This window comes from Vigna unguiculata, chromosome 3, assembly GCF_004118075.2.
Source record: "Vigna unguiculata cultivar IT97K-499-35 chromosome 3, ASM411807v1, whole genome shotgun sequence".
NCBI lineage: Eukaryota > Viridiplantae > Streptophyta > Magnoliopsida > Fabales > Fabaceae > Vigna > Vigna unguiculata.
In genome coordinates this window covers 7110122-7218182 of record NC_040281.1, presented here as the reverse complement: position 1 = coordinate 7218182, position 108061 = coordinate 7110122, and the positions used below count along the sequence as shown (strand labels likewise).

General features: G+C 31.2%; 12 protein-coding genes and 2 non-coding genes across 24 annotated transcripts; 4 read left to right on the top strand and 10 right to left on the bottom strand.

Moving 5' to 3' along the window:
- Positions 1 to 4693: 4693 nt before the first annotated feature.
- Positions 4694 to 4766, bottom strand: TRNAF-GAA. Its single transcript has one exon. It is a non-coding gene; the product is annotated as a tRNA-Phe (tRNA).
- Positions 4767 to 7585: 2819 nt separating this feature from the next.
- Positions 7586 to 22340, bottom strand: LOC114177576 (magnesium transporter MRS2-4). Its single transcript, XM_028062982.1, has 5 exons — positions 22147 to 22340; positions 9678 to 10022; positions 9057 to 9499; positions 8615 to 8899; positions 7586 to 7979 (listed from the first exon to the last, which is right to left on the bottom strand). Exons 1-5 carry the CDS (start codon positions 22148 to 22150, stop codon positions 7701 to 7703), a joined length of 1356 nt encoding a protein of 451 aa, XP_027918783.1. The 5' UTR covers positions 22151 to 22340; the 3' UTR covers positions 7586 to 7700.
- On the bottom strand, positions 17421 to 23028 carry LOC114177575 (pentatricopeptide repeat-containing protein At3g24000, mitochondrial). 7 transcript variants are annotated; one of them, XM_028062974.1, is made up of 6 exons: positions 22568 to 23027; positions 19915 to 21982; positions 19635 to 19799; positions 19345 to 19439; positions 18382 to 19246; positions 17421 to 18017 (listed from the first exon to the last, which is right to left on the bottom strand). In XM_028062974.1, the coding sequence occupies exons 1-2, from the start codon at positions 22914 to 22916 to the stop codon at positions 20067 to 20069; spliced, it is 2265 nt and encodes a 754-aa protein (XP_027918775.1). In that variant the 5' UTR covers positions 22917 to 23027; the 3' UTR covers positions 17421 to 18017; positions 18382 to 19246; positions 19345 to 19439; positions 19635 to 19799; positions 19915 to 20066. The 7 variants fall into 7 exon arrangements, with proteins under 7 accessions (XP_027918775.1, XP_027918776.1, XP_027918779.1 ...); XM_028062977.1 differs by lacking the exon at positions 17421 to 18017 and having other exon boundaries at positions 18417 to 18655; positions 18914 to 19246; XM_028062976.1 differs by lacking the exon at positions 17421 to 18017 and having other exon boundaries at positions 18440 to 18655; positions 18880 to 19246.
- Positions 23029 to 24998: 1970 nt separating this feature from the next.
- On the bottom strand, positions 24999 to 25072 carry TRNAR-UCG. The gene has a single exon. It is a non-coding gene; the product is annotated as a tRNA-Arg (tRNA).
- Positions 25073 to 32982: 7910 nt separating this feature from the next.
- Positions 32983 to 41183, bottom strand: LOC114177544 (phospholipase D delta-like). Its single transcript, XM_028062929.1, has 11 exons — positions 40928 to 41183; positions 39854 to 40807; positions 39299 to 39445; positions 39040 to 39234; positions 37976 to 38257; positions 37820 to 37888; positions 37558 to 37708; positions 37297 to 37445; positions 36751 to 36921; positions 34136 to 34333; positions 32983 to 33726 (listed from the first exon to the last, which is right to left on the bottom strand). The coding sequence occupies exons 2-11, from the start codon at positions 40799 to 40801 to the stop codon at positions 33433 to 33435; spliced, it is 2604 nt and encodes an 867-aa protein (XP_027918730.1). The 5' UTR covers positions 40802 to 40807; positions 40928 to 41183; the 3' UTR covers positions 32983 to 33432.
- Positions 41184 to 42273: 1090 nt separating this feature from the next.
- On the top strand, positions 42274 to 44491 carry LOC114176755 (protein yippee-like At4g27745). Of its 4 annotated transcripts, none has more exons than XM_028061897.1 (4): positions 42274 to 42435; positions 42588 to 42616; positions 42751 to 42877; positions 44093 to 44491. In XM_028061897.1, the coding sequence occupies exons 3-4, from the start codon at positions 42785 to 42787 to the stop codon at positions 44318 to 44320; spliced, it is 321 nt and encodes a 106-aa protein (XP_027917698.1). In that variant the 5' UTR covers positions 42274 to 42435; positions 42588 to 42616; positions 42751 to 42784; the 3' UTR covers positions 44321 to 44491. The 4 variants fall into 4 exon arrangements, with proteins under 4 accessions (XP_027917698.1, XP_027917699.1, XP_027917697.1 ...); XM_028061898.1 differs by having other exon boundaries at positions 42314 to 42379; XM_028061899.1 differs by lacking the exon at positions 42274 to 42435 and adding an exon at positions 42495 to 42512.
- A 1379-nt stretch (positions 44492 to 45870) lies between these two features.
- Positions 45871 to 48574, bottom strand: LOC114176596 (pentatricopeptide repeat-containing protein At2g13600-like). The gene has a single exon (XM_028061678.1). The coding sequence runs from the start codon at positions 48520 to 48522 to the stop codon at positions 45994 to 45996; it is 2529 nt and encodes an 842-aa protein (XP_027917479.1). The 5' UTR covers positions 48523 to 48574; the 3' UTR covers positions 45871 to 45993.
- A 4162-nt stretch (positions 48575 to 52736) lies between these two features.
- LOC114177925 (transmembrane 9 superfamily member 1-like) lies at positions 52737 to 59765 on the bottom strand. The gene is made up of 12 exons (XM_028063529.1): positions 59511 to 59765; positions 57870 to 58068; positions 57681 to 57785; positions 55615 to 55632; positions 55427 to 55521; positions 55190 to 55342; positions 54936 to 55070; positions 54654 to 54820; positions 54365 to 54459; positions 53893 to 54266; positions 53365 to 53638; positions 52737 to 53206 (listed from the first exon to the last, which is right to left on the bottom strand). Exons 1-12 carry the CDS (start codon positions 59595 to 59597, stop codon positions 53139 to 53141), a joined length of 1770 nt encoding a protein of 589 aa, XP_027919330.1. The 5' UTR covers positions 59598 to 59765; the 3' UTR covers positions 52737 to 53138.
- A 4166-nt stretch (positions 59766 to 63931) lies between these two features.
- On the top strand, positions 63932 to 68326 carry LOC114178610 (serine/threonine-protein kinase SAPK7-like). Its single transcript, XM_028064617.1, has 9 exons — positions 63932 to 64054; positions 65352 to 65426; positions 65920 to 66021; positions 66235 to 66288; positions 66745 to 66837; positions 66930 to 67022; positions 67135 to 67239; positions 67926 to 68021; positions 68135 to 68326. Exons 1-9 carry the CDS (start codon positions 63932 to 63934, stop codon positions 68324 to 68326), a joined length of 933 nt encoding a protein of 310 aa, XP_027920418.1.
- Positions 68327 to 72618: 4292 nt separating this feature from the next.
- Positions 72619 to 74185, bottom strand: LOC114177284. Its single transcript, XM_028062561.1, has 2 exons — positions 73609 to 74185; positions 72619 to 73393 (listed from the first exon to the last, which is right to left on the bottom strand). The coding sequence occupies exons 1-2, from the start codon at positions 73984 to 73986 to the stop codon at positions 72800 to 72802; spliced, it is 972 nt and encodes a 323-aa protein (XP_027918362.1). The 5' UTR covers positions 73987 to 74185; the 3' UTR covers positions 72619 to 72799.
- A 3860-nt stretch (positions 74186 to 78045) lies between these two features.
- LOC114176428 (probable receptor-like protein kinase At1g11050) lies at positions 78046 to 81446 on the bottom strand. The gene is made up of 2 exons (XM_028061470.1): positions 79052 to 81446; positions 78046 to 78450 (listed from the first exon to the last, which is right to left on the bottom strand). Exon 1 carries the CDS (start codon positions 81217 to 81219, stop codon positions 79222 to 79224), a length of 1998 nt encoding a protein of 665 aa, XP_027917271.1. The 5' UTR covers positions 81220 to 81446; the 3' UTR covers positions 78046 to 78450; positions 79052 to 79221.
- Positions 81447 to 83010: 1564 nt separating this feature from the next.
- Positions 83011 to 90291, bottom strand: LOC114178880 (putative transferase At1g60990, chloroplastic). The gene is made up of 12 exons (XM_028065015.1): positions 89839 to 90291; positions 88551 to 88652; positions 87780 to 87813; positions 87062 to 87135; positions 86867 to 86932; positions 86685 to 86749; positions 86441 to 86528; positions 86300 to 86365; positions 85091 to 85256; positions 83756 to 83839; positions 83552 to 83679; positions 83011 to 83389 (listed from the first exon to the last, which is right to left on the bottom strand). The coding sequence occupies exons 1-12, from the start codon at positions 90058 to 90060 to the stop codon at positions 83204 to 83206; spliced, it is 1281 nt and encodes a 426-aa protein (XP_027920816.1). The 5' UTR covers positions 90061 to 90291; the 3' UTR covers positions 83011 to 83203.
- Positions 90292 to 95603: 5312 nt separating this feature from the next.
- LOC114179944 (legumin B-like) lies at positions 95604 to 98003 on the top strand. The gene is made up of 4 exons (XM_028066457.1): positions 95604 to 95701; positions 95910 to 96120; positions 96903 to 97629; positions 97726 to 98003. The coding sequence occupies exons 2-4, from the start codon at positions 95925 to 95927 to the stop codon at positions 97877 to 97879; spliced, it is 1077 nt and encodes a 358-aa protein (XP_027922258.1). The 5' UTR covers positions 95604 to 95701; positions 95910 to 95924; the 3' UTR covers positions 97880 to 98003.
- Positions 98004 to 102219: 4216 nt separating this feature from the next.
- On the top strand, positions 102220 to 104229 carry LOC114177126 (glutelin type-A 2-like). 2 transcript variants are annotated; one of them, XM_028062378.1, is made up of 4 exons: positions 102220 to 102467; positions 102647 to 102854; positions 102942 to 103665; positions 103897 to 104229. In XM_028062378.1, the coding sequence occupies exons 2-4, from the start codon at positions 102659 to 102661 to the stop codon at positions 104048 to 104050; spliced, it is 1074 nt and encodes a 357-aa protein (XP_027918179.1). In that variant the 5' UTR covers positions 102220 to 102467; positions 102647 to 102658; the 3' UTR covers positions 104051 to 104229. The 2 variants fall into 2 exon arrangements, with proteins under 2 accessions (XP_027918179.1, XP_027918178.1); XM_028062377.1 differs by lacking the exon at positions 102220 to 102467 and having other exon boundaries at positions 102494 to 102854.
- The last annotated feature ends 3832 nt before the right edge of the window (positions 104230 to 108061 follow it).

Genomic DNA, 108061 nt, shown 5'->3' with positions numbered 1-108061 from the left:
TGGAAAGATTAACTAGTCAGTGATGGATTTGAGGAGATGAAAAAATGATTGTGATGTTGTTTAGATTAAGAGATTTAAAAAAATAGATGAAGGGATTTGAAAAAAAGGTTTATGAAAATTTATGTATGATGTAATAAGTATGATAATTAAAAAAATATTTCAATAAATAAAATTATATACTTACTATTTTACCCTTAAAAATAAATATGATATAAAATTAAATATTACTTAGTACTAATTTTTTACAATGCTATAATTAGTAATATAATGATACAAATTTGAAATGTTAGATGTAACATGTATTAAACTTCATCACAATATTCTCATCACCCAACGGACTTATGCACAAAATTATATAAACATATTTTAAGATAACAACCATACAATTCACATATTCAACAAAGTATCAACTTAATAAATATTGTAATTAATTTTGTGTTTACTAATTAACACAACTCTAGAATTCAATAATTTTTTTTCTATAAATAGATATAAATTCATCCACCACCTGCAAGGTCCAAACAAACATTATTTTCAAATTCCTAATCCCAAGTAGAGATGGCAAATAAACCCGTGTCCGTGGGTATCACCTGAACCCGTCCCTGTTTTGACGGGGAATCCCCGCTTTGACTGGGTATGGGTATGGGTATGGGTAATACCCGAAATTTTCAACTGGGGATGGGGATGGGGATGGGGATATATATATACCCGCCCAAATACCCGTCCCCGCTTAAATTACTAAACTATTTATAATTTATTAAATAATCTAAAAAATATATATAAATAAATAATATATTTACACATAAAATATAATATAATATAATATAATATAATATAATATAATATAGTATATATACATATAAATAAAATATACTTTTATATATATATATATATATATATATATATATATATATATTTACACATATACATGTAATATAATATAATATAATATACATATAATATATATACATAATAATATAATATAATATATATAATATATACGTATAAAACAAATTAATCATTTAACTAGTGAGATCTTTTATAAACAAATTTATAACATTACAAATTTATAAAAATTTAAAAGAAATATATATATATATATATATATATATATATATATATATATATATATATATATATATAAAAGCATAAAATATCTACGCATATACATATAATATATATACATAATAATATAATATATATTATTATATTTATATTATTATATAATATAATATAATATATACTTAAAATAAATATATATCTATAAATATATATATATATATATATATATAAAAGATATCCACACATATAATATATATACATAGTAATAATAATATAATATATAATATAATATAATATATATAAATAATTATATATATATATAAACATAAGATATCCACACATATAATATATATATATACATAGTAATATAATATAATATAATATATAATATAATATATATATATATATATATATATATATATATATATATATTATATTATATTATATATAATATAATATATATCTATATATATATTATGTTATATATATATATATATATATATATATATATATATATATATATATATATATATAACATATTTCTCATTCTCTTTGTTTTTTGTTATACACTTTGTTTACTCTCTCAATTGTCTGGTTTGTTTTTCAAGATTTAATTTTGAAGGTAATTTTTCTTCTTCTTATTACATAATTTTTACTCTCTGTACATGGTTATGTTCAAATAGGTGTTCCTCAATTTCATTCTATGAAATAATTTTTAGGTTACACATTTGATTATCTTTATTTATTTTTTTATTTTCATGAAAATGTTTGACTCTTATTTTGTAGCTCTTCTTTTTGTTACTTTGGTTATACACTTTTTTACTCTCTTTTAATTGTTTGGCTTGTTCTTTAAGGTTTAAGCAGATCTTCAAGGTACTTTCCTTTTATCATAATCTTAATTATACATTTTTTTTTCAGTTATGTTATGTTCAAATGGATATTCTCAAATTTGGGTCACACATTTAATTATCTTTACTCCTTTATGATAATGAATCTGATGAAGAAGGTACATTATATTCTAGTAATTAAAATTTTCAATTTCAATTATTATATCATATCTAATTTTTCATTTTTTTTCTATGGGTATGGGTATGGGTATAAGAAAATACCCGTTACCCGGTGGGGATGGGGATGGGTCAAAAGTTGTATACCCGTTGGGTTTAGGGATGGGGATGAATTTTTATTATGGGGATGGGGATGGGATCATGATACCCGTACCCGCCCCGCCCCGTTGCCATCCCTAATCCCAAGATAAATAGAAATAAGAGATTGGTTCAATTGTAAAAACTAAAACTTAAGCCAATTAAAATTTCAATCAATTTTGTTTTAATTAGATCCGATCTATCTCATCATTAATATAATTTGTCATAGAAACAGAGAAATTCCCAACTTAATTGTAATTACATTATATTAGTTAATTCCATCATTATTGCATATTTTTTTAAATACATTAAACTTACTCTAAAGGAGTTGAATCCGAGTACAACACTTATTATTTTTATGATGAAAAGGTTAAGATTTTTTAAAATGATTTATGATTTCTTTAAAACTATTTATTTGTAATGTTTTATGGTTAAAGAATTAATCATCGATAAATGTTTTCTCGGATCTACAATTTTTTTATTGAGTTTTCATCTTTAACCATTTATAATATTAATATTTATGTTTTATAAGCTTGTAAAAGAAATGCATAATGGGAAACCATATTCAAAATGACTAAAATAGAAGTAGAAGGTTCATGTACAAGTCTAGAGGAAAGATATAAATAATGTAATTAATGAAAAAGGTTTTTTTAATTGTCAAATATCTAGTGAGTACTTTTGGTTTTAAGAGCCCACAATTATTTAAACTAAAGCTGTACTCTATAAAATATTATGTGGGGTTGATTTTCGATTTATGGTATATGCAATTAATTCAGTAGGTTGAATTATGATATACAATAACTTATATTTATATATATATATAGACATATTTAATACATTAAATACATTTATTTTGAAAATATAATATATATATATATATATATATAAAATATATGTATATTATTAAAATTTAAAATTTTAAAAAATATAATAAATATATAACTTTTATTGGATGGATTGAAATTAAAATTAAATATATTAAACATTGTCAAAATAAAAATTCTTACTTTTATCATAAAAATATTTTTACTTTACAAATTAAATTTTTTATTATTAAGTATCAATAAAATATTTTAAAATATCATATATGTGTCAAATACGAATACATATCACAACACTATCACAAATTAAAATATCAAGTGTTCTTCAATTGTGGGAAAAAATGTGTGTTTGATTTTTCAAGAAAAGACATTTTGACAACAAAAATAAGAATTTTAAATACGATTATACTTTATAATTTAATTAATTCAAATTCTGTAGAGAAAATTATTTTAAAGCTTACATTATTTTCTTTTAAATATATGCTGATAAATAGAGGTAACAAAGTGAATTGAGCATATTATTTTGTAAAATATTAAAATAAAAGTAAACAAGCTATAATATAAATGGTTATAGTTGATTATGTATTAATCCTTCATACATATTAATCCTGGATTGAATATTTATTCAGAAAGATGACATATTTAAAAGTCACACACGGTTGCTTTTATTTAAGTGCATAATTTCGAGTAATTGTAATTAGATTCATATAATTTTGATAATATGATAATGATTTTTAATTTAATATATACTAAAAAAATTTGTAGAAGTGAGATTTTAAAATATTTTAGTTTTGGTTTTGTCATTAATTAGATGTTTAAGTTGTTATTTTCATTTTTCTCTCTCTAACTTATCAATTAACGTATATTTTATTTTTTATTTTACTCTAATTTATCGGTCAACCCATTTTTGAATAGAGTTGACTGACGAGTTAGATAATATTAAATAAAAAATTAAATGTTGATCAATAAATAATAATAATTTTATTGATAGCAAAATCAAATTACAATATACATAAGTTAAAAAATATTTTAAATTTATACTAGAGCTTTTTTTTTAATAAGAATTCAATTAATAATTATACTTAAAGTTGAATTATTATATAATAATTTCATATTCAATCCTTAAAAAATAAAATTATTGAATTAAAACTTGAGCCCTTATCATCAAATAATGAATGTAAATTGTTTGAATAGTGATTTGATTAAGAAAAGAAAATTGTGATGTTGAAAAGAAAAATGATTGAGAAGAGAATGAAGTGAGTGAGGTGTAAAGACAAGAGATCCACGTATGAATGGGACAGACAGTTAGAGTTCCCAACTTCCCATCGACCAAACTATGTCCAAACACAAAACATTCAAAATCTTTTTTTTTTCAATATTATTATCCACCAAACTATTTTCATTTATTTTTTTAAAATTTAAATTTATGGCTTTTATAAATGATTCACTTTATTCGTATCTAATCTAATAATAAAATGTTGCTACTATGGCGTTAAGAAGGTAAAAGCGTAGCAATTCCAAATTATTATATGGTTAAGTTTTTATATAAAAAATATGTAGTTACTATTTTATTGGAGAATAGTTAAAAACAAATAATATTATAATGGTGACGCAAATTCAGTGAAAAAATTATATAATAATTGGTGAAAGTAAAAGAGAAAAATAAAATGCGGTGAACGTGGATCGAACACGTGACCTTCAGATCTTCAGTCTGACGCTCTCCCAACTGAGCTATCCCCGCAAGTTGAAAGTGTTAACTACTAAAAAGTATATAAAGAAAATGGATTTGTGGCCAAATTATTATGTTTATTAAAATGAAATTTAATTAAAAACTTATTTAAAAAATGGTGGAAGGAAATAAAATATTTTCAATTATTTATTTTTATATATAAATCCCTAATTTTATTTTTGTAATTCCAAATCGAAATTATTGAAGGAAATAAAGAAATAAAATTATTTTTAATCGGTGTGCACATGAATGTGTATGCTTTTTTTCTAATGCTAAACAATGTCACTAAAAAAGTTTCAATTTTAGAGAACTAAGTATAGATGACAGTTGAACTAATGATTTGAAGTCACTTCCAAAGTGTAGTAAGTTGAATTGTTAAGTATATCCTGCGATAATCTTGGAGGTGAGTTGCTAAATTTCTTGGGTAATTTATCTACCAAACTTAGTAAAATATACATTGGGGCAATCATATATTAGGAAAAATTCTTGCTGAATTGGGAAGTTTAATATGAGTGTGAGTAACTAATCATTACTATGATCTAAAGCAAAACAATCTCCTTCTTGATATGAAATGATTACTCATGTGACTTTTTGGAATAGAATATCTTCTCTCAAACATTTGTGATATCACTTTTAAGAAAATAATATATCTATAGCTTTGAGATTCTTGTGTTTGAAAATGATCAAGATTTGTGTAATTTTGTGGAAGATTTATTTTCCGATAATCTTATACAAATTTAGACACATCACTTTTACCCAAAAATGATGAAAGAAACAATAATAGAAGAAAAAAAAACATCCAAATCTTACTCCAACAACTGAAAAGTTTTTAATTTCAAGGTTTAAGATTGGACTTGCTTATTCAATCGAACACTCACATGAAATAAATAAATATAAAAAATTACTTAATTTTTTTTATGTTAATAGATAACAAATGTAAACTGTGAAACTAGTTTTATTACCTTTCAATAACAATTTTTTTTTTATTATATGTCCATTCTTTAGTATAATTTTTTTTTGGATTATATCATATATTTATATACGAATACCCATTTTAGTTTTTTAAGAACATGATGTTAATGATGAATAAATATTAAGGAAGATCTCCATTGAACATTAAGATAACCAAAGAGTTATCTAGATGTCAAAGTTCTCTTTCAAGAATTCACAAGAAAAAGAAAGATTCAATTGAGCAAAGACCAAAATGAAAAGCTAAAAAGATGAGCATAACTAAATGTAAACATGTATCATAAGAACCTAAATAAAAGGTAACATGGAGTAAAATATAAAAAATTACAAGGGTGAAGGGATTATGGAATTGCCGCCACTTGAGTCCTAGGCTCAAGATAAGACTAAGAGAAAATAACACTCTCAAGAGAGCTCTCACAAGAGTGGTCAAATATATGTATATACTCTCAAAATATTCAATTCTTTTACAAGTTTAAGAGACTTCCTTTTATAGGTGATAAAGGGGTCTTTTTGCAAAAGTACAAATCTAAGAACATTAAAGCAAATGTAAGAGAAATGCTTCTAGAAACTAGGTTATCTCTAAAGGAGACACCTTGGTATAGGACGTGACCTAGTTTGTCCATCAAGTCTCTCATAAGTCCCTTTGACCTTCTGGAAAGGAAGGTCAATTCCAAACTCTCCATATTCTTCAAAAGACACCACCACATGTGTGAAGATTTAAGCTCAAACCTTTCCTCCTCTCCAAGTAATGTTCTCTAAAATAGTCTTTGTCAATCTTACAAAACAAATAGAAGAGTCAATAAGTCAATTCAAATCAACAAGTTAACAAAATAAGTCAACATAAATATATGTTAAGTAAAGAGAAATAATAGATTAGAAATCTCCCTTCTTCTCATGCTTCATGCTCTCATGAAGAGTCCTCCTAAGAAAGTCCTCTATACTCTCATGAAGAGTCTTCCTAGGAAACTGATGTGTTTGTTGCACTGTATGACATACTCTAGCACAGTTATCCACCCATTTGGATGCATAAATAAACCTTCTAGAAACATATATGGTATATTTTTATTTCCCATGTTCTATCATATTTTGATGCGATTGATGCTTTCCAAACAAATATATGTTCACCATAGTAAATTTTTATCTCGTTTTTATATTTTTTAGGATTATTAAACTGTCTTTAATATTAAGGGGCTAATGGGATAGAATTTTTCATAACTTTGGTTTATGAATCGTGAAATTCACATAGGTACAAAAAATTCCATCGAATATACAAATTAATGAGTATAAAACACAGTAGTTTGGCCATAACAAAAAACAGAACTGCTACAGTATAAATTGACACAGGGACTGCATGTGTCAGATATCCAATCACATTTCTGAGTTCGAGTCTTAGGTAAGACGAGTCGTGATTTCAATGCTCAAATATCAAAGTAACAAAGGAAGAAATATTTCAACCATCTGTTCCAAGACTTCTCAATCTGTCTAAAAGGGCAGCACTTGTAATTTGTGAAAATAGCACTTTTCAAGGAGCCACAGACTGAACAAACAATTTGATCAAGTGATTTTAGATCAGGGTATGCATCAATTCAAGCGTGGCTGAAAATGATAAAGTATATGAACATTAAGGATATAAAATTCCACGTTCTACTCACTTTTTATCTTATCTATCCATTATCTATCAATTTGTACGATGTGACTCACTATTCATACATTAAAGCCACACAATGTTCCTTTTCCGTATGCACTCATGCACACACACACGGACCACAAAAAAGAGGCCAACACAAATATCCTATGCACGCGCACGACACTACTGTTTGAAAATGAAAAATGGTGAGTGGTATCAGATATGAACCACAAGATGCTAAGAGAAAAATATCCTACACATAAACTATTGAAATTATTGTAAGAAACCGAGATACATTCGTGTCTGTTCTTCAGATCAGACGCCCTTCTTCGGATACATTTCACCACAGTTTATGATCCCAGCAACTTTTTCCATCTTGCATATGCTAAAATAAGCAAGAAAAGGAATACAGAAGCTGCAGACGAGATCCAAACAAAGGGCCAAAATATTCCATCTATATTATACAATTTACAAGGAATGTTCATACCAAATGTACCCGCAACCAAAGTATCAATAGCAATAGCAAATGATGCAATAGTCAATGTCAACTGCAGCTGAATAAGTTCATTTCGATGGTTATCGAGTTGGATGTTGACATAGTCTTCAGTGTCGTCAATGTACTCCCTTACCTGCAAATCAGTAGCCTTAAAAAAGTAAGACTTGTACTACTTAACAATTAATTGAAAAAGCATCACGGTTCCAGTCAAATTATTTGACATTCAAGAAAAAGCAACCAAATTCAGCTAACATTCCAAGTAAATAAATGCTCCCTAGAACTCAAAATTCTTGTAAACAAGAATAGGAAATCAACAGTAGGTCACAACCACTTGTTTGCAGATCAGCCAGACAGACAATAATATATTTCCTAAATCCAGAAATGAAACAATGTTGGACAAAACTACCAGTACCACTATCTTACAGAGGGCAAGCATAAATTAATTTATGGAACCTGGGAATCCTGAAGGATAAGCTTCCAGGAGGGAAAAAATGAAACTAGAAAACAGTCGAGCTTCCCTCCATCCTCAAAACAAGAGATAGCAAAAAAATGCAATATTATATCTCTTCTAACGTATCACAAGACACAACTAAGCTTGTGAGGAAGATTAATGCATGCAAATGAAACATATGAATTTCATCATCTAAAAGCCCAAGATCACAGTACAAACGACACAGAAAAATAGTAGAACAAAGCAAATATGGAAGTTTCAATATTCAAAATTTGACAGACATGATTTGACCACAATCTGGTTGTTAGAACACTTACAGATAATATCTTGTTACGAGTTCCATCTAACTGCATGAAATATGCATCAAGCAACATCTCCAAGTCCTCCACATCATTATCATCCCCATAATGGCTGGCCGCAAGACTTTCACTTCTGGTAGAACCAAGGCGTCGAACAGAACGGGCGGAATTAGGAAGGTTATTTGAGGTTGTGGCACCCAATTGAGCCTCCTCAAACTGTTGATTCAGCAGCCACTTCCTTGTCAAATATAGTTGTGCCATATCTTCGTTGTCATCTAACAAATGTTCAATTTCATCCCGTACCTGCAAAAGAGGGTCATGCACTTTCTAAGTATGATATCTCAAAGATGATGGAATCCATCATCACATACCAGGTAATTCTCCAATCTCAATTTCCACATCCATGTATAGGTACCAATAACCAGATGAAGAACCATATGGTACTACTCATGCAACATACCTTCTGCACTCGTGCCAGCAACCGTGTGAGATTACTCTTCAAACTCCTCACATGTTCAAGATTTTTGGTACTAACATTCCTAGCCAATTCGTCCAACACAGGATAAGCACCTCTCTCAAGGTCGGCTACACTGGAGTCCAGATAAGTACATACAGCCTCCAAAGCAATCTCCAGAACTTGAAACTCGAACGGAAGTTCAGATTGCAAACCTTCAGCCGTCTCCGGCGTAGGCAACCATTGCCTGCCATTAGAACCCTGCAATTCACCTTCCTGCTCCTCCACGGCGCCGAGAAGTTTCGGTGGACTCTTGCCCGGAAGCTGCTGCCGGAGTTGCTCAACAAAGGGAAGAACCTCCTGCCGAAGAGGATCAAGCAGTAACACTTCTTCGGCCGTCACTATAGCCTTTATAAACTCCAAATTAACCACCATTGCTTTCTCTCTAGCTGCAATAATAAAAATTAAAAACACATTTGATTCCATTAACTACTCTTCATTCCAAATCACAGTCATAACAGCATCCAAAACAAACACAATTCCAGACATGCGATTCTTATAAACCCTACTTTTAAGAACACGATGAAATTCATAACTGAGAATCGAAAAGAAAGGGAATTCAATTACCGAGGATGTTCGAGGAGTGGGAGAAGACGGGGCCAAGGATTCTCAGGTCTCGAGCGGGAATCGCGGCGTGGTGGATGATGGTGTTCTTCTCCCACTCCACGAGCTCGGACCCGCCAGACCGGTCGAACCTCATCCAGAGCCGAGCGCTGCCGGTCTTCTTCTTCACCTTGGTCAACGTGCCGGCACCTGCGCCTGCGACGAGGCGGTTGTTTGCGGCTCCATCCGGCGAAGTGGTGATCCCAGCGGCGTAGGGAGGCTGTGGCGGGGACCGGCGAGGGGGTGGCGCTGTGGTCTTCTTGGTGCGGCGGCGAGAGACGGAGCGGCGGAAGGAGAAAGAAGACTTACCCATTATAGTTGTAATCGGTGATAATTTGGGATTGGAATTAATATTATGAGTGTTTTATGATTATGATTATTACTATTGTTTAAACTGAATGAATTAAAAACATGAGAGAGTGAAGGTAGGTTTTGATGATGACGATGATGATGATGCTGTCGCCGCCGTCCTTCACCGTCTCCGGTTTCGTCTTCCATAAAGGAGACAATCCTCCGCCGCACACTCTGTCTCTGTGTCCCGAATACCCTTTTATTTCCCCAAACACCCACACGCAAATCCCAACCAATAATTCATTAAACTTTAGGTTAATTGCATTTTAATTTCTCTCGCATTCCACCTTCTCTTTATTTCTAATTCTTTTACTGCTATGGCCATTCACATTTCTATTATATTAAAATTAAAATTATATAATTTTATAAAAATGTTATTAAAAATTATTGAAACAATACATCATATATATAATAACTTCGCAGAAATGATATTACAATAATATACGTAACAATTATTTTTAAGTATAAAGAAGTGTTAAAAAAATCATCTATATTTATTCAACTAATAACTAGTTAGAATAGTTGTTTTTTTTTTTTAATTTTATAACTATTTTTTATGTAATCATAGTTTATATCCAGGTTAAATATGTTTTTAGTTTCAATTAAATTTGAAATTAGTCCCTTTTTAAAATTTTTGATCAATTTAGTATTTAATATTTAAAAGTGTGTGAATTTAATCCTTTCAACCCGATTTTGTTAAGTTTATTTAACGTTTTAAGCGTATTTTATGATAATATTTAAATTATTTACATCTTTTAACCCATTGTCACTTGAATGCTAAACTCAAATATTATCATAAAATGTGTTTGAAACTTCAAATAAATCTAACAAAATTTGATTAAAAGGATTAAATTCACATATTTCTAAAAATGAAAGACTAAATTGATAAAATATTTTAATGAAGGACTAATTCAAAATTTTAATATAAGAGACTAAAAATATATTAGCGATCTTATCCTTTTATTTAATAAATTTTGTTTTATCTATATCTGTATGTATTGTATCGTAAAGCATTCTGTCTACGATGTCGTTTCTTTTATCTGTTTTATTTTTAAGTTTTACTCTTTATATACTAATAAATATCTTTCACTATAATAATTGAGTTTTTAAATTGTATTAAGTCGCGTTTGATGTTAGTAATATAACAACTCGTTTGAATCAGTATCACTGGTAAGATTAGTCTCCCTTTTAGTAACATGTTGAAAACCTATTATAAGATAAAAAATATATATACTACTCCAATTTTAAAATATATATCTGCTTAATATTCGTACCTTTTATTTTTTTTAGATTTATATTTACAGTAAAACTAGATATAAATATAAAAACAAGTTAAACTTAATTATAAATTTGATCATTATTTATTTTTGTTGTATTAAAATTATTTCTTTTAAAATTCATTCAAATATTTAATATTTAGGAGGATTGTGATATCATTTTATTAAAAATATAGTGAAGGTTAATATTGATAAAGAGTTTTAAATAACATATAAATATTTTCAATAATGATAAAGATTTTTGGATTTATAACATAACCAATGTGACATTAATATAATAAAATTTAAATTGTTATGAAAAAGAATAAATCATTCTTAATAACTTATGTTTAAAAAAGGAAATTATAATGAATTATTGTATATATGTGGAGCAGATGAGTACGGTTATTTAATTGTTAATTTATACAAATGGATAAATCAGTTAACCTAATTATATATTTTCTTTATTTGAAATAAATGTTGAATATAAAAATATTAACATTAGTTTGGATCAATACCTATATGTGAGAAAGTCAATAAATAGGCTTGATTGAATTAAATAGAATTTGTATAGTATGAAATAAAACTAGTTTGTGGTTGATGGCTTGAATTCTTGTGCCGAAGACTTTTTAATGACATAAATTGAAAATATTTTAGGATACTCATTATCCCTTTTGATATCAGATAACTTTGTATGATTCTTTTTGCTTCTAATATTTTTTGATTGAAGATCAGAGATTATTTGTGGTGAATTATATTATGACTAATAATGTTCCTTGTTAAATAATTTTGTATACAATGTGGACATGAGATGTTTGTAACATGGATAATCTTGATAGATACATTTTTAAACAGTATTGAGATATATAATCTTTAACTAATTTATTTCACAATTTCATATACTTGTTTTGTATTATTCAAACTAAATCGTGATTGTAACTTTTTTGTCTCACTCAACCGGACACTCAATCGGACATTAGTCAAACTTACATTAGATTAACCATCAAGTTTCTAAGGTATTCCCTGCTTTAGACTGTTTTTTTATGTGGGTGATTATTGTGTAGAGGTGATAGGAAGAGATGAACCTGAAGAATATTTGTATTCTTTTCATTAGATTTAAAAGCGAAGCACAACGATGATTTGAGAGATCTATGATTTTATCTCATCCCTTTGGCATGTAGAGATTAGAGAGTGATTGAACTGATTTTACAGTATTGCCTTCATTATTGATGGTGTTGTAGAATCGAGTCTTGCATAGTGGATCAACATATCTTTTTTTTTGGAATCGGATCTATTTTTGTGGATAACCACATCTCTTTACGCAGTTCTTCAATGGAACCTATTAACTTTTTGTTGGATTTGATTCCAACTCTTTCAAGCCTTCCTTTGAACTAGTTCTGTTTTTTGTGGAATCTATTCCATTCCATTCACTTTTTTTGGTACCATTCTAACTCTGTCAAGCCATGCATTCCAACTCTATTTTCAATTAATAAATATTTATAATATTTTTAGACTTAATTACTATTTTAGTCCTCTAATTTGTTAGCAAATTTCAAAATGGTCTTTCTATTATTCAGAGTCTCAATTTAGTCCTCAAGTTTTCAAAGGTGACTCAATTTAGTCCTCTCCGTTTAATTTAAACAAACGTCGTTCAAACAGTAGTGAGGTGGCACAATTGTACTGATATGTGTCAACGTTTTTAAGAGGCAAAAGCAATTGACGTGGCATATGTTGACGATGTTTAACTTTGTTTAGAAATGGGAATCATGAAACCCTAAATTTTTACTAGCATCATAAGTTCATTCTTCTCCTCCGCTACGTTGCTGCAGAACATTGTTCTAATTAATTTGGCCCCTATTTTGTTGTTAAGAGAGATGTCCGAAGCCAACTCTTGTAAGTCTTGCTCATGTTCACACAATGAAATTCGTGGTGTGTATTTTCTTAGTGGTGGGTGGAAGGGGTTGGGTGTGTCTCTCATTTGTCAATGTGGAGAGGTTGCTGTAATGAGAACTGCCAGAACAAGTAGGAATGCTGGGAAGAAATTTTGGGGTTGTCCAAATTTCAAGGTTAGCTTGTTGAGTTTTATTTTTCGATTATTTGTAATTCGTGATTGTGAATAATGTAATTTTTGTTGTGCTTGATTTGATGAACAAAGAGGAAATGAAGGTTCTGTTGGCTGTAATTATTTCAAGTGGTGTGGAGTAGATGATGTTGATGATAGAGCTGGTGTTATCATCACACAGAGGAGAAAGATTGTTAGTTTAGAGAAAAGTAATAAGTTGTATGAGAAATGGATAAAGAGGTTAATAGGAATTGTTTGTGTTCTTGTTGTAGTCAATGTATTCTTAGTTTCAGTAGTGATCAAAAGCCCCTAAATTGTTGTGAAGGGGTTGTTTGTAGTATGTTTTGTTCTGGTATGGTGTGATGTTGTATACTGCACCAAAGCTGTTTTTGGTTTTGATATGATATATAAAGTTCCAAAATTAGTGAATTCTGTGATTTGCCTTTTATATATGAACATGTTTATTTATATGTTTTTGTTGGCTATTACACAGTGGAAATGAATCAGACAGAAAAATATTTGAATTAAACAAGGAAACTTACGATATATTTATATCAACCACAATAAGTTTCTCCAAAATAGAACATCATAGTTTCTCCAAAATACCACAATAAGTGGTGCTCCAAAAATCATCAAGTGTTGTTTCTCCAAAATACAACCATAAGAAACTAAATACACCAGATTCAGATTATATGTTGTCCACTAACAAAATACAAAAATACAAATAACATCAAATTTTCATGGTTTCCAAACACGGTCTCGCCTATGTTTAAGCTTTGGCCTTATATTTGGTCTGCCACGTGATGGTGGAATTGGTGTTGCAGTGGGATGTGCTGGAAGTTGTGGAATTGACTCTTGGGTAGTCTTTGCATGAGTTGAAGTTGAACCTTGTGTACAAATCACGGCTGGTCACACATTTCCACCTACATCAGAAATGGATGTTTGGGTTCCAAGGACAAATTGAGCAGAAATAGGTGGCTAGGTTGGAGGCACATATTGAGCAGAAGTAGATGGCTGGGATGGAGGCACAAATTGTTGACTGGAAATATTTTGGCCTTCATCAGCAGTTGGTCCCTGGTTTGGAGGCACAACTTGTTGACTGGAAATATTTTGCCCTTCATCAGTAGTTGGTCCCTGGTTTGGAGGCACAGATTATTCATCAGAAGTAGCTATTGGTTGTGGAGATGGTGGAACTTGTGGGCAAGTGGTTCTATTGTGTCCAAGTTGCTTACATGTTGAGCATTTCTTCCTTATCCCCCCTCTTCTAACTTGGGTGTCATCTTTCTTCATCTCAGATGCTTGTAATCTTCATTTCTTCTTAGGTCGTCCAGGCAATATATGCTTTAGTGGAGGCAACACATCAGGGAAAGGAGTGATTTCCCAGACATCTTGGCCGTTTACAGGATATATGATTGAGCAATATATTTCTTCATATGAGGACTTGGTAAACCAGTGTGCTACATATGGATCTACACTCAGATTTAAGAATTTCATTGCAGCCAGGGAATGTGAGCATGGATGCCAGTAATACCCCATTTCCTGCAGCTACATTCCATGTTGTCTACATTAACCACAAACTTCTCACCAATAGTAGACACATGTCTGACCTCAAAAAGCTTGTCTGCTGACCAACTATATTCATTAAAAAAGTACACAGATTATTAAACCAGTCACAGTCTTGAATATATAAAACAATCCAATCAAATGTGAGCAGTACCTGGGAACCCAATATTTTGTTAACTACAGCTCCTTATCTAGTCTATCACGAATCCTAGGGCATATTGAACCTTCGAAGGAACTTACCTTCAACCTATTACTTGCCCATCTATTCATCATGTACAACCTTATGTCTTCAAGCATGGTAATTATTGGCTTACTCCTTGCGTCCACAATCACGCTGTTGAATGCCTCTGACATGTTGTTAACTAGTGTATCACACTTGACATTAGTATTGAACCTTGATCTTGACCAATACTTATTAAATTTGCAGCATGTCAGCATATTGTTACTAGTAGCTATTGTAGTATATAAACCATCACTTTCTTCATGTATGAAATCAGTGGAGGAACCATCTTCAATTTGAACCTCTTCCACATTCTGTGTTTTAGGCAGGACCTGCGAGACACCACTCTGAGGTTGTACATGTGATTCACCCACATTCTGAATTTCAACCTCAACAGTTTCAGGCTGCACCTGTTTTGCTGCCTCACACTGCACCTCTTCTAAAACATCTGCCTCACACTGCACATCACCCTCATTTACTAATACTTGTGCCTCGCACTACACCTTAACCTCACCAATTACGGGTTCAACTTCTTCTGCATCAGTACACTGCACTTCAACCTCATTGTAAACAAATTTGCCTCACTCTCAACCTCAACCTCATTTCGTAAATCCTCTACGGGTTCAGCCTCAGTGTCATTCTCCACACCAGTATTGTCTTCACCATTATCCCCAGCTGGATAATATTCCAACATATGTACCTCTTCTGCTACACATACTGAGTGAATGGCATACATATGGACTTCACCACGCTGCTTCACGATTTGGACCATACACAGTGCACCAACATCATCAACAAAATGATGCAACCTTTCCTCCAACATTGGACAACCTCCTACTGAATAACACAGATCCTTGACATTAATATAACCCATTTCTCTCAATATAGAAAGCACCTCGAAGTAAGACCACTTGTCTTCATCACACCATAATTCGCTTCTTTGGCCATTAACGTACTTGATTCCCCCCTCATTCACGAAAAATCCTCCATGGTGAATAACCACTTGAAACTTGCCATCTTCCATCATAAAAAAGTGGGTACTGCTTGTAAACCTGTGAAATTACCAGATACCCATAACAATATACATTTATTACAACATATACCACCGACAAACCGACAGGATACACAAACCCCGTTAAAGGGGGACCACAAACTACACATTAATGTCAAAATGGTGGGACAACACCGAAACATCAAAAAAATTAAACAAATCTTCAATAAAAACCGACAATCAAGCGTCCAAATCAAAACCCTATACCCAAAACCCACCAACTGAAAACCCTATACCCAAAATACACAAAACCCTAAAACGCAAGCTATAAATTTCGAAGCACAACTCACCTGGAATATGCTCCACGATTTCGATTACAGATGATAACCCCAAGAACGAAATTGGTGTTGCTTCCAATTCCTCACACCAACGCAAAGCCTCGACAGATTTTTTCACCTTTGATCCCAATTCCAATATGAGTAACCCTAATTTCATTTCCCCCAATTCACCTTCCACATAAGTCTAACGGGCCACGTAATTCGAAGTGAGCCAGAGTAAAACAGCCACGTCACTGTTCCGTTATTGATTTTTGACGCTGTTAACTTTGAGGACTAAATTAAGTCACTTTTGAAAACTTGAGGACTAAATTGAGATTCTGAATAATAGAAGGACCATTTTGAAATTTGCTAACAAATTAGAGGACTGAAACAATAATTAAGCCATATTTTTATTTATGATAATAATATACGAACAACTAATTATAACTTATTTAAATATCATTTTATTATACTTTTGTAAAACCAAGGACAATTAGGTCATTTTACATTTTTATCTATTAAATTTAATATTCTTTAGTCACATCAATAAAAAATCTTTCATAAACTTTCACAAAAATTACTCTCAAATCCACTATACTATCATCTCCAAATTCATAAAAAAGAACAACATAAATATCACATTCTAATCAACCTAAATTAATCTTCTTCCTTTCCCTCAAATCACCACCCATATAAGAACACACTCTTAAAACGTGAAACTCAATCATAATTATCTTTAAAATGTTTCTTGAAGAATAGAAAAAAAAAATATTTAAATTATATTTGACCTTGTCTTTTAAATAATTGGACTCTTAAACAATGGAACGTGGAACCATTGGATGTATCGAAACACGACTAATGTTACTTATTTGGCCTTAGACTGAGAGATAATATTTGCGTTTCAAAGAAGTCTGCAACTTGGCTTGCACATATTGCACCGCAGGCAAAACAAAAAAATCACAATGAATTAAGAGTTATAACTTCCATAAAAAAAAAAAAAAAACTCACTCCTTTTATGATCAGTGATAATATTTGAACAAAAAACCTATCCCATGATACTCGTCTATGATTAGGAGATACTGATAATACCGATTGGTATCTCTGACTCTGATTTCCCTCTTAACCACTAATGAAACAAATTTTATTGCTAAGTGGCAATCACCACAAACCCTAATATTCTTCATACTGCGTATAATTGATCCAGGGGGAGTATTCAGAAGGGCAAATGAAAGAGCCAGGTTCTCACTATGATACTGTAAATTTAATTCCTTCTCATGTTGGTCTACAAACAGAAGCACATGACTAGTGTCAGGAACATAGCCAATCTCCTTAATTTTTTGATTTAGCTCCTCCCACAATTTAGGGATCTTATCTTTCTGTGGATAGGCAAGATCATAGCCACAAACACATGAGCAAAATTTTCAATCTCAACCCAACTACATGTTGGTTCCTTCTTCGGTCCACTATCTTTCATTATCTTTCTGACTTTTGTAACGTCCTCCCAACAAATATATTTGAACCCAGAAAACTCACAGCTCCTGCTCCTGTACATTAAATGAAAAATTATAACCCAATTCAGGATAAATGCACACACGGATTTATGTTGAAAAAGAGGAAGAAATGAGGTTTATTCAGAGCTATAAGGTTGGTTTAGTTATAAAAATTGAAAGAGAGGATGAGAAAAGTCGTGTGTTCAACTTCCCCACTAATAACAACTATCTCCCATTAATAAAAACTAACAACTAACATTTGTGTTCAACTTCCCCACTAATAACAACTATCTCCCATTAATAAAAACTAACAACTAACATTTGACCACGAAAAAAAGATGAGGTTTATTCAGCAGATAATATTATATCCCCATCACATATAAACAGGGTGAAAACCGAAATGAAACTGAAGACTTACCGCATAGAATTCCTAATCCAAGAGAAAACATCAGAGTGTAACCAAAATAGAAGCTGGTCTGGAAGAAACCTGACATCTTCGTCTTCATATAGTAGTAGTATATTGAGTACAAATACACATAAACAGCTGTTGAGGCAGCTGAAAAGAAAGAAGTCCATTGCCAGTGGTAGTTCTCAGCATTTAACAAAAAGTATGTCCCCACAATTGTCACACAAACTGTAACGATGATAAGAATTAGAAAGACTAGCAGCATATAGCCATACACATAGTACATCTGCATGCCAGAGGAGGAAAAAATATATAAGCCCATGTGCAGATGTTCCATAGCTTCAACTGAAATATACGCATATTTTACTTTTAAAGACCAGTTTCAACAATTATTTTCCTTGATATTCCTTTGCTCTGATGACGCATGGAAAACTACTATATCCGATTCAAAACCAATAAGTAAAAAAGAAACTTATCACTAAAACAAGTCATAGTAGTGGCTTGATTAACCATGTAATTCCAGAAGGAAGTGAATACAAAATACATTTCAATAAATATGCTTCCAAAGGGTAGCAGTCCTCCCATTAGAGAAACCACAGAGGGTGTGAGGTACCACTTCTTTTCAGGAATGGGATGAGGAATACACGACAGGGATTATTCAAAACACCACTCCAGTTTCTTCCAACAATTGTGCCAAGAAGTGCTAGAGGGAACGAGATAAAAGCCAAAATGACAAATACAATCACTATTGTGCCAAATGGAATTGCCGCTAGAGACCCATAGAATATAGCAATGGTGTTTAAGATAAATCCAATTCCAAAGCACAAGAATGGGAACAGAGAAGCTGTAAGGATCATGGATTTAATCCAGCTTTTACCTAACAAACAGACAAAAATAATTACATAATAACTCAAATCCAAAAGAAGAAATCTCAGACAGCCACCCAAACATGCACAAATTAAAGAAGGTTCTTACCGCCATTCCGTGAGTACATCCCCCCACTCACATAACCAGAAATAAAAGATGTAAGAGCATGATACACAATGAAAGTAGTGACTATTGCTCCTCGCCTGACAAGCAACAAAGGAAACTTACATGACAATCAACAAAGAGCAAGGAACAAACAACAAATTGTTCCAACTAGTATGAAGTAGAAATAGTTGAATACGCAACCACTGCCACAGACTTATTGCATATACACTTAGGATACCATTGAATTCATTGTTCAGATTTAAGTTTCAGTCAGTTGAAGGTTATGCACATACCCATCATACAATCCCAACAATAGCCAACAAGACGACAAGAAGAACCAGCAATGCCAGCTGAGCACCTGTGCCAACAACAGCTGAAAGAATAACTAAGTTGCGAGGAGGCCGAAAAACATCACCATGGACAAGTTTCCAGCCAGATTCTTCACTAACATCTCTCTCCTGCCATCATGGAAGAAATGACCAAATATTCAACAATTACAACCACGATAGCTTCTAGAGGAAGAAAGCATTCATATTCCGCAAATAATTAAATATAAAAGTCTTGAAACCACACCAGGCCTTCCAAATCATCATCTTCCCGAGCATATTTTGCATAGTCATTTCTCAGAGTTCGCATCAAGATCATTGACACCAATCCAGTAAGAAAGATAACCATCATGAAAGAGTTAAAAATGGAGAACCAACGAATCTACGGAAAAATTAGCACTACCAGTAGTCCCCACAAGAGCAAGATCCATCACGAATATGATGAAACCGATTGGTATCTCTGACTATGATTTCCCTCTTAACCACCAATGACACATATTTTAATGCTGAGTGGCAATCACCACAAACCCTAATATTCTTCATAATGCGTATAGTAGATCCAGGAGGAGTATTAAGAAGGGCAAATGCAAGAGCCAGTTTCTCACTATGATACTGCAAATTTAATTCCTTTTCTTGTTGGTCTACAAACAGAAGTACATGACTAGTGTCAGGAACATAGCCAATCTCCTTAATTTTCTGATTTAGCTCCTCCCACAGTTTGTGGATCTTATCTTTCTGTGGATGGGCAAGGTCATTTGCCACAAACACATGAACAGAATTTTCAATCTCAACCCAGCTACAAGCTGGTTCCTTCTTCAGTCCACTATCTTTCATTATTTTTCTGACTTTTGCAACGTCCTCCCACCTCCCAGCAGAGGCATAAATATTGGCGAGTAACGTATGTGTCCCTGGATAAGAAGGATCAAGCTCAAAAACCCTCTGGGCAGCATATGCGCCCATTTCGGTGTTTTTATGCATCTTGCAAGCACCAAGCAAAGCACCCCAGATAGCAACAGTGGGCTCAATTGGCATTTCTTCTATGAAACTCTTTGCCTGATCAAGAAGACCAGCTCGACCAAGAAGATCAACAATTGTAGCGTAGTGTGAGACTTCTGGTTCAATATTGTACTTTTTCATCAATCCAAAATAATGTTTACCCTCATCCAAAAGTCTAGCACGGCTACATGCAGTAAGAACAGAGAGGAATGTTATATCATTGGGTACAATCCCAAACCTTATCATTTCTTCAAAATGCTGCACTGCTTCCTTCCCAAGCCCATGTTGGGCATACCCTATCAGCATGGAATTGCAAGAAACAACATCAACTTTTACCAACTTGCCAAAAACCTTCTCTGCATCCCAAATGCTGCCCGACTTTGCATACATGTGAAGTAGGGTGTTCCCCACATAACCAACCAACTTCCTACCCGATTTCATCAAATGCGCATGAAGCCATTTCCCTTGCTCCAAACACCCCATACTCGAACAAGAACCCAAAAGGGCCGAATAAGTAAACTCAGTTGGCATATAACCTTCCCTTTGCATCCTCACAAACATAGCCAAAGCCTCCTCTCCTTCACCCTTCCTAGCATAACCCGTTATCAAAGCATTCCAAGAAACCTCATTCTTGCAACCCAACTCATCAAAAACCAACCTTGCCTCCCCCAAGTAGCCACACCTAGCATACATATCCACGAGGGAACTCCCCACAAACACATTAGAGTTACATCCAAACTTCAAACAACAAGCATGGATCTGCTTCCCATAACCATAACTTGCTATAAATCCACAACATTTCACCAAGCTCGACAATGTGAACTCATTCGGCTTTGCACCATCCCGGAGCATCTCGGGAAACAACACAAGCGCATCATTGGCGCTTTCATTCTGAGCATAGCCAGTGATCATGGAGGTCCAAGTGACCATATCCCTGCACGGCATTTCATCAAACACGCGGCGGGCGTCTTCCAAACTGCCACACCTCGCGTACATGAAGAGAACAGAGTTCTGAATAACGAGGTCATTTTTGAACTCGGAATTAAGAATGTGGAAATGCACTAGTTTTCCTTCTTTGAGCTTCCCCAACTGGGTGCACCTCTTTAGCAACGTGTTATACAAGCTTCTGTCCGGTTTGAGCGAACCGCACTGGATGAGGTCCAGAACGTGAAGACCGAATTTGGAGTTGTTCAGACTCCGTCTCAGAATGTTCCTGTCGTCTATAACGCGTGATGAAATGTCTGAATCTGAGAGCGTTGCTGGAACCGCAGATTGCCAAAGTGTGCGACACGAACCCAAATGTCGTTTTATACATTTATCTGCAATTGGAAAGAAAAATCATCACACCGTGGATAAACTATAAAATGGAGCAACATTTGAAAAAACAAAGTTTCACATTTGATCATCCCTTCCTCAAATTCCTGTTTCTAGTTCGGACCAAAACTCATTAACATTTGAAACTTAAAATAAATAGGACAAGGACCCATTATAGTTGTAATCGGTGATAATTTGGGATTGGAATTAATATTATGAGTGTTTTATGATTATTATTATTACTATTGTTTAAACTGAATGAATTAAAAACATGAGAGAGTGAAGGTAGGTTTTGATGATGACGATGATGATGATGCTGTCGCCGCCGTCCTTCACCGTCTCCGGTTTCGCCTTCCATAAGGGAGACAATCCTCCAATGTACACTGTCTCTCTGCCCCGAATACCCTTTTATTTCCCCAAACACCCACACGCAAATCCCAACTAATAATTGTAAAGCATTCATTCCTAATCACAGTCATAACAGCATCCAAAACAAACACAATTCCAGACATGCGATTCTTATAAACCCTACTTTTAAGAACACGATGAAATTCATAACTGAGAATCGAACAGAAAGGGAATTCAATTACCGAGGATGTTCGAGGAGTGGGAGAAGACGGGGCCAAGGATTCTCAGGTCTCGAGCGGGAATCGCGGCGTGGTGGATGATAGTGTTCTTCTCCCACACCACGAGCTCGGACCCGCCAGACCAGTCGAACCTCATCCAGAGCCGAGCGCTGCCGGTCTTCTTCTTCACCTTGGTCAACGTGCCGGCACCTGCGCCTGCGACGAGGCGGTTGTTTGCGGCTCCATCCGGTGAAGTGGTGATCCCAGCGGCGTAGGGAGGCTGTGGCGGGGACCGGCGAGGGGGTGGCGCTGTGGTCTTCTTGATGCGGCGGCGAGAGACGGAGAGGCGGAAGGAGAAAGAGGACTTAGCCATTCCATTATAGTTGTAATGCCGCACACTCTGTCTCTGTGCTCCGAATTTATTTTCCCAAACACCACACGCAAATCCCAACCTATAATTCCTTAAACTTAGGTTAACTGCATTTTAATTTCTCTGGCATTCCACTTTCTCTTTATTTCTAATTCTTTCACTGCTATGGATATTCACATTTCTATTATATCTATAACAATATATAAAGGGAATTTTCCTTTTTATGTCCACATTTCAAAATACCAATTTTACCCTTTAAATATAATAATTTATTAAATTTTTAAAAATTGATCGTTATTCTTACAAATTTTTTATAAATTCGGCTATCTATGCTTCTTCTTTTCTTCTTTATTTATCAATGGTTATTCTTTCATTTGTTCTGATATATTTCACTTTATTTTTAATAAACATAATTTTAGTTTATATAACAACTTAATAATATTACAATATTATCACCTACTAATATAATATCACACATATTTAGAAAATCATACACACAGGCACAATAACACCTATTTATGCTAGTTAAAATTAAGAGGATCTCGTTAACCAATTTCTTAAGAACACCGATTAAAGATAGTTAATATATACGAAATTTTATAAAAATATATAATTAAGTGTGATATTAATTAAAATCTGACCTAATAATTATTAATATAATTTTATTTTAATTAAAAGATAAAAAGACCCGTACATATGTATTTAATATTTTATTTAATATTTATTAATAAAAGTAATAAAATAATAAAATAAATGTATTTTAATGTTTAAATATAATTGAATATAAAAAAGTTAAAATTAACAGAAAAATCAGAAAAAAAAATAGTGTTGAACATTTAAAATTAAAAAAAAACAATTAAAGTATTATTTTTGAGTAGAAACTTTAAAAATTTCAAAGTCCTAATTGTATCAAAAACATATTGTCTAAAAATTAAAAGAATATTTTTGTCTTTAAAAAAAATGTAATATGCATTTATACTATTTTAATTAATGTATTTAATTATTTCAGTTTTTAATATAAAAATTATAGTACCAATGCACATCAATGATTTCTTAACCGGTATCTTTAGGACACTAGTTAGCATTTTCCAAATTAAAATTATATAATCTTAAAAGTATATCAAATTTTATAAATATGATATTAAAAATTATTGAAACAATACATTATATATATACGCACATAACTTCGTAGAAATGATATTGCAATAATATATGTAATAATTATTTTTAAGTACAAAGAAGTTATTCATTCGAAATAAATAAATAAATACACTTTTTTATTTATTAAAAAATTGGAATTACTAATGACAAAAAAAAAAGTCAAAAAAGGCATATCTCTTTAATAACTAGTTAGAATAGTTTTTTTATTTTTATTTTTATCTATTTTTTACGCAATCATAATTTATACTATTATTAACAGTCTATTAACTAGTTAGTATTTTCTTTTTCGCACTTTTTACTATGTTATCCTCTTATTTAAAAATTTTCTCACGTTTTTACTATCTTGTCCTTTTATTTAATAAATGTTTTTTTTATCTATATCTATATTGTAAAGCATTCTTTCTACGGTGTCTTTTCTTTTATCTATTTTATTTCTTAAATTTTACTCTATATATTCTAATAACTATTTTTCATTATAATAATTGAGTTTTTAAATTATATTACTTCGCGTTTGATGTTAATAATATAAAAACTCGTTTGAATCACTGTTACTGTTAAGATTAGTCTCTCTTTTAGTAACATGTTGAAAACCTATTACAAGACAAAAAATATATACTATTCTCATTTTAAAATATATATCTGCTTAATATTCGTACCCTTTGTTTTTTCAGATTTATATTTACTGTGAAACTAGATATAAATATAAAAATAAGTTAAACTTAATTATAAATTTAATCATTTTTTATTTTTGTTGAATTAAAGTTATTTCTTTTAAAATTTATTCAATTATTTAATATTTTAGGAGGATTGTGATATTATTTTATTAAAAAATAAAAAATTGGGAAGGTTAATATTTTAAAGTTAAAGTAATATTAAAAGAGATATAATGTAAAAATAAAAAATAAAAATAAAAAAAATTTAAAGCGACCACAGTGGGAGTCGAACCCACGACCTTCTGATCCGAAGTCAGACGCGCTAATCCACTGCGCTATGCGGTCACGTTTGAGATCTAAAGGCGACTTATATTATTATATTATAATATTTAATTATTATTTTTGAATTTAGTTAATAATCGATTAAATAATGGTGGATGATTGAAATTGAAAAAAGACAGGAAAATCTCAATATTATTACGTCTAATCATGAAAATAATTCATTTTATTTCATTTCTATCATTTTGTTGATTGGAGGATAATAAATTCCAAACGATTTGATTTGAAGTTTTTTGTTTTCATTCATAGATATGTTCCTTATATTTTGAGTTATTTTGACATTTGAATTGCACTCTGGTCATAAGTTTAAACATAAACATTTAATATCCTATCTATGATGTTTAAATTAACTTCATAGCATAGGTTGAAAAGTGGTTTGGCTAGACTAAAACATTTAAGTTGTCAAATTTTATTGTTGGGAGTTATAGTTTGTAAAAGTGACAAAAAGAAAAAACATAAATTCATTAAGAGCCTCAATACAAAATAAATTATGCTATACAGACATATTTCTACATTAACTTTCTTTTACTTTTAATCGTTTACATTAACATTGTTAAGAAATTTCAATAATTTCACGATATTATTAAACCATTTGAGAGACATCTGTATTAAGTATTAACCATTAGCGTCGTAAATAACTACATTTATTTAAAAAAGTTAGGCTAAAATACTCTCTTGGTCCATGTTTTCGCTGGAAAATCTCAAATAGGTTCATAGATTTTTTTTAATCTCAAATTGGTCCATAATTCTGCAAAATTGATTCAATTAAGCCCAATTCGTTAACGGCGTTAAGTTGAGTAACGATTTTTTGTATAACACTGTACACGTTTCAATGGATGGCTGATGTGCATTTATTATTTAATTTGAACAGTACAAGGTGGAAAATAAAATATGAATTGAACAGAAATGTTTTTGATGGTCGTCGTTTTGTTTATTAATTTGGTAAGTATAACGTCGTTTTGAGTTGATTTTAAAATTAGGGATTAAGAGAAAAAAGGATTGCGAGTAGGGTTTGGGATTGCGACGAGGGATTGGGAAGGCAAGGCGGAGGAACGCAAGGCGAAGGAAGGCGCTTTCAACGTTGATTTCAATCTCCAGGCTTTATCGTGACGACATTGTTGAGCGAAGGTCATCTACATTGAAGGTTAGAAGTTGGATTTGGGAATTTTGTTTGTTATTTTCGTTGATTGGGGTTTAGGGTTTTTTCGACTTCGATTTTTTAGTTTGCTTTATTTTCATGGATGGAAGTGTGGGAGTGTTGTGTGATTGGGGTTTAAGGAGTTTCATTTTCCATTTTGTGCGTGGGTCTGTGGTCCCCCATTTGCTTTGAGCAATGTAGTTTATATTATTTGTGGTCCCCCATATTAATTTGTCGGTTTGACGGTGGTATGGACGGTAATATGTGTATCCTTTTGTGGGCATTTTAGTTTCAGGTTGGATGTCTGAAGATCGTTTCGAAGTGGTGGTCCACCACTGTGGGCATTTTGTCAGTGATGGGAAGCTACGGTATGACGGTGGGGAAAGGGTGTCGTGGTTCTGTGATCTTGATACGTGGAGCTATTTCGAGATTCTGCATGAAGTACGAGAATTGGGACATCTTAATCCCAAAGAGTTGTGGTACTCTGTTGGAGGAGAGTCAGTGCTAGATGATAGGTTGGTGCAACTAGTTGATGACAAAGGCGCTATGCATATGGCCACCATATCTATGATAAATGGTGTTGTTCATCTTTATGTGGTGCACAAGATGACTGAACCTGAGGTTATTAACATGATCGAAGGGGGTGTGGTTGATAATGAAGGGGATAAAGAAGTGGATGGTGATACTGAAGTTGAAAAGGAGTTGGATGATGAAGTTAATGGACAAAAAGAGACAGATAAGGAGGATGTGGAGGTTTTTGATGCTGAAGTTGAAAAGGAGTTGGATGATGATGGAGAAAAAGAGACTGCTAAGGATGATGTGCAGGAGGATGTGCATGAGGATGTTCAGGAGGTTCATGCTGAAGTTGAAGAGAACTTACATGAGGCAGATGAGGTGGAGGTGGTTGAGATTTATGACGAAACCGAAGATAAGTCAGATGCAGATGGTGAGGATACAAGGAGTAATGTTGCTGCAGAGCAGTTTTGTGATGAAGGGCTTGTTGATGTTAGTGTTGAAGTTGACGAGGAAGTTGAGCCATGGGATGGTCACGTGGAATGTGAAGTTGGTTGTACTCCAAAAGATATTGGAGGAGCAGGTTCTTGCAGTCAACCACAGTGTAGTAATTCAAGTGAGGATGAGGTTGTAGGAGTAGGATCTGGTGATGAATTTTCAGATATTGAGTGGCACTCAGATGAATTCCTTACTGCAACCGACACTGATGAGGAAAACAATGATAAAGAGAGTTATGGAAGCTTTCCAACCTTCTCAATGCCAAAAAGTATGGACCAATACAAATGGGAAGTTGGTACCTATTTCACAGAGAAAAAGGAATTTACAGAAGCTATTCGAACATATGCATTGGCAAATGGAAAGAATTTAAGATTTGATAGAAATGACAGGAGTAGAGTTACTGTAAAATGTTTTGGTGCGGAGGGAAAGTGCAATTGGTATGCTTACTGTGCATATATGTCTGCAGTGAAGTCTTGGCAACTTAGGAAAATAATTGATGAGCATAACTGCAATAGAGATTTTAATGTGAAGTTAATGAATGCAAAATGGTTGAGTAAGAAGATGGAAAAGACTGTTAGAGAAAACCCGCATACGAAGGTCATGGATATCCGTGACAAGGTATCTAGGAAGTGGAATGTCAGTATATCTAGAAATATGGCTTTCAGAGCAAAAGCAATTGCAAGAGATGCTGTTGATGGTTCATTCACGGAGCAATATAGAAGAATATACGATTATGCACATGAACTTTTGAGAGGAAATCCAGGTTCCACAGTGAAGGTTAAAGTGGAAAACATTGATGGTGAAGTCATATTTAGTAGGTTTTATGCATGCCTAAAGGCATGCAAAGATAGTTTTGCCGCATGTAGGCCCATTATTGGAGTGGATGGCTACTTTTTGAAGGGCAAGTATGGTGGAGAGTTATTGACAGCAGTTGGACGAGATGGCAATGACCAAATTTTGCCAATAGCATATGCGGTTGTAGAAGTGGAGAACAAAGACTCATGGAGATGGTTCATGGAGCTTCTGATAAATGATTTGGGTGGGGATACAGTCGGTGCATCATGCACCTTTATATCAGATCAGCAGAAGGTAATATTATAAAAAATGCTACTTTATGTCAAATGTATGTTGATAACTAAAGTTTATGTACTTCACAGGGTCTGCTTCAAGCTATCCAAGAACTGCTTCCTGGAGTGGATCAGAGATATTGTGTCCGACATCTCTATGCGAATTTTCGAAAGCAATTTCTAGGAAAAAATCTCAAGCGTCTCATGTGGCTGGCAGCATATTCCACATATCCACAAGGTTGGGAGAAAGAAATGCTGAAAATTAAGGAGCTGAATGAGGACGCATTCAAATACTTAATAGCGATTCCCCCAAGGTAAGTCAAATATTCATTGTTAGTTAATTGATTTTAGTATTTCATGACTTCATTTTCTGTGTACTGGTATGTTAGGTTCTGGTCAAGATCACGCTTCACTATAAGACCTCAATGTGACACTGTTGTCAACAACATGTGTGAGTCATTCAATAGTGTGCTACTTCACACTCGGACCAAGCCCATCATAAGCATGTTAGAGGATATCCGAGTGTACATCATGAAGAAATGGGCCAGCAATAGAAAAAAAATTGCAGCTTATAAGGGGTCAATCATGCCAAAGATTCTGGATAGACTTAAACACGAATCAAAATTAGTGAGGCATTGGTTACCAAGGTACACTGACACTTTGATGCTTTTTTTTTTCCTTTTAAGTTGGTCCCCTGTCATTACAAAATATGTGTATTTTGTGGTTGTAATTAGGTGGGCAGGAGATAAGTTGTTTGAAGTTCGCCACACATCAGCACTTGGAGAGCAATTTGTGGTAAACATTGATAAAAGGGAGTGCACGTGCAGGAAATGGAGTGTCAGTGGAATCCCATGCTGTCACGCACTATGTGCAATCAAGTTTTTGAACATTAATGCAGAAGATTTCATTCCAGATTGCTTTAAAAAGTGTACTTATGAACAAACATATGCATCGATTGTTTACCCTATCAATGGTGAACAAGTGTGGGAAGTAACTTCTTATCCAAATGTCATGCCTCCAAAAAAACGTATCATGCCTGGAAGACCTAAGAAGAAGAGAAGATTGGAGCCATGGGAGTTAAAGAAAAATGATACACAAATGTCTAATGAAGGGTTTCGTAAGAGGTGTAGTGTATGTAGGGAACTTGGACACAACAGGAACTATTGTCCTATTCGACCACAGCAGACTGAATCACAACCTGCACCACAATCTGGCCCAACACCTAGTCCATCACAACCTGACCCAACTGGTGCTTCATCACAATCTGCACCACAATCTGGCCTAACACCTAGTCCATCACAACCTGGCCCAATTGGTGCTTCATCACAATCTGCACCACCACAATCTGGGCCAGCAGCAGGTACTCCACCGCAATGTGCTTCATCACAATCTGCTGCATCACAATCTGGGCCACCAACAGTTGCTCCACCACAATCTGCTTCATCAAATTCTGCTCCATCAAAATCTGGACCAGCAACAATTGCTCCACCAAAATCTGCTTCAACACATTCTGCTCCTCCACAATCTACTCCACCAAGCCAACAAACAGCAGGGCCACCAAATAGGCGCCCAACACGTGCAGTCCAACCAATGAGAACCAAGCTACAAGCAAGAAGGGGACGTGTTTGGAAGCCGTGAATTTGAAGGGGACGTCTTTAGAAGACATGTTTTGATAGTGTTGATCCCATTTTGATTTTCTGCATCTGTTGTAATGATCAAACCAATGCCATTACTCTGTGCTATTCTTTTTTTATTTTATGCGTGTGCTGTAATGGTCAAACGAATTGATGTTTTGTGGTTTTTTTGGCTCTGTTAAGAGCATGGCTCTGTTATGTATGTTTGCAATACATTTGTGATCAACACCTATATAAAAGTTTGATATTATGTTGTCAAATTCGGTCTGATATAGCAATTTCTTTATTCAATTATGATATGGTGTATAAGGCCAAAAGTTTGGGTCTGTTATAACAACACCAAAATTATGTGCTTAAAACAAACTTTCTCATTCAATACACAATCAAAGTTTTACAATGCATTATGGATTTTTCATCAACAACGAAAATAATATTACATTCAATACACAAACAAAACAAACCCCCCAAAATAACACCCTTATCCTATTTTCCAAATTCATGACAGATTTTTCTAAACTAAGAATTTTCATCCTTTGCCCGTACATTTCTTCCATATTCAGCACACTAAGATCCCTTTCTTCATTCTTCGTGACTGAACCAACAATTTCTTCATCTCCACTGAACCAACTAAAGTAATTGCAGCCAACCAATTGTTCAGAACCCCTCTGTCCAAAAACCATACACACAGTCGTCAAATATCTCCTGCTTAACTTAAACGAAAAAAATCAAAGTTCCATGGATCTTACCTTATACTTAGGACATCCCCAGAATTGTTTCCCCCTATTTTTAGGGGTTCTTGCAGTTCTCAAGACAGCTTTCTCACCACAATAGCAAACAACCATTGAACCCAACCTCTTTGACCCACCTCCATGACAAGAATCACTTCGATTTTGCACCCCCAACCCATTGCAGGAGCACGTCGACCATGAATGAGAAGAAGCCATAAACAAACTATTCTCTTCTCTCCTTTCAGTTCCTGCAACCCAAAATGCTAGGGCAAACTACTAGATGTTACTAAATAGGAGAAGACCACGTCATTTGCACTGCTTCTCATAATTAATTGACAGCAAAGCATGTACAAAACTCCAAGTCATCAGCAGTAAACGCCGTTTATGAAGAAATAATGGAATGGGCTTAATTGAATCAATTTTGCAGAATTATGGACCAATTTGAGATTAAAAAAAATCTATGGACCTATTTGAGATTTTCCAGCGAAAACATGGACCAAGGGAGTATTTTAGCCAAAAAGTTAATTATATTCGTATACGTCTGACTATGTGTGATGAGTGGATCCTATGATGCACAGATATAATATATCTATCGGATACGACATGTATCCAATATGCTGATACGTTTATTTTGAAAATAATAAGATATGATACGTTATATATTATTATCGAAAAGTGTACAATATTTTTTAAAAACATAATAAATATATTATTACGTGTCCATCCAAATTAAATCACAAGTATTAATATGTCAACATAAAAAATTATAAATTATTGTCATCATAAAAATATTGATTCTTTATATATTGGATACTTTATTAATAAGTATCAGTGAAATATCTTAAAGTATCATACACATATACTTGTAAAACACGGATACGTACCAAATTGAAGTATTAGTACGTCATAGGTGGACCCTATTTAGATAACTGTAACTATATGTTAACAATTATACTAACATTATTTAAGGAAAAAAGTTATAAAGAAAAAATACATTTGAATAAAAACATCCATATATCACTCCCACATACAAATTGATAATTGTATTAATGTATTCCTTGAAATTTTATAAAGATGTGTTTTTAAGTGAATGACAACTTTTTTAGGATATTTCGACTTGTTTTTAGAATTGTGATTATAGAATGATTTTTTTTATATGTTATATGTTACATAACTATTTGGGATACCTCGGTTAAAAAAGATAGCTTTTGTGAAGACATATATTTTGAAAAGTTTCTATATGTTTGTGAATGTGTTTCATTATAGCTAGGGAGGCTTCTTGGAAGAACATTTTGTTCCATCATAGTCGGAGAGACTGCTTGGAAGAGCTTCATGTTTCACCATTAACTGAGGAGACTATTTAGAAGAGCTTTATGTTCCACCATAGTCAGGGAGGTTGCTTGGAAATTATGTTTCATTTGACTGAGGAGGCTGCTCGGAAGACCGATGAGTGTGTGTAATATTTGTCATGTGTATTTGATTAATTATCTTTAGTTTTTAAATTATAAAAGCTTTGATTTTCTTAATTAGAAATAAGATGTATGAAAATGATATCGAGAAAGCTTTGGTTAGGAAAGACAAGGCTTTTAAGTTTGACAATTGTGATTCACATCTCTTTCTTAGGAGTTTACTTGGTAAACTCTCATATGTTTTATAATTTGTATTAATTATAGATTTTAGGAAACGAAAAATTGTGTTATCATATTTGTTGACTTTTAATATAATATCACATAACTTCTGAAATTTTAAAAAAATTATTATCAGATGAAGTTAATTACTATTAAACATTTCGATAACTTCGTCATAAAATTAATCATTCGAAACACATTTAACCTCTCATGTCACAATTGCTTGTTGATAATTATATAAATGCATTCATTTACTATTAACTATTTCTGAAACAAAAGGTAATCATCCTTTTCACCCCTTATCCTTTTTGTTCAGTTTACCTATATTTCTACACTATTATATAAATGGATTCTCCATGTACACATTTATTTTCATTTTTATTCTTTAAATACTCATTTTTTAACTTAAAATAATTACTTTATTAGTTTCACTATTCAAGTGATCGTTTTTTAAAATTTTATTTTTTAAATTTAACCCATTTTTTAAAATTAAAATAATTATCTATAATAAACTTATAAATATTTATATTTATTTTTATAATTATAATTATAATAATAGTAATTTTATCATTTTTTATTACGTCAACACACATGTTTTCACTAGTTCTTCATGATACAGATTGATATTAGCAAATTCTAACTACTATATAAAACAATGATGCCCCTTGTTTACTTATTTTTCTGATGAAGAACATAAAAAAGGATGATATTTCAAGGGCTGTACAAGGAAAGACATGACATTTACCAGATTAACAATCATCTCACCTTAACAAACATGAAAGTTTTTGATAAGGTTCTGACATTGTTTCTGTCAAAAATCTATGAATGAAAAAAGAAGAAAACTAATACTCAGTCCCTATAGGAAATGAAGGAGGATCCCCTAAGAAGAGAAAATGTTATGTGAATCACTAATGCAGTGTATTTCACAATCCTACATAAGAGTGATTATGCACTCACTATCAAATACACAAATTTACATACAAAGGCTATCAATTTAGTTGCAAAATAGGACCATTCCAAGATGTTACACATTGTGCTGGTAAAGATAATTTGCAGTGTATGATTTGGCTTTACTGTCATATCATTACCATTTTCTTGAGCTGCAATTCTTAGCAGCTGTATATCTGTTGGTTAATTTTTCCAAGACTTTCTTTGGTTAATCAGGTGGTTAGTTGATCTGGAAGTGAGTTTGCTGACCCAAGAACTTTGCCACCAACATCAGGAAAAGATTCATGATCATCTAGTGCACTCACTTTTCCATCCCTGCTGATCTTAACGGGATATTGCATCAAATGTCCCCTCATGTATTTCCCATCTTCGGACACATATATGCCCCAGTTTTGTTTTGCAATTGTGTTCACTTGTCTAACACATTCCAGGCTCTGAGGTTCACTAAAACAATGGTCAAGACTACCAAGGTGCTCAGCCCACAGTGACATTCTGTATCCATACACCTACACCAACACAATCAATGTAGGAATTGCCAATTACTGAGACAAGAAAAGATGAAATTTCATAACCAACACCTTTAAACTCAGTTGACTTTATGCTACTAGTCCACTGTGCTAGGGTTTCATCAGTTATGATTACAATCATTTAATCTGCTAAAATAATATACAAGTTAATTTTACTCAAATGATATAACTATTTAATGGGGGGTTGCCTGACTCTATAACACTCTGCTACTCAAATATGTGTGTGTGTGTGTGTGTGTGTATAAGTCATGTAAAAGTTAACTTTAATTTGTGAAAAGACCTTGTTTTGTGGAACTCAAAAGTTTCAGGAGACCCTTGTATTAATATGCTTATTTCCCAGTACAACAATTATTATATCTCATTAACAGATGTAGGTGGAGCTTCAAACCTGGCCACGTGGATGGGGTTTACTTTCTGTCCATGTATATTTTGGTTGATAAGCTCCCATAGCTATTTCTGTGTCCCTTGAACCATCTAATGATCTCTGGTTAATATTTGCTGATCCAATAATTACGTAATCGTCATCAACTATCATTCCTTTGGCATGAACATAAATCATAAAACGTCTGAATTTTTTTACTGCTACCTGACCAAAGAAAAGGAAAATAACAATATGATCATAAACTATCACCATACGACAGAAAAGGTTTGCAAATGGAGTTCCGTGCACCAAATTATTACTTCTCTAAAGGAATAGTCATCCTATAATGTTTTTGTCCTTTGTATTTTATATCATTTTCTATGTTTGTTCTGATTTCTCAAAACAAAGCAAGTAATCCTATAAAATATAGCAGGTGCTAGATAATCCAGATCAGGTGCCATGGGAGGCATATTTACTGTCTCAGTGACAAACAAAAAAGATCATCAAAGCCATATCAGGGTAAGCTGTTAGAAAGGGTAAAATCAGAAGGACAAATATGAGAAATATAACATTTTTTTTTCTCTTTTAGTTCTTCCTTTCAAGTGTACTTTTAGTCCATTAATAAAGGTTAAGGAATTTGATCCAGAAGACCATCAAATAAACATTTTTGTAATTGATTTTATCATCAACATGTTAGTTGTTAAGACATCGTATAACTCAACTTACTATAAGACTACTGTGTTAAGACATTGTACAACATCAAATCTTGTTTTTTTTTTCTTTATTCTTAATTCTCTTTATTACATGATAATTTCCCTTCTTTTTGTAGTAAGATAGATTATATTACTCTCAGACTGGATCACGTGCTTCTGCATAGCACATATATCATAGCTATATATCATAGTTAGGGATGTAAAAAGATCCGTAAATCCATCTAAAAACATTTCAAAGAAATAATATGGTAAATCAAATTTATTGTCTAAGAAGAAAATTTGTATATATATAGCATTAATCTCAGGGACCATAACTGAAAGAAAAAAAAAAAAAAACCTCACTCAATCCACGCTAGACCAAGCAAACAAAAACAAAGAAAAAACAAAACACCGATCAGTGCCTACGGAGCACGATTCTAACGACCACTCACAACAAAACGGTCACAGAGACCCTAGACGGTGGTGACATCCGATTTCATCACAATCTCATTGCTAATAGACTCTAAATCATTGTTCAGACCGTGCAAAACGGAAAGCGTGAGAAACGTGTCGAGCTTCTCGGACACGTTCCCCCTCGTGAGGAAAAACTCTACCTCTTCGGAAACCGAGAGGATCTTGTTGAGGTGGCCGAGCGAGTCGCCGTCTCGAACAATGAGCGCGAGCAGCTCGCCGACGCCGCAGCAGGACCTGTTCCAGAGGTCGCAGCAGGAACTGTAGGAACGGAAGTGAACCAGTAATGTAGGGTGGACGGATTGCCATAACAGGCGAACGAGTTTGTAATCGATTCGCATCCACTGGTCCCTTTCTTCTTCAGCGATTTCGATCGCTTTCTTCGTCAAGTGATCGGCGAGACCTTGGCCTCGGAGCCAGAGGAGAACGTAGCCCTCCCAGGAGAGGATGTTTTGGCCGTTAAACTTCACGGGGGTTATGACGGAAGTGGCGGGAAAGGGTAACGGTGTCGTTTTTATGGAGGAGGTTTCTTCTGGAGAACCAGATGCACAAGCAGAACAAGCAGAACAAGCAGAAAAAGCAGAGCCAGCAGAACAAGAAGAAGAAGAAGAAGCCATGAATAGAGATTGAAACTTGGAAAACGCTACGGGTATTGAGAAGAGTGGAGAAAGACATGCATGCTATTTCATGCAATATATATATATATATATATATATATATATATATATATTAGAAGTATATTGTAAATTGGGAAAATGAATATTAGGGATTTGATTTATTTAGGGAAAGAAGGAAATATGATTCTAATTTTACAGAATAAAGTAAAAAAGAACCAATCAGAAACAATACACAGAATATGTTATTTGGAGACACTTTTTTGAACATGAAGTTTTCCGTTTTCTTTACTCTAAATGTGTTGTCTTTTTCTTGCTGAGTAAATATTAAAATTAAATTACTCCAACCCACTTTGATATTCTTTGCTTTCAGATTGTAAATTTTTATTCAATCTTGAAGGAAAAAAACTTAACATTACAATTTGAAAAACAGAATCTTTGAAAAAATAAATTAATTTACTTTAAAAATCTTTAAAACAACGTAAAATTGCAGTAATAATTGAGCATGAATGTAAAGAAATTTTAGAGAAGTAATCAACAGTTTCTTGATAATGTAAAATAATAAAATAGTACTTTTGAAATATCTTTTTCTTTATAATAGAATATATTTGATTGTAACTTTTTGGCTTAATTAATTTCAAGTGTCTTATAAATTTGAATATTTTTATTTGAGTCTCTGTTGATTTTTCTAGTATATTTTAACTGTTTGATGAAAGGGCAAACACTGACAAGAATTAACTTCTTGTAGTTACTTAACAAGAAAGCACGTCAAGAAATTCTAATCTAAGTGTTCTATGAATATTTCAAACTGCACGCATGCAATGCTAACATTTGATTAAGGAAAAAGAAGGGTAGTTTAGCTTACCAAAGCGCGGTTTTCTGATGGATTTGGTGTTGAAGAAACATTTGCGCTTGAGGGTTCTCTCTTTCCGAGGCAGTAAAAATTGAGATAATCTTGTGGATGATACTGATCAGAGAGACCTGCTTTTTCAAGGGCATCAGCAACAATCTTGTACATCATAGACATTGTCTGTCCCTATAGTCAAACAAATTTCAAATGCAAAGGTTGTAATAGTTAAGTACCTTTCAAGGTTCAATCATCTTTATGCCAAACACAAGCATAAACAAATTGTGAATTCATTTTCTTCAACTAAAGGTGAAAGAAAGCACAAGTATGTGTGACTACTATGTAGGAATATATTTTCTTCAACTGATATCAAAACATGCATCAAGTTTGTGGTGATTTTAGATTACTAGAGCATTTCCATTATCCAAACATGCATCAAGTAATGTTCATCTGTTTGTGGAAGAAACAGGTTTTACCAAACTGACTACCTAATTTAGACAGACTTCTGCAGAAAGTACTGAAAATGTTAATCTGCAAAGTTTGTAGATTAGAAATTGGTCTGACCTGCCAGAACAAGATTTCTTGAACAGCAGCACTTGTTGGAACACCCTCTGGCCACATTGGTATAACTATATATACAGAAAAACGTTCATTTACACTGATCTTACCAGCAATTTTCAAAGCCAACTCCATGGGAACCAAGTGGTTTGCACCTGTTGAGATAAGAAATTGACCTTACAGTTGCAGTAGATTTTCAAAAGCTACAAATATAACATACAACACAATGCAGAAACTAACAAATGTGTTAAAATTAAGTTCATCTACCAGCTTTATTTTTATATGAAGGCCAGTGATAGGAGGAGCCCAGAAAATACTGATTCTCAATATATATAAAGTGCTCGGCAGATCTTATTGCTCTTACATAAGCAGTATGGATGCTCTGATCAACTTTCAAATTTTTTCCACACAAAAGATTCTGAAAAAAAGAAAATAGAAGAAGTTAAGGACTAATGTGAAGTTAATGAAAACAATATGCACTCAAAGTATAAAGGGGAATCAATTTTTCAACATATCCTTACAACCTTACCTGAGCCTTAGCTTTGTCAACATCCTTTGGAAAGCCCTTTACAGATCCAGAATCTATGGACCTAAACACCTGTATTTAATGCTAGCTCATAATCTTTCTGAACTTTATCAGGAAGGATGGTACATGTCATCAGATTCTATCGACATATTTCCATACCTGCACATTCCAACTTTCAGGATCACTTTCATCGGTTACATAAACAGCTTTTTCACCATTGGGGCAAGGAGCAGGTTTGACAATCCATGAAATTCGATCCAGCCGAAGCAAAGCATCATCATGCCAGTTTGTCACCTTTTTGAGCCTGAAATCACGCCATTTTTTGGCCTTCCTCCATCTTTGTTCAAAATTGGTTAATATATCATATGCTGCTGGACCTTCAATTTTACAATGTAAGTCATGCCATGGTTGCCTTGGAGCACACGAATTCGAACTTAGTTGCTGCATATAGCACACAGTTTGCAGTGTAAATTCCCATGATATTTTTTCCCTTTATTTGATGCTGATGTGTGCATTTTATTTTCTTTTCTCTTCCACCCAACCACACAGTGCACCATGTGATTGACATAATTGATTATGTTATGTGTACACATTCAAAACAAAATATCTCCACATGATGATGCATCATGAAGGTGATATCTTAAAAGAGTCACCAAATTGCTGTAAATTTATTTCTAACAGTAAGTTTATGCATGAACAAGTCAGCAGATAATAAACGTGTCACAAAACTGATCACATTTGAAAGTCAGTATTCATGAGGTGGATGAAATAAAGGTATGTTGAGCCAACTTTCAAGCATAATTTTGTGTTTGTAATTGTAAGGATGTATCGCAAACTGAATGCTTTATAGGACTGAATATTGGTTACTAAAGTGTCAATAATGGCACTAGTCAATGAGAATACTGTGATGGATGAGTAAAATATACAACATGATGATATCACACTTGAGTGTCTTTGGGTGGAAATAGGACTAATAAAGTAGATTATAGGATATCACATTCTGAATGGCCTTCACATTTTTTTATTTTGTTTATAGCACAATATCATTTGTTGATCCATGTGGGGGTTCACATTTGACGTACATGCCACAAGTTGGTATTATCTTTATTCCACTGTTTTTCTATACACTCAAGAAAAAGAAAGAGTATGCACATAAAGACATTTTATAAAATTCCCTTGCACTTTATTCTTTGAATTCTACAATGTTTACAATAAAAACTTACTTGAAAAGAAGGATTGTGAAAATCATTATGAAAAACTGTATCGATATCACGAAAAAGCCGATGCTCAGGGGTATCATATCTACCATCACATAGATCCAAACCACCAATAAAAGCAGTTATTTTCCGATTATTCCCAGAACCAAGACTGTCTACAAGCACACATTTCTGGTGATGTGTAAAGAGGGTTCCCACAACCTGGACCAAATGATTCAATCAAATTAGTATTGTTTTGAGTTTTAGCTGAAAAAGGAGAAAGTACACTACTAGATTCAATGCAACAACTCCATGCCTGTTGCTTGAAAATACTGAGCTTATTGCTTGCATAACGTGGAGATAGCACACAATGAACAGTGGAATGTTTGAAAAACTTCTTAGTTTCCTCATCATGAGTCTGCATGACACCATCCTGCAATAAACAAACTACATATTATAATGTAGATTAATATTAATCTCGGTGACACAGGTGTACAAAGCTGTTATGCAACCATATCTACATTACAACAATCCATGAAGGAAATATCAAGAGCCTAACACCTCATTACTCAAAGTTGATAATGCACAAGGCAGTCTAAGCAAATCCACCACCATAAAGAAGAAACATAACTACGTTTTACTTCAGAACCCACTTCTATCTTAAATAGGACTCTTCTTTGAACAACTTTATGGTATGAAAGTAATATCAAGGATTTTTTGTCCAGTGAGTTAAACTTAGTTAGCAAACGAAGCAATTATTCAGGACCAAGAAAACACTAACTTGGATAGAATTTGTTGAGGAAATCAATAGATATCATTGTGATCAGGGTAAAGAGATTACAGTTTTCAAAAGAAACTTGTCATGTGAAGTTCTGTCGTCCCAAATCAGCACAACCACTCGGAGTCCTTCTTGTGACTTGTACTTCAACAGCTCTCCAAGTGAAAGCTCTCCCCCTGAAGGTACTGGCTTTTTTGCCTCTCTGATAAGCCTAACTGGGTGGTAAACCGACCATCCTATAATGTATATCATGTGATGAGCTTCCAAAATTGCATGACATATGTCTTCCCAACATTTATTTTGCTGAAACATTTTTCCACCCTCAAGTGGAATTTCAGGTAGCATACCATCTGGTATATGTGCATCCTGATACAGAGTCACACTCCCTCCTTTCCTGAGAGGGAAATAGGTTTTAGAAACTCCTAAATATGCTGTCCCATCCTCATTCATTAATTTTTGGTTACGGTCCACTTCTATTGGCTTATATTGAACAGAAAGATGCAGTTCAGGATAAGGTTTTAAGCAGTTTCCATACTGACCAATGATGGGAAACCAATCGTTGACAGGATTTCCTGAAATTATCTTGTAAACAGGTATCTCCACCACTCCAATGAGTTCAGCCCCCAGAATATCATTATCCTTCACGAGAAACTCCACTTTATGAGCAGGGTGAGCAACAGGCACGATAAATTGCTCATCCCAGGAAGGGTTCTCACAGTTAGGAATCACTCTAGTTCGAGCAACGGTTGCCCCAGCTATGCATACTGAAACATAAGGGTCACTTGTTATCATCTTATCTTTTCCACCGAGTGACTTTCCTTTCATAAATGGAGGATGGCACATGTTGCCCAAAGTCATACATTTTCTAACTGCTTCTGAAGACAAATCTAAATTTGGAAGAGACTTGGCTTCAATTATCAATAGATCTAAGTCACCATGTAAGAAAACCGCATCATGATGGCCTTCATGCTCCCTGGGAGGACAGCCGTGGGAAGTGCCAGGAGAATCCATTCCAACCTGTGAACTCAAAGATGCATGTTCTCTAAATCAAACACCTTATGTTCATGTTGTAAAATCCACAATCTAGATGCAAGAGCGTTATGGAGAATGATTTAAAAAATGTATCATGTTTATCACCTTAAGATCCTTTCAGTTATCTCATGCCATCATCTTTTAGCCCTAAGGAAAACATGCATGAAGCCATGTTCAACATGTTTCTTCAACAAGTTTTCAGGTTTCAGTTTCTTCCACCAGAAGAAGAAAATTGATCACCTGGAGAAAAGAGGCGTGAAGAAGAAGAAGAAGCCAATGGCAGGAAATAAAAATAAAACATGAAAAAGAAATGAAATTTGGGTGTATATGGATTCATGTAATGTTGCAATTCAGAGCATGGTCCAACACCACGTCCACAATCCGAAAATGGTGGCAAATTTCATGCATTCCAGAATTGGCAAATTCCAAACCAAAACCATGTATGGGACCAAAAAATTTACAAAATTTAAGAAAGGACAAATATCAAAACAGAAAGAGATTGGTCAGGTGTCACTCTTTTTTTTTTTTAATATAAATAAATAAATAACAATCTCAATAATCTTTCTCCATTTATTTACCTAAATCTGCTTTGGGAACCAATTTCCCAACATGTTTTTTTTAATTGATTTTATAATTAAAAATGGGATAATCGATTTCTCATTGGCGCCATTAGTTTTAAAGTTTTTTTTTTATGTATTTTGATTTTAAAAATTTGTTTAGTTATTTTAAAATTTGTTTTTGAAATAAAAAATAAAATAAACAACAAATGTTTTTTTAATTATTTGGAAATTTAAATATTTTTTGAATAAAACTGAGAGCGTGGTTATAAAATAAAAAATAAACGATTACTTAGAGTAGAAAAATAAAATATTATTAGTTTAATGAAAAGTATATTAAATTTTTGTAATTAGAAAAATTCCAGTTTAAATAACATATAAGGATTTCAAATAATGATAAAGAATTTTGGATTTATAATATAACACACAATGGATAAATTAAAATGGAGCAACATTTGAAAATCCAAAAAACACAAAGTTTCACATTTAATTTTTTCTTCCTCAAATTCTTTTTCTAGTTCAGACCAAAACTCACTAATCTTTGAAACTTAAATAAATAACCACTAACTTAGTAAATAAATTATTTTTTGGAAAAAGAAATACTTATATTTCCCAAATTTTATCTCTTTTTGTTAAACTTTATAATAAATAGTAGTTTTTTTTTTTTTTACATAAAACTAGGCTTCATTTAATTTTGGTCATAATTTTGTAAACGTGGAAGTTTAGTCCTCATAAAAATAAATTGAATTGTATATATAGGCTTCTAGTTTTATAAAATTGAACAATTCATCATGTCCACAAATAAACTATATAAAATCTATAATAAAAATGTTGATGTGTCTATAACTAATAATAATGTTTGTTGATATAATGTAAAACTGAAATTGTTAACTTTTGAAAAATTGAAAGACCAAACATATATTATTATATTTTTGTAGGAACAAAAATTAGAAATTAACAAAAATCAGATTCGGATTCATTCTTCATAGAAAAATTCAAGGCAAGGGGTTCCAACCTCTGTCACCCTTTATGGGACTCAATGATGAATGAAATTGGGTTTATATCTTTAGTTGCTCTTACTTTTCTGTATTCAGGATATTATTATGCGTAGTGTTGCTGTTTATATCACTGCTGTTCGGAACTTTTCCTTTTCTCTTTGCTTTTTTCTCAGAATTTGCGAATGATTCTGGCTTAATGTCTTGTTGCAGATCTTTGGGTCATCTTTCGGTGGTTGCAGGTAAAGAAATTTCGTTACTTTCCAACTAACTACTCACTTTTTTTTCTCTTGGGTTTGCAGATCTAAACCTCTTGTGTGTTCTTCTCACTCTTGCATAACTGAGATTTTTAGTTTTGCTTTTTTCATGTTTTCAGATAAAGGAGGTGTTTAGTTTGCAATTGTTGACAAATGGGGGAAACCATAGGGCCTCGCTTATACTGTTGTTGTAATTGTAGGAACCAAGTCTCCCTCCATGACGATATAATTGCTAAAACCTTTCAGGTTGGGATTTTTTTTCTGTTTCTTTATCGAGCATTTATAAATTTGTGGATGTTTGATGAAAATGTTACTTGTTCTTTGCGGTTCATTTGATGAAATTTTACACATGCTTTCTCTACTGGGTCGTTTTTTTGTTATCGGTGCTGATAAAATGGTGCTTTATAAATCTTCTCGTGTATTGTGCTTTGTTTTGAAGAAGGTAAAGTGGTGGCGGGGGTAAGATCATGATCATATTGTTAGATTTCTAATACTTGAGGTGAAAAGAAGAGATAGAAAAAGAGAAAAAGTAGAGTGCTGTGTTATAAATGTTGGAAGTCCAAAATTGTTTCATATAAACTCTTGCGGTCTATTGTGCTTCCATGGTGAGTTTCCCTTCATGAATTGGCTACGGCAATTGGCAAAACTCCACCATGGTAGAAGTAGAAAAGAGCTGAGAGGAGAGTATGGTAGACATGAGAAAGAAGAAACCAATTCATAGATGATTATAATTTTTCATTTTGCTAACATGAATCTTTGGCCCGGTAGTTTAGAAGGACTTGAGGAATATAGTTGAAGTTAAGGTCTGTAAATGAAGGAAAGCAGTGTGAGCTTGTTTTAATGTGGCTGGATCCCAGAGCCAAGAATGTACATTTCTCAGAGGTCATTTTGGGTAGAGTTTTTTGGGAGATTGCCTATGTATGTGAAGACATTTTAAGCTCCTTTTAAACTTCCTTAAAATCAACTCCCTTTGGCTTACAGGAATATGTTTATGGTTAACTTCACCATGTATGCTAGCATGTACTAAACTTATAGAGCAATTGAGAATGAACTTTTTTCTTAAGTTAAAACCAACGTACACTAATTCTACAGAGTAGTTTAAGTAGAAGTTAATTTTATAGTATGAAAATTTTATCTAATTTTTCTTCTAAAAGTTCTTGAAAGGAGTCATGTCAGATACTGTACATACAAGTTCAATACTTTTAACTGCATTTATAATTTCTAAACATGCATTTTGTGAACTTCATGTAAATACTAGTACTGATCAGAGTATCACAATAATTAGGTAATTTTTACATTTAAATGTTTATGATGCCTTACACTCTTTTCTGAAACATTAAAACTCCCTTCTGGTTTAAACTATTTATTTACATTTATATAATGATTATATTGTCCTATAATATGTAAAATTTGGTTGATGAAACTTATCTGACAGTTGTTTGATACTAATGTTTTGAGTAGGGAAGGTATGGTCGAGGTTTTCTGTTCTCTCATGCAATGAACATTGTGGTAGGGCCAAAAGAAGACAGACACCTGATGACTGGGCTACACACTGTTGCTGATGTTTACTGTGGAGACTGCCATGAAGTGTTGGGTTGGAAATATGAAAGAGCTTATGAAGCATCACAGAAGTACAAGGAAGGAAAATTCATACTTGAAAAATCCAAAATTGTAATGGAGAACTGGTAGCATTGACTTTTGATTTTCCTTAATATATTAGTTCCAATCATCATGGTGCTTGTTCACTCATTGTTAAGATGTAAAAGGAGGGTCTTGTTTTACCTGTCTGAAATTTGTGAATTGTGTTCTTCAATTTCGTTATCACCTGGTGTTGTCAATAGAAGTAATGTTGGAAGATAAGATGTTTATTCCTAGAAGGTAAAAATGACTTCCGGATTCTGCAATTTAGAAGTCATTTTTCTCTAAAAAATGTGAATTCTAGATTCCACGGTCTGTGGCTTTGGGATTACACAATTAAAAAGTCATTTTCGGTTTCTGGATTTTGCAAGAAGAGAGAGAAATTGTCTTCGAGATTGTGTAATCGGGAAAGGACAAAATGGGAAATTTTTTTATATGAGGATATGAGGGTGCAAGAAGAAACAGCCCATATAAGTTCATTAGTGAAGTCCAACCAGTAAAGTCCATCCTGCAAAGTATGTAGACAAATTCTTCTCGCACATCCATATTTTGCGTTTTGCACCCGCAAAAATATAAACTTTTCATTTTGTTCTTTTCAAATTGTATAATTTCGAAGTCAAAAATATTTTTGGATGTACAATTTAGAAGAAAAAAAAGACTTTTAGAAGGTATAATTCATAAGTTAAAACTTACTTTTCGAATTGCACAATCTGTTTTTTTTAACCCTCTTCAACTCCCAAAAAGTCATTTATAACTTTTGGATTATGTAATTTGAAAGTATCCTTTTTCTTAAATACCTTCTTGATGATACAATGTAGATGCCATTTTTTAACTTTTAGGTTATATAATTTCGAAATCTCTTTTTATGAAAAGTTGATTTTAAAATTTTTTAATTTAAAAGCTTTCTAGATTACACATTCTCATTTCTAACTTCTAAATTTTATAATTTGAAAAAAGACAAAATGAAAATTTTTATATTCATGGAGACAATGACAAAAATATAAAAATTGTAGGAAGAATTTGTGAACCGTGTAATTCAAAGAGACTCATTCTTGAGAAGTCTATCTAGGCAAATTGTATTCGTTTTGAACCATTTTAAAAAAAATCAACTATGAATTGTCTAATATAAAATATTTGTCAGAAATGGCAGTATAGTTTGTATTTTCTTAGCCACCTAACAAACATCTATTTAAATTGTATTTACTTAATCAATAATTTTATATTAAATGAAATATTATATCAACATCCAATGGCCATGTAGCCATAAAATAATATTTGGGGAAATTATATATATATATTAGAAAAAACTACTTTTACTTAATTTGCATATTTTATTTATTAGCAGTGTATATTCAAAAAATATATTTATCTTAAATCCTTTATTTATTAGTGTTATGTTTTATATAAAATTATAAAAAACCTAGAAGGGTTAAGGAGAACCTACTAATTTAACTCGTGGATAAAACGAATAGGACTAAAAACACCAACAATTCAAATGTACTCAAAATTTCAAGAGTCATTAGTTAATGATGATTTTGGGTAGCAACCAGACCAATCCCAAATGTTCATAAATTGAGTTCGTGTTTTTATAAAAAGCCACAATATTTCCTTTAGTTGATTACACTACATTGATATGTTTCAGAAAATATATTCCTATGTTTGAGGTGGATTAGGAAGTTATATAAAATGTGTGTCAGTGTGTATTTAATAACCATCTGCTCAAGTTATAAATGATTTATATGCTTTATTCTAATTAATTTGGTTAAACTGTTCAGAACAGAATATATGTCGTGTGTTCTTTTGTGAGTCTTATCATTTGCAACGAACACATGAATGCCATCTCTATCTTCCATCCAACTGCACCCTGGACTCTTTTGCATTCCCATATCTTTCATTAATTGTCTGGTTTGAGCAAGATAATGCCATTTCCCCACAGAAGCATACAAGTTTGCCAACATAACATAGTTTCCAGGATTATCAGGCTCCAATTCTATGAGTTTTTCTGCTGCTACTTCACCCAAGGTATCTTCATTGTGAATAAAACAACCACCCAGCAGAGCATTCCAGGTCACTGCATCAGCTTCCATTGGCAGGTTCTTGATAAGCTTATATGCTTCGTAGAGCTTGCCTGCACGACTCAACAGATCAACCATACATGTATAATGCTTCAAAGAGGGTGCCACATTGTAAGTTGCCATCAAATCAAAGCATTCATGACCAATCTCCAATGATCCAGCATGAACACATGAAGAAAGAACTGCTAGAAAAGTCACATGGTCTGGTCTTACTTTGTCAGATAACATTCTGTGAAAAAGAGCAATTCCTTCATCCCCGTATCCGTGCATGGCATAGGCAGTGATCATAGCATTGTGCGACACCAAATTATGATCTGAAATCCTGTTATATACACGATAGCATTGCTTAACATCCCCACATTTTGCATACATATCCACTAGGGCAGCTCCAATGTGAACATATGAGTCGTGCCCGGCTCTTATGGAATATGCATGGACCTGCTTTCCTCGTTGGATTGTAGCTAACTTGGAGCATGCAGCTAAAATCATTCCTACTGTGTATATGTCAGGCCTAAAATTTGCAATCTGTATTTCGGTGAACAATTGCATTGCAGAATCACACCGTTTATTTTCCACATAACCAGCTATAATACCATTCCATGTATACACATTTGGTTCAAAACCTTCTCTTTTCATTTTCTGGAGAAGTTCTCCAATCTTTTCAGTTTGATCGGAGCGGGCATAGCCTGAAATCAAAGCGTTCCAAGTTGGAAGATCAGTTTCAGTTACATCATCAAATGCCCTTTGTGCAGCCACTAGGTCCCTGCATTTAGAGTACATTTCTACCAAAGCTCCACCAACAAAACTGTTGAACTGCAGACCTTTGACAATGGCATGGGAATGTATCTCTTTCCCTCGTTGAATAGAAGCCATATCAGCACAGCCAGCAAGAACACTTCCTAGAGTGAAAGAATCAGGCTCAATTCCTACCTTCAGCAAATCTCTGAACAAGCTAAAAGCTTCATCAAACATAGAATATGCCACATACCCTGATATCATAGAATTCCATGATATTCTGTCCCTTTCTACACCTTTTTTCTCCATCTGGTCAAACAACTCCCTGGCCCTAAAGACGTTGCCATTCTCCCAGTAACCAGCTATCACTGCATTGTAAGATGCAGCACATTTCCTTGAAAATCTGGAAAACATTTTGAAGGCACTTTCCATATCACCGCACCTTCTATACATATCCACTAACCCATTCACAACAAAAGCATTAGAGAAAAATTCATGTCTAACAACATAGCCATGCAGTTCTTTCCCAAGGTATAGCCATTGCATCCTCCCGCAAGCCGGAAGAACACTGGCCAGAGTTTGAGCATTCGGTCTCATCCCTGCTTCCAACACCATTCTAGAAAGCAGTTTAACTGACTCAACATAGTAACCGTTTTGCGCGAATCCACCAATCACCACGCTCCAAGAAACAAGATTAGGTGCTACACCACACTCACCCGCAGTCATATTTTGTAAGAGATCCAACGCCTCGTATACCAATCCATTAGCAACACAAGCAGTGATCAAAGAATTCCAAGAGACACAATCCTTTTGGGGCATTCCTTCTAGAACTTTCTTAGCCTCATCTAAGCTCCCACATTTACCATACATATCTATCAAAGCATTACCAACGTAAATATTCTTAACAAACCCATATTTCAACGCCATCCCATGCAGTTGCCTACCCAGCTCCACAGCACAAAGCCCACAACAGACCTTCAACACCACAGGGAACACGAAAAACTCCAATCGCACTGCTTCATACAGCAATTGTTCAAAGAGCAAGAAGGCTTCCTCAAAGAACCCCATTTCAACGTGGACACGCAGGAGTGCGGCCCATGAGTGCAAATTTCTAAAGGGCATTGTGTCGAACATGTGGCATGCGTTCTGGAAAGAGCAGCTTCTTGCGTACATCTGGAGCAACTTGGTGGTAACAAACTCGTGGGCTTGAAACCCTGACTTTATGGAGTGGGCGTGAAGCTGTTTTCCGAAGGTGGGGGACCCACAAGTGTCGAGAATGGAAGCGTAGGTGGCGGAACTCGGTGGCTCATTGTAAAGTTTGGATCTTTGGTTTGAGGAGTGAGGAAGAGAGAGGCTTGCACGGTTGGTAGAAGAACCAATTGATGATGGGGGTTGAGTGAAGTGTTGTGAGGGACTGAAAGCTTCCCAAACCAAAGTCTGCATCTTGAAGACAGAGACAATGGAACACAACACTCGATTCACATAGACAAATACATGTTGATGTTTCTTTAGTTATTTCAAAATATCGGTTTGAATATATTAATAATACATAAAAAAATAAAATATCTATCATAATTTAAAATGTTTACAAAGGAAAATTTCATAATTTAAGATTGCTAAGACATATTTGATTTATTGTATTTTTAACTTGGTATTATCTACTATTGTGATTAAAAACCTTTTTAAATGTTTTAAAATTTACATTTATTACTTTACTTTCGAATTGTGATACATACAATATTATCTATCACGTCTATGTAATGGCAGATTTGTTATGTTTTAGCTTGATTTTTATTTTAATGAAAATAAAAAATCATTTTATTTTTAGAATTATTCAATTTGGTTCCTATTTTTGTTGTATGGTCAATTTGGTCATCATTTATGTAAAATTGCATTCCATCAAGTTCTTTTGGTAAACGGTGTTAAAATTGTTAACGACACAGTAACAACGTGGAACTGTTTGGAGTACATGTCAAATTTTTGCAGTGACGTTGACACTATTCATTTTTTATGACCGTTGTAGGTTTAAAAGTGAATGAAATCCAATTGGAGAAGAAATTAGGGTTTGCAGCAAATTTGTGGCCAACAAGAAACGTATGCACAATCCACATGGTGATTTTGAAATCCTGTTTGTGAGGTATGTCTCATCACCATTCGTCTTCCTCCTCTTGCTGTAATAGTTGGGGGCAGTCAAGTTGCAGTAGGTCTCATATTCGTGGTTCCAAGGGTATGGGTATAATACACATTTGTAAATGTGGAGAAGTTGCACTGGTTCGAGTGGCAAGAACTTCGAAGAATAATGGTAGACAATTTTAGGGTTGTTCTAAGTACAAGAGTGTTGTTTGCAGTGATATGGTGTGGTGTAACTACTTCAAATGGTGTGATGAAGAATTATATGATGAAATGGATGGTATTATAGCCCAGCAAAGGATGAAGATTTTTGAATTGGAGATTTCTATGAGGGTTATGAAGAAAACGATCCAATTTTTCCTAGGATTAGTTATTGTTATTGTTGTAATCTTTATAGTAATGGTGCCATAAATGTTAAAAATCAATGTGTTTAGGTGAGGATGTTGTTTTAGAGGTGTTGATCAAGTTACGAATGTTAAAAAACCAGTCACTGGCTTTGCATTGTAATTTATGAATGAAGTTATGAATGTTTTTTATGTTCTAGATGAAGCAGGGTTGAGTAATCTTTATCTTGTTCTGGATGCATGAATCTTTATGTCTGTTTAAGTTGTTCAATTTGGTCCCAACTCTAGTTTAAATAGGTTCAGTTAAGTCTCTATTTTCATTTAAATTGTTCAATTTGGTCCCTATTTTAAGTTTAAAATGTTCAATAAGTCCCTATTTTTGTGAAAATTAGTGTAGTAGAGTCCGTAATTTTATAAGAAAACCTGACAATCAGAAGTGCAAAATATAGCAAAATATAATTCAATCTATACTTTGGTAAGACAACCCGCCAAACACAAAAGCACAAATGGCAATCACAACTCCAATAATGGAGACCAATATTCATTTAAGTGCAATCAGAACCTGTTTACTCATGTAATTCAGATGTTAAACAAAAGTCAAGTGCTGGACAAACAAAGTTAACAAAATAGAGTACCAATTACTACAAAATTACACCAAAAGAGGCCTAAATACATTTCACACAAAATGTGGTCTCCTAAGCAGGCAGCCTAATTAAAAACACCAAAGGATCTTCAAGTTGGTCTTCGAATCTACAATTTCTACCTTCTGCTTGGTTGCCTAGTCTATATTGAGACTTCATGTGGTTGTTGTGTAGGTTGTGTTGCTTGTGAGTACTGCTAACTTGATGAGGATGATGGTTGTTGTGTAGGCTATGTTGGTTGTGTGGACTGCTGACTTGATCGGGGTGGTGGTTACTCTATAGGCTGTGTTTGTGGAGGGACTTGTGGACAATTACTTCTGTTATGTCCCACTACACGGTAGACCCTACATCTCTTTTGATGGCCACCTTTCCTCAACACTGTATCATTTTTCTTTAACTCCCACGACTCCAATCTCCTCTTTTTCTTTGGCCTCCTAGGTAATCTCCTTTTGAGGGGGGTTGCACATTATTATAGGAAGTCCTCTCCTAGAGCAGCTGCCCATTGACTAGATAGATTATGGAGCGATATGTTTCTTCATACTGCAAATTCTAAACCAGTGTGTTATGAACTCCTCTGCATTCAAATTTAAGAACCTCATTGTAGTAAGTGCATGACAACAGGGAATACCACTGGGTCACATGACCAATCATCAATAAATACACCCACATATAAAAGTCCACCATTTTGAACAAAATGTCCACCATGGTGCACCACAACCTTAAATCTCTAGTCACACGTCTAAAAGAAAAAATAAAATAACATAATATCAATTAAACGGTGGACCACAACTGAAAAACACATAAAAAAAAGAAACATAAGGGGACCACTGAAACATAAAATATTAACACTCTCCACTATCGAAAGCGGCAACACAAACAACAAATCAACGAAAAAGTTACACTTTAGAACCCACCGCAATTAAACGTGGGACCACAACAAAAGTATAAAAACCCCATCGGCAAACCCACCGCAAGCGAGACCAACCCTCCAAACTGCTTGAAGACGAACTTGATCCACAAACAAAGCACAATTTCGAAGTCAAATGTATCGAAGTGGAATGTAAGCGGAAGAAGATTTCAGCAAATTGATTTTTCCCTTTCTCACAAACCCTAATTTCGTGCCTACGAACTCTTATTTTTCCCCTTTCTCTCGCTGCACAATTTCTCTTGCTACATTTAAGTTACGCTTACCTACTTTTTTACTTTTTAACTTAACTTAGTTATTTTTTTCCAAATTGTTAAAATTAATAAACACACTGCTAACAAAAATGCATAACGAGCCACGTCACACGTTGTCACTGTTCCGTTAACAGTTTTAACACCGTTTGCTAAAAGGACTTGATTGAATGCAGTTTTACAAAATTGAGAACCAAATTGACCAAACAACGAAAATAAAAACCAAATTAAATATTTTTTAGGAAAACAAGGACCAAATTTATATTTAAGACTTAGAATTAAAAAAAATATCAATTAATACTTATGACTAGTCGGTATCAACAATAATAGTTACACAATAAACGCGACTAGTAACCTAAAAAATTCCTCTACAATAAAAAGAAAATTTTCTATATTAGTTTATTATAAAACTTACGTATGTAATACTCAAATTTCAAGCAACCTAGCTTGTGGCTTGTGGGTATAAAATTTATGATGAAAATTTAGTCTTTATGAGGAAATAATTAAGATCTAATAATTCATTTTAAACTGTAGAAACTATTTAGTACATTTATATCATTCGAATAAACACTGTCGTTAACTTATTTATTTATTTATTCATTCGAGTTTTTTTGCCAATTCATATAATTTAGGACGAAAAATCCAATTAAAATATAAAAAAAAAATTGGAAAGGAAAATTAATGAGATTGATTGACTCTAAATAAAAACGATTGAGTATTATAAAAGCATCATCAATAAAATTGACTGTATTAAAAAATTTCAAGATGTTTAATTAAAAAGCCATGTCATCAATTAAATATAAATAAAATTTGCACCAGTATAAAATATCTTAATATTTAGAAATCAAATAAGGAAACATCATTTATAATGTAAACTTGTAATCACTTAAATTATAAATGAATTATTTATTAGTTAGGATTACTTTAGAAACACTAAAGGCATTCAATTCCATTTGAAGAACACATGATTCATTCTTCACACATATTAAGAAGTAAATTATTATTTGCCAATACCTCTGCAACACAGGTTAAGACACATATGACATCAGAACCTGTTTAAATACTATTCTCCTTAGATATTTCTAAAATTATAAAAATCTTCAATAAACTAAAACTAATTTATAAATAAATAATTTTAAAACAGTAATCACGAATAAATTAACTTTAACTCGTGAAAAACTTGTTTAATTTATCCTTGTTTTTCTTACTATTGGAGAAATTTATCCAATCAAACTTCTAATCAACTTCATTGATTAAACTGGGAGATATGTTGTGAATATGCAGATAACTATTCTTATTCTCTTCCTTCCAACCTATTATGATCCTTGAAACAGTACAAGATATTAAAAAATATTTACACAGCAGGAAAACAAAGAAGACAGGTGATAAGAATGACATGTCAGATCTTTCATACAAAATTCAGATGCACCAAAATTCATTTCCGAGACTTCATCCCCTCTTTACATATATTGAATAGTTGAAACCATGTTGGGGAATTAGAAATCAGTCATTCAATGAGTCCTATTTTATAAGGGGATGAACACTAGAGTTGGATATTGTACTAATTATCTAAATTATATAAAGGCAATCAATTACAGCCGGGGAAAAAATCTCAGGGCTTCCCCAATATAGAAAGAATACACCCTCATTGTGATTCTACCTGTAAACATTGTTAGGTTCCCCACACATTACCAGAGGCTTCCTCCAAAAATTTATTCTCTTTAGAAATATAAGCCTATGGAAGTGCTCAGATCTGACTCGGAATACCTTAATCGCACTTGATATTTCTGTAGATCCTCCTGACGAATAAATTTGAACCCAGAAAACCCACAGCTCCTGTGTACATTAAATGAAAAATGATAACCCAATTCAGGATAAAAGAGCACACAAGGATTTATGCCGGAAAAGAGGAAGAAATGAGGTTTATTCGGCAGATAATAGGATATCCATCACATATAAACAGGATGAAAAATGAAATGAAACTGAAGACTTACCGCATAGAATTCCTAGTCCAAGAGAAAACATCAGAGTGTAACCAAAATAGAAGCTGGTCTGGAAGAAACCTGACATCTTCGTCTTCATATAGTAGTAGTATATTGAGTACAAATACACATAAACAGCTGTTGAGGCAGCTGAAAAGAAAGAAGTCCATTGCCAGTGGTAGTTCTCAGCGTTTAACAAAAAGTATGTCCCCACAATTGTCACACAAACTGTAACGATGATAAGAATTAGAAAGACTAGCAGCATAAAGCCATACACATAGTACACCTGCATGCCAGAGGAGAAAAAATATATAAGCCAATGTGCAGGTGTTCCATAGCTTCAACTGAAATATACGCATATTTTACTTTTAAAGACCAGTTTCAACAATTATTTTCCTTGATATTCCTTTGCTCTGATGACGCATGGAAAACTACTACATCCGATTCAAAACCAAAAAGTAAAAAAAAAAAAAAAAAAAAAAAAAAAAAAAAAAAAACAAACTTATGACTAAAACAAGTCATGGTATTGGCTTGATTCACCTTGTAATTCCAGAAGGAAGTGAATACAAAATACATTTCAATAAATATGCTTCCAAAGGGTAGCAGTCCTCCCATCAGAGAAACCACAGAGGGTGTGAGGTACCACTTCTTTTCAGGAATGGGACGAGGAATAGTCTTTACACGACAGGGATTATTCAAAGCACCACTCCAGTTTCTTCCAACAACTGTGCCAAGAAGTGCTAGAGGGAAAGAGATGAAAGCCCAAATGACAAATACAATCACTATTGTGCCAAATGGAATTGCCGCTAGAGACCCATAGAATATAGCAATGGTGTTTAAGATAAATCCAATTCCAAAGCACAAGAATGGGAACAGAGAAGCTGTAAGGATCATGGATTTAATCCAGCTTTTACCTAACAAACAGACAAAAATAATTACATAATCATTCAAAACCAAAAGAAGAAATCTCAGACAGCCACCCAAACATGCATAAATTAAAGAAGGTTCTTACCACCATTCCGTGAGTACATTCCCCCACTCACATAACCAGAAATAAAAGATGTAAGAGCATAACACACAATGAAGGTAGTGACTATTGCTCCTCGCCTGACAAACAACAAAGGAAACTTACATGACAATCAACAAAGAGCAGGAACAAACAACAAATTGTTCTAACTAGTATGAAGTAGAAATAATTGAATACACAACCACTGCCACAGGCTTATTGCATATACACTAAGGATACCATTGAATTCATTGTTCAGATTTATGTTTCAGTCAGTTGAAGGCTATGCACATACCCAACATACAACATCCCAACAATAGCCAACAAGACGACAAGAAGAACCAGCAATGCTAGCTGAGCACCTGTGCCAACAACAGCTGAAAGAATAACTAAGTTGCGAGGAGGCCGAAAAACATCACCATGCACAAGTTTCCAGCCAGATTCTTCACTAACATCTCTCTCCTGCCATCATGGAAGAAATGACCAAATATTCAACAATTACAACCACGATAGCTTCTAGAGGAAGAAAGGATTCATATTCCACAAATAATTTATGATAAAAGTCTTGAAACCACACCAGACTTTCCAAATCATCATCTTCCCGAGCATATTTTGCATAGTCATTTCTCAGAGTTCGCATCAAGATCATTGACACCAATCCAGTAAGAAAGATAACCATCATGAAAGAGTTAAAAATGGAGAACCAATGAATCTACGGAAAAAGAAGGAAAAATTCTCAGTGACAGCTTAGGTATGATCAATATGCATTAACACACAGAAATTCACCAAACCATGAACAACACCATTTCAATTTTAAAAACATAGCTGTACCTGATGTTCAAAAAAAGGATGGTCCAGGTAGACATCAAAGCGGTGCCCAAAAGTGACATTGGTAGAATCCCATTTTACAGAATATGTCATGTCCAAATGTTTTCCTACTTCCAAAGGTTTTGGGATATCCTGAGTGAGATTGACGTGAATAATCTACAAGGAAGCAGACCTTAATATGAAGATTCAAGGATCCATAACCTGTCTAAGATAGCATAAGATATTCAAATAACGTCTGACCTGATCATTGTTGTATCTAACAATAATGTTTTTGTGTGTGTAAAGGACATGCTTGCCATCACCATTCTTATCAGGACGTATCTCACCAACATATCCTTAAAATGAGAAAATGTCGTAGATAAGTGATCAGCATGTGAAATACAAATTCATATCAAGTAAAGAAAAAGAAGAGGCAGTTCTGGACATACCCCACAAAGGTAGATCATCTGAACTTGTGTTTTTGTGGGTCACCGGGTAGACCAGAAGGAGTAAGAAACAACAGATGCTAGTAAGTTATTCAGTTTAAAAACGGGAGAGTATTCAAGAATTATTAAATTAAACATACAAAAAGGAGAAGACTTCAGAACAAAACAACATTATGACAACTAACAAAGAACAATATTGACAATTATTCAACACCAAGATATTGAAAATTACTTAAGAAATTACTTCACAGAATCCTTAATTTCATACTTTCAGTTGTACTGCTGAATATATGGAAATTAACACCCGAAGCATATTAAAATGCTTACAAAAAACTAGTTTGGCAATCAGGATAAAATACAAAAATAGGATAGGATAAGACAAAATAAGCTCTTATACTATTTAATGTTTGATGTGGACTAGAAAAATCTATTAGAGATGCTACCTACCCAATACTATGAGGTGAATTAGGAAAAGATATAAAACATTCTGTAAAAGATAATACAAACCATTTATTCATAAATAATTTATATAATATGTCTGCATATATTATTATATACAGGTATATATTTAAAGCAGAATAATATATCAGAATATATAATATAGTATTCTAATGATTTTTTTATATAGAATGAGCACGGGATATTTTGGACATTTCCATATATTCTAATAACCCATTCAAAAACAATACAAGTTCTTTAATCCAACTGCCTGAAAATCTTTTGTTGTCGCTATTGATGTCACCTTTTGAGTAAACTTTTTTTCTTATGCAACTTAGTATTTAGGGGAAGCACAAATTAAGATTCAAGATAGTTTTTTGAACGAATAGAATATTCATCAACCCATCTAGGTTCAAGAACTAATTGGATTTTTGTTATTGAAAATAATAGCAAACAATAGTGCCTCAAATTCAAAAAACTAATAACAACTTAAGTTTGCGCTCAATGCCAAATGCTAAACATCATTACTCCTATTGGAGATTCCATATCGATCAAGAGATATTACAAGATCGTAGTATATAAATGCATATGCATGCAAACCTCACTTCACAATTCAATTTTGTAAGGTTGACCTATGCCTTAAACTGACTTTCTAAATTTGTAGGAATCTATCCTAACGAGATTTGTTGAACTTATTGTGTCACCCTTTATCGAACCACTCACAAATATATAGTTTCACACTAGAGATGTTTAGTCCTAGACATAAGGAGGTATGTTATAGATCCCATATTGACTAAGGATATATGGCCAAATTATAGTTTATAATTGGGTGTAAACCTCGTGTTACAAGCCACTTCTATAAGACTAAATTACGCCTAAATCCATTTTCAAAGATGGTATAAGAGTATATTTTAGATAAAATTCATTCGATCTCATATGCTACTTACTATCAAGCCACTATTGCTCACTTGTAAATATTTATTCCTACACTCGGGATGTCCAGTCCTCGGCATGAGAGTGTTGGGGATCCCACATCGGCAACATATATGGCCAAACTCTATATAGAAGTGAGGTGCAAACCTCACCTTATAAGTTGATATTGTAGAGTTGAATTAAGCATAAAACTAACTTCCTAAGAAGGTACCAAAGTTTATCCATTTATCCTCACAAGGCTTGTTGGGCCCATAATGCCACCGGCTATTGGTCGCTATTAGAACACCCACAAATATGTAGTCCTACAAGATGTCCAGTTCCCAGCATAAGGAAGTGTGTTGAAAATCTCACATCGACTTGAGGTATGGCTAAATTATAGTATATAAGTATGTCTAGAAAACTAAAGTTACAAAATAGTACAGTAGATTAGTAAAGACAGAAGACACACGGCTGTTTTCCATTGATTGGAAGTATGATTATCTCACCCTCTTTGACTTTTTTAGTTAAACGGGTGTCTTTTTCCCCAAGTCTAGGGATGTGTGTTTCAATTTTTAGGTGTTCTCTGGTTACTTCTGCTATACAATTTCACATGTTATCCTATAATTCACTGTATTGACCAAACAAAAAATTCTCCAAGCTTCCAACATTTCTTGAATGTGCAATCATTTTATAAGTGAAAGAAAGAAACCAAAACATACCCATGAAGAATTCAAACCAGTAATTATTCTCTATTGCATCCTTGAACTGTTTCACCTTTGCTTCATTGAGATCTATCTGGCAAAAAACAGTCTTATCCACATTTCCTGAAAACAAGACAATATATTAAAGTCAGTTTGCCAACTGATAGTCCTTCTATGCAATGCATAGTATGACAGAAGCGTTCATACTTTGGAACTTTATGTCAATTTGGCTATCAATGAGTTCATTGCCACCCAAGACCTCACCAAGACCACCCCATTTGTGTGCAGCAGTAGCATTACTTGATGGATGACAAAATGGGAGGCTGTAATAGTTGTACGTTTCTTGTGGATTGTTATAAGGACCCAATTTGTTCACCCAAAGGTTAACTGGTTCATCACGTTGATACTGCAATAAAATAGAATACATTCTTTTAAAAACAGAAGCTGTTCACCAGTTGATACTACAAATGAATATTACATATTTAATGTTGCACTGACTCTGGGAAAAATTCTAGGGTAACAGATATAGAATACCAACTCAATAAAAGTTACAACTAATTATGGATAATGACAAGTAGGGAACCGTGTCTACAGAGGAAGCAAGGATACTACATGAATTGAATTATAAAACTGACCATTATCCAAATAAAAGAAGAAGAAAAAACAGTATCTACTAAGCCATTGACATGATTTATTATTTAAGTTCAGTTCAATCTAAGATAATCAACAATATAGTGTATAGTAGTCTTCTGGAACATATACTACTACATCACAGATTGCCAACGCTAAATGTAAAGCTCAAAATTTTAAACATTCTAGTAAACATGCAATGGGTGTCCACACGAATTCAATCTCAAAGTTTATGTAAGAAAATCCAAAATATTTGTCTTGGAAACCAATTTTATTCAGAGATCCAGATAACAAACTTGCTAGTATTAAAAAAAAAAAAACAGCATATGATGCCCTGATTTTAAACATTACTTAAGGACTCTATGTCAAACTAATTCACCATTAGAAACTTCCTATGTTAGGATATAATTTGATTGACAATATCCGGATGCCCAGATAATCCTACAAAATAGTAAATTATTTTACAAGCCAATTTTTTTCCATGGAACCTTTTTCCAATTATAAGATTCCCAACAGACAGCAGATATGACTACAATTTACACTCACTCTTCTATAAACTTTCAACCTAAAAACAAGGTACACAAATAGAGTTACAGTGCTAGTAAAACCTCCAAGCATCATTACATTTTATTTTTCTTTTGTGTCCAATTTCAGTCCACAGTCATTTCACACATCCACTGGTGCATCCTTCTATGTCTTCAATGATAATTGATGCACACAACAACAACTAGCAAAGCCTAACCAGTAATCACCATGTAAGCTCTTCCACTTCCCACCTCAAAACTCACAACACAATACAGTTTGGTGTTTCAATTACAAATTCCAAGCTAAATCCCAACCCTAAGACTAGCTCAGCATTAAAAAAATTAACATTTAAAAACAAGAAACCATCCAAGATCATGAACTAACAACAGAGCTGAAAGAGAAAAAAGAAGTCAAATAGAATCCTTTTGTGCAAAGAAAAAATCAATTATCGAACAGCAAATACCCACATTGCAGAGACACCAAGGTGTGAGCACAAGCAAAAACCCAGTTGAGATCTAACACTCGGAAAACCCAACCATTGCAATCTTATAAAATCCGAAGCTAAAAATAATAAAATTGAGTAGTAGCAAGAACTAAAAAGCGATAGGGTGGGCAGATCCAAATCCCAATGCAGCGCAGAGAGAGTAGATCGAATCGTAGAGAAAGAAAACGGGTGTTTGAAGAATTGATTACCTTGTGATCTGACTCCGAAGCGAAGGCGGAAGAAAGGAAGAGAGATATGAAGAGCGGGAACAGGAGGGATCGGTATAGGACGAACATGGCGGGGACAGGAGAAAAGAGAGAGAAGAGAATGGAAGAAAAGAACAGAGCAAGCAGGAAGCACTATAATTGTAATTTACGTTGTCGAAGAAGGAGAAATTAAGGTTACAATTACAGTACAAGCTGCGTTGAATTGAATGAAATGAAATGAACAACAAGGTGTGAATTTTGTTTGATTATGGTTTTTGTCTAAAACAGGAACCTCGAGTGAAACCACTGATCTAGTGTGGGCTCTACTTTCTGCACCCACATAATTTCTTCTTGCACCTCAATCTTTTGAAAGAACCCTTTATTATACCCTATTTGTCTTTTATATATTTGTAAGGGGTATTTTTTTTATTACCTTTGGCGGTGACAGGCAAAAAAAATGTCGGTGAAGTGTTTTCAACACCGAACTTCTACATATTACATCACTGAATTGCATTATTCATAAGTTTTACAATTTGGTTGTATTTTGAATTTTGTGTAGTTATGGATTCTATCAATAAAAATTATATTTTAGAAAATGCCATTTGTAATTGTAAGTGTGAAATTTGGAATTGTATTGTCGAGAAAAGTATCACGTTATGATAGTATAATTAGTTTGGATTATTGAATTTAGTAATTGTTTTACAAAATGTTAGATAGATTAACTTGTAAAATACTTTCAAACTCATCTGATCTCGAATGTGAGTTATGACATTCAAAATAGTCAACTAGAAAGTTGATTTGATAATTCAGGATTAACTAATTCCAAAGGGTGCAATATTTTTTTATGGATTGTAAATTTGAATCACTTTGTAATGTATTTTTTAAAATATAGTAAATTTATTTTATATAACTACAATTATTTTTTAAGGTAAATGTAAAACAAAGTTGACCCAAAGGATGTTGATGGTATTATAAAATTTTATTCAACTATTAAAAATAATTGTCTTGATATTTTTAAAATAGACAAGATAAATGATGTATTTTGTTATTTTTATTGGAAGTATGAGTTAGTATTTGTATAAATGTCATGAGACACTAACTTTAAATTTTCATAATTGTACAAAAACGCACATTAAATATGTTATTACTATAACAATCCAAAATATAGAGTCAATTTATTAATATTAACATAACAATTTAGAATAAACAAACTTGGCCAAAATTCAAGTAAGAGAATTACATGAATAGATATATAGTGTATGTTTTAGTTCTTGGTGTCAAAGCTTCTTAAAAAAAATTGATATCTACAAAGATTAATACTAGATGAAAATTTAAGATTACACATTACATCATTTCCACATACATCAAACAAAAACATAAAAAACTTTCAAAACAACCTTTATTTCTATGGTTTAGTCTCGCTCTTACCTGCAAGTTTATATACTCATACAATTATAATGATAGTCGCAAGAGAACACGAACAAACTACAAATAAAAAGAATAAGCTAATGAAAATTTCAAACATACATATTCTATAAATTTCTATAATAATACATTTTTTATTCACATGCAAACTTAACATACATTCTTTTATGTGTGTCATGTCAAGCTTTTTTTTATCTTCTCTGAATACAAATTATTTTAAACATGTGTATTATTAGTGAGTACCATAAAATTAAATTTTTATCTATTGTATATGTATGGAATTAAATATCAATAAAATTACTAAAATAAATACAAAATTACCATCAAATTTTTCATATTGTTCTTTAATTTTAAAGAAAAATATTTTTATTTACTTTATTTTGAAAAAACTAGCAAATACAAAACTATTTAAGAGATTATAAGTGGAGATAAATTACAAAACTAATTAACTTGTAGCCTCTTGTTTTTACTGTAATCAAACTTTTATTATTTACATTTCATTTATATTATCCACCATCATTGTACTTACTCAAGTGGGAGGAAGAATTTTTAATATATAAGTATTTAAATTATTAAGTTAAAATAATGAGATCACACATCGTGTTCATATATCTTAGAAGTATGCTTGTAAAAGAAAATAAAAATTTGTGTTTAATTCTTATTCATTTAAAATCTAATAATACGAGCATGATTATAATGGACCGGAAGAAAGTGTTACGATAAAATCCAGAATGAATAAATAACAAGTTGATAATAACTTCCAATTCACGTTGTGAAATGTTAGTTCGATTTAATTTAAATTTAATATTGTATTCAAGATTTATATATATATATATATATATATATATATATATATATATATTTTTTATTTTTTTGTTGTTGTATATTTAGTAAATATCTAAATTTTAGGAAGACTAAAAGTATCTTATGTATTTGAACTAAAAAAAGTAAAATTTGTTAAATTTGCATCGATATATCTCAATAAATTAATTTAAATCAACGTAATTATAAATTTCGAAGTAATTTTCTCAAAATTTTGAAGTTAATTGAGAAATTATTTGGGAGAGAAACATAGAGAGCATAATAGGGTATAAATTTCAATAAGTACTTATTGATATTTAGAATAAATAAAAAATCTATCTTAAATAAATTGATCGAAAACAACAGAAAATATTGGATTGATCCATCATACTATCATATCAGTGATTTTGTTTTTAAAAGTAAAACTATTATGATTTTATTCTTTATTAAATTCAATTTTATATATTTATTTTATCAATCTTGGAAAACATTTTTTTTTAATTTGTTGGTAAGATCTTGCATTGCTTTAAAGTATAAAGTTTTTTAAGATTTATTTAAATGATAAATTTTTACTCTAAAATATTAAATAACTTTTGTAGATTCTAAAATGAATTTTCTTTAGTAGAAGTGGCTTTAAAATATGGATTTTTTTTTTTTATCATTTTGAAGATTTAAAATTTTCTTTATCCTTTAATATACGATCTTATTATGTTTAAGATTTTTTTTTTTTAAAACACGTGTTCAGTCAAATTTCCACAACCTTTATTCAATTGTGATTATATAAAGTCATTCTATAACCACTTAATGCCTCAAAAGTCGTTTCGTTCCATAAATAAAAGAAAAATCTTAGATTCGTTTGGTTATTAGAAATGAATAAGATATATTATAATTTAAATAAAAGTATTTTTAACTTCTTAAGAAAGGATTATTTTTCAATATGTAACTTAAAATCTTAAGAAACTTGTTAATACTGTTGTCTAATCCTAGATTCTCATGTATGATAAGATTTTTAATTTTTTAAGTATCTAAAATTACATCTAAAATAATTTAATTATTTAATAATATTATAATATTTGCATTGACAGTGTATGCGAATTATATTTTATTCACAATGTTCTACTTCATAAAACTTGTTATTTAATATTTAAATTAATTATATATAATTTTCTCTAATCTATAACAATACAAATTTTCTCATTTTGTTTATATAAATTTTATCTCTATTTTACCTTTGTTTATAATTTGTAATAATTGCACAACGTAAATAAAAGAAAACTTATAGTGAAATAAAAGTATAGTTGTATTAAGCGTGCGTGCTGCTTTAAATTTTAATTTTTTAGATATAAAAAATATTTACAAATACATAACATTAAAATTAATATTAATTATTAAATTTAAAATTCTTAACATAAAATTACGCGATAGAAATTCTGTCCGCATTTTAAAATACTAATTTTATCCTTTAAAATATAATTATTTATTAAATTTTTAAAATTAATCATTATTTTTATATATATTTTTTATTTATCAATAATTATTCTCTCATATTTTTTATATATTTTATTTTATTTTTTATAAATATAATTTTATTTTATATATTAATTTGATAATAATTATTATCTATTAATATAATATAACGTATATTTAAAAACTATGTATCGTTCTATTTTATAAATTAACGGAGTTTTTCCTGGAAAGATTTACGCTGTTTCAGTCGCATTCAAAACTAGATATAACTTCAACTAGTAGCCGTTAAATGCCTCAAAAGTCATTTCCTCTTTAAAAATTAAATTTAACCATTACAGATCGATAGTGTATACGTTTTTAAATATACATTATAAATATATATAAAGATGATTTTTAATGAAGTAATATTAATTTTTTTATCAAAAGAAAAATAATTTTGAAAAATACGAATTATGTTAATTATTTATTGGAATCTGATTATTTGAGATTATGTATGACATGATAAGATTACAGTATTAGAATAAAGCATAAGTTTTATGTGTAGATTTTGTCTTATCTTTAATTATTTTTATAGATTTGTTTATCTTTATCATTTATGAAAATGATAAGATCTTATATCTTAAACATTTGTGTATATATATTTGTTAATTGATATCTTAGATGGATGAGTGTGAATTTAGAAGTTTGATAATTGAATTGTGATTAGGTTTGAAGAAGAAAGAGAGGAATTAATGGAGAAATACGAGTTGGTAGAAGAGAATATAGGCGATGGGAGAGTTGCAGTGGTGAAACTTATGCGTCACAGAGAAACCAAAGAACACGTTGCTGTCAAATTCATGGAACGGGGACATAAGGTACACTCTTTCACCAATCATCTTCCTTTTTTTATAATTTAGGGTTTTCTTACATTTCATTCATCAATTTAAGATGGTGTGATGCTGTTTTACAGCTTCAACTATTGAATTCTATTATATGGAATCAACTTGGGATCCCAGGATTGTTGAGTTTTTTTTTTTTTTTTCTAAATAATTGTGTTTTATTTATAAAATGTTTAAAAATAGAATTTAGATTATGATAAAATATTTTTTCATCCTTAAACTATTATATAAAGTATGATTCGTTTTAAAAGAAATTATAAGGTTTTTGTCATATTATAAAATTATCATCCCAACAAATATATCGATTAAATATGTTTTCGGTTAGTCTAAATATTGATGTGAGAATGAAATTCATTTTTATTCAAAATTTTAATATATTTTAATTTTCAAATTTTAAAAACAAATAAATAAAATATTTTTAATTTAATTATGTTAAATTTTGTATTTTATTAATGTGTTAAATGTATTTTTCATTTAGTTGACACTGAAACGTATATCAGTTAAGAAAAATGTTTGACAAATTTTATTATTAATTAAAATATTATATCTATTAATTTTTAAAATTTAAAAACAAAAATATTACCAAAATTTAATATATAAACAAATTTTAATTCCGCGTTAAAATTCAATTACTAAACACATGTTTAACCCTAAATATATTATAGCTTACTGTGAAACTTTCCTTGATCACATTAAGAAAACATCATAATTTGTTGAAAATCATGTTTTATATGAAATATTCTAAGAATGCCTTTACATTAATTTGTTGTAAAAAATGTTTTAAAAAAACATCTCTATTGGAAAGAATATTAAACACTTATGTGTGTTCTTGGGAATAGTTTGATTTTTTTTTAAAGTAGTCTTATTTTTTTCTTAATGTAGGGTGATTTTTAATTTTGAAAAAGATTGAATATTTTGTTCCTGAAAAAACAGATGAATATTTTAGTTTTGGTTATCGCAATTTTTTTTTCTTTTTCTCTAAAATTAAAAATTACTATTTGTATCAGATTTCATTTTCAAATGAAAATAATACAGAAAGAACGTTTTAGTTTTAAATATAAAAACACTTTGAAAATGAATAGAGGAACCGTGGCATGACTGTAAATACCAGCTACTCTTCTTTTAATTAAATAGATACACCGTTAATGGTTATACATTGATTAAAAAGTATTTTTATTTTATAAAATTTACTTAATATTTTCAAAGTTAATATTTTTAATTTTTTTTTTACAATTATGATTTATAATTTCATCATAATTTCTACCTTTGGCAGATTCATGAAATGGTGGCAAGGGAAATCATAAACCATAGATCTCTTCGTCATCCCAATATTGTTAAGTTCAAAGAGGTATGATCCCCTTTTGTTGTAAAAACTTTAAATTACTTGCTTTGACTTCTATTATTATAAATTAATTACATGTAATTATAGATACATATTTATTTTAATATATAACACTATATTAAAGAAAGCAAATTTATTATTAGTTTATTAACTCCACAATCATAAAAAATATGGAGTTATATAATGTATAATTATAATAAAGTAAGAATAATTTCATATTCATAGGATCATGGGTGTAAACTGAAACAAATATCAAACAATTGTTTTTCATATCTGTCCTTGAATCTCTTATTTTAAATAATAAAAAGTAACTTTAAAAAATCGTAATAAGATTATAAATGTTGTCCCATATAAAATTAAAGTTATGCTACTTTAATCATACAACATAATTGAATTTAATTAATTGTGTAAAGAATATTAAAACCATTTGAATTTAATTAATTGTGTAAAAAATATTATAATAAGAACAAGTGTTTAATATGGATTTTGAAGTTTGCAGGTAGCTCTGACTCCAACACATCTTGCAATAGTTATGGAGTATGCAGCTGGTGGAGAATTGTTTTACCATGTTCTTCACCAAAGAAGAATCGCAGAAGATCAAGTATGTTATATTACTCATTTTTTTTCTATTCAATGTAAAATTTAAATTTATTTTTGGATTTCCAACCGTAGCCTATCTTAACCATTAAAAGAATATGCAATTTTAAACAATTAGTCAAGTTTTATTACAGTGAACATGTTTAATGACTCAAAAAGTTTATTTATATATTATCCAATTTGTTTTGATTCTTATTGTGACTGGTAAATCTTTCAGGCTCGATATTTCTTCCAGCAGTTGATCGCAGGAGTTAGTTATTGTCATGACATGGTAAATGAAATGCATATTAACGTGTTATGTTAAGTATTTTTTTAGTCATGAAATTATAATTTGTTTATATATGAAATTTTGGTATATTTTGGTTCTCAAATTTTAAAATGAATAGTTATAGTCTTTTTAATTTAGTTATCATAATTTTTTTGACATGTCAATGTGTTTTTCAATTGATATCGAAGTAAGCACATGTCAAACGGCATCAACAATTTAAATACTAATATGACATGACACACGTTTGACACGTGAATACAATTTAACATAACTTGATTAAAAAAACTATATTCATTCAATTTTTAATCAAGAGATCAAAATATATCAAAATTTTGGACAAAGACGAATTTTTATTTTATAATAAAATTCAGGAATTAAAAATATATTTAACATGAAATGAATTGTTTTGGTTTTTTATGTGTCAGTAGCAATATGATTTTTGTTTCCCTTCTTTTGTAGGAAATATGTCATCGAGACTTGAAGTTGGAGAATACCTTGTTGGATGGAAGTCCAGCACATCGTCTTAAAATTTGTGATTTTGGCTATTCTAAGGTTGAATCATGAAGTTCATGTTTACATTATTGAATTAAATGCATTGTTAGATACTAATTAATCTCTACTTCTGATAATCTTCAATTTTGTAGTCATGTCTAAATTATTCGAGGACTCATTCAATGGTAGGAACTCCAGCCTATATTGCACCAGAGATAATTTCTGGGAAAGATTATGATGGAAAGGTAATAAGAGCTTCTAACCTTAGATCATGAAAAAGAATAAAAGATTCATGTTCATATTATATGGTAGTTCTATTCAGTTTTTGGCTAATGTGTTTGTTTTCTACTTGTTCAGTTGGCAGATGTATGGTCCTGCGGAGTAATGCTTTATACAATGCTTGTAGGAACATTGCCATTTGAGGACAAAAATGATCGTCAAAATCTCCGAAAAATGGTTCAGGTAATTTGCTTTGTTTTTTAAGTTTAATGTTAAGAGTTTAAAATGACTCGAAAGTACTATGTTAGATAGACTGGTCCATAAATCTATTATTTTTAGGTTTTTATCAAAAGTAGTGTCATCTTTTATATAACTTGTTTACAATTTATTAGTACCAAATCTTTCGGTCACTCTTCTTAAAAATCTCATATCTAATCCCCATATATTATTGTAAAAGTTTTTATACAATTACAAGAAAATATTTGATTAATGACAAATTTTAATGACAAAAAATAAGTAGTCGTGACCAATTTAGATATCAATTTATAAAAGAGAAATTATTGGTGACTAAAATAGTTTCAAAAAATTACAATTGGTCTCTAGATTAGTAACTAAAATAGTTTTTATTATGAATTGATCTCTAAAATGATCACTAACATTAACTATCTAAGTTTTGGTTACCAAAAGAATTAGTTTCTGATTACAAAATTGATTTTTAAATTTGTCTCTAAACATATTTTTGAGTCATATAATTGGTCACTATTTAATAATTTTCAAGTAATGTAGACTCTAGATGTACTAGAAATCACTGCAATTATAACTTTAAGTAGTTATTGCAGAAGTTTTTGTTTTATAATAATCTTTGCCGATAGATTGACCATGTCTTATGTCTAGAGTCTTAATGATTTTCTATGTATACTTTTATGCAGCGAATTTCGGCTGTTCAATACGAGTTCCCCCACAATGTTTTAAGTGAAGGCAGTAAAAATCTGATATCTCGTATTTTTGTGGCAAATCCATCAAAGGTATGTAAAAGAACATGAACATAGTCATACATTTGTAAAGAAAAGAACACTGTTGCATGATATAATGTAATACTAAGCGTATGTTGTAACTCTGCTTTATAATTATGTTGTAGAGAATCACCATGGAAGAAATCAAGTCACATCCATGGTTTTTGAAGAACTTGCCTATGGAGTTATCAGAAGATGCTCACTATTTCTACCTCAATGAAGAAAATACAAAATATTGTGTTCAAAGTATAGAAGAAATCATGAACATTGTCAACGAAGCAAAAACCCCACCTGTTGCTTCCAGTCCAAATCTATAATTGGTAGAGGAATCCATGAAAATTATTATGCATGAGAAGTGAGACAAGGAAGCAGAAACCATTCATTTTTTAGGATAATGATAAATTAGATTGTTTTGGTTCATTTTTTTCCGAAAAGTAAAGGCCAATTCTCTGGTTGTATCTATGTATAAAATTGAGGTTTATGACAAAGTTGAATTGAACATTTTTATTAAAATGGTACAAGGTTTTTGTTTATAAGTATGATGTGTTTGTTTTCTCCCCTCTAAATATTATGCTATGTTATGTCTTCATAGCACAGATTGGAAGTGAACTATGATGTCTGTGCTCACTGCATCACCTGTCTCTATCTTTCTGCAGCGATTTAGGGTCAGGTTTCTAAATCTACAATAATTTAATCTTTTCTCTGTTTTTTATTTCTTTGGGAGAAGCATATTTACAGTGGTTGAATTATTAATCGTTGTATGAAAGTTGTTACTTTTTTGAAAAATAATTTTTTGACTATTAATTTTTGACAATCTTTTTTTATAATTTTAGGTGACATCTTTTAAGTAATTTTTCATTTCTCTATTTTTTCATTCTTAATATTTCAAAACTATTTAGAAAATGAAACATTATGGTATGAAAAAAAATTATCAAAATTTATTAATCAAAATATCATTATCTTACCTTTTTACACTGAAATCTAAAGAAAAGTAGATCATGTTTCAATTCATAAAGGAAAATGGAATAAGAGAAAGCCTGAGGAAAAAATTTCCTTCTATTTCTGATAAATATATTTTTTTCTCAAAATTAAAAATAAAAAATGAGATGAATCTTTCACATAGCATTTTCCCAAAATCAAATCTGAAACGTCAACTTCCTTAGGCACATACAATGAATTTTCAGTGAGCAATCCTCCTAATTTTACAGCAGAAATGAAGCACACTTTTTGCAAATTTTCAACCAACGTGGCTCTGATAGTGACTCTTATTGATAAAGACAACCGTATTCTTCACATTAAGGGGATTATGCTTGCATCTCTTTCTCATAACACATCATAATAATAAGAGAATATGTCATATATCCATTGTTCCATGCTCTTCACATTTTTTATTTTATTTTATCTTATCTTCTTTTCCTACTTTCTATATTTTCTTCAAATTTATAATCACCCATTTAACTAATTAACCCTTCACTTCTTATTGTTTGCTCTCTAAATTCCAATTTATGAACCTATTAATTAGGAAACAAAATTTACGTTTCTTTTTGTTGTTTCGTGAAAGTAATAGTTATGAGAACAATGTTGACCATATCCTTCCTGCTAAATATGCTGAGGTATATATAGAAAGAAAAAAAAAAAATCTTTTCACTATCATCTTTTCTTGAACTATTACTTGAATTCAAATGATGATAATAAATAGAAGTAAAGTTTTAAAATAAAGTAGAGAGAGAAAGAAAATGGTTTTGTATACTAATACTGTTCGAGACACTCAAATGAAACCTAATTAAGTAATTAATTAATATCCTAATCTTAAGGGTAAAATTAAGCCATCTTCATTTGTTTTTTATTTTAGGCAAGTTAATTTACTTTTCTCTTTGGATTTTCCAGCGTTACATATTAATGTTCGATTAGGAGAAAATTATGTTTTCTTTGAAAAGATGGGATAATTATAACACAATTTACTATAAGGTTTGATCTATATATGTACTATCTGTCAATTTTCTTTAAAAGTCAACAAATCATACATTGATAATGTAAAATGATTTGAAAAAAAATGTAAAATTTTTTGTTTGTCGTGTAGGATATATAAAATCATCGACTTTATAATAACTTTTTTAAAATAAAATACTTAAAATAATTTTTAATAGTTGGAAGTATAAATTACACTTATATAATGTATTAAAATAAACTGAGTTGATACAGAACAACAAATACAAATTTTAATAACTTGATAATTTATCATATGCATGGAAGTTGTTCTGGTACACCCAATAAATCTCACATTATTCAGAAGTCGAGACCAAACATAATTTAAATATTCATTTCTTTCTTTATCTTTTGATGCACCTTTTATGAACAAAATTGTTATATGGAACTCCATGTTCCAAAGTGAACTCAGGAACACAGTAATTTCCAGTCATTATTTCTGACAATCTTGTCGGATCAACTTGAATCGGGTCAGAAATAATATTAAAATTCATATATTTAGATTTTTTTCCCCTCCAAGTAAACCCACTACACTTTGAAAAGGTAAAGCTAGAGAACAAATTCCTTTTTCTCTAATCCACCATGAACATGAAAAAATAGATTTCTTTTTGGTGACACTATTAAATTAGTTGATGGATAGAAAATTACATATCGAAGAAAAGGAAGGTGAAAAGAGATTGTGAAAGAAGTGAAAAAGAAAGGTTGGTATTATTTGGTTAAAGTAGAAAAATTTATTGTTTAAGGTTCTTCCTTTGTCGAGGTAGGAGGCAGCACAATCCTATTTTGTATGTTATAAATCATTATCGTATCTACTTTCTTCTTTTCCCAGACAATCAATTTTACTTTAACTGAGGAAGATCTGTTCTTGTTGTTGAGTTATCAACCACCATTGGGAAAAGAGACCTTTTTTTCAAAGATAGATTTCACATACTATATTTTTAGGTTTTTAGCCTTTATAGGGGCCTCTCTTATCTTACTCTTAACCATGTCAGATATACCGTTAACCTTTTTAAGACTATCTTATTTATTTCTCTATGCATACTTTCTTTCTTTTCTTTACAAGCAAAAAAAAAAGTAATAATTAACCATAAATTTGTGTCATGAACTTTCAAAATGTAATCTAAGAAACACAATTTTCTTTATCCTAGAGAAGAGCATGTACTTATTTGATACATATGGTTAATGATTTGAGCATTAAGGTGATATGTGTACACCATGTTGATGCAAGTGGTCCAAAAAATATTATATAAAAACTTACCATATTTCTCTCTAAATAATAAAGAACTAACTTTCTTTTAGTGGACAAGAAAATTCAAGAAATTAATTAGATTTCATTGAGAATCTATGAGTATAAATTATATATAGAGTAAATTTTAGATTTTATTAGTGTTATGTCTTTCAGATAAATTCTTTCTTGAAAAATCTATAAGATTTTAGATAATTACAAAATAAAATGTTAGGTTTATAGATGAGTTTTACTAGAGAGAGACAGAATATCAATGAAACTTAAATTTAACTACGTCAAATATTGACACCACTCTCAAGCCAAAAATTTAAGACAATAAATTTAGGAGTCTTTATTCTTCTATAATTCTTTACTTTTTTATTTCTAGACAATTTAAAACTTAGACTTACGCTTACATTCTTAACTTAAACAAATGGAAAATTAACTCATCTCCTATCTTTAATAAATTTATATCATTTAAGAGTTAGAATCAAAGAAAATTTAAATACTGATTCTTCTTTCAATCCTTCGGTGTTTTAAAAAAAATAATCGTAACAGAAACTTTGAGTTTTAATTCTAATGCAGATAATACAGAAAATAATGTAATAAACGATATCATCTCAACTAACTTCTTATAAAAATATTAATCTATATTCAGAAGTTTTTAAGTTTCGCATAATTCAAAAGTTTCTTAGATCTAATTGAAGTTTATTGATGAAATCTTGTGCAGTTGTAAATAAAAAAGTGTCACCCTGATTAGAACAATGACATTAACTCATATATTTAATATTTTGTAGTCCTAGGTTGAATATGATATTAAATATACTAGCGAGTTATTAATTATAATAATAAAGATCTCTTGTTTTATGTCTGATATGAAACATTTGTTTTTGATATAAGATTGCAGAGGAAACTGTGCAATACAGTGAAAATATCACAGGATATACAAAATATATTCAATATTGGGATATTGAGTGGGAATTTTCTCATACAAAGATACTACAAATATACACAAAATATCTCACTCGACTCCATTGATGAAGAAAAAGCATCAATTTTTATTCATAAACTATATGTCCCTTCTAATTTTTTTTTTCTTTAAATTTCTTCCATGAAAAGAATGCTACACCTCTGCATAGAAAGAGGTTTCTCTTACTTGAAGGCTTTGGCATCTTAAAATTCTTGTTTTTCATGTATGAGAAGAGTTAGTAACATGTAGCTTCACTTCAAAGCAAGTATCACATTCCCTTTTGCATTTTTTTAACTCTTCTTTTTGTTTTTCATTTGAAAAGCTTCAAGCCCTCATTACCAAAGCCACCTTGTAGATCAATTCACTAAGCAAATAGAAAAAAATATCAGAGTTTTTACATGTAATAATCTCACGTCGCTTAACGATAATTTAAATAATAATACAGTTTTTTTACGTTTAATAGTCTCACATCGTTTAGAAATTCTTGATCGATATCATACCGATATAAGAAAAAAATAATTATGACATTGCCTCTATTTTTGAACATTTTTTATTTTCTTCCAGCTTTGCTATGGCATGATAAAACAAAGTTAATTATATACAACATATCTACTTATGAGTACACATATCCAAAATCTTCTTCCTTCCTTCGACAATTTCATCAAAGAAATCATCAAGTTGCCCTGTTATAGTCTCAACCCCACATCTCAACAAGCCAAAGCAACGTTTGAAGTTGTCAACTTTTGATTGGATCTCACACTCTGCATCATAACCCACCATTCTCTCCAACTCCATTTTCAATTCCTCCATCGCAATCTTTGCTTCCTGAAATTCAAGAAGCAGAATCCCTGGCTGCCCATTACACTGCTCAATCTCCTCTGCAACTTTCTGCTGCAATCTCGCCATGGAAACCACAACACCTGATCCAAAAACCACGTGCCCTTCATACCCTTCTTGCTCAAAGCACGAGGAAGACCAACAATATGCAACTCCACATAGCAGAATCATAAGCAGCAATGAACTCACACTCCTCATTGCACAAAGCACTCCTCGGAAACCATTGAACTCGTTTAGCTTCGATTCCACACACATCTTCTGATTCAGACATTCAGACAATGCCTCAATCCTTGTTTCCATCATGCTTTTGTTTTCCTCCACCAATCCTAGACTCTCCCTTTGACAAACATTTATGGCCCTAACCATCTGCAATATACATACATGTGTGTGTCAGAACATGTTTTCGGAAACTACCAGAAAGCAAAGAATCACATCAAACGTGGGAGTTTACACCAACCAAACACACTATCAGACTCGGAGAAACTAAGAATAAAAAACAAAACTTGATTTAGTTGTGTGAAGGGAAATGAAACACTGAGGTTTTGACTAAAAGTTTGGTACAGAATTTGAGGTATACCAACCTGATGTGAAAGCTCTGGAGTGAAATGATGGTAACCATGGACTAAAGAGGTTATATTGGAAGCAGTTGAGGAATAGTTTTCTATGCCATAAATGGCTGATTTGAGGACATGACAGATATCCCAAAGTCTTGAGCTTTCATCCATGTATTCATCGAGCCATTTGCCTCCAACCGGTAAGCAGAGTCTTTGAATCAAAAGGGTTAACTTGGAGTGGAAGGATTGGAGGGATGAGAGAACCTGTGAGATGAATTGGATTGACATGAAGTGATGGGAGAGGAAGGATTGGTGAAGGTCATTGAGTCCTTTGGTGAGGAAGTTGTAGAAGCCATTGACAGAAGAGTTGTTTGTGCAGGAAGAAGAAGAAGAAGTAGTAGTCATGATGATGATGAAAGGTTGGAAGTAGAAAAAGGAAGTGTGGTTGAAGGGAAGTTGATGGAGATTGATAGGTTTATATAATTGGAAGATTAAGTTGAAAAGAGATGAAGCAATCAAGGAAGTGGGTAGCTTAGAGGGTTCTAACTTTTTATGGTGAAAGTCACTGTTGGGTGCAATTATGGCTGTTTCCTATAGAGTGGAGAGGATGATTGGGAATCTGCTGTTCTTACTTTTTATTCTCAAACCTTCTCTCTGTTCATGTCAAGAGAGAGTAAAATCAAAACAAACCATTTTTCAGAATATACCGTCTTCCATGTGACCTCATCGTTAGAAATAATTATTGTATTCTTGAGATATCATCGGTCTTATCACGATTTTATTTTTAAAAGATGTATAAAAGAACGAAGATTGATTAAAGTTTTAGATGAATTAAAGATGAACCTAGTTCACAATATATAAGTAGATACAATTATCGTCCTATAAGCTGATTTTATAAAATTGAATTAGATTTAAAACTTTACAAATGTTTTTAATATATTTTAAAACTTTAAAATTAGAGATTCCATTAGGAGGACGGTAGAAAATGGTTTTTCTCCTTTTGTTATTATTCCATGAAGGAGGTTTGAGTTGTGGTACTATTGGACACAAAAGTTAGACTAATTTGACTGAGATTCTGCTTCTGATTCTTCTACTTTGATTTGGCTTGCAAAGTGGTTCTCTTTGTTTGGCTCCTTCTTATTTTATTTTCTCTTTCACCATCACAATGAACTTTTCCATTATGGTAGTCTTAAATAGAGTGGCACGTAGTTCATTTCTGGAAAAAGAGATGAATGATAGAGTTCTGCAAGATGACAATAATGGAGAGAAAAGATTTTTTTTCTCCTTTTCCACCCAACATATGAGTTTGAGTGTTAAATTAAAGGAGCATCTTCAAGGTACACTCCAAAAATGGGGAGTGTGAGGCTAAAGAAGATCAATTAAAAACTATTTTAATTACCATTAATTTTTACTTTATAGATTAATATTTAAATTGATCATTACAATAACTAATTATTTCTTATTATTAAAATTGATCACTCATAAAATATTTTTCATTCCTTTATATATATATATATATATATATATATATATGAATTTTTATTAATTAATATTATTATTCATTGATTTATAATAATTAAATTATAAATTTTATTACTAAATACTAACATCATTTTTATTTAAAAAAAAATCTGTCCTATATAATTAAGTTGTATTCATTATCTTCTAACATTTTATGTATCCGATCAAAATCTCTTCAACAACTCGTTCTATATCACTAAACTGAAATTTTGATGACATTTTTATTTTTACCTAATTATTTACAATAACTTAAAGCACTACAAAGCTTGGAAGAAGTGAGGAAAAACAATTGAAATATTGCCCAAAATTCAACATGTAAGTTAGATGATTAAGAAACTCTCATGTACTTAAAATTTGAATGTCCTCAAGACAAAGGTAATATAACAACTATGTGTTAACCTCATTATTTTAATATAACTTCCAAAAGACTTGTTTTAGTTGCTCAGAATGTTCATTCAGTAAACTTTTTTTCTTTCACCATGTCAACACATTATCTAATTATGAAGAATTACCAATGTTTGAATGTGATTAAGTTTACAAGAATATGCTTGAGTTTTATTAGCTATAATAAACCAAAAGAATGATTATATGTGTTAATCAGCATAATAATATGAATTAATAATACACCAGAGTGATTTTTATTTATTTTTATATATTCAAGTGAAAAAAAGAACAAACATCATCACTAGTGAATACCGACAATGCCTAACTCACCATCCCTTAAAAGAAGGGATAAGACCATAAAATCGAAAGACTATGCTACAGTATAAATACAGCTATACATCCACAATGTCTATGTTTATATTTTATTTTCTACCAAATAAAAATGCTATTATAATAATAACTTTTTTTTTTGTTAATATATGAAATATATATTTGTATGATGACTATATTTGATGTTCACACTTTCACTAACAAGGTTGGTTGACTTAAAAAAATTTGTGTGATTTTTTGTTGTGTAGATTTATTTTCACCAAATCATTGCACACATTAAGAAGAGGCACTTGAATGGTTGAGTTTTAATGAAAGGACAATGCACCAAAGCAGAATCAAACTAATCTATCTGAAAGGACAACACTTAAATAAATTGCTTTTTCCCACAGTTTAGCTGATTCTAAGGATGCAGAAACCATAGATCAAATATTCATAGATATTGGTCCTGTTTTTATGAATTTTTTTTCCCTCATTTATAATCTTTTTTGGTTGAGAGTATTGAAGTACATTAGTGATGTTATTTCTGATAATGACTGGTCATGGTTCCTAGGTGTGTGTCTAATTCTACGTATAATTGACACAAAAATTAAGACCATGTTCATTTTATTTAGATGATGGCCACACATTTGACTTGTCTGGATCATATATATGATTTCTTTTCTTTGACATTTTGTGAGGTTTTCTTACTCTTCTAATTGTCACTTTCCATACTTCATCACCAAATCATATGACAAATTCAAAAATTGTAAGCAAATATTTTTTTTCCACAGTGAGAGAACATTTATGACAATTATTACACCATATTCTTATTAGATCATTTATAAGTAGATAAATTAAAATTTTGGTTTAATTGCTCATTTGATTTTTATTTTTGTCCAAAACTGTTAAGTTGGCATTTTAGTTTTTTTTTAGTTTCCATTTGATCTTAATTTTTGTAAAATTAATGTAATTTGATTCTTTTCTTTAAATTTCTTAGAATTTATGAATTATTTTTTCGTCAAATTGAAATTATTAATAATGATGATTTGTTATTTTGGTGTGATGAACATAGTTTCAGTGTTTCAGTGTCAATTTTGATAAAAAATCTTTGATCTGTTTCAAGAAATTTAATGAAAATAATTAAATTGAGTCAATTTTTCAAAAATTGGAATCCAATTAAAATTAAATAAAATTAGAGGATCAACTTAACACTTTTGGATGAGACAAAAAGAGTAAATAAACCCAAAAGTTGTAATAAAAGTATCTATTAAGAATTCAATACGAAACCTAATTCAACTACAAAATCGACTTCACTTGTATTTTATTAATTCGTCTTATCTTTAATTAATATACGATTTTTAACACACTCTCTCACATTGACTTAATAGCGGTGAACGGTGACATAATATGCCGAACAACTAACATATCTTTTTATAATAGATTTTAAATGCTCTAGTACCATTTCAAAAAATGAACTTTAAGCGTGATCCAACCTTAAAATATTTATATGTTATAAATTGTCTTATCTTTAACTTACATGGAATTACCAAAATGTATAAATAGCTCCTAAAAAGTTTATATAAATATTCTTAGTAATGTTTTGACTAACCAAATGAAATTCAGTCACTAATTAAATCGAATATTTATCACTACATCATAAAAATTATAAATACTAGTTAAGACACTGTATGATCCCATTGTAATTTGAGTCATTTAGCTTGTGGCATATAACAATTGATGAATATGCAAGAAACAATGTGAAAAAGATAGAAATATGAATGAGTGAGTGAATAGCAGAAAATAATTTGTTTGTATAGAAAAAAACAAATTGTTCAAAGTCAATGAGCAGAAGATTGTTTGAGCATGAATGAAAAAGGAATTTGAAGGGATATGGCATGAAGAGAGATATGCAGAAAGAAAAGACTTAGTGCGCGAATAAAAGCAGATTATGGCAGACAATTATCAGAAGGGTATCCTTCATTTTTAGTTAGTATAACAAGTTATATTATACTTTTCATATATTGCTAATGTTGAAGTTCACTGCATTATCTAATAGATTATCTTTATCTTTTTGTGATAAACAAAATTCTGCCTTCAAATTAAATTCTAAAGAAATTATGCATGTTGTGAAATGATAAAAATTGAATGGATGAGAAAAGTTGACGAATTCTAATAGTGCATAACTGTATAAATAGAAAATATCACAGACAATTGTTTGCAGAACAATGCTACACATTAACACAGCTATAATAAATGATAAAATGTTAAACCATGAATATCTATCAGAAGAAGTGATTCATAATTTATCAAGAGTCACGGTAACACTGCCATAAGAATTTACAATAACAGTTTTTATATTTACAACAATGAAAACTATAGCATTTACTTGAATAGTGCAAATCTTCATTGCACTCTCAGTAGTCATCACAAACTGTTGCAAGGATCATAGATTTCTTGAATACATTTCAAAACTTGTGCTCATAATCTTCATCAGACAAGTCATTGGTTTTGGGGTTCTTTTGTCATGGGATTGTTGCACAGATCAATGGTTTTTGCCTCATATTTTGAAGCATTACCACACCATGATTCACACCATAGCCATTCTTTTGGCAGAGAGAAAATAGGCACGGTATGCTGAGCATAATTAGGAAGATCCTAAACCATAAAGGTTAAATTTTAGCAAAAGGGCACCTCAAATAAAAGACAAAAAATATACAGTTAAAAGAGAAAATGCTGATGGGAAATGCATTGGAATTACATAAAGATGTGTTTATCTTCATAAAAATAATGGGGAAGCATTCTAAGAAACCTCTAACTTGATTTTACAGTCCAAAAGTATCCCATTTTAGCCCTTCGTACAATTTATGTAATAGGATTTTTCAATGATTCTCAAATAGTTTTTCAAATTTCAAACAGTAAAAAGGAAGGACCTGATTCCAACTTTCTTAAATCTGATAAGACCTCGTATGATGATTGAGATATTCCAGATAGAAAACTACAACACATCACTGAGTAAAAATGCTACTCACTATGCAAAGGTATGAGAAGGTTACTGTACAAGGATTTGTAAAGAGACTACTTCTTGGATTCAAACCTATGACTAATAAGTTACTAAGGCATAATTTTACCCTTCCCTCTAGAACTTCTACTCTTCTATATGAATGAAACTTTTCTTGAACTGTGAGTTTAGGAGAGTTTAAGAGGTCATCTAACATTTACAATACAAAATTATAACTGCGTATCCATAGAGTAGTACCTTGGTCTTGCACTTTTCTTTAACCCCTTTTATCTTTTAGGAAAATATCTGTCAGAAATATCCCACAGAGCAAGAGGTGCATTCTTGTCTCGAAGAACATGACATGACATTTTAGTATCTTGCAGTGCACATGCTTCAGCTTCCTTTATTAATACTTCACATTTAACTTTTCATGAGCTCACAAACCCACATTCCGAGCTCATCCCAGAGCCATCACCATCATACATCACATAGTGTCCATGCATCAGTGGCCTATCTGGAATTGGTGGGATCTCAATATCCCCTTCTAACATTTTCAAGGCATTCAAAATTGTTGGTCTTGAAGCAAACATTACATGAGAAGAAAGAATTCCAACCAGCAAAAACCTCTCCATTATGTTTCTAGCACAATTTTTGTCTACTAACAAAGAAGCATCCAAAGCCTCTCCTATGTTTCCAGATCTCATTAATGACCAAACCCAATCTGTGATCAAGAAAACCGGAGCCCCTGAGGAAGATAACTCAAGGGCTTTTCTTCCACACATTATCTCAAGAACAACCACACCAAAGCTGTAGACGTCACTCTTCTCAGTTAGCTGACCATAGAGTGCATATTCAGGTGCTACATATCCACGAGTTCCAGCTACTATTGTATTTAGATGAGACGTGCTTTCACTGCTCCGTTTGACTAGCCCAAAATCTCCAACCCTCGCTCTCATATCTGCATCAAGTAGTATATTGGTGGATTTGATATCTCTGTGATACACTGCAGGTTTAACTCCAAAGTGCAAATAAACCAATGCATTTGCCACATCCAAGACTATGCTTTTTCTTTGAGTCCAAGTCAGGGATTTCTTTGTATATTGATTGTCTAATTCGGTTGGAAAAAGATGGTCTTGAAGGCTTCCATTTGGCATATATTGATGAACTAGATACCTTCCTCTGTACTCAAGATTATGATTCTCATCAACCACACAACACCCTCTTAGTGGCACCAGATTACGGTGCTTCAAGTTGCTAACAATCTCAACCTCACTGTAAAACAGATCATCTGCTTGATAATTCGATTCTTCAAGCCTTTTCACCGCAACCATTGTGCCATCAGGTAGAATGCCCTTGTAAACCGTCCCAAACCCACCTCTGCCAATGAAGTTCTGAGGTGAAAAATTGTTGGTGGCCCTCACAAGACTCTCAATTTCAAACCAAGTCAACACTGTATTTGGTCTCAACCTTAGCCTGAACCTTTCTTCCTGTAGATCAGCATAGGCAAGCAAATTCTCAACACTTCTTCTTTTGATATACCAAAAATACACCCCTAATCCTAACAACACGATTACCAGGACTGCAAGTGAAGCTATAAACAAACCAAGCCTAAGAGCACGATGGCTATCCCTTGAATCAACTTGCGAATTAAGCAACAAAATCAAAATGCAAGACAAAGCACCTCTGCTCTCAGGGCCATACTGATTGGCAACACCAGCCATGTAAAGTGCTGTGAAGTAAAAGCAATCTTGGGAATGTGATTCATTACCATCAATGGCACTAAGCTTCTGCTGAACCTTGTCCCCCTCAGCCTCGCACTTGGTGCATTGGTTTCTATCACTAAGGTCTGGTTTACACGCAGTGTCGAGCTGTGGTGTAGAACCAAGCCTGGCGAACCAATCTTCCATGTTTTGAATCCGAGCACAGATGTCGGGAGTGATGACAAATTGTTGTGGATCAAAGCAGGAGGAGACAAGGTTGTTGGGAAGTGAGAGGGATGTGAGATTGGATTGGAAGTGTTGGAGGCAAGAGATAGATGTAGGGAGATTAGGTAGTTGAAAAAGGGAGTTTTTCTTAAGGTTTTGTGCAAGTGCTACCCCAAAGAGGGATAAGAGGGTTTGGCAACAAAGACTTGTGCTTGTTTGGTATTGGGATTGCAAGGGTTGGAAGTTATGGCAGTAAGAGATGTTCCAAGGGACTGTTTGAACATAATTCATGGACACTGGGCATGTAGAATTGTTGCTGGGTGAACTGGTGGGAGAAGGTGTTGCTGAGCTAGGATTTGATGCTACCAAGAAGATCAAAAGCACAAAAATGGACCCCATATTGATGAATTTCATAAAGTTGTAAACTTTGTCCCTAACAATGTAGTTGGGATCATGGGATGCATACTTTTCTGTTTGAGGTTCATCCATGGCGTCCAACATTTTGTGGCATAACTTACTTTCTGAGAGCAATGACACAAACAAGGCCAAGTTGGTCGCTGAAACCAAAGGGAGAAGAGAAATGAAGTAAAGGAAGTAGCTTTGAGATCGAAGTGCGATTAACCAAAGGAAATGGAATAAGATCTGAGAATGCTTTATGCTTCAGGCGGTGGAGGAAAAAAAGTGACAACAAAATTTCAAATGATAGCGTAACTGTGGCAAGTTTTGTTGAAGATGGTCGGATACACACACATTAACTTAATACATGATTTTACATTATAAAAATATAAATAATTTGACCGAGTCTTTATTTTTTAATCTTAACTATAAAAGATGATATATAAATATAGTTCATTAGTTGAATTGATAAAAAATAATGTGAAAGTACAAAATTTTGTTAGTAAGGTTATAGTCAATATAAACCATTATTACTTGATATTTCTTTGCATTTTCCAACTTCGAAATCAATGTTTTTCACTTTTCTATATGTATAAGAAGATTTCTCAATAATTTACACAGAGACATGATGTTTAGCACGCTTAAAGGCACAGGGAATACAGTAAAAAATAATATAATTTGATCACTTATAATGGTTTTTTTTTATGGATTTGTGAAATATTATATATGTATGAAAAGATGTTTTTCGCTATAAGTTTCAATCAAAATCACGCAAAAGCAAAAGATTCTTAAATATATTTTCAATTTTGCAGGATTATAACTACAATTATAAGTTTAAAAATTGAATCTAACAAAATATTTTCTTAATGTAATAAGAGAACATGAAATTTAAAACTTTAAATGTGAATGCACTATAGATTCGGTATATGACCCAGAACCCATAGATTGGATATAAATATAACAACTCCCTTTGTTTTCTTTCTTTTGTATTCTCAAGAGAAGTCGCATTTCATTACTGATGTGCTTTATGTATGTATTAATAATAAATTAACAATATACAACGTTGAACACACTAAGAATATAATTGAAGTTCTTTAAACCAAGTGGTTGAAAAGTTCTTTCTTTATGCAGTAGTAGTTGACAACCTAAAACAACTTTTTCAACATATTAAACTTAAGAGTCAAGCTTTTATGTTTAATATATCCGAGTCTTCTTTTCAAATAACAGCTCATTGCGAAATTTAAAAATAAGAACCTTAACATGAATTGTTGTCCTAAGGGTTCGTATTAATTATTAACATTCAATTGAAGTGTGTACAAGAGAACACCAACAGCGTAATAAAGTCAATTTCATTCTATAAAAGTAAATTTTTGAAAGAAAAATCATTTTTGTTAACACTGTTTATAGCTCGTTTATTACAATTAACTTCGATCCATATTTTTCAAGATTGGCTATCTAGGCAAACAAGCTTTTGGTTATCCCAAGATTAATCGTGATATTTTTCAAATTAATTGGAGGTTTGTTTCAAAGCTCTACTAAGAATAATGTAGCAAAGTTGTGTGTAAATTTAATAAGATTTTTATATTCAAATTTTATACGATAATAATATTCTACTTTGTATAGTACAGTGTCTACGCAAGTTGGTGAAAAGGAACAATGGTTGCATTTTGACCGAAAGAGTAAGATTAGAAAACCTCATTCTTTGGACATTTGTTCGTCAAAGGAAAGCTGCTGCAGCCTTAATTGGCGAAAGAAAACACCTTTAGTTTCGCAGACAAGATCAAAAATTCGAAAAGTTATTGAGACTCCTAATTTGAATTGACTCGGTTTTCTGCATTGTAAAAAGGCTGCTCTGAGGGTACCCTGGAAAAAGAGGCAACAGCCAAGAAAAAGAAATGAAGCAAAAGATGAATTCTTATGAAAGATTGGTGCTATTGACCAGTTGTGCTAAGATGCACAAATTCATCGCAAATGTGACAGATAAGGAAAAACCTTGTATCAAATTTTCTAGTATTGTGCATGAATTTCTTTAACAACACCAATCATCGTCACGACAGAAGCACAATAATGGTATCAATACCCTCTATAATCAGGAAGTTGAAGTGGAAGATGGTGGGCGTTGCTGAGAAAGAAAAGGTACTTCCACCACTGTTCCCTTGATGTTGTCTCCTACAATTACAGTGTCTCCCTCCGAAGCAGCTCGCCTCTTTATGTAACCTAATCCAAAGTGTTCGGATTGCTTCCTTCCAGAAGTGTAGCTAGTCAACTTTCCGACCTGTTCAAGGAGAAAATCAGTTATCCATTTTAACAGAACACACTTTTAGTTATCATTTCTTTGACAAAATGGTTTTCTCCAGAGAAACGTTGTAACTGGAGTTTTAACGAAAGGATTCAAGAAAAATATTGTGAACATTTTTCGAATGAAATTAAATAGCACCTTTTTCCCATCCACTGTAATAATGCTGCCAGGTTCTGCAGCAGCAGAAAGATTAATTCCCCATAACCTCTGCTTGATTCCATCATATGTAATGAGCCTAGAGATAGTCTCCTGTCCCTTGTAACAACCTGAAAATTTTCATAATCAAACCAATTGTGCAGCAGGTTTCAACATTTTATGCAGATGGGTAAACCAGTTCCACACCTTTATTTAGAGAAACTGAGCTCCATAGACAGGCCTCCAGCACATTGAATTCATTTGTAAGCTCCATTCCAGGGGCGGGCCTCCCTAAGAAGTCAAATAATGATCAAAATAGGATAAAAGAATCATAGGGAGTGAAACTATTAATCATGTTTCAAATTATTTATTTCAATAATTTTTCCAGTTTCATTATCAAATAGAAATATGCCACTCAACCCAAACACAAATACTCTACAATTGCAAATCTTCTATTATTATAACATAGTCATATTACTGTACCCAAGCTATACCCAGCCGTATCCAATATATACAGAGATATATCACAACATAATAATATAAAATCCAATCAAATCGGATACGTGCATATAACTCGGGTATGTATATGCATAAATATTTTTATAATTGATTGAATGAGAAATATTCAATAATCAATCATATCTTTTATTTATTTTAAATATCTTTAAATATAGATTGAACCCACAAAGAGTACTCACTCACTTCACTCTTATATATTCTATAATCTATCTAGCTTTTACTGATTTCACTGTGGGAGAATCTTCTGGGGGTGGATCTCTTCTTGATCTTTATTAGGAACTCATCAAGAACTCGGTGATCAATCCTCTTATGTGCAAGCTCTTTCCACATCAGGAGAATCACGCTCCTTTCGGATAAAAACACAAGCCATTAACATTTTTTTTCGTCTCCATAAGAAGCAATTTGGTTGTGGCGTGATCAAACATAAAATGTAAACACATCTCGCAATAGGGGACTCATGTTGTAGTTCACTGTGTCTTGGGGGACTATCTTTTTCTAGATCCAATACTTTTTAGCAATACTACCAATTCTTAAATAGAAGGAGATAGTGCACCCATAACAGACACTGCAAAATGAGTTCTTTCATGCACCAAATGTCTGCATGGGCTTGAAGCATTTTTTACATAGTCTGGGAAGAATTATGTTGACTAATAGCATTGTTACTAGAACTCAAGTAATGACATAATTCCTAATTGGAACACACTATGCAACTATGAAGCTCAGATACTTCTATTTGTTTCACACATTTATATTTAAAAGAAGTACTCTCGGAGTAGATTTTAAGTTTAACTCAAGATCAAGATGGAGATCCAAGAAGGTGATGTTCCTACAAGCCTAGCAGCCACCCAAGCTCTCCAAAATGTGTTTTCTGTGCTCCAAAACTCCAAAAAAAATAATATAGCACAAAAACTTATTTTCTCCTAGGCTGATACAGTTTCTATCATATAACTACATATCCTTAATAAAATAAAAGCAAACAACTACGAGATACAGAAATACGAACAAATCTAAGCAATTCAATACCTCGAATAATCCGTAATTTATTCCATGCATTAGAACCCATTGGGATAGCCCCTTGATCAAGAATAGCTTTCCAAATAGAAGGAGCAGCAGCTGGAGACATCAGTAATGAAAAACCACCTTCAGAAATGATGTTTCCAACCCCTATAGTTACAGGCTGCTTATCAACCTACAATTACAAATATATTTGAGAACTTGTTCACGAGAATAAGAAAACATAACGCGAGTCTTCACGCTTTTCAAGAAAAGGAGAAAACAGTAGGAAAAAAAAAGGAATTACTAGGTTTTGGTTTTGCCATTGAAAGTCAACTACTTTGGAAGTAACATAAATCTAACACAAGAAATGCCAGCTACATAATCTTTCTAATACATTCCCTATTATTGATTGAAATTTAATAAAAATCACAAAAATCGTGTAGGCCCACTATTTAATGAACCTCACTCTTGACTCTGTAGCTTATCATAATTTTTACCCAATAAGAGTTTTTTTAGTTCTCCACTTTAACAAGTTCGAAATTTTTAAATTCTGTAAAACATGAACAACCACAAATCATGGGAACTTGCTACCTCTAACAAAGTGGTTTAGACCTAACCATATCCTACAAAAGTGGTTTGTAAGATAAAGATTGTTTCCACTTATATATTGTATTTTTGGCACTATATCCAGTCAATATCAGACTTGGGTTTTTTCCAAATACACCCACTCAAGTCCAATACTATTGGGCTTGGTAAGTGTATTACAAGTGAGCGACCCTTTTAATGATTATGATAGACTTTAATTTCATCTTACGAGGTGCTTCAGGCCTAATTTAACACTACAAAATCAGCTCGTAACATGAAGATTACCGTGATTATAAATATTGTATTTTTGGCACCATCTCTTGTCCATATGGGACTTGATTTTTTCCCATTATTACTAAAAACAAAAGTTGCAATTACAAAAGTCATTATATACTCACTAGCAATATAAATAACCAAAATATGCATTTCTAATCTAAGAAAGTTATGTGTGATAAACAAATATATGAAGCTAAAAGCCAGCAAATAAGACATGATTGATCATAGGAGCTGTTTTGGAAAATAAAAAGCAGACATAAAATTATGCAGTCATCATTAAACATACATGACCAGTATCTAGTACAGAAAAACTGGAGATGAGAAAGACAACTAGAACTTAATGCACGTGCTTAACAAAACTTTGATCATGCTTACATTAAAATGCTGATGTGTACCATATGGTTTTCCAACAAGATCACCAAGGCTCAATTTCTCCATCACCTGCTCATTTCATTATATTGAAAATTACCGACATTTTAAATCTTGACAATAAATAGGAATACTATTGTACCTTACTTGGCCACTGTTGGGTCCCACCAAAGCAAAAAAGCTGGTTTGCTTAGTGATGTCTTGAATCTCCACCTTATCAGCAAAAAATATGTACCTTAAAATCATTACATGTAAAGATTTAATTCATGTATTTGATATCATAATACTAATTATGAAAAACAACTACGTATTTGTTTTCTCTCTTTATCCTTTTAATTTTACTTATGTTGGTAAATCTTGACATTACAACTAACCAGAAGAAATTACCTACTTGTTCAGCATTTCCATAATGGTCGTACAGGTCTCAGGAGAAACCACTAATGTTATCGCATTTTTCTATCAAAAAGCAACAAGAGAAAGAGAGTAGTCAGTTACATGATAATTAAGATAATTGAAGAAAAGATAACCACATAAGTTTTCTGAGCATCAGAAGGATGAAGAATAGAAAATTACCATGAGCCATGCATGAGCAATATCTATTGTTCGAGCTGTTGGTGTCACAAAAACAGTGTCACATCCCTAAGGATTGCAGTTAGAGATTCAATTATTTAATCATCTATTTATAAAATGAAGTATAAAAATAAACTGACAAGAACTTGCAAATAATACATAAATGTAGAAACAAAGCTACTTTCTCCCAACACATACTTGTCCTTCATGTAGACATTCAAAGTTTGCAGTGCTCTGGTTGTGAAGGAACTGAATGCGATCTTCTCCACTGACTTTGTTTCAGATGAGCCAAAATATTTGCATGCAAAATTAAGAAAACAATATGTCAATGACTCGTCTCTTAATCACCTAAGAGATAAGGTGAAGAACCCACACAAGAGCCCCTTGTAGATGTGTGTACAGACAAACCCACTCTGCCTAAAACTCAATATCTCATGGAGTACCCATGCTAGAGTCATTTAATATGTCCCCTGACTTGAATGCAAAATGCAAACTGTCGACAACACTGGAGAACTTTTGTGTAAACCCTAGTTTTACTTTATGACCCACAGATATAAGACCTATGGTCTATGGACATTCAAGGTCCTTCCAAGCTTTAGGATTTTGTACGGACTGAAGTTCTCAAAAAGATATGGGGTTATTGGTAAGCAGCAAATTAGGAGAGGAAATGGTGCAGTGTGGATCATCTGTGGGCTTTCTCTGAAACTGTAATTGACCTATTTATTCTAACATAAAAGACATTTTAGAACATCAAACAATTCACTAAAATTAAGAAAAAAAAATATTTCTACCTTTTTTGTCAGTAATTCTTTTATACTTGTTTGTTAGCAGCAGTTTTATTTTATATAATCCCAGTGTGGCTGAGAAAATGCATTGCTTTTGTGTGGAGAGGCAATGATGCAGGAAAAGCAAGTACCTCTTATCCGGCCAAAGTGTGAAAGATCAACAACCTATGCCATTGGATGTCATAAAGAATTAAATTAAGCATACAACTAAATTCTACATTATCTAACAACATACTAATATATCTCTATAATTAATATCGCCTATAGTTTAGTAAGCATGAAACTACGAGACTTCAAATTTGTATTAACCTTTTAGAAAACTTGTTGAGCTAAATAAGCTAATTCACTTTTTGTAAAGTTGGAAAGTACTTCAGAGATTTAACCAAAATTAGATATGCGCTCATAAGTTTTTACTTCAGTACTCTATTTACTTGTTTGTTTAAAATTACATACAATATAATAGACTTTCTAGAGTAAGTAATAAAATTATTAAATAATTAAAGTTAAAAACACATAAAAGTTTACATACTTAGGTATAAAAATTAACTGACTTCAATTTTTCAATCTGTAACTTCTAGTACTCAGTTTGTAACATTTGACATTGAGTCTGTATCTTTTACTATTAAATTTGTAAGACATATACCAAGTCTGTACCGCAATTTCAAAAACTATAGTACATCACTCCTTTTTTAGAGTGAGTGCCAAAGTGAACCATCAAAGTAAAAAGAATTCAGTGCCAACAAGATAAGCCTTAAGGAGTTGCCATATTTTCCTTGCCTAGATCAAGCATATCAATTCAAAGAAATGAATAGAGTAAGCATTGATTTTTGTGGTTTATATTATTAGTCGAGCAGAGAGAATGAAAAAACACACTAAACCATGCGCATAAAAAAAATACATACCACAACCCCATTGTCCACAGCATCCAGGGCTTCATCGTCATTATGAAATGTCTCAATGATCCCATCCCCAGAAACCTCTGTGCCTGCAGTTTTGACAGCATCCTGCAATGAGTAAAGATAACAATTCGACAGTCAAAAAAATGCACTTAGTCCCCTGATTTTTCTTCTCATATTGAGCAATATCTAATGGTATTTAGAAAAACAAAAGAAGATATAATATATTGTTAGTCTATATACGTTAGACTCATCTTAAATTTGGTTCTGTTATGACATAAACTGTTGTCCATTGGAGGTATAGCACAATCAATTCTATGAACCAAGTAGAAAATGCAGGGATCAGAAATACTATTATAACATTCATTGTGACAACTCAATCCCTGTGTATTGTATACTTCATACTAACTCCATACGGATCTCACAATACAAAACAGAAGCAAACAACAAGAACAACATTGGAAATTATGAATATATAGACTAAATTGAAAACTTTTGCAATCAGGAACCAAAATAAAAAATGTTATGTTCTATTTTTCCAAAAAATTGTAAAATCAAGTTCTCTACCGCAATAACTTATCAATCAGTCAGTCCGTCAAGGGAATCTAACTCAATTAATTGGGCAGTGGGTGCTTGAGTTGTTACGAACTACCTGACATGTTTAATTCCTACGTATAAAAAGAAGTTAGCAGTCCCAGATAGAGGAACATTTCGGTTGACTCTAAAATCACTATAGCAGCTTGGCCACTAATCTGAAATATTTTACAGATTATATATTGTGTACTAAATACATATAAATTCTCAAACCCGATCAAATTTCTCAAAATTCAAGAATTATAATCAACAATAAAAATAAAAAAATTAAGGGTGTCTCGAGCAAAACATACAGGTAAATTACCAACAACAGTCAAAGTAAAGGTAATTACTATCCACTGATCCAGAAGTTGAAGCCTCTAAGGTTTGAAGCAAGTGAATCGTTAAAACATTAAAATTCAAAATACAAGTTTCCTAATTAGTTTTCTTTATCATTTCGACTACAATTATAGGTGTAGATTCATCCCTCTTCCTCCTCTAGAACTTCATGCATAAATTTCTAGTTCTTCTGCATTAGGTCTTCTTCACTGTCTAATGTATGTTGAAGTCCCAAATCCAAAACATAGCACCAAAAAGTCCTTAAAGTTAGGGTTTCTTCGTAATATTACGAAATGCCTCGGGTGCGCCGACACGACTCCGCAACTGATAAGCGTGCAAAGCAAGAAACGAGAAAGAAAGCTAAGGAGTGTCGGAAAATTACCAGAAAGTCATGATCGATGGGAGGAGGAGAGAGGTCGAAAGGCAAGGAATGAGCACAAATTGACCAAGTAATTGGCTTCTTCTTCTGCTTCTTGCTCTTCTTGATGAGATGCGCAGAGCAAAACGCAGCGTTTGGGGAGAACAGAGAGAGACGCCATGTTAATGCTTGGTTTTGAGAAGGGTTGAACGAAGGTGATGGTGCTACCGCCACCATTGTTGTCATTTCGGATTAGATAATTGAGAACACAAAAAACTCTTTCAAAAAATTTCAAAGGGATTATGTTTGAGATAGAGCATGGAATCACGAAAGAAAAGAAAGGGATAAATCACGACCTCCCTATCAAATCAATGACTACAAAATTGGATGATATTCGAGAGATAGATGAAGGATTAAACAATTTAGACATGAATGTCCACAAAAGTTCTAACAAGATCCATAAAAGAAATTAATGTAATAAGACTTTAATCGCAACTTCTTGAATAAGAGGACATGTTATTTTGGTGTTTTTTTTTTTTCATTTCAATGTAATTTAATTGTTATTTGCGTACTTTGTGTTATTTTTACGTGGTATTCTAGAACTTTATATTTATAATTTATTATTTTGTCACCACATTTTTTTTTATTACCGTTTGATATTATCCTCTTTCTTTTTTCTTAAAATTATTTTATTCTTCTATAAATGGTTAAATGGTCGTGTAAAAAATTATTTTCTTTATAATTTTAATCATGTAATTAAATGTGATACTTACATTATTTAACGATTTTTGTATTCTAATCTTCCTTTACCTTTAGTATAATTTTTAAAACTATATTTTTATATTATTACATGTATTATTTGATACTTCAAAATTATTTTACAACAATTACTCGAATACATAAATAAAACTTAATATTAAATCTGCAAATATTTTTAATGAAAAAGTAATATAATTATTTAATAAATTTTGAGGATTACAATTTTTTTAGTATATCACAATGAATCAAATTAACAACAAATTTGTATCCTATTTATTTTTATTTTATTTTATTGAAACATTCTCGTACTTTATTTTTTTTAGGAGTGTTAAAGTGATTTAATCATTTATATGTAGTATTAATTCATTGGTAACAAAAAAATTTGTAATTTAAATCCATCAAAGATTAATGAATTAGGTGTGATGTTTCAGCTAAGTTTTCTTCTTTCAATTTATTTTATTTATTTTATGTATTTTGTATTTTTTTTATAATACAAATAAAGTACATCGACTCATCGCATCTATATATTTACATCATTACGTAAAAAAAATGTTTATTTATTTTATTAAATATCATTAATGGGATAGTAGGAGAAAAATAAAGTTTGAACCTTTCTAATCGTAAAAAAGCAAGCAAATAAATTAATCATAGAAAGTGATTACAATAAAAAAAAAAAAGTGATGAAAAATGACAAAAGATTAATTGTTGTTAATAAATTACAATTGAAGTTATCTTCTATCTAATTCAAACTTGTGTAATTCACGACTAAAAAAAATATTATTTTCTAATCAGACTCAGGATGACTCACAAATTTAAACTTAGTTTGCATCTTCAATTTCTTTCTCTTTTTTTTTCCTTTCATTTTTTCACTCCTTCAATGCACACACAAAGTAGTTTTTTTTTTTTTTCTTTTGACATGTAATCCATGGGAAAACTATAACTTATACTTGATATTGTGAATCTTCTTTGGTAATATGAGAACTCTCATTTTTTTAATGAGGAGTTTATTAAATTTATAATCTCATTATAATCGCGTTTTTAATTATAATTTGTTGCACCATTGTTGATTGATACACATTGATTGTAATTAATTTTTCCGTTAATTTATCCTCGAAGAAAAGTTATGTCTCTTACGGTTGATTTTTTGGACTGTATATTTCATTTTATCTTGCAAACTATATTTGTAAATTGATTTGTCATATTTCTCATCAAGTAATTATAAATAAACTTGTCGTACATATAAATGATTTATCATAAATCCAAAATACAATTTACATAACTAATAAATTTAAAAAAAAAAAAGTTTACTTGTTACAAATTTAGCTATAAAGTAAAAAACTAGTTAAGTTAATAGCAAAGCAAAATAAATGAGAGTATAACTTATATATAACTTATTAATATCTAACATCTACAAATATATGACGATATCTAAAAATATCATATAATATATAATAATATCTAATATTATTTTTAACTAAATAATTACTAAAACTTTTATCTTTTGTTCTAAATATTTATAAATATATAACAATATCTAAAAGTATCATATAATATATAATAATACTAATATATTTTTAACAAAATAATTACTAAAACTTGTATTTTTATTTTAAATATATTTTTTAATTATTATAATTTATCAGAGTTTTTGTCTCCAAATAATAGAAGGGACAAAAGAGATTACATTTTTTTTATTTTATTTTATTGATTCGACTATTTTTAATTTGATATTTTCAAAATATAAATTCATACAAATTTTTAATTAAATTAATGATGATGACATGAGACATGTGACATATTATTCATTAAAATTGATTTATAACGAAAGAAACATAAACATGAGAAAAATATACACGTAACATCGTAATAAAATTTGACAAAACAAATTACAATAATTAATTTTTTAAAATAATAAGACTATATTAAAATCAATTAAAATAATAAGCTAAAATTAAAACAATTATCATTATAACAAGACAAAAAAATAATTAAAAAAAATACCAATAAGAAGAAAAGCATAATTATCCGGCCCACTACGGGTCCAAATCAGATTCCATAAGAATTATATAATAGGATCAAGTTGTTTATATTTAATTCATAGCTTTGAATAATTGTTCTCTGAATGCGTGCAAATACTTGTAATATTAAACAAACGTTTCATTTGTACAATCTTATTCATATTTATAATGTTTAAATCTCTCGGGACAAATCACCAAATCTCTTAAAAAATGATATCTCTTATGACAAATGCAGAAGATTTTGATTAGCCTCAAAATCTCTTTTAAGAATTGTCAACTAGTGAAGATCTAACGATAAGATTTGTTATAATATTAATGATTTTACTGGTAAATAATTAATATTTCTAATTGACATTTTTCCTGTTATTTTCATCTATTTTATAATGAGTCAAAGAAATAGATGTATTGTATGAGTGCGTTATGATAATTTCTTTGCAATAATGAATTCTCAGTATTAATTAGAGTTAAGGAAAACGTTTCAAGATTGGAATATAGGATTTGTTTTAATTTTGGGATAAATATGTTTTCTTTTCTCTAAAATTTCAGTGAGATTTGTAATTATTTTTTCTTCATAACTTTTGACCAATCTAATATTTTACTTTTAAAAATGTGTAAATTTAGTTATTTTAATCAAATTTTGTTAAGTTAAGTTTATTTGACGTTTCAAGCATATTTCATGATAGTATTTGACGTTTACACTGTTTGACACATTTTTATTTCAGTGTTAACTCAAATATTATAATAAAATGTGTTTAAAATATCAAATAAATTTAACAAAATTTGATAAGAATGACTAAATTCACGCATTTTTAAAGATGAATGACTAAATTAGTATAAAATTTCAAAGAGGGACTAATTCTAAAATTCACTAAAACTTAAGAGATCAAAAACATATTTAACCCTTTAATTTTATAGGGTTCAGATGTGACCACTATTAGGCTGTACAAATTAGGTTTAATTTGAGTTATAAAACTAGTTAGAATTTTACATTTGATTTATTTTAGTTTATTATAAAATTTGTTATTTTTAGTAGTTTTTTTTATATCTTGTTTGAATATTTGCTGTATGTATAAAGTATTATTGTTAAAAATATAACTGGTTGTTTAAGTCATAACACTTTTCGATTAAGTTGTGACTTCAAATTTGAGCAAATTTGAATGAAGGATATTCAAAATAATTATTGTTCTCCTAAAACTCTTATATATCTTGAAAGATAAATTACCATTCAAATGAAATGTTGAATGAACTTAACCTTGACTTAGAAATTGTATTATTTAATAATGTTTTTCATTGTTAATAAAAAACATAATTTGCATTAACACGATTTGATTATAAAATTAATATGTCATATCAACAAAAGTCTACAATGAAAACTAGAGGAGACATGTGCCAATTTGATTATTTATCTTCAAAATAAAGATTATAACCCCGATCTTTATTTCTTAAATCCAATAAATATAATATTTTTTTCATCTCTCTCGCAAAAAATGTATATTTATACCTACGACCATATTTCCAAATTTATTTTTTAAATATTAATTAAATAATATTTTCTCAAAAATATTTTTCCGTTAATAAGAAAGAACTTACAATGATGTAAATATCAAATAAAAATTGAATAAAGATAAAATAATTATGAAAAATTATAAAATATGTATCTTAAATTTACGAAACTAATTCCAAGAAAAAAAACCAAAACAATTATTTTAAAGTACATGAAAAATAAAAGTATTTTAACAATTTAAAACAAGGTGATTATAAAGACATAAATAGGTGTTTCACATGTATAGAAATAGAGTTAAAACAAATATATAAAAATATTTATTTAAGTTTGCATTTTGATCTTAAGAGTTTGATGCAGACTTAATTGAAATGTGGACTTATAAAATTTTTAGAGTCATATCATAATATAAAATACATATAAGGGTCATACAATTACAATATAAAATATTATGAGTATTGAGAATGTGTAGAGATTGTAAAAAAAATTAGATATATATATATATATATACACATATATATGATAAACGTGTTATTTTATTTTATTCATATACTTTTTTTTCTCTTTACAGATATAACAAAATTTAACATAATATAATCAAATGATTATACGTGAGTTTTTGTGAAAATAAAATCACAAAATTATTGATCCAAAATTTTTTTCTTTCCAAATACAAATTTAAACGAGGTGTAGACTTAAATGAATACGGACTTAAACGAATGTTTACTGCAATATATATATATATATATATATATAATAAAAATAACTTATCCAGATAATTATGAATCTACGAACTAGTGTATAAATAAAAGATAATCATTAGTGAATAAATTAGTTAGTTTCTATAATGATAACAAGACAAGAGTTTGATTATTTGGTGTGAAATTTCTGAAATTGAAATACAAAGACGCAAACACCTAAGAAAAGAAAAATACAGCATAACAATATGAAAAAGAAGTTAGCTAAACTAATGGTGGTGCCTGCTATGAGATGACAAAACATGACTAAGATGAAATAAAGTTAAGATCAAATTGTATTCTTTAATTAAAAGCAAAATCGATTTTTTCTAATTACAACAAAACAAAGTTTGAAAAAAAACATGTTTTTTCTTCCATAACTAATTATGTAGTTAGGTAATAAATGAGAAGTTCGTTTTCAACATCATTGCAAAAAGAAAACAACATATAACATAATATTCGATCTTTTGTTCAATTTATGCATAGTTAATTAATGTCTTATATAATATTAGAAATTAAAAATAATAATTTTTTAATTTCAAAAAAAAATTAAAAGAATTATAACAAGCAAAATTAACACTCACTAACATTTTTCACTCTGAAATTCTAAATTCGATATAAATTATAAAAAAAAAAAAGACAAAACCAGATTAATGATAAATTCAAAAACTTGATGTATAATTAAAGTTTTTGAAACTAGACAATCTTGATTTACGTGTCCAATAATTTCATATTTTATTGTTAATGAATTCCAAGGTCCATATATCTACAATTCTATATTCTATATATAGCTAGCCACCATCATCTCTTTGATGCACCTAAATCCCCTGTTCCTCATTCCATTGTTTTTTCTGTTTTTTTCCTTGGATTAGGTATCTTCACAAATTGGGCAGAAACCCTAAACTCTATTCCTTGCATATATTTCTTTTTGTCCTCACTTACTATGAACTCGTAGTTATTTGCAGAAAGTTTTTGTCTAACACCATGTTCTAAGTTTCTGATTTTACTTAGATATGCACAAAAATAAATTAGATCAGGTAATTACCAATGTTTTAGGAGTGTAAATGGTTTTATGTGTAGGGAAAGTTGAAGAAAATGGCGTTCGACTTAACACCAAAGAAAGCCGAAGCATTGTTCGAGGGAGATGGTGGAGGTTACTACACTTGGACAACTTCTGAAGTCCCACTTTTGGCTCAGCAAAATTTGGGTGCAGGTCGTCTTCTGCTTCAACCTCGTGGCTTTGCTCTTCCTCACTATGCAGATTCATCCAAAGTAGGTTACGTGATTCAAGGTCAGAATACCCTTACATATATATTTTCTATTCTCTCCTCGTGCTCCTCTATGGGAAGTTCTTATTATCAAGAACGGAGTTTGGGCAATGATATTTTGACTTTTATAATTTGATTTTTTATGATTTGACTTCCATTTTTTATTTTTTGACATGACTTAGTATTTAATATAATTTTTTTTTTAAAAAAAGATAGTGATTCTTTAATTAATATTTCACACTAAATTATATTAGAAAGTATAAAATGAGAGTCAAACTATAATTTTTCTATACCAAACTTGACACTGATTATAATATCAAAGTTAAATATGTTTCAAAATTGAAATTAGTTTTTTTTTAAAACTTTTATTTAGTATAGTTTTTCAACTTTAGAACTATGTAAATTAAGTTTTTTTAACAATTAATTTTAAGTTTATTTAATGTTTCAGATAGTTTCTTAATTAATATTGAAATAGAAATGTGTCAAATAAGGTAAACTCATATGCTATAATAAATCAAATAAACTTAACAAAATTTTGTTAAAAAAAACCAAAAACGTTAAAGGAAGATGTGTCGATCGATGTAAACTCAAATACTATCATGAGACACGTATGAAAGATCAAATAAATTTAACAAAATTTGATTAAAAATGACTAAATTCACACATTTCAAAAATTAATAGATTAAATAAAATCAAAATTTCAAAGAGACAGTGACTCTAACTTTCACTAAAATTTAAAAGACCAAAAACATATACCAGTAACCAGATAAAAAAAAACTTACAATATGAAAACTTGAATGTGTAGGTAGTGATGGAGTAGTTGGGATGGTTCTCCCCAACAGCAAAGAAGAGGTGGTTTTGAAACTCGAGCAAGGAGACGTTATACCAGTACCAATCGGAGCTGTCTCGTGGTGGTTCAACGATGGAGACACAGATCTCATCATCGTTTTTCTTGGAGAAACTTCAAAGGCTCTTATTCCTGGTAAATTCACCTATTTCTTTCTAACCGGGGCCATAGGACTCATAGGAGGCTTCTCCACTGATTTCACAAGCAAGGTCTATGGCTTAGACAAAGATGAAGCAGAAAAGCTCACAAGAAGCCAAACTGGAATTTTGATCATCAAACTAGACAAAACTCAACCTATGCCAAAGCCCCAACTGCACAACACCAAAAAGTTAGTGTATAACATAGATGGTGCACCCCCAGAAAATGCTGTGGAGAAAGCTGGGTTGGTCAAAACCTTAATAGAGAAAGAGTTTTCATTCATTGGGGATTCTGGGTTGAGCTTAATCAGAGTAAAACTTGAACCCAATGCTATCAAGGCTCCATCGTACCCAGTGAGTGCTACAACTCAGTTGATTTATATTGCAAGAGGAAGTGGGAAGATTGAAATTGTGGACTTCAATGGAAAGAGTGTGTTGAACACTGAAGTTGAGGCTGGTCATTTGATTGTGGTGCCACAGTTCTTTGTGGTTGCTGAAGTTGCTGGTGAAGAAGGATTGGAGAGTTATTCCACTGTAACAACAACAAAGTAAGTTGTTTTTCATTGCATTCATTAACGTTAAAATTTTGATTGATTTTATGTTGTTTTAAAGTATGACATGTTAATTATCTGGTTTTTTTGTAGACCTTTGTTTGAAGAGTTGGCTGGAAAGACATCAATTTGGAGCATTTTATCGTCTACACTGCAAGAAGTGGCTCTTAATGTAGATTCTGATTTTCAGAAGTTGTTCATATCCAAGATCAAGGAATCTACCAATCTCTTCCCACCTACTACTTAAGTCTATGCGTTTGATCTACTAATTTGTTCGTTTATGTATGGTTTCTTGTTTTCTATGTTGTTTATGAATAACTTTATGATGACGATGAATGCGAAAATTATTAGTTTATTTTGTTGTGTGAAAATTATTAGCCTGATATATTTAAATATGATTCTAAGTTTTGAAACAAGTAAAAGTAGAAATAAAAAAAATTAAATATCTTTAAAACTCATAAACATTGTTTTAATGTTTTAATGTATAGTGATAATAAGTTAATTATCGCTGGTTTGCGATTATTATAATTTGAAAAACAATGATATTTTGAATACTAAATTTTGACAATTTTTTCTTATAATATGATGTGTCATTTTCTAAATAGATTTTGAATATTGAGAATAAAAAAAATGAAAAACTATTTAGAAGATAACGCTTAAAGTTGTAAGAGAAAATTGTCAAAATTTAGTAATAAAAAATCTTTTTCCTAATTTGAAGTAGATTTCTTTCTCAAAATATAATTATCCAACGATTATTAAATAGATGAGTAGAAGGAGACAAACTAGAAGGAAGAATGAAAAAATTTCTTTAAGATTGTGATGTTACTAAATTCACAAATATGATTTCTTATAATATTTTTAAATCCAAAAGTATCAATGCCCAATAGCATGTCTTTTTAATGGTTTATACTTGTCAAACCGTTTTTCTTTGTGATATTATAATTTAATTTTATATCTAGCAGAAAAGTGCTTTTACTATTGATTTATGGATTTTGCTTTTGAACTTAATTTACATTTGAAATCAATTTAAATAAGCTTCCATGATGAACAATTATTAATTTGAAGTGTGGAGATCTTGTTTCAATTTATAATATATAAAAATGTGCAATCCTTATCTTAATCAGATACTCGGTTAATAGGATTGATATATCACTAAAAGAAATGGTCTTAACATATGTTTATATATTTTTACATTATCCTAAATTAAAATTTTCGTTAAATCATTTATCCGATTTTAATTTTTCTTACTAAACCATATTCGTTGGGGTTTCTATTGTCTTGTATTTAACAAAAATTTATAACCTCTATTAAGTTATATGAGTTTAAAATCCTAGTTAACTACGATGAATTTTTAAACCTCCGTACTGTTAACATGCCTTGAATGTTATGTTGTCCCTTCATCTTCCTTACTTCATATATTTATGATATAGTTATGGGTTGTAATGAGGTTTAAAGGGGTTGTTATTTTTTACTCTTTCATAAGGCTAAAAGGCATATGTATCATGTATCTCTCTATCATTATTCAGAAGTAAGAAACTCTTGAACTGCCCCGTGAACGTAGGTCACATTGACTGAACCACGTAAATTTGGGTGTCTTCTTTTTCTCTTAATCTGTTTCTTTTCATCTTGTCATAACACATACAATATTATTGGTTTCAGAATCTCTATAATGCAATTATTTTTGAAACTTTCATAAATTGTCATAGATTTCAAAATCTCTATAAACTATGATAGATTTTTAAATTATTAATACTATTTTATTTTACTTATTTATCATTTAAGTATTTGTATATAATTTTTTCAACTCCAATTATTTACATTTATTATATTTGTTTATCTATATTTGAATTATTGAAAAATAAATATGACACACATCAAATTACAAGTTATATATAAATGAATGAATTTATATCAAAGTATAACAAATATACACATTAAAACTCAAATTCAAGTACAATATTAGTTAAGAAATTGAAATTCAAGTATGATATTAACCTCTTAAAATTTTAATCAATTAGTCTCATTCTTAAAATTTTAGTTCTAATTTTAAAACCAAAAAAATTTAATAAAAATGTGAATTTTAATTAAAACATCATTGTAGCATTTATATAAAAATTAAATTTGGTCTTAATTTGAAGAAAGACAAAATTGCTCACAATTAAAAAAATATGAGACTAAATTGAAAACGAATAACGAATGTAGAGACCAAATTGAATATAAAATATTGATTTTGACACTTTGGCACGCCATTGGGTTGACACATGGATTTTTTTTTTCAAAAATTATGAAAAAAACACAAAATGACACGTGATAGTCACGATTCATTATCGTTAATTATTTAACTGACGTTAGAAAAAAAGACATAATTGAATAAAATTAACGAAAATTGGGATCTAATTGAAAAAAAAAATACACTACTAAAAAAACTGATATTTCCTACCAATTTTGTTTTGAATTTTTTTTAGGACATACTTATAAATTTGGTTATGAAAAAAAAAATTTGCAGAAAATTGCTGCCAATTTTTTTGCAAATATTTTGTATAAAACACTTTTTGCAACAAATTTTGTAGGAAATACTTGCGAATTTTATAATTTTGTAGGAAATAATTACTCACGAAGGAATTACCTACTAATTAAAATTATTAGAAAAAATAACAAGAAAAAGTCTTTTTTTGCAAATTTTTTTAACAAATTTGTAAGAAAATTCGCATGTAATGCGAGAATTTTTAGTAGTGATAGTAAGACTGAATTAACGCAACCGAACAAAAATAAGGATCAAATGTATATGTTAACCAAAATTTTATATATTGGATTGTTCAACATTTATTTATAAAAGTAACATTTATATATAAAAGTAACATTTATTTATAATAATTTTTTAAAAAGTTTAAAAAATATTAAAAATATAAATTAGAATCAATTTCCACATTTAAAATGTATTATTTATTTTTGAGATTGATAACTATTATTGTTGGATCAAGATCTACCAAGAATTACACCAGTCCACATGTCTTATACTTTTCAAGTCGATATATCTTCTAAAATGCCATGTTGATATGTCCTCTTCCGGTGTGACTTAGATGTTCTCGACAAGAAACCTACAAAGATACTTTGACGCCCAATTCAGTAAGTAACTTCTGATGGATGAGAATATAATGATAAATGTTCTTCTGACATACTTCATGAATAATAACTATTTATAATACTTGTCATGGATCTTGTGTCTCGGTTGAGCCTAGTATCTACATGTTTATGTCATTTTAGGGTTTTGTACTTTGATTAACTATCTTTGATCCTTCGTTACTTACAAACTTATGGTAAACAATTTACGTGATGGTTAAAGATGTCTCGACCCTTTGTTGACATGTTGACCAAGGAGGTGTGTTCGTCTTATAGTACACTATCTCATCCTCTTGATAGAGAATCTATGCTAATGGAAGAAAAATTCTTTTATCTTGTTGCACCCTTCTGTGTAAAATTTAATTATTTGTCTGTAAACTTACATTTATATATGTTCCGGTCTTGAATTTCAAGAAGATGAAAACCAAGAACAAACTACCCTTCTGCCTCTTACAGGGTAGATATGCATTTTTCCTTTTCTGGAGTTCAGTAGTTCTTGTTCCAAAATAGATTTGTCTATCTCTTCCTCTCTTCTATTTTATATAGGCCTCCTCCCTACTGATTCGTAGAAAGACGTGTTAGTGTGGCAAAATAATACCAACTGATTCCTATTTTTTCGCTGGATATAAAATCTCTTCCTTTTAGGAACGAACTAACCACTTTGGCCCAAATCCTGCTCAGTCCAAATTCTGCTTGACCCAATTCTTGCTTGGCCCAAATCTACTCAGGCCAATTCCTGCTTGGCCCAAATCCTCTTGGCATAAATCATGCTCGGCCCAATTCTTATTTGGCCCAAATCCTATTCGAATTCCTTGTTCATCACCTCAGCCTATAACTGAAACTTGTCGTTTTATGATAAATATTCATCGGATCGGAATCGAAATGAACATGTTGAGATCGGTCATTCCCCGTACGTTACAATATAATAAACTTAAATTTACATTAAAATTTTATGTTTTACATTTTAAAGTCCCGCACGGTAGACATGCTAGTTGTGTATAACGAATGGATAATGCGTTTTTTCCTTTTATGGTTAAAGAAGATGGAATCATGTGGAAATGATTTCATGTGGAAATGATTTTTCGGAAAAGGAAAACATGGTAGTTGACAGACGCAGTGGCGCTGGCAGCTAGCGACGAAAACCAACCACGCAAATAGTGGGTGCACATTTTAAACAATTTATTAAAGAAAATTTTCCTTTTGACAAATTTAACAAAGTTTCTAAAATAAAATTAAAACAGATTAAATTTTTATTTTTAATTAAAATAAAATAATAAAATAATGTCTTTTATCTGAACAGGAAATTTTGTCAAAAACTTGGTTAACCTATCGTAACTCTTTATTAAACAAGTTATGTAACGTACACTTTGAATTTTAAACATAAGTACATTTTGTTGGTTCTACACATTAATTCGAACTTCGACGCGTGGACACCCTCATCAATGCCACATATTTTTTTTATCAATCTATTAATTCATTTTTAATTTTGAGGGTAAGTTTGTTAGATTTGCGTGTGGTTTTAGAAGTTGGACTCAACAATACTGTTATTGAACATGCGGTGTTGTGTCTTTTGTATTTTTCAAACATAAGAAGTGATATACATTTTCTCTTCTTACACACAAAGTATATCCAAATTCATTATCTATATATAGCCCTTGCCCCTTCGCTAGATCGTTGCTGTTTGCTGTTTAGTTTTGTTTGCCTTTAAATCAGAGGTATATATATGTATACATTCATGAAAATGTTTCCTGATGTTGTAAGATAAAGATATTATATATATATATATATATATATATCTGTGTGTGTGTACGTATGTGACTTGTGATTATTTGTTTTAACATATCTACTTCATTTAACTAACATGCATCAAAGTGTTTGAATTATTGTCAAAAAGAAAAAAAGCTGAATGGAGTTGGATTTAACACCAAAATTAGCACAACCACTGTTTGAGGGAGATGGTGGAGGTTACTACACTTGGTCAAGTTCTGAAATGCCGATTCTAGCTAGGACTAATGTGGGTGCTGGTCGTCTTGTTCTTCACCCTCGTGGCTTTGCCCTTCCTCATTATGCAGATTCATCCAAGATGAGTTATGTCATCCAAGGTAAGAACTCATATTTGTGGTTTTTGATTCCATAGAAGGTTTTTTTAAGGTATTTATTGGTGAGTCAATTGTGTGACACGCGTGCAGGGAGTGATGGTGTGGTTGGGATGGTACTCCCTGACAGTGAAGAAGAGGTGGTTGTGAAGCTTAAGCAGGGAGATGTTTTACCAGTACCTATAGGAAGTGTGTCATGGTGGTTCAACAATGGAGACTCAGATCTCACCATTGTTTTTCTTGGAGAAACTTCAAAGGCTCTTATTCCAGGTCAATTCACCTATTTCCTTCTAACTGGAGCTCTGGGAGTTATTGGAGGTTTCTCAACTGAGCTCACCAGCAAAGTGTATAACTTGGACAGAGATGAGGTTCAAAAGCTCACAAAAACACAAGCTGGGGTTTTGATTGTGAAACTAGACAAAAATCAGTCACTGCCTAAACCCCAAATTCACATAACCAAAAAGCTTGTCTACAACATAGATGCTGCATGCGCAGAAAATGTTGTTGAAAATGCTGGATTGGTCAAAACTTTAACGGAGAAAGAGTTTCCTTTTGTTGGGGAAGTTGGGTTGAGTGTGATTGGAGTGAAACTTGAACCTGGTGCTGTTAAGGCTCCTTCATACTCAACCACTGCGATTCAATTAATTTACATTGCTAGAGGAAGTGGCAAGATTGAAATGGTGGACTTTAATGGAAAACCTGCATTAGACACTCAGGTTAAGGCTGGTGATTTGTTTGTGGTGCCGCAATTTTTTCTGGTTGCTAAAATTGCAGGAGAAGAAGGAATGGAAAGTTACTCCATTACAACAACTACAAAGTGAGTTTCTGGCAACACTTTTTATCTACATGGAAAACATCTTATAAACTTTTTATTTTATACTTTAGAATTAGATGTAGTGTTAATCCTATATAAGTTGAATTCATGTCTAGATAGTTTTATGTCTTTCATCAAACCATCTTTTGAAAAATCTGAGTTTTTTATATTTATCTTGATAATCGACTCAAACGAGAAATTAGTAACAACACTGATTGATTATATTATTTGCAGGCCTTTGTTTGAAGAGTTGGCAGGAAAGGGATCAATCTGGAGAAAGTTGTCATCTTCGATGCAAGAAGTTGCTCTTAACGTGGATTCAGAATTTGAGAAGTTGTTCATATCGAAGATCAAGAAATCCAGTGATCTCATTCCACCCTCCTATTAGTTAGTTTGATGTTGATGTGAGAGACAAGGATGAAGTAGCCAACTTGTTATGACATTGCTTTGGTTTTAAAAGCACTATTACTCGTGCTTTTTTGTACGTGTTACATTTATTTCTATGTATGTTTTAAAACTTTATCTAATATTTATCGTTATAAATAATACTTCAAACATTAAAGGTGAGTGTACGAGGAGCAATAGTGTGATTTGAGACATATATTTAAATTAGATCTATTAAATTGCTAAAATTATTCTAAAATTATGAAAATTAAAGTTATCGATAACAGAAAAAAAAGTTGGTGAGAGAAAAGCTAGATATAAAGTTGTTATAGCGAAATAAAGTTTGAAAAAAAAAATCCTTTCTGCCTTCTTAATCAAATAATCCATAAGGAGAAGTTTCTTTTCTACATCATTGGAAGAAGAAAATAACATATAATATTTAATCTTTTGTTCAGTTTGTAAATATAGTTAATTATTATCACATAAAATTAGAAACTACAAATAAAAAAATTTGCTTTTAAAGAAGTATGTAGTAAATGAATTGTAAAAATCAAAATTAACACGTATTTATTTTTATGAACTAGAACATTTTTACTTAGAGAATGTAAACTTCTCAAATTTTTATATATTTTAAAAAAAGACTAAAATTATATATATATATATATATATATATATAATAAAATATAAAAATCATCATAAATTACCTTTAATTCATATAAAAATTATTTTTTACACTAATATATATATATATATATATATATATATATATATATATATATATATATATATGTTTTTACGGTGATATGAAGAGTTGTAAGATTAGTTCAGCAAATAAAATTTTCTTTTGTTGAGTTACTTTTAAAATGATAGCATCAAATAATAAAAGTCTATATGAATTTTTTTTTTTATGCTCAAATTAAAACACTTAATGATAATAATATAAGTGGAAGGAAAAACACAACACTTTCTTTAATAAATACATATATTTATAAACTTTTGAACATTTATAAACGGAGACGAGTAATAGGAGATATTTTTCGTTTTTTTTATATCAAAAGTCTTAATTTAATATTAGAAACCTAAAAACAGGTGGGTTCATTGGTTATATATAACAATCTTGTTATTGGTTGTATAGTAATTAAAAGAATAAGGATTTATCTTTAAAATTCATTTTTCTTTTATTTCATAAAAAATGAGAACATTTGAAGTATCATTTGTTTTAGAGCATTGATTTTTATTATAGTTAAAACATGATTTAAAGAATTAAAATTTGTAAAGTATTATATATTTTAGAATTTAAAACCACGATTTTATTTTTAAAAACAGTTCATAAGAATTCATAAAAAATGTGTATTTAAATTACTCGACTTTTGAAAAATAGAAAGTTAATATATATATATATATATATATATATATATATATATATATATATTACCATTTCATATTAATAAAATAAAATAGATATAATGTTTGAAGATGGATGTATGATTCCATCCATTCTGCTCTGTCACGTGGCGGTTGCACGTGACATTCCGTGTAATAGTTTGGTGTTTCTGAAACTGTTTTATTGATGTTAGATTGCTGTGTTTATCTATGTGTGGTTATTTAAGGTTAAATTTGTGATTTAAAGAAAAAGTTCTCGCTGTCCTTATTAATAAACTTCTGTACTCATTAAAGAATGGTTAATATCAAAGTGTCTTTATTGGAGTTTAATATTAAAAATAAAAAAGGAACATAAGAAACAATTTTCAATTATTTGAAAATATATTAATATTTAAATCCAATTAATTTTAGATAGAAATAAATTTTCGGATTGAACAAAAATACTTCCAATTTAAATTTTTAAGAGTAAATTAGAAGTACATATTAATTTAAAATTACATAAACATATTATTATATATTGTGAACCCCTATAAAATGACAGAGTGATATAAGTTTAAAAACAGTGAAATTTGATTATTTTAATATTAAAAAGTTTTAATATAAATAGAATCGTTCTAAAAGAGTTTCATTATTTTAAAACACATCATTTTTCTACAAATCATTTTTTTATAGAACTCTAACTTCTGTCTAGGAATTTTATCTCTCTGGTCAACTATTGAAAAATCGAGATTGTAGGATTGATCCTCTCAGCGAGCTCTTCAAGTAGGACCGATCAGTTTCTTCGTTCGCGTAAGTTGAGTTTTCCGCCCTCTTTTTGGTCTAATTTTGTTTTCTTTCGCATGTGAGTCATCTTCCGCTTACATGCGTCGTTTTAATCATCAGTATGTGTCTTTGTTTATCAGTGATCATAATGGTAGATCCTGACGGTTCTTGTGATGTTTCTATGTGTAGATAGAGAATCTTGTGGAGTTAGATGCGTTTTGTGAGTCATATCTTGTATGATTGTGAAGTCTCTGATATGCTATGATGAATTATTGATGTTTGTGATTGTGGTATGTTGATCTTTTAAATGATTGAATTGAAATTGATTGTATTGTTTGAAATGGGGGTATTTGAGAAAGATGGAGTTGTTGGATCATGAATCTAATTAGTGCTACCTAATATAATTTAAAACTTTTTTTGACCAATATCTATAGCAGAAGTACCAATTGGAGTAATGAGATAGGTACAAATTGCTCAAAAACCTTAATTTGTGATTGTTGATATCTGATATAGCACTAAGCCTTTCCATGGTAGTGCTAAGCGCTGGATTTTACAAGCCGATCAACGCTAAGCCCCACCATAGCAACGTTGAGTGCTGTCTTTTGCGAGCTGATCAGCGATGGGTGCCACTCTCTGGTGCGGAGCGCTACTCTTTTTTCAGCATTGTGTCTTATTGGTAAAATGAAGATTCTTGCTTCATTAACCATTGAATTAAGCTGAAATTTCAACAACTGATTCTAGACACTTGAGTCTTCATTTTGATCGGTGGGATCTTTGTTTTTAAGTATGTGGTTAGAGAAATGGTTTTCACCATTTGGATGTATTTCATGTATAATGTCAATTACTCTATTTATCTATTCTGGCTGTTGTGGTTACTTTGGATGTTATGTGTATACTTGAATTTTCTATACTCCTTATTGATATGAATTGAGATAAAAATGTTATTATAGGTATATAAGATGATGATTGGTATGAAACGTTGTGTGAGCATGCGAAGTTATGATGTTTAAGAAATTTCAAGGAGAAGTTCTATATGGTGGTATTTTAGTGTATGCAATGACATAAGGACTTAGTATTGGTTGGTATCCTGACCCTCTAATAATCATTAAGGCTCACGTAGAGCATAATGAGTTATGTCGTGAGGAGTAGCAAGAGGTCTTAGTCACTGGACTTGATCAAGTCCTAGGCGCGAAGGAAATTTACCTTGTGAGTGATTGAGTGATAACCCCTTGAAACTCTATAGAGTTTGGGAACAACGCACAGGTGCAAGCCACCAAGAGATCCAATGTCATTGGCTTACCCTTATTCTGTGTTTCTGTGTTATTTGTCTTTCTTTTCCGATGATCACCTGTTCGGTGGGAGCATATGTGATTGCAGTGTCGGAGGTACCTTTAGAGGTTGAGGAGTCATTTTTTAAGTTGATAGAAGGTTTCAGTGAGAGAGTGGGAGTTGTTGTAAGTGAGTAGTTTGTGCTTAAAATTAGAATTAGTCCTTTTAGTTGGTTGTATAAATGTTATACTTTTATAGTCTTATATGTTCTAGGACTATATTAAGATACTTATACATTACATTTTCTGTTTTGACTATATATATATATATATATATATATATATATATATATATATATATATATATATATATATATATATATATAATAATTAAATTGTGAAATACATATAACTAAAATGATGATATGCTAAATTCACATTAACCAAATAAAAATTAAAAAACCCGCTATTTTAATATTATGATTAATTAATAACCAACAAACATGATTTTGAAAATTATTTTCAAATTTAATGTAATTTATCAATAATATATATTTATAAAATTATTTAATTTTGATATTTAGTTTAAGTAATATTTTAAA

What these genes read in the sequence shown, in the direction of transcription:
- LOC114177925 (XM_028063529.1), bottom strand. Translation starts at nt 59,597, where the DNA reads ATGTTCGTCCTATACCGATCCCTCCTGTTCCCGCTCTTCATATCTCTC. An exon ending in TTAGATACAACAATGATCAG is followed by an intron (nt 55,343 to 55,426) that starts GTCAGACGTTAT and finishes GCTTCCTTGTAG; the next exon opens with ATTATTCACGTCAATCTCAC. An exon ending in ATCCTTTTTTTGAACATCAG is followed by an intron (nt 55,071 to 55,189) that starts GTACAGCTATGT and finishes CTTTTTCCGTAG; the next exon opens with ATTCATTGGTTCTCCATTTT.
- LOC114178610 (XM_028064617.1), top strand. Translation starts at nt 63,932, where the DNA reads ATGGAGAAATACGAGTTGGTAGAAGAGAATATAGGCGATGGGAGAGTT. An exon ending in TCATGGAACGGGGACATAAG is followed by an intron (nt 64,055 to 65,351) that starts GTACACTCTTTC and finishes TACCTTTGGCAG; the next exon opens with ATTCATGAAATGGTGGCAAG. An exon ending in ATCTCCGAAAAATGGTTCAG is followed by an intron (nt 67,240 to 67,925) that starts GTAATTTGCTTT and finishes ACTTTTATGCAG; the next exon opens with CGAATTTCGGCTGTTCAATA.
- LOC114177544 (XM_028062929.1), bottom strand. Translation starts at nt 40,801, where the DNA reads ATGGATTCTCCTGGCACTTCCCACGGCTGTCCTCCCAGGGAGCATGAA. An exon ending in ACAAGTTTCTTTTGAAAACT is followed by an intron (nt 39,446 to 39,853) that starts GTAATCTCTTTA and finishes TGTTTATTGCAG; the next exon opens with GATGGTGTCATGCAGACTCA. An exon ending in GTTGCATTGAATCTAGTAGT is followed by an intron (nt 39,235 to 39,298) that starts GTACTTTCTCCT and finishes CATTTGGTCCAG; the next exon opens with GTTGTGGGAACCCTCTTTAC.
- LOC114177284 (XM_028062561.1), bottom strand. Translation starts at nt 73,986, where the DNA reads ATGACTACTACTTCTTCTTCTTCTTCCTGCACAAACAACTCTTCTGTC. An exon ending in CTCCAGAGCTTTCACATCAG is followed by an intron (nt 73,394 to 73,608) that starts GTTGGTATACCT and finishes TGTATATTGCAG; the next exon opens with ATGGTTAGGGCCATAAATGT.
- LOC114177575 (XM_028062975.1), bottom strand. Translation starts at nt 22,916, where the DNA reads ATGGCTAAGTCCTCTTTCTCCTTCCGCCTCTCCGTCTCTCGCCGCCGC. An exon ending in CCACTCCTCGAACATCCTCG is followed by an intron (nt 21,983 to 22,567) that starts GTAATTGAATTC and finishes TTCCAATTGCAG; the next exon opens with ATAAATGTATAAAACGACAT.
- LOC114176596 (XM_028061678.1), bottom strand. Translation starts at nt 48,522, where the DNA reads ATGCAGACTTTGGTTTGGGAAGCTTTCAGTCCCTCACAACACTTCACT.
- LOC114176755 (XM_028061897.1), top strand. Translation starts at nt 42,785, where the DNA reads ATGGGGGAAACCATAGGGCCTCGCTTATACTGTTGTTGTAATTGTAGG. An exon ending in TAATTGCTAAAACCTTTCAG is followed by an intron (nt 42,878 to 44,092) that starts GTTGGGATTTTT and finishes TGTTTTGAGTAG; the next exon opens with GGAAGGTATGGTCGAGGTTT.
- LOC114176428 (XM_028061470.1), bottom strand. Translation starts at nt 81,219, where the DNA reads ATGTTGGACGCCATGGATGAACCTCAAACAGAAAAGTATGCATCCCAT.
- LOC114179944 (XM_028066457.1), top strand. Translation starts at nt 95,925, where the DNA reads ATGGCGTTCGACTTAACACCAAAGAAAGCCGAAGCATTGTTCGAGGGA. An exon ending in AGTAGGTTACGTGATTCAAG is followed by an intron (nt 96,121 to 96,902) that starts GTCAGAATACCC and finishes TTGAATGTGTAG; the next exon opens with GTAGTGATGGAGTAGTTGGG. An exon ending in TCCACTGTAACAACAACAAA is followed by an intron (nt 97,630 to 97,725) that starts GTAAGTTGTTTT and finishes GTTTTTTTGTAG; the next exon opens with ACCTTTGTTTGAAGAGTTGG.
- LOC114178880 (XM_028065015.1), bottom strand. Translation starts at nt 90,060, where the DNA reads ATGACAACAATGGTGGCGGTAGCACCATCACCTTCGTTCAACCCTTCT. An exon ending in TGGGACCCAACAGTGGCCAA is followed by an intron (nt 86,366 to 86,440) that starts GTAAGGTACAAT and finishes TGAAATGAGCAG; the next exon opens with GTGATGGAGAAATTGAGCCT. An exon ending in CTCAGTTTCTCTAAATAAAG is followed by an intron (nt 83,680 to 83,755) that starts GTGTGGAACTGG and finishes GAAAATTTTCAG; the next exon opens with GTTGTTACAAGGGACAGGAG.
- LOC114177576 (XM_028062982.1), bottom strand. An exon ending in TGCTGGCACGAGTGCAGAAG is followed by an intron (nt 8,900 to 9,056) that starts GTATGTTGCATG and finishes CCTCTTTTGCAG; the next exon opens with GTACGGGATGAAATTGAACA. An exon ending in CTCGTAACAAGATATTATCT is followed by an intron (nt 7,980 to 8,614) that starts GTAAGTGTTCTA and finishes ACTGATTTGCAG; the next exon opens with GTAAGGGAGTACATTGACGA.
- LOC114177126 (XM_028062378.1), top strand. Translation starts at nt 102,659, where the DNA reads ATGGAGTTGGATTTAACACCAAAATTAGCACAACCACTGTTTGAGGGA. An exon ending in GATGAGTTATGTCATCCAAG is followed by an intron (nt 102,855 to 102,941) that starts GTAAGAACTCAT and finishes ACACGCGTGCAG; the next exon opens with GGAGTGATGGTGTGGTTGGG. An exon ending in TCCATTACAACAACTACAAA is followed by an intron (nt 103,666 to 103,896) that starts GTGAGTTTCTGG and finishes TATTATTTGCAG; the next exon opens with GCCTTTGTTTGAAGAGTTGG.